Raw genomic sequence first — 126,760 nt, 5'->3', positions numbered from 1 at the left:
CATCACTCAAATTGACAAACACGGGTCAGCGAGCGCTGGCCGTGGCCCAGCCGGGGCCGCCCGGCTCCCCCCGGCCCCAGCCCAGCCAGGCCCCCCAGCCCTGATTTCTCTTTAATTGCATTCCCTAGTGTCATGCAAATCAGCCGGCCTCGGCGCAGCTGCTGGGATTAAATTAGACCCCGTTAATACGCGGTAATTGCGTTTCCGTACAGGCCCAGGAATTCCATCCTGGGCGCTGGGGGCGGTGGGCAGAAGGGACTGGGGCTGCAATTGGCTTTCACAATATTTACTCTGGCAATTACCCTCCCTTTCAGCCCACGGCCCATCCAAAACACAGCTCTGGCAATCAGATTAGTGGAAAGAGAGAAACGCTGGGGTGGGGGCCAGTGAAAGTGGGTGCTGGGGCTTATCTTTGAGTTGGGTATGCTAGTGGAGTATGTTTCCAAATTTTCCCACTGCATGTGCAGGTTTTTGTCCCGCCCTGAGCCTCTGGATGGTGGCTTCGTACCCTCTCTGGCACTGAGAGTGCCTCTGAGTGGAGCATCAGTGTGGAGCATCCCAAACCAGTGGACGTGCCAGAAGCAGAAAGTGCTGGTGCCCAGCCCAAATGAATGGATGCCCTGGGTGTTGAGTCAGGAAATGGAGCCAGGATCAGATCCTGCCCTGGGGGTGCTCCCTGGTTCCTGTCCCAGAGCTCAGCTTCTAGCTCCTTTCAGCAGCTTTTGTAGTAGTAGGAGGGACCTGCTCCATGTCACCCTGAACACCCCAGATTGCCCCAGCCTGCTGGTCAGCTGCCTCCAGAAGTGCTGCTTATCCACCGTGGTCATATCATAAGGACGTGGAGCATCTGAAAAGGAGATGCTTTCACAGGAGATTTCCTTGTAGAGCACTGGGGCATGGCCAGGGCCATCCTGTATGGGACCAATGGATGAGGTAGACAAGCTCCAGGACCTGCCATCTCTTCTCCAGGCCTCACAGAGACAGCAAAGTCTGCTCCTCGTGGCCTGCACTGCTCAGAGCCCTGTAGCAGATGGTGAAACTGAAGTTCAGGTATGTTGGGCTGCTTCAGGTCCAAGAGCCCAGGTATGGAGTGGGGACAAGCAAGCCAGGGACAGCAGGTCTGGAGGGGGAATTCTTCATGAAGTTGGGATAGGTCGTTGAGATGAAAACCCTTTGGCCACAGCTCCCCAGACTAGCCCTTCTACCAGATGTACCTGTGGAGAAACAAGTGAAGGGTTTCAGGACAGTAATAGTAGGCAAAAGGAATGTCACAGTAGACCCCAGCTGCTTTGGTCTGGTGCTGCCCCTTCTTAAGGTCCTGGCTCCCCCTCCGCAGTCCCTCTTCTCTCTGGGTCTTGGGGCTTCCTTTTGGGCCAAGCCTTCCTGGTGACCCCACTGGAGATATCCAGACCTCTCTTCCATAACCTCCCTGCTGTAATGCATCAAGGCCCCTGAATTTGGCACCCTCCGTCACTGCTGGGATGCTTCTCTTGATGCCTGAGCTTGCACAGAGGAGCCAGGCATTGCCTGCAAGCCCCTCTCTCCCTCCTGCCCTGGGATGCCCAGTGGCCCTCAAGAAACTGCTGCAGAAACCCAGCCCCTGCCCTTCCCCGGCCTTGCTCTGTCCTGCCCTAGGTTCCCATCGAGGCATGCTTGACCCCAGTGACACATTTATCTCTGGGGGATCATGGCCACCTTGGGGCACTGAGGCTGGCATGAGCTGTATGGTGTCAGGAGCGTATCCTGGAGCCTCCGGGGTCGCGGATGGGGGAGAGAGCTGGCGGATGGGTCCCCGGCCAGCCTGCAACTCATCTGTGGAGTGTGCCAGAGGAATACGGCATGCGGCGTGATTGTCCTCAGAGACTCTGCACAGCGAGAGGAGAGTAGCTCTGCCGGGGCCCATCTCAGAGATGGTTTGGAGTTGTGTAGCCAAAGGTGTTTGGGGAAGGTGGCAAGTGGGGACACATGGCGCTGGCTCGTGTCTGTGCACCGGATCCTGCCCCGGGACCCTCTGCTCAGACCCCTGAGCAGCTGGGGCAGCAGAGAGCCTCCAGGCCTGGCACAAATGCTGGGGATGGACGATGGGGCCTGGGACAAGCAGCCATGTGCAGAAACATGCAGCATGGTGGGAACACGCTGTGCTGGCCCTTCCACACTGCAGCGCCCTGGAAAGGAAGCGAGTGCTGCCAGCTGGCAGGTCTCACCTCTCAGCAACGCTCACATGGGACCCCATGTCTCACCATGGAGCGTTGCTCAGACTGCTGGGCCACATCCCTTCCAGGAAGCAGAAATAGGGCCCAGGAGTCCTGCCCTGCTCCACACACTGGCTCTGCCGCCATCTGCATGGCTGGTGGGATGAGATGGAGGGTTGTGCAGAGATGTTACAGTGGGGCTTGCAGGGACATAGCATGGGCCAGGGACAGGAGGAAGAGAGGGAGGAAGGGGGAATTTCCTTGTCCCTTGCTGTGTCCAGAGGATTAACACAGCTTTCTCTGTCTCACAGGAGGAGACCAGGACAGACCACAGCCACCAGCTTCCAGTCCATGGCTACCAAAGCCGTGCCATGCCAGCACCAAGCTGAGATGGATGTGGGGTAATGAGCCAACACTCAGAGATACACCAACACCCGGAAGACAGAGAGGTGGGTATAGATATGGGGTGATAAGAGGGATGCATGGGTGATTACAGGGATGGGATGACATGTGGGGGGCCTGCAGAGGAAGGGGCATCTGAGTGGATAAGAGGGTCCAAGACCCACAGAGGATGGGAAGGACATGCTGGGGGTGGAGATGGGAGGACATGTCAGAGGATGAGAAGACCCGTGAGAGATGGAAGGGATAGATGAGAGGAGGTAAGACACCTGGGAGGGAGGCAGGACACATGGGAAGGGATAGGAAGAGCCTGAGGGATGAGAGGGACATGCAGCAGGGAGGCAAGAAGGGGGGAGGGTGCAAAGCAAGGACACATGGGGGGACTTTCCGCAGGGGTGGGATAGGAAGGCCCTTAGGGTGGGCACTGGTTTGCTTCAGGTATCACAAGCTCTCACCCCAGTTTGCCGGGGGATGGATGCTTTGGCCCATTTTGCTCTTGCTTGTCCCTCCCTGCGCCCGGCAGACAGGGCCTGTGCAGCTCCATGCAGCAGGGCTGAGCCCAGCTGGGCCCACAGCTCCATGCAATATAAATGATAATGCCTGGCGTGCTCGGCTGGCCGGGCCGGCACAGCTGGTATTCCCTTCAGTCGATATAGGAGCTAAAACGGGACTGGCTACCGTCTCCCCATGGGAGATCCCTGGTGTTCAGCACTGGTGGGTAGAGCTGCCCCGTGGTGAGAATGATGCCAGCCTTGCTGCTCCGCAGCCTGACTCTGCACCGCGAGTGCCGGGATGGGTGTGTGCATGTGTGTGTGCGTGTGTGTGTGTCCATCCCAGCCGGGGACCCCTCTGTGCACACCACCCTTTGCGTGCCGAGGACCCTGTCCTAGGGCTCTGGTGCATGGCCTCCCTCGGGCTTGTTTGCCGTGGAGGCAGAAGCGGGAGCGGAAAGGTGAACATCTTGAGAGAGCACTCCCCGGGGGTGAGCCGCTCGTAACTCGAACAGATGCAAAGTCCCCACACAATAGGATTAGTGTGCGGCACGTGGACGGCTCCCGCTTGGCGGTGAAAGGGAGCGCGGCGAGCAGACAATGCGCCTGCCATCGCCCTGCTAGTTCACGGGGGTCACTTGCGCTCTCAGGCGTCCGGGGGCCGCTGCCGTCCCGGCAAACAAGAACATTTCCATGTCCCCCACGCTCCCCGCACGGCCGCCGGCCCTTTTGTGCGGCTGCGGAGGGAGGCGGGCGCCCGAACCTGTTGGAGCCATCTGTCAGGGAGGGGACGAACTCGATACGGAGCAGGGCAGTGTGGCAACAGGCAGATTTATTGGCTGCAATCTGTTCCCGCATACCCTGCCCGTCCCAGCCTAGCGGTGGGAAGTAAGCCATGAATCCACTAATGAATTAATTAGTATTCCCTGTAATCCCAAGCTGCCAAAGACATGATTGCAACCGCTCTAAATTAATGTGGAGGGTCCTCTGTGCCAGCGTATGCAGGGAGTCTCCCAAGCAGTGATGCTAAACGCAGGGCCAATAGTCCTTGGAGGGACAGAGAGAATGACTGTTCGGGTGCCACCATACCCCTCTTTCACCCCTGGGTCCCCGGTGCTGCATGGGGGGTAGCCAGGTCCCAGCCCATCCTCTTCCCCGGCCTGGGTGCTTGCAGCTGTAACATCCTCTGGCAGGTAGTTGCTTCTGCTCTCGTTTTTCTCATTGCAGCCATGTCTTGAGACCTCACTGGTGATCAAAGAGCCCTTTTGCCACACGCTGGGCAGGGAGGATGAAAAATTGCCGCTAATTCTTGCACCTTCATTGACAGTTTCATCCCCTGCTCCAGCACCCTGTGAACACCCCAGAGGCAGGTTCTCATCCCAGAGCCCTGCCTCTTCAGTTAGAGGATATGACCTGCCTGTGAGCTTCAGATTTAAAATCCAGAGGTTGAACAAGAAGACCCATAACTGTGTGGTTCATATCCACAGTGCTGGGAAGCAAGTGCTAGCGGTGGCACAGCAGCACTGAGAAAGGCAGTCACAGAGGCGCTGAGAAAGGCAGCTGCTGCTCCAGAGTCTGTCCCAGTCAGACGAGAGCTAATGGTTGAGCCCAGTCCCCCTCTGATCCATGCAGGACTCCCTATTGCATCCTTAATTAAGTCTGGGGTCTTTTTCCATATAACCTTTTTACCGGCCAGAGGCTCTTGAGCTGGAGGAAGGAGCTCTGGGCCAGTTCTCTTGTCTGAGCAGCAAAGAGCTCAGACAGGCCCCTTCTGGCCTTACCAGAGACCAATTACTCCCCCTCACACTCTCATTACAAAAGGGAAGGAGACGCAGCCCCTGCGCCCACCCCAAGTGACTGTGTTGGAGCCAGGGTCACCCAGGACCTAGCCCAGGCTGTTTCCATTACCAGCCTTCCTGCTCCTCACAGAGGTGCCCAGCTGGGGAGAGGGGAACAGCCAGGTTTAGGATTTCTCCTGGGCTGGGGACTCTGAATGGATGTCCTGGCTACTAAGAGTGCCCCATGCTCGGGCCAGCCCTGATCCAGCCTCCTGGAGCAAAGGCCCAAGGATATGAATTCAGGTAGAGAAAAGGGGCATCTGAGCTGTGTACGGCCCCTCCAGGAGCTATGAGTTAGGGCTTGAGCATCTCTAGTGGCTTCTGGAAAGCCTTTCCCCATGCTCAGCCTCACTGCCTTCCCCAGAAAGGCCCCCATGTCTCTCCACAGCTCACCCCAGGATTTTGGACTGGGGAGGGAATCTCCTCTTCTGTGCATTAAGTATTTGTGCTAATTTCTTCTCTACTTTCCTGTGAACAGCAGTGCGGCGATGGTACCAGTTCTCAGAGCGAGGCACAGAGCTCCTGGGAGAGCTCGTGGCCATGCAGAGATGCCCATCAAGCCTTTTCCTAGCTTGGCATGGGTGTACCCAGACCCCTCCAGGGAACAACCTGAGGGGATTGTGGGTGGCAATGCTGGAGTCTGAGATCCTCCTGGTCAATGAGAGCCAAGGGGGGGAAACCTGGCAGCCCTGTGTCACTGTCGCATCATGCTTGGCCATGTCATGCTGGCTGGGGATCTCCTGTGCCTCCCTCCGTGGAGGGAGCCAGGCAGCTGGGTCTGTCCCAGTGCCGGGCAAGCCAGGGTGACTGTTCAGGATGCTCATCCAGGAGTGCTCGTCCAGAGGTGTCTGTCTGCGGTGCCAGTCCAGGAGTGCCTGTCCAAGGATGCCCATCCAAGGATGTCAGTCCAGCAGTGCCCATCTAAGGGTGCTTATCCAGAGATCCTTGTCTAAGGGTGTCTGTCCAGGGATGCCCGTCTAGGGGTACCTATTCAGGTCACCCATCCAGGGAAGCTTGTCCATGTCTGAGGATGCCCATCCAGAGGTGCTGATGAAAGGAACTGACACACGGGTGCCTGTTCAGGGTGCTCATCCAAGGGAGCTTGTCCAGGGATGCCCATTCAGGGATGCTCATCCAAGGATGCCTGTTCAGGAGCATCCATCCATGATGCCCGGTGCTCAGGGGTCCCCGCCAATGGGTATCCATCCATGGATGCCCGGGCCCCAGGGGTGCTGGTGGTGCCGGGGGGGGGGGTCCCGGCAGGGTGGCGGGAGGAGCCGGGCTCGGCCACCTCCCCCCGTGGGAGGAGCCACCGGGGAGCCGCGGCCGTGCAGGAGCCGCCGGCAGCGGGGAGCTCTCAAAACCGCCCGACAGCAGAGCTGCCCGCTGCCGGGGCCGCTGTCGGTGCCGCCGCCGGTGCCGCCGCCGCGGGAGCTGCCTGCGCCCCCGGGGCTGGAGGCACCATGCGCCCGGGCAAGTGACAGCGGGGACGTCGCTCCGGTACCCAGGTAAGGGCGGAGCCGGACCCCCGGGGGTGCGGGGGACCTGAGCCCGGACGGGATTGTGCCCATCCCCGACGGGGCTCCCTGCCCTTCCCTCTCTCTGCTCGGTGCCCCCCCGCAGCGCCCCCAGCCCGGCGGGGTCCGGCGGGCTCTTCCCCTCCGCCCCGACGGCGGAGCACCAGGACCCCGTTCCGGGGGGGGGAGGGGGGGGGCTCCGCGCCGTCCCTCGTCCCTAGAAGAGCCGCCGGGGGTGCACGGTGTGGGGCGGAGGGGGCCCGGCGGCATCGACGCCCAGCCGGGCTCTCCCGGCGCCTCCGGGCCGACGGCTGCCTGCAGCCGTCGGGGCCGGAGCTCTGCCGGGGGTCGGAGCCCCGGCGTCGGACGGGGACTCTCATGCCGGGGGCTCTGCTCTGCCTCGGACCCGGGCACCGGCTGCCACCCGGAGCGGCCTCCCTGGGCGACGTCGGGGCCAGGCTCCTGCTCGGGATGGAGATGAAGGAGATGATGGGGGAGATGGAGCCCCCCCCCCCAGCCCTCTGGCTTTTGTTTCTCCACTACTTTTGCCTCTCCCAGAAGGGGAGAGCCGTGGCAGGGGAGGCAGATCGGGTGCCTGGTGCTGTACAAATGCAGCCCCTTCCCCAGCGAGTCCAGCCTGGCTGGGTCCAGGATCCCAGCAGGGAGGAAACAATTTTTGCACCATTGCAGCTGAGGCTAGGGGAGACTCTGGCTTCCTCCACCTCTGACTCAGCCCTGTCAAGCCTCCGGACCCACAACCTCTACCCCTTCTTTCTTGCTGCCCCACATCCTGGGGCTGGGGTGGATTTGGTGGCTACTGGCAACCCCCAAATTTCTCTCACTTTTTCAGGTGTATGTAGATGCTGCAGGGCTTCCCTTGAGCAGATCTCCCAGGGAAATCTCAATGCATTCCCCCACTGCCCCATCCAGTTGGCTGTGGTTGGGACTGGGACTGGGACTGGGAGTAGGCTGGAGGAGCCCTGGGCAGCCCTGGTTTGTCCTTTCAGGCACAACAGACACCGGTGCCCCCAAAACCACACCATTGGCTGTAGATCTGAGCTTAGCTGCTCTGGAGCTGTAGAAGCAGCATCTCTAGCTGGCAGCTGCAGGGTTTTAATCTGCCCTGCAGCCAGAGCCCACAGGGGCCACATACAGCTGGGCTGCGTTCTGCTGCCTTCCCAAGCAAGACATGCTGCACAGCTCTCAAGTAAATCCTAGTTTTCCTGGTCTGAGCTTCTGGGTGTCTTGTCCCTCCTGCCCACCTCCATGCTGAATTCCTGGCCCTGGCTGGCCACTTTGTGTCTGGCTGTGGTACCAGAATTTTTCCTGGATCCTTCTCCCCAGCTCTGCATGTTTCTCCTGCTTTCATTGCTGTAGGGACATTGGGTGGCCCTGTTTGGGGTCAGAGTCTTCAGAACAGGGGTTGTGCAGAGCCAGGGCAAGTCAGTCTTTGTCCTGAACTAACTGACCTACTCTGGGAGATTGAGTCTGTTGGAAGGAAACCAGCAGAGGGTAGAAACCAAATTCCTGGTCCTGTGGGAAAGGAAAAGGAATTGAACCCAAGTGTCCTGCCCCCAGATCACCATGCTGAGCCCTCCATGGCACTGTTCTGGGGCCAAGAGACTGTGGTTCTGGTTCCCATATGTGGCCACAAGCTGGATGTCCCCCCTTTTTGTCTGTTTTTGTGGCCAGGTGGATTCAGGTCCCTCTTCCCCCCGCCATTTCTGGGTTTGCGGCAGTGCGATGTGAGTGCAGATCACCATCGTTGCATGAAGGGGACTAAGGCCATGTCATGAAGTTGTTCCTTTTGGACGAAGCAGCTCCTGCTGGCTGTGCTGCATGTTCCCAGCCATGTGTCTGGACACCTGAGACCTTTTGTAGGACAGGAGCTCGGTGCTTGGTGACACAAAGCGAGGGCAGGGCTGGCACGGGAAGCCTGGCAGGGGAAGGATGGAGGGATGGACCTGAAGTCCCCCTGCTCTCCACACACTTTCTTTGCACTGCAAATGGGAAGCTTTGTGCATGAAGTGGGGCTTATTCACTCCCTTGTCCAACTTCTGTGTTTGGGGGGACCACGGGGAGACCATCCTCTGGGCACCAGCTGGGCAAAGGGTTTTCCTGGGCCCCTAGCTAAGCCCTGAACCCCACAGCCTCTCCCTTAGGAGCTCAGTACCCCACTGCATCCACTGCAGGCCAAAGTGCTGATGCTGCCCTGACTCAGGCAGCGAGGACCTCCAGGCTGGGGCAGTTGGCAGGACGTTGTTTGGCATGAGACTGGTGATGGAGGGAGGGGATAGGAGCACTTTTTTTCCAAAAGTCCCTTTCCAGGGACTTCCTCCCAGGCAGGAATCAGCCTCCCTTCACTTCTCTCTGCCAAGAGCTGAGCCCTCCCCTGTACATAGCCCTTGCACTGGCAATGGGGTATGGAGCTGCTGAGCGGTGCAGAGCTGGCCGAGGGTGACCACCTCTGTGCCCCCCAGTGCAACGGTGCCTGCAGCATCATGTGCCATGTGGTGCTGTGGGATGGATCCCCTCCTGGACTCCCTGGGGCTCAACCTGGGATGACGGGACATAGGGGCAGCTCTCCTGAAAAGATGCCATGGCAGCCCCTGCCACGTCCCTCCTCCAGATAGTGGTGGAAGGAGGTGGCAGAGTCTCTAATAATTCAGACAGTAGTTTTTTTTTTTTTTTTTTTTTTTAGTATTTTTCCTAGGTAAAAAATAAGTTTTCAGCTAAAGCAGGTATTTTTTCACCGCAATGAGTTTCCTATGGTTCTTTCAGACAATGTGGGATGCAAATATTTCAAAATGAAAGATACCTGAAAAAATGGTTGGACAAAGAAAGTCCTTCCCATTTTACAGTGAGCTCCCATCCTCCCCTTCTCTTCCTCAGGTAATTGGGAAACTACAGGAGTGACTTCCCCAGGCAATTCCCTCTTTTTCCAAACTTTTTCCTGTTTTCATCAGTTTTCTGGAGAAAATACAGAGCAAAATCCCCAAACATTCACACTGAAAATCTTTTCCAAAGTGACAATCTTCTGAAACATTTCCATGGAGATGCTGTGCTGCAAAGTGTGGGGAAGGGAGGAAGGAGTTGTTCTTCTTTCTTGAACAAAGACCCAGACTGTGTCATTTTTTTTCTGATAAGACCAAATTTGGGTGGATTCTGATGCATGTGATCAGGAAGGAATGGGTGCTCTGGTCAGGGATGCTGTGTTTGGGACAGCTTTCCAAGGGTAGAGTGAAAGTGACCTCCAGGACTGCCCCTGTCCCACCATTAGCCCTTCTGACCCATTGCTCCCCCTGTCCCTGTTTGAGTTTCCTTCTATGGGTTCTCCCAGGGAAACAAAGATTAAATGGAATATTGTGAATGCTACACACGTGTGTTCTCCCTGTATGACTCTCTGGATGGGCAAATGGGGCTTGGTTTGTGGTCTGGCTCCATGTCCTAGTCCTTGTGCCTTGTTTAGGGGACAGCTCCTAGCACTGTGTCATCATGGGAGCTGAGGTCACCTCATGCCGGGCACAGCAGTAGTTTCAGTCCCAGACTCACAGCCTCAAATCTCCAGCCTGGAGAGGTGTCAGAGCATACCTGCAGCTGTTTCTGGGCTGCTCTCATGGTTGCCAATAGTCAGCTGTGGTCCCACTGGGATGGTATTTGGAACAGCTCCATCCTGGCTTAGCCAGAACCATCATTTTGTCCCTAAAATGTTCCTTCACCACATTTGCCCATGAGATTTTATAGTGTCTGACAGGCCCCTATTTAACTAAGAGTTAATTGGGGCCACGTGGTCCTCCTGGAATACGATGGCTGTGCACAGCAATTAACACCCTAATCCAAGCCCACAAGCCCCATCACACATATTAAAAGTGGGATTTTCCACATGGGGTTGGTGGGGGCAGTGGACCTAGGGTTTGGACAGCACACTTTCAGCAAAGCTGCTTACATGTTAAGCTTTATTAAATGAGTCAGGCAAGCTGACAGGATTTGGGGGGCTGATTAACATGAAACCCAGGCTGGCTTGTGCAGTGCGACCGTGTTCATTATGTGGCAGAGGTAAAAGAAGGTCCAAGCAAACGAGCTCAGGTTAGAAGAGTTAAAGCAGGACTATCTCCAGAGGCAGCTCAGCAGAGGACCTGTACTGTCAGGTTCCCTTTTGCAATCAGCAATATGATGGTCAAACCATGTCACTGTTTCCTGCAGTTGGAGCCATGTGGGGAGGGACTGTCGCACAACCAGGCTGAGATCAGGCTCCAGGTAGAACTTTTGGGTGGGAATAACCTAAAGCCAAATTTCTGGAAGCCCTGTGCCCTGAAAAAGAGCTACCAGACTCCAGTCTACCAGGGTCTGGGAGAAGAGCTACCAATCTCTTCCTCCAGGAAGAGGGGCTTTGGTGGCTCCCAACTCAATGCATTGGCCATAGTCTCTCCATCATTGTTCATGGCTATGGGAAACTAAGCAAAGGTTCAGCTGAGGGTAATGGGGAGAGGCTTGTTTAATGTTGCCTGCAGCCTCTTCCCAGCTTGGGACTGTCCAGTAGAAGGAGGGATATGGGCCCATGTGCTGAGTGCTTTCCTCTGCTCTTACCTGATTCACTAATCCCATGGCATAGTGAGGTTGTGGGGGAGGAAGGAGCTGAGAACTGATTACTCCCCCATAAGGGCTGTGTGAAACCAAGCCTTTTAGTGGAAAATCATAATAGGGATGCTTGTGCCAGATGATACTACAATAATGGGCGCATAATAAAATGCAGATAGATAGATATATAGATAGGCAGGCAGGCAGATTCTCTAGGTACCATTGGTGGACAGAAACAAGTTGTGTCCCTGGAAGATGACTTTGAGCTCAGTTTCTAATGCACCCAGTGTGTCGAACAGCTCTTCTGCTGGAATTCAGTAACATCTTGTCCCTTTGTTGCAGAGATCAGAGATGACGAAGACTTATACCAAGCCCAAAGAGATGGCAGAGCTAGTGAGCACCCAGGCATGGATGGATGAAACACTGAGCTCCAAAGACGAGCTGAAGGAAGAGGATGGCAGGCAAGGTCCCTTTGGATTGATGGCTGGCTTGAACGAAGAACATGACAGCATTGAGGAAGAAGAGGAGGAAGAGGATGATGGGGACAAGCCGAAGAGAAGAGGACCAAAGAAGAAGAAAATGACCAAGGCGAGGCTGGAGCGCTTCAGGGCCCGGCGGGTGAAGGCCAACGCCCGTGAGCGAACACGGATGCATGGTCTGAATGATGCTCTTGATAACCTGAGGAGGGTGATGCCTTGTTACTCCAAGACTCAGAAGTTGTCCAAGATCGAGACACTGAGGCTTGCAAGAAACTACATCTGGGCTCTGTCTGAGGTACTTGAAACTGGGCAGACTCCTGAAGGGAAGAGCTTTGTGGAGATGCTCTGCAAAGGCTTGTCACAACCGACCAGTAACCTAGTGGCTGGTTGTCTGCAGCTGGGACCACAGACCTTGTTCCTAGAGAAACATGAGGAGAGGTCCCCAGTGTGTGAATCGGCCATATCCAGCCACTCCTTTAGTTACCAGACCCCAGGGCTCCCAAGCCCACCCTATGGGACTATGGAAACACATCTGCTGCATTTAAAGCCCCCGACCTTCAAGAGTCTGGTGGATCCTTCCTTTGGAAACCATCCCTCTGACTGCACCACTCCTCCCTATGAAGGTCCCCTGACACCGCCCTTGAGCATCAGTGGGAACTTCTCCTTGAAGCAAGATGGGTCTCCAGACCTGGATAAATCCTACACCTTCATGACCCACTATCCCTCCGTCAGCCTGGCTGGAACACATGGACATGCTTCTCACTTCCAAAACACCGTGCCCTGCTACGAGATCCCCATAGACATGAGCTATGAGTCCTACCCACACCATGTGGCTGGGCCTCAGCTCAATGCCATATTTAATGAATAAGAAAGCAAAGTTAGACCCAAATTCTTCACATAGAGAAAAGTTCAGCCACTCTATGTAACTATTTCTAGATTGGACACAATTAGAGTGAGGAAGTCACTGCTACAGGGTAGCGCGAGAAACTTCTGAGCATCTCTACAGGACATCACTGTGAAAGGTTCAGCCAGCCCTTCTGTCCTCTCCCAACAGGTACTTGTGCCACCTTGTTGATTTTCAGAGCTATCCCCAGGAGCTGTGTGAACCCTTCCCCTTGGGTTCCTGACAGCTAAACGCATGTTGGATCGCTCACTTCTGAGCCTAAATAAACCCCCCACAGCAGCCTTCTCCAGGCACAGTGGGAAATACTTTTCAGTGCAAAAAGCATTGCCCCTGGGATGCGGGGCTCTGAAGAGCTTGTTCCAGGTACATCCAGCCTGGGGACAGAGCAGTTGTTTCCACAGCCCTTCTGTTCCAGGCTCTGGGGTTGAATCCTGATCGGCCGGAGATGTCGAGGTGCTGAGCTCTGATAAGAGGAACAGCCACAGCTGAAAGCTGAGCCATTGCTTCCTGCTCCCTTCTGCCAGAGATGCTCATGAAGGTGGCTTCACCCTGCAGGAGTTTCCATCTTTTCCTGATGTGAACCCATTTCAGTGGACCGCACTTGGGACAAATTGCCCATTGCCAGTAAATTATGGCTTGTTTTGCTCCTTCCTTGGTGTGGTGGAGCATGAACACACCTTTGTCTTGCCTCAGGTGAAGATAAGCCCCTGCTGCCCCTCAGGATGACCAGCTCCCCTTCCACGCACTCTGATGAGACCCTAGGGAGAAGGCAGCTCTGATTTCCCAGGGCAGCCTGCAGTCCAGCCATGGGTGAACAGGGTGTCAGACATGGGAATGATCTGAACTACTTACAGATCAGCATGGTTTTTCCTCCCTGGAGCTTCTCACCCAATGAAGAACCTTCACTTCACTGCCTGCATATCAACCAGGGATGATATGATCCAGCCAGGTTCAGATGTTATACTTAATGGTCCGTCCGCTGCTGTCCTCCTGCACTGAGCCTGCTGGTCTCTGCTGTCCATCCTGTTCCTGAGCCTCAGACCTTGTTTATTACCTAAAACCAGCATAAGAATATCAGCACATGGATCTTGAAACCTCTTTAACGCACTGTTGATCTTTCAGAGCACAAATATCTTAGACTTAGTAGCTGAAAAAGGAGTGTTCAGCTAAACCCGTATTCCTGACTAGGGCCATGACTTCTTATGGTTTGTAGTGTATTTATTATGATCTGTGTTCTGAAGACATCCTGCCAAAAGAAGTGTGTCTTATTTTCCTGTCTTATTTATTGTTTACTGGGGACTAATTTATTTCTTTCCATTTTACATGAAATGTGGAATGTGCTAAATAACCTCCTCATTTTCCAATTGACTTTCAAGTGCTTAGTTGGAGTTAGCTTTGTGGAGACGTGGTTTTTGCAGTGCTGTTGCTCCAGGATTATTTATTAGCCATTATTTATTTAATTTATTTTCTTTCTGCCCTCATGGTCTATTTTCTGGTGATTAAACCAAGTATTTAACCAGGGAGTTACATATTTAATGTTTAACTAAATATTTAACATTGCCATTTCTCGTATTTTGGAAGCTCTTTGCCTGACTGTGGCCAGCAGCTCCTAGCTTGTCCCTCGTATTTCGGTATGAGCAATAATTTTTAAAGGCTATGCAACTATTTTTGTTTTCAAGAAAATCCAGGCAACTATTTTTGAAATCCTGCTGGCCGTATGAGCCCGGCTGGCCAAACCTCGCTGTTTTACAGAGGTGTTTTGTATAGAGTTGGGAATTTGGAGATGAATTGTGCTCCGGAGGTCCCTGTCCAGCCCCTGGATCCCAGGGCTTGGGACTTGTTTCCTTTTGTACTAAGAGAAATGTTTATCCTTTTGTAAAGAAAGCAGAATTGGGTTTTTAGCTCAAATAAAGTTGTGATCTTGTTTCCGTCAGCATTGCCCTGGGGCTGTTGAATGTTCTTCTCTTGTCTCCTTTTCTGTGGTCTGTAGTGCAGCGGTGGTGGGGGGTTGTCTGGTGTCCCTTGGCCGTGATACACTGGTCCCCGATGTAGACATCAATGTTCAAATACCTGAGCCACCTCCCAGCAGGATGTGGAGTCCTGGCCTCTGAGCAGACCTGGGGTCGTCTGCATCTTCAGTGAAACATGGGGACGGACGGTTGCACGCTCACAGCCCTTCCCCTTCTCCCCCATGTGATGGGGAGTCCCTGATGTCCAACCCAGAGCCATGAGCTGGTGGAGCCTGAGCAATTTTAGCCTTGTGTCCCTGGACAAATAGAACCGTGGCTATGAGCCTCTGTCTCTTGCCGTGGCTGGGGAGATCCTCTCAATCATTCAGTCCCAGTCCATGCAGAGACATCTCTGTTGTAGACACCTTCACTAAGCAGGCCAGTTCCCCTGTCCTCCAAGGCACATGGTGCCATGGACCAAACATTGTGTGATGCCCTGGGCAAAGGATGGTGAGCCTTCACAGGACTGCTCTGCCGACTCTGCCCCTCAGCCCGCTGCCAAGGCAGAAGAGTTCAGGTGAAAACACTGAGGAACTTGTCAGCTGACTTCAAACCAACTGGGCTGAATGGAATGGGGCAGCCGGAGACCCAAATGAGCTGTTCTAGGAGCCTGCGTGAGTCTCCATGGAGCTCAAGGACCATGGGAGGTCCCAAGTCTGGAGAAGGGTGACATCCTTCCTGGTGTTGGACAGGGTGGGTGCAACCTGGGCTGAGGAGCCATGCGGGGTGGGCAGGTACCTGAGAACTGTGTGGTGCTGAGCTGAAAGAAGTTTCTGGAAGGTTTGTCCAGAACTGGGCATAAAAGGTCTTTGCTGGTCATTGGAGGAGAGGCAGAGAAACCAAAGGGATCCAGAGAGCTTGGAGTTTTGGTCTGAAACCCCCACGAGCTGGGGTCCATTTGGGATCCCTGACCTTCCGGCTAGGCTCCATGTGCTGCTGCTGCTGGTCCTCAGCACCAGCCACAGGACTGGCACTGGCCACGGGGCTCACTGGGAAGGTTGTCTCCGGGGCATGGGGGAGGTGGGTGTTGGCAGGGCGCATCTGCGGGGCAGGGGTGGTTGTATTCAACATTTAGCCGTTGCTGGCTCTGCTGTTGGGCCCAGGCACATCGGTCACCTGGCACCAGTGATCATGGGGTGCACATGTGCGCACGCACAAACACACAGTCATGCGCACACACATGTACCCACACAGACATGCAAACAAACACGAATGGTCATACACATATGGAGCTCCAGTCATGCACACACACACATATAGCCTCATATACAAACATATATGCGTGCATGCACACACATGCACCTGCCCATGTACCTATACAGACATGCGCACTCACACATACACATGTGCACACACAAACGTGCATACTCATATGCACCTGTGCAGACACATACACACGCACAGGTACCCACATACATATGCACACAGACACGTGCACACATGCAGGACCTTGCACGTATGCTCACGCAGAGATGCGTACACACACGTACATGCACGCGCACAGCCTCATGCACACACACGCAGTTAGCTCTGCGTCAGTGGCCGCAGAGAGGCAGCGGGATGTGTCCTGCCTGCTCACCAAACAGCAACTCAGAGATAGCGCAGAGGACCCAGGTGTCCTGACTTCACCCCGCGTAAGCTGTCGTTCCTAGAACGGGGATGAGAGTGGGGGTGTGCATCGCCCTGCCTTTGCTCAGAGTGCTCTGCACGCTGTTTCACAGGACCCAGGAGTCCTCATTTCCCAGCTGCAGTAAAACCTGAAACAGCTTCTCGCTGCTGTGGGGGCCTCTCCTCCCGCCCCAGCCCGGCGCTCCTGTCGTTCCCTCGCGTGGGGACCCGGTGGTCCACGTGTCCTGCACAGCTCAGTGCATCTCCGTTCCCCCAGCCCCATGCGCCGTGGCGCCGGCTGCTGCACAGAGCCCGAAGGGAGCTGTGGAGTGCCTAATCCCTGCAAGATGTGCACAGCGTGCTGCTCCTCCTGCCCCGCGCGGGGCCGGAGGGTGGGCGGCAGGAGGGGGATCCTCTCTGGGGGGGGCCTGCAGCTGCAGCCTCTCTGCGAAGGGATGGGGGAGCCAGCATCAACCCCGAGCAGGGGCCAGGGCTGAGCTGCACAGGAGGTGCAGGCCAGGCATGGGGCTTGCTAGGAGGTCTCTTGGCTCCCCCAGTCAAGTAGCCTTGGGCAGCTGCTACATCACCCGGCGGGCTGGGCTGCAGGTGCAGCTATTTTAGTACAGAGCAGCATCCATATGCTGCGCCTAGCTCTGCCCCAGTCCGTCCGTACTGTGGCATTGGGACCGTTGCATCCCGCAGAGGTGGGGAAACTCTTTCCTTCATGGAGGGTTGCGACAGCACTGCTGTCCAGTCTGCAAGCCTGTGGGGTTTAATGCACCACAGCTGGGTAAACTGAGGCACAGGCTTATTAGAGGTGAGACCGCAGCTCTCATCACTGTGCAGGGCCAGGTAATAGCCATCACAGCTGGGAGTCAGGCACCCCGTGGGACCCATGGAGGGTGGGCAGAAGGCCCTCAAGTGCTTGCCTGGCCTGGTGGAGTGGGGAATGGGGATGCCCTGCTGGGACAAGGAGGGCAGGCTGAGCAGAGGCAGCCCATGCCCAGGGCCCCAGCTCAGGCCTTGGCTCCTCTCGGCTCCCAGGTCGGGGCTAGGTCCAGCTGTGGGGGCAGGAATGGGTCCAGCTGAGGAATGGGTAAATACTGCACCCACACATGTAGCACATACACACACAGACTCACATGCACCGCACATGCAAACATGCACAAAAACATGTGACCAACGTGCTCCTAACACAGCACACATGTATGCACACACATATACGGCATACACACAGGCACATGCACACACACGTTCAAAACACACACACCCAAACACTCAAACACGTATGCACATAGAAAAAGGTACATGCACAAATATGTGCATACAACATACGTATGCATGCATAGCACACACAGACTCATAACCATCCTGTACAACTACATCCACACAAATGTGCGCACATACACACACATAAACTCACAAGCCTGCTGTGTGCCTTCATGCTGGACACCTACTGACCTGCATACACGTGTATGTACACACACAAACACACACATGCATGCAGCCTGACATCTGCCCATTTCTCCCCCTGCAAAGATGCTCTGGGAATGGCGGGGTGAGAACAGCAGCCGGCTGGGCCGGGCCCGCTGCTGCCAACTCTGCTGAGAGCGACCCACCGGTACCCAGAGTCCAGCTGTGTCCTGGCTCCCCCAGCCCCGCGAGCGCCCTTTGCTTGCTGGCCGGTGGCCAAGTCCTTCTCCGCGCCAGGTCCCTGAGGCGCGTGTGTGCCTGACAGCAGGGAAATCTCCCCTTCCAACAAACCCACGGCCCCAGCCAGTGCCAGGAGGGCAGGGAGCAGCACGAGCTAGGGGCAAATGCTGCCCTGCTCATGTGTTTGTCCCCCATCGGGCTGTGTATGTGTGCGTGCACGTGTGTGTGTCTGATGTCGAGTGTGTCATTATGTGAATGCTCTGGTAGCATGTGAATGCTCTTGTAGCCCCCGATATGTGTGTGCACAGAGGCAGGGAAATACTCCTGGGGATGGGAGTTTGGCTGTGTACATGCCTAGGCAAGTGTGCGTGCGTGTGTTTGTGTCTTCCAGTGGGGTAAGCAGTCTATGAGATGCACCACACTCCTAACTCCACTGGTGGATACTTGAGCTTGTTTAAAACCCAGGTATCTCTTCAGGACATAGCAGTCTGGTTCTCCACGCAGACCACTGTGATGATGAGGACCTGAGAACTGGCATGCTCGGTGCATGACACACTCCTAAGCACCAGGTGGGAGCTGATGGGGCAGCTCCCACCTCCCAGCTTGGGGTTCCAGGTGGGGTCCATCTCCCCAAGAAGCCAGAAGGGCACATGATGCTCTTTCCCTCCACCCCACACCCTGGCTGGTCCCTGCCCCACAAGCTGCTTATCTCCTCCCAGCTGTGGGCATGAATGGGGGAAGCTGAGAGAGGTCCCTGCCTCAGCAGGTGCGTGGGGCAGGCAGGGGCTGGGTGCTGGAGCTGCCAGAAAGGATGCTTGGGTCCTCAATGCCACCTTGCACTGGCCCTTGGCAGCACTGGCTGGATGGTCAGCAGTGCCATGGGCACTCCAGACTCTTTTCTAGGCAGGGAGAGAAAGAACTCTGGGAGGGGGGTTATTTTATTCCGTGATGGAGGGTTATTTCGTGCCATGAAGATGGCCCGGTGAATCGTGCCTGGAAGTGCCTGGGTCGCAGCACAGCTCTGCCAGGAGTCGAGATGACTCTCAGGTGCTGGTGTTTACCTGTCAGGAGTTGAGAGCCTGGGGAGCTGAATCACATCGCGGCCATCACCCATGGTTTCTGTCTCTAATGAGACTTGAGGATGTGCAGAAACACTGGGCAAGTGATACAGCATGAGGTGGGGAGGGGGTTTTCTGGGAGTTGAGCTGTGTGAGTCTAGTCGATCAGCTGCAGTTATGTAGCCTTAATGACTAATTAGCATTTAGGACAAAGGAGCCTTTGTTAAAAATCTCCTCCCTCCCCACCTGATGTCACAGCTGTGATTGGAGGATGCTCCTTCTCCAGGAAGAAGGACCAGGGAGCCTGGAGCAGGTACTGGGAGCCTCCGATTGTCCATCATCTCATTCTCCAGCTCCTCTACCTAAAATTGACAGATGAGCATTGGTGTTGGAAAGTGGCTGAGCTGCTCTGTGTAGGGCAGTGAGACCACATGAGAAGAGCTGATTTGGACTGATGGACAGACTGGTAACTTTGAGAGAGTTCATGTGATGGAGAAGATATCCCAAGGTGCTGGACTGCTCCATCACCATGGATTTCTGGAGATGTCCCAGCTGGTGGCACCTGGGAAGGGAGATATCTCTTAGGACAGAGGCACTGTCTGTTTTGTGTAGACAGAGCATGGCTCAGCAGTGGAGGGGTAAAACCAGATGAACTCAGCCTGGAGATGAAGCTCACCCTTTGGAATGGAGAAGATGATAACCATGGAAAACCTGATGTAGAGACAGCACTGGTCACCTCTTGGACTTATTTTCTAAAGCTTTGCTTTATCTCCACCAGGGTTATCTCCACCGAGCTTTATCTACACTAAGGAGGCTCGGGGAAGGTATCCAGTCTGGTCCTTGAAAAAGGTCAGCTTGGATGCCAGAACAAAGTGGTAAAGTTAACAACCACAAAACCTGGAGATAGCAAGTGCCCCAGGAACTTGGCAAGGGTGTTGTGGACTGGCTCATTGTGGGAAATGGTTGTGAGAAGACCATCAAAACTGGTCAGAGAGGTCAAAGGTTTCTGCAAGAGATGGAGCTCTTGGGAAACAGTCAGCAAAGGCAGTATGCTGAAGAGCTGCACAAAGATGAACGGTGCGGAGATGATTAGAGAACTGATTCTCTACTCTCATTGCACAGGTGGCAGGAGTTCATGTGCAGCACAGGAGTCCTGAAGCTGTCTCCCATGCAGGCCATCTCTACACGACCATCAGAGCTGAAAAGGCCATATGAGGAACCACTTCCCCGGGCAGGTGAAGAGATCTCCAAGGCAGGCATGCTCTGCCCTCCATCCTGCACATGGCACTCCTGAGACTGCAGCTGTGGTCTCTAGCACCAGCACATGGATTGCTCAGTGGCGGTTGGGTTCGCTGAAAGAGACTCTTAACCTCTCCCTGGAGAAGCCAGAGTTGAGAGCAATTCTTCACTCTGAGGGTCCTGGCTCCAGATCACCCTGGTTTCCATAGCTGGATGGGAGTGCCCAGAGCTGTATAATTGCTAAGCCTTTTTAAAACCCAGATTTAAAAGCTGTAATTCTGATATTGTTTGTAATCTGATAACACTGTGAGCCACTGAGCTCCTAATGTGCCCAGCTTGGGAAACCATGAGGATTTTCCCACTAAGCTGAAATATCAGACTGTTGATTCTTGAGTTAATCGTCTTTTCCCCCTTGGGAGGATCAGATTTTGGCAACTAACTTTCTTGCTGATTAGTGTGGACTGGTGGGAAAGGAGCTCCACATGGTCCCAGGAAGACAACATGGTTGCATCTTCCTCAACCTCAGCAGAGCTGGAACATGCTGGCAGGCTGGGACGCAGCTCATCTGTGCTCCACAGGCATCGAGGTTAAATTGTGCTTGTGCAGAGCAGTGACCTCCAGCCACACACTGTGTTACACACCAACCCATGTTTTGCACGTGCTAATAGCAAGGCTGAGTTCACAGCACTCAGGGAGATACTCTTCTTCCCTCCACGACTCCAAGCTGTCACTGCCCTGTTTGGACATGGTTATTCAGGTGGGTAGTGCCTGTGCTTGAGGTGTCCCCAGCCCTGCAGAGTCCAGTGTCCTCCAGTCTGTCTGCCCAGCATCCCACCAAGCCTCAGAGAGAAGTGTGTGCTGCTCCAGACACCCAAGCCCTTGAAGCATGGGACCAGGCAATGTTGCAGCACAAGAGATTCCTTTGGATGTGCTGTATGGAAGCTTGGGACAAGAGCCTGGCCGGCTGGAGACTGGGTCCACTGAAGTCTTGCAGGAGACCCCCTACGACTTGAGTCCTCCAGGAAACTCCCCTGGGGTCCAGAGCACTCCAAGCCCTGTCTGAAGAATCCCAAGATAGAATAGGCAGAAGCACCCTGCAGGGACAAGAGTGCTTAGGGCAGATGCTCATCCATCCTTGATGGGACCTTCTAGGCTTGATGTAGGAGCACATATGACCCCTACTCCTGTGAGCTGAGGAGCTACCTCCTGTTGGCCAGATACTTCCTACATCTGCCCATGTCCCTCCCTCATCCTCCAGACTCTCCCACCTTCACAAAGGCCATGTGAGATGTAGCAAAATGTGAAAAAACAACCTTTCCTCAGCCCCTACCTCATATTGTCTACCTCACAGTCCCCAACCCATGATCTGCTGGGGATTCACAGCTGCTCAGGAGTAACTAGTCACATCTGCAGCCTCTCAGCACACCCGGGGGAACACTCAACAGGGACAGCCCTGAGTCCTCAAAGACACTGCGCTCTCCAGGCTCTGCCTTCTCAGCCCTGCAGCATGAGGAGATGACTCACTCTGCCCTAAATCCCTGTCATCCCCTGAATGTGTTGTCCCCTGGCCTCTATACAGTGCCCTCATAAATGTCTCCAAATGAACCAGTCTGTAAGTGTCCTGTGAGGCTCTTTGACTCTTTGGGTGAATAAAAAGGCTGAAAAAAGTAATCTGTTCAGCAGGCTCATGCGATCACAATATGAGTTTATGGCAGAATAGCAGTCTCTCCCGTTCTCCTCTTGCCACCAGCTGCTCAGCACTGTGCCTGGCCCTGTGCACAGGGCTGTTTCATTCTGCCCAATTTGGAGGCTGTCCTATGACCCTCACCCCAAAATGAGTGTTCCTTAGACCACTTCTACAAGGTTTCTAAGACCTTGCAGAGAGAACAAGGTGCACAGAGTGTGACAGGTCTAAGCAATGACGGAAATATGTCCTGGAGAGCTTATATGGTGAAAATAAGTTCATTCCAGCAAAGCAAAAGGATAAAGGTTCAGTTGAAGAATTTGAAACATGTTAGAGGAAAGCACAGCACATGATGCTGTTTAACACTCACATATTTCTTTAGCTGCAGTGTCCTGACCAGCATGTCCCAAGCTATGGTGTCCCGTGAGCTTTCAAAGATTGCATCTTATCTGTTGAAATGAGGATCTGTGATCTGTCTGCCTAGTTTTGACGACTTTGGCTCCTCAGTTGTGTCTCCAGGGAAAACGTAACCGTTGGTTCCATCTCAGACCTGCTTGGGAGAGCTCACATGTTCCTCAGAAGATGGCTGACTCTTCCACACACCACAACATTGTCAAGGCCACCACAACTTTGTCAAGGCTGCCACAACACTTCAGATGCTATACAACATAAGGTGCGCCATGAGCAATCCAGAGACACCACGTGAGTGATGATGCATTTGGCATTTCAGGAGTTTCCGTCAACTCTGTGATCCCATTGCCTAACTGAACCCAGCTGGACCCCACCAGGGAGCCCCGGACATTCGTGGGACACCAAGGGGAAGCCAGCATGTGAGAGGCCATGCAGTAGGGCTCTGCCAGGTGCCAGGAGGTGACAGCAAATGTCTGAAGGAGATGGCAGCCATGAAGGGGTGTGGAACAGGCAGGACAGACTGCAGAGAGATGGGTTAGAGAAGAGGTGCCTGGAAAGGGCTTTGTGCTGAGCACCATCACAGCACAGGTGATGGGGCAGCGAGAGGGACAGGCCAGCATAGTGGGGCATCTGCTGGCGGAGAAAAGGGGACCTGGCAGGAGAATGGGCTGCTGGGCACAAGTGGAAAGAAGGGGCAACAGGGATGCGAGTCTCCAGATAAAGGCTGACAGAGTGGTTTTCCATGTGTGGTTGCCTCTCCCTCTGCCTTTGTAAGGTTCCCAGTACCGGGGAGGTGCACTCTGGACAGACTGGGAACACTGGGCTGTGCTGGTGTCCCTGTGCTGGGGTCCCTCTCACCCACTGTGGGGGTTGAGGGGTGCCAGGGGAGTCTGCAAGGCCCAGGCTCCCCAGATAATGTAGCTCCCACAGTCGCTGTGTCCAGCTTGTGGGCCTGGAGGTGATGGGACCAGAGGGGTTTGGGAGCAGACCAGACCCTGGTGTGATCTCAACCCCCTTTGATTCAGGGCTTTGGAGGCAGCCCATAGCTCCTCAGTGCATTCAACTGGCCAGTCCTCCATCCTAGTGACCCCGCCAGGGGCTCCCAGCAGTGGGAGCAGGACTGTCCCACTGCTCTGCTATACACATCCCTGAGCCCTGCCTGGTGCTAGGTGACTTGGGGAAGAGCAAGATCTCCTTCCCATGTCCTTCCTGGCCCCACAGAGATGCGGCTGAGCTCTCCATCCTGCTGTGACTTGGGGAAGTGAGGTCTCTTTCCCACATCCCTCCTGGCCCTGTGGAGATGTGGCTGAGCTCTCCATCCTGCTGGCTCTGGAGGAGCCTCTGCAGCCTCCTGCCAGCATGGGATGGGTAATTCGCGTAAATCCCAGTGCTGGCTGCACCAAGCCCCTAAGCTCTTTGCCGCGCTCCAGATCAGCCGCAGTTCAATCTGTTTGCAAAGCTGTACAGAGTGTTTATGCAGCGAGGCCTGGTCCAGGGGATTAGGGGCAGCACTCACCCAGCATCTGCTCGGTCCAACCACAGCCATGGCCAGAGCCGGAGTATCCCTCACCTCAGGGGGACAGTCCAGCTCACCCAGGCTTCCCCAGCTCTGGACAGGGCTGGGAGCAACCTGCCACTGGGTCTTCTCGTGGCAGAGCCCTCCTGGAGAGGCTTCTGCAGGCTGTCCCACAGTGAGAGCAGCCCCCTTAACCCAGACCTATCCAGAGAGCACAGCATGCTGGCTCCAAAGGTGCCCAGTGTCCATCTGTCACCCAAAGGGATTTTTCTGTTTGCAAAGGGTCCCACTCACGGCAGGGGACTTCGAGTTCCTACTCCAGGACTGGTGTGGGGCCCTGATGGGCAGGCTGACCTTGCAGTCTGGCTGAGTGAGAGGAGTGCAGGGCTACCAAGGTGGACTGTAATGCAGCTAGGAGAGGTATCACCCCACTCCCTTTGACTCTGGGGAGTCTCAGGAGATCCTTGACTGATAATCTCATTGTAGCTGAGCAATATTAACCCCTGCAATCTTCCAGCAGCAGAACTGACCCTCTTGCAGGGTCCCTCCTTCCTGATCCTCCCTCTGGTGCCCTGAGCCAAGCCAGAGCTTGATGACCATGCAGAGAGAAGGGAATGCTGATACCACCATGAGCTGTGTCTTATCCCGGCTGGACTTGTAGAAAGTGCTGCCTGGGGTGAGGGAGGACTGAGGGCTCTACTAAGAGGATGCAGCAAGCAGCAGTTTAGTCTTCTCACACATTCCTGCCTTCTGCCCCAGTCTAGAAGTCTAAGAGTCTAGAGCTTGTGTTTGGCCCATGAGGGCTGTTTCTGTGTTGTCACTCAAAACAGAGCCTTCATGCTCCACAAAGTGCAGCATGGTTGGAAAAAAGCTCTGTAGGTCTCCTGCCCTGAGCAGTGCTGTCCCCAGTTCATCCCACATCCCTGTGGAGGCCTGTGGGCAGGAGCTGCTGGGTTGTGTCTGCTAGTGGAAGTGGGCTGACTGGAGGTCATCACTTTCCAAATTCTCCTAGTACACCGGAGTGCTGCGTGAGCCTTCAGGTCCCAGTGCTGCACTGCAAGCAGCTGGCAGTACCCCTGCACTTTTTGGGGCATGCCAAACCCAGGAACTTCATTCAGAGTAAGCTGTTTTTAAAGTCAGGTGAAGCTTAGGGATGAAGGAGGCGAGACCCAAGCCCTCCATGTTGCTTTCCCGTGAGGGCACCTAGAAACATCTGGGGGGCAAAGACCACAGAAAGAACTTGCGGGGCATATAGCTGGTGGTCCCTGAACTGTGCTGGCCCATAGTCATCCCATGGCCTGCTCTACTCGGTGAGGACTGAAGTCTCTGGCTGGGTTGGTGTTAAGGCAGCAGGTTGTGTCCTGCAAGAACAGAACAAGTCACTGTCTTGCACGCATATGTTTTGGGCTCCTTGAGCCATCTGACCTAGCAGGGTAACAGGCTTGCTTCTCTGGCATGTATGGGAAGCTCTTTGCTTATCGGGAGGCAGGTCCAGGTGATGCTCACAGCCCCCACCTCCTGCACAGGGAAACTCTCACGGTCCACATGGCCCTGGAGTGGGTACAGCCATGCCTGGGGGATCCTCTGGGCACTGACTGCATCCCACTCACAGGAGGGACCGTCGGAGACCTGACCAGCAGAAAGCTCTTGCCAGCGCTAGTGAGATGGAGCACATAGAGATGATGCACAGCAGTGCCCTGGCACAGTTCACTTGCCCAGATACATCCCAGGGCAGCACCATGAGTCATAGGTGTGGGCTGTGCCTTCCCTGCTCCCCAGGTCTCCATCACCCTTCCTGCTCTGCCTGGCTCCATGTGTCAGGCACATGGTAGGTTGCCAGAGATGCCCCACCATGGCCGGTCTGCATGCTGCCCCATGCATGACCCTTACACCATTCCCACTGTCTCTGAGAGTATCCTGGGACATGCAAATGTAAGCAGATGTTTCTCTGCTTCAGGCTTATGTCTCAGCACTCACAGAGTCACAGGATAGTTGGGGTTGGAAGAGATGTCTGGAGATCATTTGGTCTAACCCTACTATTCAGGTAGGGTCACCTAGATCAGGTTGCCCAGGACCATGTCCTGTCAGGTTTTGAATATCTCCAAGGATGGAGAGGTAACAACCTCTCTGGGCAACCTGTTCCAGTGTTCAACCACCCTCACAGTAAAAAAGTGTTTTCTTATGTTCTGAAGAAATTGCTGCATTTCAGGAAACGTGTTATCCTCAAGCTGGAGACCATCTCTATGGAGAGAGAAGAGTTCAACCCTTTGTTCTGCTCTGCAGACACACGTACTGCTCTCCTCGGCTGCTGGCTAAAAGCAGCCAGTACCAGGCAAAGGACCTGCCCTCTTTTCTGCCTATAAAGGGGCCCAGGTGGACTGACCTTGCAGAAACAGCAGGAAGGGCATGAAGTGGAAAAATGGGCAGAAATCACTGCAGGCAAGACCACCCTGCCTGGCAGCAGCAGGAGACCATGGACTTGCAATGCATGTGTTTACATGGGCCCGAATAGGGAAAGCAATGAGGAGGCTTGGGCTATCAGAGCTGAGCATCTGACCCCATCTGCAAAGCCCAGACAGCCTGCCTGGTGCTGGAGGAGCCGATCCCCCTGTTTCTTTCCCAGTGCAGAAGAGCACAGTGCTATGGTGAGGCTGGAGAGGAGCTGTGCACCAGGACTGTGAGTCCGAAAGATCTCAAAAGCCCCTGGAGTGCAGGGCTGAGCGGTTCCATAAGGACACTTAAGCAATTGGGCATCTGGAAGCCAGAGCAATGGGGTGGAGGGTGACAGGCATCACTCACACGCTTCCCTCTCTCTAAGGACCTGCTCCCCACAGAAAATCCTGCTTATGCCACAGAATGGGACCACTGAGCCTGTGCCCCAGCGTGGACCATGCAGCCTCTGGGTGGGCACAACAGGGTATGAGCCATCTCAGCCACGGGCAGCCTGTGGGAACTGCTCCCTGCTTTTGGATAGGACAAGGGCTGAGCATCCCACTGGGACACAATGAGCAGGGACTAGTAACCCCTCTATCCCCAGTCCCAGATGTGTTACCTGGACAGGACCACACAGCAGAGTATCTCCGTGTTCCTGGTGGGGTCCACACAGCCCAACACAGATGGTTGGAGACCTTTGGATTGGGACTTGTGTTAACACAGCCAGCCCAGGCAGGGAAACTGTGGGGAATCCCTGTAGCCAGCATGGAGCTGGCATCTGAGTAGCACCAGGCATTTCAGGCAGTTTCCTTCCCCCCCAGCCCTATCCCTCTCTGAGACGTCTGAGATAACAGCTGTCATGTACTGGCCAGCACACACACTTTTTTTTTTTTTATTATTATAATACAAGTTCAGGAACCTCCTAGCTTAATCCCCACCAGATAAACTAACAGCGGAGAGATTTGGAGTTATTGACGAAGTCTTGCTGCTCGGACGAGATTAGAGCTCTGCTTAATCTTGTAGCAGGAGGGTTTGAGGACGGTTTAATCAGAATTTGTACAGGAATAATCCTGTCTTTAAACTCGTCCCTGGCCCAATCCCTCCAAAGTTGTAATCAGGCAGGAGCCTCTCAGATGAAGAGGCCTCGGGGGGTATTTCCAGCCTAAATGACTCTGTTTATTATCTGCAGGTGGAATCCCAGTGCTGGCTGTGCCGATGCCCTTGGTACTGCGCTGGGGAAGGGGTGCTTCCTGGCATGGTACGGCCCTCATCTCACCTGGTGTGACTTGTCTCTGGGCCAGACTGGCTGGTGGCACTGGGGGCATGGCCCCAAGGAGGATGGAGAGAGCTGGGAATGGTGGGCACCCCTCTCCTCCTGCCCATGCAGAGAGGAGGCTGCTATGCTTTCCCTGCCTGCACATGGTACTGGGCACTGGATTGGGGCCCTGCCTGTGCACAGCAATGTAAGTGTGGCAAAATCAAGGGTGAGCCTGGAGCACCGCTCGCATCTGTCTGGACCAGAACTGAGACACATGAAACACTGAGCCAGCCGAATCTCCGCAGCACACCCTCTGGAAGCCCAGGGAGAGCCCAGAGGAAGGTGCTGGACACCCCACATGTACACATCCAAGGCATTGCCAGCTCCTCTAGCCATCTCCCTGGGGGGAAACTGAGGCACTGACCTGACATTGCACAGTGAGTCCATGGCATGCAGAATCTTAGCAAGCACCAGCTTCACCAGGGAGAAGACATGAAAGGCAGGCTGAAACAGGGCCAGAGAAGACCAGCCCTTGGGGCCAACCCAAAGCTCAGGGGCTTGGCCTGCCTCCCCCCAGACCTCATGCCCACAGTGCTCCGGACAGGGCCCTCCACAAGCAGTGGTCCGTGGGATATTCAAAGGAGATCTCCTGGGCAAGTAGTTGTATGAACTGTCAAAGAGGCATCTACCTCACAGACAAAAAAAACAAATCTCCTAAATGAGATAGCTGGAATGGCTTCAGGACCATCCTTGCACTGGGAGAGCTGGGTGCATGCTTTTACTCTCCAGACTATGCGATTGATACCGTAACCAGCTCCTTTAACGTCTCCGTGCCTCAGTTTCCCACCTAGGAAATGGGCGGAGGCTGAGCCCATGTGTGCATGGAGCTGCACCTTGCTCTCCGGGCCAGGCGAGCCGAGCACAGCGCTCCGGGAGCGCCAGACCCGTTGTGCAGCGTCAACAGGAAAGGTTGGGCTCTGGGAGGGGATGTTGCTGCCTTTGTGCCGTGCGGGGCCTTTCAGGGAGCACAAAGACGGGACACGGTGGCACAGATGGACCCTTTCAGAGTGGCGCGGGCTCCTTTCTCCGTCTGCCGCCAGGCTCTGCCTTCCGTCACAATCCCCCTTAATTGAATCCACACTTTCATAGTTCATTACCCCCCTGATGGATTGGATTAGGCCGGGCTGCAGCCAACCAGCCTCTGCGGGGAACAGTTGGCTGCTCCGCATCCCCGCGGGGAGAGTGTGTGCCGGGGCACAGCGGCAGGAGCCCTCCTGGCGAGAAAGGTGTGGAGGGGGCAGCCCCGGGAGCCCAGCAGGCTCCCGGCCTTATTCGAAGTTCATGTGCAACGGACACGACCTTGGCTTCGCTCTCAAACGGCCAGGCCCATCTGTGGCCCAACAGCGCAGGAATTCCTGCCAGCTCGCCACGCCGGAGCCCCCGGCGTTCCCAGCCGGGATGGAGACAGCGCCCGCGGCAGTCTCCTTGCTGTACGCTGGCTCCCTCATGCCCTGCCTGGCTCCCACTCCCTGTGCTACACGGCGTTTAACCTCCTGAGTGAAGTGCCATCGTCCTTTTGCCCCGGTGGCATCTACTGGCTCATGGAAACAGCAGCCCTATGGGGCTGGGAGGGATGCAGGACAGACGGGGGAAGGCGGCCAGTGGGGCACTCGCCGCGTGCAGGCGGCATCAAGTCTGGCAGGGTCCAGGGAGAGGGGGGGACCGTCCGGGCAGCTCCAGATCGGGGCATCAGCAGACCAGGGCACAGGCCTGCATCTCGGCCCCAGTAACTTTTGGCAACACATAAGAAGAGAGGGCTCTGACAACATCGGCTTGCCCTGACCCAAATCTGGAGCAGGCTCCCTGCACACGCCGATCCCCTTTGCGCTGCTGCCGCCTGCACGCGGCGAGTGCCCGACTGTCCATATGGGCTAACGGCCACTCCCTCGGCGGCTCCCGGCACCGCTCGCTCATTAACCTTTGCTCTGAGCGTCTCTCCCCAGCCCAGCTGTCAGCGATGCTCCCGTGCCGCCGGCAGATCTGCTCCCTCCCCTGTCTGCATGGCCCTGCTTGGCGGGCTCCGGGGGACTCAGCTCTGGGGAAAGGATGCTCGGCACTCCCCCATCCCTTTCATCCTCACCACAACTCTATTTGCCCCCCAAAATGAATCACCGTGGCCATAATAGGAGGATTTACCATATCTGAGCCCTAAACCCCGGCTAACCCTCCACCTGGATCCACCTGGGAGAGAGTTCAACCCCTCTCACCTGCATCCCTGAGTGGGCTGGGGGAGAAGGAGACACTGCCCAAAGAGCATGCTGCCCTTCGTGCACATAAGGTCCAGCTCTGTTTGCCCTGCTTGTGAGCTAATTTCTCAGTTACTTGCACACCAGGCAGGGACAGAGGGTTTTTGAGCCATCTCTGAGTTTCCTGTATTCAGAACAGTGTGTCTCCCCCTGCACTGGCCCCAGCAGCCAGAGAATAATTTGATGTAAAGCTGAGCATCACAGCCATTTACTGAGTTGTGCTGTGGGTAGAGCTTGTGGGTTGTTGGTGGAGGGAATTTCTGCCCGCTTCAAGGTGCTTAGCCCTAGCAGAGTGACTAAAGGAGCTGGATGGAGTACCTGCCTTGTGTGCGAGGCAGGTGACCTCATTTACACCAGGGAAGTGGCTGCACAAGGCTGCACAGGGTGATGGGTACTGTTTTTTACAGGAGTGTCCCAGAAATTCCTTTTCCAGAACTATTGCTGCCTGACAGTGAGCCGAAGGAAAGGAGAAAGGGCGGCTGAGGTGTGAGAGCAGCCGAGGGCCAAGGCTGTACTTCCAGATGGAGAGACTGCACTGGAAGCCCCTGTGCCCATCCTGACGGCTCAGACATCTGATCTCTCCACTATGGATAAAAAAGTGCCCATGGCATAAATGGTTTAGCATATTCCCCTCAGCATCCTCATCCTCTTAGCAAAATGTATAGCCGGGCACTCCCAGCAGGCTCTCCTACCAGATGTGGCCAGAGTCCCATCGGGGTAGTTAGTGCCGTATCATTTACGAGAGGGGATTAGAGAGCCTCCACTTAGAGTCACAGTCCCCAAGGCCTCTCGGATTAGTATATAATGCAGCAGGCTTTGCCATACTGGGGCTCAGATGGAGCTGTAACCCTCTTCATCCTCACTTTTCAAAAGCTCTAATGGCCAGGACTGTTGGCCAGGAGCTGGTAGTGGTACCCAGGGCTGCGGCTGCTGAGAGCCCTGTGTTATAATGCTGCGCTTGTCCTGGTCCCTGCCAGTATAAATCAGAGTTGAATCACTTCAGAAAGCTCAGCTCAGCTATTTCCAAGTGTGAGAACAGGGTAAGATCTTTTCAACATTAAAGTATCACTCTGTTATGTTGCAAAGCCGCTGTTCTTTGGAAAGGATAGGATGTACAGCAGTGAAGTCAGTGCTGGGTGGAAGAAGTGTTTTCTAGGCTTCTTGGTATGCGTGTAGGTCTCTGCTTTTTGCACATTCCCATATGAGATAGTGTGAGCTCAGGACAGATCTACCTACGTGTAGCAGACTCTGGCCCACCCATCTCGAGAGCACTCAGCTGAGCACACATCTCCTTGCAGTCGCATCCTGTGCTTTCCAGAAGGCTCATGGGTGCTGCCACTGTGCTTGCCCCCATGTGCTGGCATTTTGGCAAGGGGAGCAGAGCAGGCAGGCAAGTCCCTGAAGTTGGAGAGGGGAGCAGAGATGCAGCGGATGAGCTAGAGCAAGGATCTATGGGCATCCGCCTGCTGAGGACCCGGAGCTGAGACCACATTTTCAGCATTCCCCCTTCAAAACACATCAGATTCCTTGTGGTGCCATGGAGGGGTTTGTCCCACCTGCCTCTAGGGCAGTTCATTTTGCCTAATTGCAGGGGAATGATTCAGGCACACATGCAGGTGTCCAGTGCTATGGGAGATGTGCAGTGCGTCTCTCCTGGCCTCCAGCAACCTCTCCAGAGGAGCCTGGGTCTCTCCTAGGTTATGCGCCATGTCTGCAAGCTCCCAGGACCCTTGGGCATCTCAGTGGCATGAGGAAGCCTTCCCTGCCCCAGTGTCTGCACACTGGCCCACCCAAGGCTCACTTTGAAGTTGCATGTTTCATCTGGCCTTATATAAACTGTGACATAGGGTGAGCTGATCCCAAACCAGGCTCCACAGACTGATAGACCAGATCACTGGGGAGATGGGCTGGGGCGCACAAGACCATGTTCATGCAGGTGGATCTCACTTACTTGCCCATCTTGCCTGCTGCTACATCAGCGTCGTGGGAAGAGGCCAGTGCTGACGATGTTAATGGACAAAATAGGTTGATCCCACCTCTCCCAGCAGCTCCTGCAGCAAGGATGTACCTCAGACTGCTGAGCACAAGCTGTTTGCTCGTCGTGTAATGGCTTGATGCTTGCTGAACCTTCTCTGGCCTTGTCACAGGCCCAGTCCCCACAGTGGCTTGGAGGTAGTGTGGGGCCATTTGCACTGCATTCCTGTTAAATGAGCACCAAGCAAAGGTCTCCCATGGGAGGTGGTGCCCACTGCCCCCAGGCCTGCACAGCCGTTGCTGGAGCCCTGGAGCCCTGGGCTGGGTCAAATGAGCTGGCACAACCTGTCTCTGAAGGAGAAGCAGGTATGGGGGTGGGGGTGGGGTCTGGGGGATCATTTGGGGCACACTTTGGCAATGAATGCATCCAAAACCCATGGTGTGGATGGTCAGAGGCATTTTGCCCACAGCTGCCCCATGCAGTTCACCTAGCACCTGAAAAGACCCCAGGATCTCCCGGAAACATGCTACTGTGTTATGTGGCCTGGCAAATAGCTGCTCCTACAGTGGCCCAGAGACACAGGAATAAAATGCAAGGCCAGACTTGCTGGGATGGGGCAGCTGAGATTGGAGAATGCCACGTTTTTGCATCCACAAAGCAGCTAATCCATAGAGGAGGCACAACCACTTGCACAAGAACACCATCCATCAGCAAAGTGTGGACAGGCAATATCTGATGCAATGACAGCCAGCTGCTGTGAAGCCAATCTGGCAAACTCTGCGGCTGCATGTGCCTCATGAGAGCTTGAGGCGGGTCAGTGTTTCACATCGGGAGGCTGTGGGGTTTCTGATATGTTCCCGGGTATCCTGCAGCTGGCAATACTGCTTTGGGGCTTCCCCTGCTAAGATGATCCAGTGGGGTGGTCTAGCGCATCCTGATGGTCAGAGAGGCATGCTGGCTTACACCGTAAGGGCAGGAGGATGGGGAGACTGAGGCAGGACTGTTTTACAGTTGGGCTTCAGACGGATTTCGCAGTGCTGGCATTGGCCATATGTGAGGTTCATGGAACACTGCTCTTCCTGTGCTGGCAGGAACAGGGAAGGGACTCTGTAATGTCCAGCCTCATTTCTCGTCCTCCTGGTTCCCTGTGCCTGGGACAGCATGGGAAACTGCCATGTCTCAGAACAACACCCTACTGTAGCCAGCGGCTCAAAGTAGCACCTGCAGAGCTGTGCCCAGGGTCCGGCTCTCTTTATATCAGTGTTGCAAGAGCATCTCTACTGCAGGCAGAATTGCTGGGCAGGGCCAGAGTGATGCTGGCTGGAGGTTTTGGTCTCAGATGGACCAGACAGGGGATAAGGTGAACCAAGCCCATGTTCAGGGTGACTCCCCTTCCCTGACAGGGGCTTCCAGGCTCTAGCTGCATCCTTTCACCTGGCTCTCCTGGCTGGAGGCAGGACAGCATGGGTTGCTCCAGCAAGGAGGGGTCACATCCACTAGGATTGTTTTGGGGGAAGTTCCTCCCTCTTGCAAAAACCTTGTTCAGGGAGCAGAGGGCAATGGTTGCCCAACCGTCCCCATGAGCTCAGCTGCAGCAAACACACACACGCAACTGATGAGCCCCGCGGAGGGAGAGCCAGCGTCTCCCTCGGAAATTCCCTGACTCAGCTGCGCTCAGGTGGGGGACGTGGCCACGCAGCCCCCCCGAGAGCGAACGGTGTCCCTGTCAGATGCAGAGCTGGGGTGGGGGGGGGAGGCTGGAGTCCCTGGGCTGGCAACAGATGGCTGGAGTCAGCTTGCTGACACCTGCCCCTCCTCTCCACCCCTCTCTGGCCCTTCCCTTTCTTCTCCACTCATTTTGTTTGATTTTCCAACACTTTTGGTAAAGCCAGAGGGTCCCACAGTTGCTTCTTCCTTTGCAGAAGGGAGTCTGTCCTGGGAGCCAGCCAGGAGGGCAGGGAGATGAGAAGGGATGTGCTGTCCCTGGCGAGGGCCAGGATGTCCTTGGGGCAGTGAGTAACAGTGAGGAGAGTGCTGAAGTGTCCCCTCCAGCAGCAGGCAGGGTGTCCGGGGTGTGAGGAATGGGGTGCTCAGCATGAGATGGCTGCATGAAGGCACTGGGGGAGATGGGCCTGGATGAATAACCTAATGGGCCTGCCTGGTCCATGGCTGAGGCATGCTGGCCTCAAGGCTGTGGCAGGGCCACGTTTGAGTGGGTTGTGATAGTCCAAGAGCAGAACCATGCACCAAGCCAAGCTTGCTGGCACTGGGCTTTCCTCTGCTCTGCCTGGTCTACAGAACATTACCTATGATTGGAGGGGTTGTTCTCTCCTGGCCTTTGCAGGCTGCTAGTTCACAACCTCCAGCCTGAACTGATGCAGAAGGAGGACTGGATGAAGGACCTGTAAGACTAGCAGAAACCCAGAAAAGGCCGTTGCAGTAGACATCTAAGCCTTCCTTGAAACTGGGGAATTTCCTTCTGGAAGTGGATGAAGTGCAGAGAATATCATGTGAACTTCTCCAAGCACTGGCCAGTCACCCAGTGCCACCACCGTGCAGCAAACTGGGCCAGGGCCGGTGTCATTCTCCACTAGGGTTTTGTCTATGTTTGTCCCAGAAATGGGTGCTGGAAAAACAGCTGGGATTTCCCAGAGTACTGACCTGGCCATGATTGTGGGGTTAATGACTGGCCAGCACCAGCCCCAGTGCCTGGGGGACCTGAACCATCTGTGATGCTTGTAGGTGCTGGGATTCTTCTATGCAGAGAGGAAAGGATGGTCTTGCAATCAAGGAGCCTAACAGCAAAGGTGGCAAGATGGGCAGGTGGACATGCGTGGAGAATGGGAGTGGCTGAGGGAGGCAGAACCAGGAGCGGGAGTCGGGTCTTGTGCTGATTGCTGCTGGGGTGGGCTATGGGGCTGCTGATGCCAGTCCTGGCTCTGAAGCAATTTTTAGCTCTGGGTTGGTAACTCAAGGCCTGAGCCCTGAGACACAGCCTAGTACATGGGACTTGGACAAATCCAGTCCCATCCAGGCTAATCCTGGACACAGTCCTGGCACGGGCTCCTAGAGGCTGGCCACAAAGTTGGGAGAAGGGCTTTTATCCCTTGCACAGTGCAGAGCCTCATGTATGAGACCATGAGCCTCCTCCAGGCTTAGTGAGTAGAGGCTGTAGGCAACAGGGATGGGAAAACTGTCTGCTCTCCACCTATGATGACGAAGTGCCTGGGCTTGGAGCCAGATCAGGCAGGGCAGTCTAGGGTTTGCTGTGCACTCCCATGCTGGGAGCAGCGCTCTCCGTCTGCACAGCCCAACCATCTCACCCCTGGCATGCACTGCTAACCGCCCACCACCCAGTGTGCAGTGTTTCCCTCCCCTCTGCACATGGCTATTTCTCCCTGCGATCCTGCAGTGAGTGGAAATCACCAACTGCCTCTTGATGGCTCCTGGTGAGAACCTTCAGGATGGGCCTTGAGCAAGCTTGAGGGTGCCCCAGGGCATCATCATCCCACAAACGGGTTGTGTTAGGGCCCTGCCCCATGCAAGCTGCCCGCTGCAATCTGCCCCACCAAGCTGGACACCATCAGAGCAACTACCACCTGGCACAAGACACACTGGTCAGTGCTCTGGGCTGTCCCACAGGGCTGGTGGAGGCAGGATTTGAACCCACAGTTTAACCTCCCATGCAATTAACCCCTGCACTGTGTCAGGCTCCAGGGCAAAGGAAGGGGGCAGTGTCCTCTCTGCCAGGCAGGAGCACAGCCACAGGAGGCTGCTGGGCACTGAGGGGAGCCGACCGGCACCCTTCCAAGCTATCCCCTCTCCCCAAAACTGCTTCGCCCCCAATCTCCAAATGCATTTCTATAAATTAAGCTCTGGCATGCCTCCTCCCCCCTTGGCGGTGTTTGGGGGTCACCTGTGACCCCTGGCAGATGGTGCGGGGACTCCCACCCCTTCCCCAGGAACTGTTGCAGCCGGCCATCTGTCAGGCAGCTCAAATCTCAGCGGCACTGCCTGGGAGCGCTGTGCAGCATTTCCACCCTGGGACCTGGGCTGCTGCCTCTGCTGCAAAGGGAAGGAGTGCAGGCAGGCAGGGGGGAGCGCAGGGGGCTGCCCGGAGCTGGTGGGTGTCCTGCCCACAGCCCAATATCCAAATTTGGGGTGGTAAGTGTGAGAGGGTCCCTGCATGGGGCTGAGGGTGGGGGTGGCTGATGGGATTCATGTGCTGCAGGGAGTCTCCTGGGTGAGGTGGCACAGACAAGGAGCTCTTGTCATCTCCCAAGTGTATGGCACCATTTTCCAGGGGCATCTGAGCAACAGTGCCCAGTCTGGCTGTGCCCAGGCTGCTGGGCCAGCCTGGTGAGGGGCAGTTAATATAGTTATGGTGGTTGCCATCCCGGCTGTGGCACTGCCTTTGGTCAAGCTGCCCTGAGGCAAAGATTGGGCAGTTCACAGGCATGTGGGAAATATTTGTCTGTCCCCTCTGTGCCACCCTTCCCCTCTGGCATGGGAAGTGATGGCAAGGAGCAGTATATCTGTAATCTCCTTACCTCTGTCTGTCCTTCCTGCTGCCCACTGGGCCTGTGGATTTGTCCCCCAGAGTTTGGTGGCTGCTGGGTCTCCCTTGTTAAGAAAGCATCTGGAGCCCAGAGCAGCTCCAGCTCTGTGCGCTTGGGATGGGGTCACTTGGGAGGGCCATGGGGCCCCCAGAGAGAGCACAGCTGGGCTAGGATGGAGGATGCATCTACGGCAGCCCCTAGCTTCCTTGTGATGGTCCCCAGGGAGAGACTGCCTTTGGGACAGAGATTTGGGGACCCAGCAGCTCTGCCGACTCCCAGGTCCCTGAGCGAGGCCATTCCTTGGGGCAGGGTCCATTAGCAGCTTCCCAGGGCTCAGAGCATGCAGGGAGCAGAGCTGAGCCCCCATCAGCATCCAGAGAAGCTAGGTGCAGGGCTGAAGGGAGGGAGACGGGAGGAAACAAGTTTTGTGTGCCATCCTGGAGGGGTAAGTGGCACTGGTGGTGGCACTGACCCTGGTTGGCAGGAGCTGTCTTTGCCCTGCCTGCCTCCTTGTCTCTCCAGTGTCCCAGACCAGTGGGAGCAGCAGACCCAGGGAAATGAAGAGTTGCTCCCTGGAAGAGGGGAATGTAAATGGGGCTGAGGCTCCTGCCTGTTGACATGACACAGTCCTGGGTGCTCTCAGCCATCCTCTGCCCCCCCCCAGCTCCCCAAACAGAGCTGACTCCCCAGTGATGGAACAGTCTCGTGAACAAGGGTCACACATAGGACATTATGTATGTGCGTGTCTGCATGGGAAGGGAGTATGAAGGACAGAAGTCTGTACAGTGATTTCTCTGCATGCATTTCCCCTTTCAGACATGGTTTAGGGGTTCTGGAGGTGACTCACCCATGTGTGGGATTGCTATGGGATGTGGGAGTATATGCCTTTGGATGGGGGGACAGGGACATGGTGGTGCAGAGGTGGGGAGTGTGGAGAGATACTCTCGTCGCTGGTGGAAAGGACCAGTCCCGATCTGTGTAGGTGTGTGTGTGTGTGTGTGTGTGTGTGTGTGTACATGCAAGCACATGCAAGCTTAAGGGAGGTATGTGAACATGTATGTATGTGTGCATGCATGAGTGTGTGGGGGTATGTGTGAGCATGCAAACACATGAAAGTGTGCATATGTGTGTATGCACACTTGTTTGTGTGTATGTGTTGTGCACGTGTATATGTGTGTCTGTGTGCACACATGCATAATTGTTTATACATACATAGATCTGTGTATATTGTGCAGGAGTGGGGGCATACATCCTGGGTAAGCTCCTTGCAGGACAGTCCCCAAACTCCACTTCCATGCAACATCCCCACGCCTGATGCACATGTGTCCAGCACAGGTAGGGCAGCCCCAGCAACTCTTCTGTGGAGCAGTGCTGCAGGGCACGTGAGGTTGAGGTGGGCTCGGTGCTGGGACGGGGGCTGCTGGTGCACAGGATGGGAGATGGGCTCTGAGCAGTAATATCACAAGCACAGACCTGGGCTGCCTGTCTCTGACTGCAGCTGGGGGTGCATCACTGCCCATCTTGATGAGCACTCAGGATGCTCATGGCCACCAAAAACTGGAGGGCAGAGGGGTTCAAATGTCTGCCTGGACACAGCTCTCTAACATGCAATGTTGGGGTGCTGGGTCTTTCCCATTCCTAGGGTACCACAGTCTATAATCCATTCTGGGGCATGAAAGGAACATACTTCTTGCTTGCAAGGAGCATGGCAAACATTGATGGAGTGCAAAATGAGTGAGAGCAGTGGATTGGGAAGATGGAGTGTCCCCATCAGTTTACAGCCGGAAGGCTGAGGTAGGGAGAGCATCCATGGGGCTGCTGCATCATGGAGACCCGGTGGGGTGCCCTCCCCATCCAGCCAGGCTGCCAGTGCTGCTATGAGCTGCAAGCACCACCTTGTGGCTGCAGGACCGGCTGCTTGCAGGCGAGGCAGCGGCCACAGCCACTGCCACAGGCTTGCGACTCCCCGCCACATGCTCTCCCATTGCTGCAGACTGGCCAGGAAAACAAGGCACAAGCTTTGCTCCGTTCCCCAGGTACATCAGCCCTGCCAGGGAGCTCCGTGGCTGGAGGCTGTGAAGAGAAGGCAGAGGGCATGCAGCACACTGTGCTACACCCCCTGGGCTGGATATGGGCCCGGCAGCACCCAGGGGGTCCCGACACTTGCTCTGGGCCAGTGACTGGGCAGTGCTGGTGCCTGTACTTGTCCTGCCTGTGGCACAGAAGTGGTGGGGAAGGGGAGTCTTTTGCCTTGCAAAACTGGTAACTCATATGGCAGCTCCACTGGGGCAGAGATGAGGCTACGTGATGAGCAGTGGCTCTAACACCAAGCAAGAGAATGCATCTCCTTACAGGGTCAATATTTATTTAGCTTAGGAGTACTACTTTCCAATAAAAGTTCCTCACTTCCCACTGTTCTGCTGCTGCGGCTGGGGAACGCAATGCTAGATGGTGATGAGGGGTGCTGAGACCATTGCCTGCTTCCCTCCGCTGTGTCCACACTGGCCACACTGGGCACGGCCACTGCTGTCTTGGCCAGCTCCCTCCGGTGCCTCACACACACACTGCACCAGTTCTGCAGCGCGGCTGTCCGTCTCCCATGGCAGGACCAGCCCTGCCCAGGGCAGAGGGTCCATGGCAGTGGGTGCCCCATGCCCCAAAGCAGTGGAGCGCTGTGTGGCTGCAGCCATCCCCATTTCTCCCAGCCGGGGTGCAGGCAGCCTCAGGACGAGATCACGTAGGCAGTGGCGATGTACTTCCTGCCATTGCCGTAGGTGGACTTGGTCCAGGTGTAGGTCTGGATGCTCAGGCTGTGGCCGCCCAGGCTCAGGTGACATCTGTGGGGACACAGCCCATGCTGTAGCCTGCTCCATCCCTGAACCCCTCACCCAGCAATTGCATCCCCCCACTTCCTGGGTTGCTCTTGGTTTCCGCAGGCCAGCACGGCTCCACGCCTCACCCTCCCCATATGTGATCCCCGTGCTGACCCATTACACTGCTTAGGCCTGTGCCCTAAAGAGGCTGTGCTGAGCTGAGGGTGTCTCCAGGCACCAGAGGCTGACTCAGCGTGCTGTGACCAGGAGCTCAGCTCTGATCTCTGGGCTCTTCCAAACACGCTGTGGGGATCCCCGGTTCAGGCACTGGGGAGCAGAAGGGCATTGCCGCCTCCTTGGCCAGAGGACACAGAGGGACAGACCCAGACAGGTTTGGTACTTACGCCCTTCCAGGCCGAGCGATGAAGCACAGTGTGTACAGGCCAAATTCGAACTCAGGGCTGCAGCCGATGAATGCAGAGCCCACCTCTTTGTAAAACCCATCCCAGCTGAACTGTATCCCCAGCACGTCAGGATAGGTGTTCCACTAGAGAGCAGGAGAAAGAGGGATCAGGGGATCAGGCTACTTGATCTTCTTGGTTCTGGGTGCATCAAAGCAGCGAATTCAAGCAAAGCCTGTCTGCATATGAAGTGTGGCATCCTAATATCTTCTCCAGGGACACCCACCCTCAGGGAAACAGGTCAGGAGAACCTTTCAGCTGGTCTGAAGGGCTGCCAGACAAAGTCAGAGACACAAGCAAAATGCCAGAGTGAAAGCAGTGGGACCTCTGCCTCCAGGGATGTGGGCTCTGGAGAGTGGGGCTGTGGCAGGGCTGGGATCTCCCAGATTAGCCACAGCCAGACAGTCAGTAAGGAGCAGTGACGTTAGGGTACAGCCTAGTTGTACAGTGACTCTTCAGGGTACATCCTCACTCTTCAAAGTCAAATCTCTCGCTTGTATTTTGGAAGTCTCATTTGCCCAATGCAATCATCTTTTCTGTACCTTCCCATTCTCCTTCCACCCCCAGGTCCACATATGAAAGCAAACGACACATAGCAGGGTGGGCATCTCTGACTCTATGCGTCTCAGGACACATACTGTAGGGATTTCTGGTTTGCCCCATTTGGGATCTGGCCGACAGAGCGGCATCAGCTCTGCCTGGACAAGCCAAGCTGGCTGATGGCTTGTGCAGTGCTGCTGGCTATGTAGCCTAGTGGGAGCACTTACCGGCCCATCATAGCTATGGCTGAAGTAGTCAATGAGGCCCTGCTTTTCGAGAAGGTAGAAGCGAATCCAGTTGTGAAATCCAGTCACTTTCCCTTTTTTTACTTCCCCTGAATACAAATGAGACCATGAAATGAGCCTGGGACCTTCCACTCCTGCATGCTGGTGTGGAAGAGGCCCCAGATACCTCCCTTCATCCTTCCCAAACGAGGGTATGCTCAGATGGGGCTGCCACGTCCCCCCAGACCCAGACGGGCACCTCAGGCAGTGCTTGTGCTCTGATCAGCCACTGCTGATCGACAACTGTCTGATTCAGCCAAGCACAGAGCAAGGCACTCAGCTGGGGTCTGCCCATCCCCTTGGAGATGCATCTCCACAGCATGGAGCTGCATCACCATTTTCTTCCTGTCCCATCAAGAGGCACTCAGACTTGGGCTCTACCTGAGAAGACATGCTCAAAGCCACTGGAGTCCTGCTCGCCGTTGCCTCTGGAGTAGAGGCCGAACCACATCTCCTTCAAATCAGTGACAAATTCCTGCTCAGAGCTGTAGCGGTCTGGAGACAAAGCAGGGTGGAGAGTCATGAGGCAGGGAGAGGGGAGCTGGCTGCTAATGGGACCAACATGGCAGTATGGGAGCTCTTGGGGAGGCAAAGGCAGGACCCCCCCCCAGCCCTAACCACAGCCCCCACCAGCCAGGTCCTCTCTCTTGGGATCAATTCAATGCTGCCCTGTTCAATTTGCCACGTGTGTGGCAAGGCTTGGAGAGCCTGCTCCTGTGCCCTTCCAGCCTGCATCCTCCCAGGTCATGTACCACCCAGCTCCAGGGGTGCATTGCATTTTGGGGACTTATGTGACTATTCTGCAGAGAGCATCCCTGGGGTTTTGAGGTGAGGAGTATCCGAAATACAGCAGGGAGAGCAGTCCCCACCGGTGCATATTGGCCTGCTGCAGAGCCTGGACAGAGAAGTGGCTGCTCAGGGATGCTCGTGACTAGCCAACCCCTCGTCCTACTCTGGCTGGCCCTATCCTGCCAGCTTGCTCCATACTCACTTTTTTTGTGGAGGAAAGTGAAGAGCTTCTTCATGAGCTCAGTTTTCATCACCTCCTTGAGGAAGTTGTCCTGCTCCTTCAGCTCCTCTGCTGTGATGTCCTCCTCCCTGCCAGTTGCCCTCTGGTAATTGTCCAGCAGTTTAATGAAGCTAGCGTAGGTGGGTTTGGAGAAGAGCTTCTCATTGACATATTTGTAGAGCCTGGGAGGGAGGGCACCCTGCAGTCAGTGGAGGAGCGGAGGTTCCCCTTGGAAACCAACCCTGTGCCCTGACTGGCCCGAGAGGTCTCTGCCATCCTGGCTCCTTGCTCACAAACACCTTGCGAGGATGCCTGTGGCAATGTTAATGCCCATCACACTCACGGCTCAGGGGAGTGGTCTTCCTGGTCACCCGTGTGGTCTGGGGAGAGCCGGTGCTGAGGGTTAATGATGACATCAGTTGGCTTAGCTTTGTTGTGATCTGCCTCGTAAAGCTGCTCTGAGATGTGCAGGAGGTCCCCGTCCGTGATGGCATCCCGGCTGCTGGAGAAACCCTCTGCAGGGAGAGGCAGAGGGCTGGTGTGAGCAGGAAGAAGCTCCCGGTGCCCCAGGGCTGAGCACTATCCACCCACAGAGAAATGAGGGTGGTATTGCAAGCTCCAACCACTCTGAAAAACCTCAGCAAGGTGCCAGCGAGGCAGAGTCCCAAGACATTGTGAGATCTGAGCATTCAGGGTGACACACAGCAGGGTTAAGGGGTGCAGGGAGAGGTGGCAGCCTGAGACCAGAGGTCTGGGGATCCCAGCTGGCACCACACAGCCTCCCAGGAGAGTGTGGGCTGGGATCGTGGTTGGCCATGGCATGGTGCCTGTGAGGGTCAGGATGGGAGTCCCTGAGCCAGACCATTTGCAACCCATGTCCTTGTGCTCTCTGTGCAGCCCTGCTGGATTTTTGAGCCCTCCTGAAGGTAGGCTGAGATTGACTGTGCTGAGTGAGTGTCCTGGGAGCCACGAGAAGACCTGCAGGGATCACAGACTCCCTATCAGGCCTTGGGGGCTAGAGCTGCCCATAGGGCTAACAGGCATTGGACTCCTTCAGAAAAAGCTGGGGTGACACAGGCAGAATCGGTCCCTATCTTCCACATGTGACACTGCTCTCTGGAATATGTCTGTAGGGATTAGTCACCTCTCGATTTCCCATGGTTTAGTCGCACAGTGATCAGGGGATACAAGCACCAGTTTATTTCTGCCTCTGGCTGAAGTACCTGGCTCTGTGGCTGATGTTGCATCACCACTGGGTCTGGTGAAATGAGATAATGCTACTAGCCATCAGGCAAGTCGTGTTTGGGCTCTTGCTATGCTGTGTGGCTTTGACACACAGTGGCTTTGAATGAATGGAAACAGAGTGATATGGGTGTGCTTATAGCCACAAACAGACGTGTGACGTCCAGATGCTATCAATCCAGGAGAACTGTGGTTCACAGAGGAATGAACAGCCCAAAGGCAGATAAGGTGAAACGTGGGTGGTTATTTATTGTCCTCAATCAGAAAGATAGCTACTCACCACTGCTGCGTGCATGTTCTGCCACTTCGGCCCGGTCTCCACCTACATGGACCCAGAGGAAATGAAAGGAAAGAAGCTCAGGGTGATAGAGACATGGGCTGGGAAGGGGGCTGGCCCAGGGCTTCTGCTGAAAAGCCACCTGTGGAAGAGCCCACTTGTGTCTCTGGGCTGGTCATTAGGGGGTACAGGCTGCATTTACATATTCAAGTATGTTTATGCACCCACCCATGCACAACAGCACATGCAGGTGTATGTGTGCACACATTCATGCATGACAACACAGGCCGATATGCATGTATGCACACATGCACTTATGCATAACAGCATGGGCAAGCGCGTGTGCACATACACCTACACAGCAGCACAGGCAGGTGTGCACTTGTAACCAGCCCCGTTGTACTCCAGAGCTAGGCGCTGGCAGCCCCACGGCCCCCATCAGCTGTGACGGTCATAGGTGTGGGAGAGCAGTGGGTTGGCCAACAGCAGCCCCTAGCAGAGCCCTCACCTCTCCTGGTGATGCTCACCTGGGCTGCAGTATGTATAGTAGTCCTCACAGCAGTTTTGATATCTCTCACACTCGGCATTGCAGTGACACTCATCCTCCTCATTGTATGGCTCCTCGCAGCGTCCCTTGCAGGAGTCAGGGGCGGTGTACAGATCTTGGGGATAGAGAAACAACACTGTGGTCTGCAGTATGGACCAACAGCCCTGCCCCATCCAGCTGATGACCTGGGAGCTTCTCTTCCTCAAACAGTCACTGCCCAAGTTGCCCCGGCAGGTCTGGGTCCTGCTTCAAAGCATGAAGCAGGGAAGAGCTGTGATCAAGGCCATGCAGAAGGTGTCTGGGACTGAGACAACGTGCTCCAGCTCAGTCAGGCCTGGAGGGGTGTGTACATGAGCTCAGGTGGGATGGACTTTCCTGGGCTTTCCGATTGCTTTCTGTGCCCAGCCAACCTCAGCACCACTGTCCCCATGTGTGTGAGTGTATCACATCTAGTGCAAGCTGCAGGTCTGGTGGTCGGTGGAGACCCACAACTGAGCTGGGATGCTTGGGGGTCATCTGCTCTGGTTGTGTAGCTTCAGGGAATGGGAGGAGAAGGCATCACTGCTGTTGATGTGACTGGTGGGAGATCTAGTTTGCGGCGTGAACTGGTTCCACATTTACCAAACCACAGCACACTGTGGATGTTACAGCAGCAGCAGCAGCAAATGCCTGGAGCTCAATCTCACCCCACTCAGTCCTGTTCTCATCCCACTCAGTCCTGCCCATGCTGCTTCGGTGGTGACCAGGCACCATTCACTCTTTGATCCCTTCCTGAAATAGAGAAAAGGACCAGGCTCCTACCTTGGGGCTATTTGGGATACCTTGGCTCTGACTGAACTTTGTCAACATTTAGGGGTGGCATTTTGGGGGTGAGCAGTTGAGTCCTCACATCCATCCTTGGGCCACACATCCATGTGGGTCACTCATCTTCGGCCACAGACATCCACTGTGTCACAGACCTTCACAGGCCACTTCACACAAGGGAACACATTCTTTGCTCGCCACCATTAACTGCTTTTTCTGATCCACCCTTTTAATGCCAGGCTTGGCAGGAACAGGAGTCCCCCAGGGTCCCCCTCCCAGGGTCCAGCAGTTTCTGGGACAGAGGAGGAGTGCCACATTCCAGACACCCTTATTTGCAACCCAACTGTCAGTCTTTCTGCAATCCTGGGAAAACTGGGAACTCTTTCATGAGCTATTTATATGATGAATGTGTCATACAGTATGTGATTTATTACACATGGGGCAAAGTTAAAAAAATGCAGCAACTCAAGCTGTGCTTTGAATAATCCAAATACCACGGCTCAGAAGGATGATGGACACCTACTGTCAAAGAGGGGCTGTAGTGGACCAAGCAGAGACTAGATGCTTGGTTTGTATTAAGAGGCAAGCAGGAAAATGAGTGCTTAGGAAAGTGCCTTTGCTTCCATGCTGCCTGTCAGTTAATTTAGGTTCCAGAGCAATTCCTGAGAGAAGGAATGAGACAAGAGGTAGCCTGGGAATGACCTTTCTGGCATCCCTTTGCTCCAACCAGGAAGCTAATAATCTCTGAGGATGTGCTGAGAAGCTGTGTCTCAAATAAGCTACCTGTAAAACAGTCACTGGAGGAGAGGGTATTGCTTTCTGTAGCAAACCTGCAATCATGCAACATCTTAAAGGCCATCTGGGAAGCAACAATTCCCAGCTGTCTGCCTTTAACTCCAGCAGGCAAAACATGTCCAGAGGGCAAATCCTGATACAGCAGCTGAGGAGAGCAGGGGTCAGACCTCCAAGTGTCATGCTTCAGTGGTTTCTCTCTGCACCTGTGTTGCTAGTTCTGCAGTCTTGTGCTTTACCTGAATCATTTGTGCATTTTAGAGTTGCAGAATCCTTGAGGTGGGAAGGAACCTCTAGGGTCACAGTTTCAACCTCCTGCTCTGAGGATGGAGAACCCACAGCCTTTCTGGGCCCTGTTCTAGTATTTGACCACCCCCACAGGGAAGAAGTTTCTCCTATCATCTCAGTGGTCTTTCCCCTGTTGCAGTTTGTGTCTGTTGCCTCTTATCCTGCCACTGCGCACATCCAAAAGTCTGGCTCCATTTTATCTACACCTTCCCATTAGATAGTTGTAGGCAGCAATGAGGTCTCCCCTTTGCCTCCTCTTTTCCAAGCTGAACGAACTCAGGTCTCTCAGTCTCGTACATCACGCACCTCAGCCCTTGGCCATCTTAATTGCCTCTGCTGGACTCCTCCAATGTGTTCATGTCTTTCTTGTACTGGAGAGCCCCAAACTGGACGCAGCACTCCAGATGTGGTCTCACAAGTGCTAATTAGAGAAGAACCCTCTCCCTTGGCCAGCTGGCTGCACTATTGCTAATATAGCCCAAGATGTTGTTGGCCTAGCTGAAAAGGCACACTGCTGACTCCTGTCGACTTGCTGTCAAGGAGATGTTAGCAGGAAGGGGCTGTTTGAGATGGTCCTCAAGGCAATATGCCCCAGGTCCTACTTTATTCCCACCTTTGCTAGTGCTTGTTCAAGGAGAACTGGAAAGGGTTGCAGAGCAGATGGACATCAAATGATTTGCGGGGTGAATGCTGTTCCTGGCTGCTTGCGGTACCCAGGCACCCTGTTTTCACCAGAGTCCATGGAGCAGAACAGTGAGGTCTGCAGCTCTGATGGGGTTGGCAGCTGGGATCACTATCCCTAAGATTGTATCCGACTCACTCCCAAAACAGAAGTCAGAACAGCTCAGTCTGAATCATGCATCTAGGCTCATTTTCCAGCAGCAGTCCCAGAGGGATTGTGCAAGGCAGGAACTGCCCATACACATGTCGCTGCTGAGATGTTCCTGGTCCTGGGGCACATACTACCAGAGCAAGTCCCAGCAAAGCACAGATACTGGGATGTGCAATGACTCAGTCTACACTGGGAGCCTTGCAGTGTCCTTGGAGGAACAAGCTCAGCGTTGACCCATTTCCTGCCTGGGTTCAAGGGCAATAAGAGAGTAGCAATGTGCCAAGGCTTCTCCCTGCATGGGGATGATAAGCAGGGCATGGGGGACAAATGCAGGAGGGTGCTTGCTCCACCTTTGCACAGCCAGCAATTCAGGCACAAGCCTAATTATGGCAAGGCAGCTACAGAGTGGTCACACGCTTCTCTTTGCCACTCTTGATGGTCAAATTAGAGGAGCTGCTAGAGCTTTTGGAAGAGTAGAGCTGATGGGAGAGCTGGCAATGCTGCAGCTTAAGGATGGTGGCCAGAGCAAAAGGACATGACCAGCAGTGCTCAGCAAAGACAGCAGCACTGTGTGCACCTGAACTCACCTGTATGCAAAGATGCTACCCTAGCTCTGCTGCCTGGGAGTTACATCACAGCCAGGGGTGAATTTGGATGGTGGCAGCTAAGATCATACTCCTGCCCTGTCCTCTGACCGATCACTCGTCCCCTGACCAGACCCAGGCATTCTGCCCTCTGTGCAGGCCTTTTCCCAGCAGAAATGAGACCCTGCAGGTACTGACAGCTTCTCCCAGCAGCCCTGCTGCATGCCCTCTGTGCCCCCCAGTAAGATGGGACAGTCTGTATTTGGCTTGTCCAGTGAGAATATATTTTTTGACTACAAAAAGCCAGACAAATGTTTATTTTTCATTTTTACCTCTTCAGCCAAATCCATCCCTCCTCAAACATAGTTTTTGGACAAGAACAAACTCATTTTCATGTCTGCCAAAAGTTTTGAATGTGAAAACGTGGACCATATCCTCAATGGTTCCAGTCACCAAGGTGTGGGGAAATTTCTGAGACATGACAGAGCCTTCCCAGAGGCTCTCAGCCTTGCTTTATACATGGAAATGAGTTATGGTTTGTGTCAGAATGGCATCCACAAATCCCAGGCCTGACTCAAGACCCCACTGCGTTGTACACTTCACACAGACCAAAGAAATCAACTCTACCTCTAAGAGGGCCCACTTGAAGGACAAATTAACTTTCAACAGAAGGGCCATTGATGGTCTGAACTTCCCAAATATTTAGTTACACATTCCTGGCCTCTGCCAGATCCCTCTGAAACCACATATAACCCTGACTCCAAGTTGTCTGTGAGATGATTAGGCAAAATCTCCCGCCACCATCATGCCTAGCCCAGGATAAGGGAAGTTGCTACACGGTAGAAGTATTACAGCTCAGACAGGTCCATCAGGGTGTTGCCTCTGATAGCTCTGGTCTGAAGTGTGTCCCAGGGACAAGCCACAACCAGAGAAGCCAGAGGCATCTCTCTTATGAGGAAAGACTGAGAGAGCTGGGCCTGTTTAGCCTGGAGAAGAGAAGGCTGAGAGGAGATCTTATTAATGTGTACAAGTATCTGAAGGGAGGGTGTCAAGAGGATGGAGCCAGACTCTTTTCAGTGGTGACCAGCGACAGGACGCGAGGCAACGGGCACAAACTGAAACACAGACAGTTCCATCTGAACATGAGGAAAAACTTCTTCCCTGTGAGGGTGACAGAGCACTGGAACAGGTTGCCCAGAGAGGTTGTGGAGTCTCCTTCTCTGGAGGTATTCAAAACCCGCCTGGACGCGATCCTGTGCAAGGTGCTCTAGGTGACCCTGCTTGAGCAGGGGGGTTGGACTAGATGATCTCCAGAGGTCCCTTCCAACCTCAACCATTCTGTGATTCTGTGAGACCTATGGAGGCCCCTGCTCCAACACCCCCCATTCAAAGCAGAGCCAATTAGATCAGGTTGCTCAGAGCCTCATCCAGGTGAATTTTGACCATCTCCAAAGATGGAATTCCCTCCATCTCTCTGGCCCTTGTCCCAGAGCTATACCACTGTCATGGGGAAGATTTTTTTTGCTTATGTCCAATCGGAATTTCCATTGCAAGTTTTGTCCATTGCCTCTTCTCCTTTCACTGTGTGCTTCTGAGAAGAGCCTGGCTCCTCTTCTCTCTGATCCCCTTTAGGGAGTGGACAATGACATTAGATGCCCGTCTAGGCCATCTCTCCTCCAGGCTAAACAAGCCAAGTGCTGTTAGTTTCTCCTCATACATCACGGGCTCCAGCCCCCTGGTCATCTTAGCTGCTGCTGGACTTTCTCTGGTTTGACAATGTCTCTTGTTTGACTTGTTGTCCCCCAGGTCCCCCAGTCCTGCCCAGCCAGTCAATCCATGTTCCAGTGTACCTCGGATATTCTTTTAAGCAAGAATAACTTCTGTACTTGCATTAAAAAAAGCTAAAACATAGCAAATCCTCATGCCTTCATGGCAATCCAATGACTGGATGGTAACAGAAGTAGCTCCTCCTCCGCACTGGCCTTGCAAAACTCCTCACCATTATCCCTGAGATGAGTTGTCTGCTTCTGAAATATCAGATACAACCTGCTGGCAAGGACAGGATGATGATGAAACTCCCTTCTTGAAAATAGATCCCAGTTCACATGTTATACAAGAGCATGGCAGTGCTGAAGCCAGCTAGTCATGTGCAGACTCCTTGGTAAACCCAGAGCCAAAACCTGATGCCCCCAAATCACTCCTTGTTGCATTATCTGTGATAAAGAGGGGGATATTCTTTATCATGTCTTCAGGCTTGTCTCCCTTCACAATAACCTTAACAGAGTCCTGAGCTCAAGCCTCCGTCATGCTCCATCCCTGATGCCCTAACGCCTCAGGTACCCAGGCCTGTGCTTGTCCTTCTGCCCCATCTCATAAAGCTGGTGTTTCAAGTGAATCATGTGCAGCTCCTGGCACACCCAGGTGTGAGGGTAGCGTAGTACCCTGCAACACACACCAGTTCTTGGGAAGACCATGTCTGCAGTCTCTTGCCACCTCTGTGTGATTGATGGGATGACCGTACCCTGCTAAATCCACCTCCTGGTGCCACCAAGCCTATTCCACAAGATACCAGCCTATGGACCAAAGAAGTTCAGAACTGCTGGAGCCACTCAGCTCTGCAGCCTCCCAGCAGTTTTGGAGGTGCCCTGGCAGACTGAGATCACAACTTGGATTCAAACATCATTCACACACGCTGCATCTCAAAACTTGCATTCAGCCATGCATTTCAACTCTCATCCATGTTCTCCCATCCAATTAGACCATATGAAAAGCTTATGGCACAGGAAGGCTTTATGCAGCACAAGGCAGTCAAGCAGAGCAGAGGATATGTGCAGACAACCATACAGGTGATGGAAAACCATTTGCTGAAGCCCTAAACTGACACTTTTCCAGCTTTGGTACTATCTCTTAGTCTCTGTACATGGGACCCCAGAGCACTTCCCAGCCCCAGGGGTTTCTTGTCTGCCTAATCTGAGACCTAGTTCCTGATGAACCCAGGTGGGCACCTCCCCAGTGTTGGAAATCCCAGTGCACTCCACTCTTGAGTCTGGAGTTGTGCCAGCTCTCCAGACCAGCCAGTGCCCAGTCCCAGGTGAATGGCTGCTGCTGGGTTGGGCTCTGCACAAGTGAGTGGGGCTGGTTTCTTCAGCAGGTGCTTGTGAAGAGAAAAACACCCAAGTTCACATTGCATTTCCATTGTCATCATCTGATTGGCACCATGGCTGAGCTCTGCTGCTCCTATCCCTCAGCAACAGGGGGATTATGGAAAAGGTATTAGACAAATATTTCCCTTGGCCTTCCCCCAGCATAGGAAGAGCCCAGAGCATGGAGGAGCCAGAAGAAGGTTGGTTTGTGTGATGAAAGCACAGTGAGATACATCAGGAAGCAGCCTGTGGACAGGACTAAACCCAGGGGAGGTCTTAGCTTGTTGGAGAGAAGGATAAAACATCCCCATCACCAGCTGAGCCCCCCCCATAGTCTAAGGAAGCCCTCCATCATGAAAATATCCCTCACCTTTTCTCTGTTAAGCTCTGCTGGATCCAGCCTCACCAGGGAACAGTCGTCCCAGGGCCTCTGAGCTCCCAGCTTGTGGCAGTGCCCTCAGCACTGTCTACTTTCAATCAATCATTAGCCCCTTCTCCATCAGATACACCAGCTGTTTTAGCCTCACTGCTGAAGCAAAACTCTTTTACTTACTGCCAGACACGCAGCCCAAGGCTATTCCTGCACCGATAAGAAGGATCCAGGTCTTCATTGTCCCAGATACGGCAAGCTGGATTTTTCAAAGTGTCCTGGAGAGCGGGTTGGGAATGCTGAGGCTCCCTGACACTCCCTGCTGTATGTGGATCCCCTCCAAGTGAGGAGGAAGGGGAGGAGAGTCTAGTTGTGGTGTCACCAAGGAATTCACAGACAGGCTGCACCCAAACCTTGCCAAAACTCATTATGTGTCTGTCTTAATTACAGGCTGCCCAGAGTGGGAGGAGGCCTGGTAATTCCAGCTCCTGGTATTGCTCCACTGTGCACACCTGCCCATGTGCATGTCCCCAGGACAGGGGAATCCAGCCAGTGACTGTGGAGCAAAGGGAAAGCTTGTCAGTGGGGTCTGTGCATACTCAGAGCACAACACATCCATTGCAGATGAGAACCTGTGGTTAGTGCCAGGACTTGGTCCCTCAGATGTGCCTAGCACTCCCAGGCAACTGGTGCTAAATACCTCAACCCTTTGGCCCCCTTCTGTCCCCTGGTGAGTGGAAGATAACCATCTCTTCCTCCCCAGCTGCTGTCTGTTGAGACTGTGCTCCCCTTAGGATACTGACCGGCTTTGGCTGAGGCTTCCAAGTATTCCTGCAGCACAAGGAAACCCTGAGACTGTGCTGCAAGCCACACTTCAGCACCAAGGCTGCTCAGAGTAGGAAGGCTTTATGGCCTGTCCTAGTCACGTTCTTGTTCCTGAGGCAAGCTCAGAGCCAGTCCTTCTCCACCCAGCATGGTGCTGCCTTTCTCCAGGGTCCCATGCTCATTCCATGGCCCTGGGTAACACTGAGGAGGAAGCCAGCTTGTGTCTGGCTTGGTCACCAGCCTCTTCCTGCTTCCTGCGAGGAGCAGGGCAAATCCAAGCTCAATTCAGTGCATCCCAGTTACCACTGTCCCCAGGATCCCCAGCGGAAGATGTCCCCTGGATGGTGGGTGTTTTAGTGTATCCAGCAGGAGAAATTGCTCACCACATCATTACAGCCTGGGGTGTGCAGAGGGGCCCTGGTTCCCAGTCCCAGAGCGTGTTGTACGTGCTGACCTGTACACCCAAAGGGAAGGGAGTTGCTGGACTGGGTCAGAGCCCTTATTAACACAGCATCCTGCCTCCACTGGTATCTTCCATAGAGGCTTCCAAGCAAGGTGCTGGGGTTTGCAGAAAGTGGACTGACCTGCCCCAGCAAAAGTTCCCTCTGCACCCCATGTCAACATCCAAGCTCAGCTCATGCCCTGTCCTGAGCAATTTTCAGTCTTTTCCAGCTTATTTTGGCAATATTTCCTCTCAATATTAGCAGTGTTGGCAAGGTCAGGGTGGTGAGACTGGCTCTGCTTTGTTATTACAATACAGCATACTCACTGTGGAAATTCTGACATGGCTGTTTTGGTAATGATTTTTATAATTCATATAACTGTATTTGCTGTCCAGTCAAAGCTCTAGGTCTATTAACTTCCTGTCCTCTGCGGCCTCTTGAGACAGTGATCTCCATAGGCGGCTGTGCAGCACCTCCCAAAATCCCTTCCTTTTTGAATTGTTCTGGAGATGCCCAACAGCACTGGTGACTTTGTTCCTACATGAGAGATGAGGGATGAGGACCAGCAATTTACTGCTCTACAGTGTAAAGTCATTTTATTGCAGCACATCCTCCTCTGATCCCTGCACCTTCGTCACCAGAATCAGCTGGTCCAGGACAGGATCTCCCCATGTTCTACAGGGTGGTGGGATGAGGGCAGATCACTCCCTGTCCATCTCTGCCCCAAAAGGAGGTCTCTGATCTGCAGGCGATAACTGGCCTCCAGACACCACCCAAGGAAAGTGGAGGCAATTACTAACGTTCATCAACAGAGCAGGTAGCAACCATCTGTAATTTGTCCAGCCAGCACAGCAGTATTGCAACAGCCTTTATCCCTTAGGGTGAGTTAGGTGGCACAGACTACGTGTTCGGTATAGTGAGGATGAGGTTTGGCTTCCTTCTCACCCCTCCGTCATTTCCTGCTCTCCACCCTGAGCCGGTGACCCCACTGATCTGCCATCCCCGAGAAATGTTTGCTCCTTCACCTTTGTGTCACCCTATGCTGAGTCTGCTTGTTGAGCCCATCACCTCATCAGCTGACTCATGCACCCTGCACATGACTGAGTCAGGATGAGCTCTCACTGTCAGGGATCTCCTTTTGGATACCTTCATTTTGGGACTAGCTTACCACTAGCCTGAGACATGTAAGCACTGTCTTTGCTCTGCTCTGTTTAACTGAGATCGTTCAGCATTTACAGAAACACAGAGAAGGGGGGTTGGGGAAACAGGAAAAAAGAAAGCAGCCATTTCTGGCTGCAAGAAGCCACACAAAAGCTGTATCAGTCCCAGCACTGCATACAAGTCAACTTCTCCCCAAATCCAGGCTGTGTCACAAGCCCTGTCGGGGGTGAGTAGCTCGCATCAGTGGGAATGGACAGTACTGCCTCCCCAGGACAGTGTTAAAGCCATTGTGTCTGTTAAAGGTCTTGCTCTTAATGTGTCTCTGAGATGCTTAGAAAGAGGAGGAGTTGCAGAGTCAGGTGTTGGAATGGGTCCTGCAGCTCCTGGAGAGGGTGCTGGACGCCTGCTGTGGTTGAGCACAGAAGTGGGAGCCCGTTGCTAGACATCTCCCTCAGGCCTGCAGCTAAAGGCTGGCACGTGGTCCAGCAAGGAGTACTTTTAGCTTTGTACTTCCCCTTCTCTCGGGTGATGAAGGCAGTTGGATTGTCCCCACAATACACTAAACCCTATTGGAGTTCCATTAGATGTTTGACCTGTCCCAGGCACGGCAGCGCATTCCCCGGCTGTGGCTTGGTCCATGCCCACTGGCTCTACGTACAAGAGATTCACTCATTGCTGCTGGACACCGTGCAAAAAAACAAAGGGGCATCGTTCAGTCACCCCACAAGGACTCTGGGGTAGAAGTTCTGTCTCAGGGCCTCTGAGAAGGGCACATCCCTGAAGGTGTGGATGTGGGACCTATTGCTCCTGTTGTAGAAAGTTGCTTCCCTGGCCTCATGATCTAGGAAGATGCTGATCACCCTAGGCTTAGCCTGGAGCATCAGCTCTGCTAGCAGGGAGGTAAAAGCTGCGTATTTGTTCTTGTTTCTCAGTCACACCCTCCCAAATTTGGTTCCTGGTGAGGGTGTGAACATTCCCCGCTTGCTCATGGATTCCTTGCACACTCCCATGGTACATCATGTCTTGTTGTCCGCCTCCACCAACTAGCAGTGTCATGAACCGCTGCCAGCCCAGCACTCCAGGTTCCTGGGAACATTCTGCTTCTTCTCACCTGTTCTCACAGTCTGCAGGTCTGGGGACAAAAGCAGGTAGGTGTTCACTGTGCCAGGGTCCAGAGTCAGTCACTGGGGACAGAAAAAGGACAGTGTCACTGACTGTTGGCTGTTATCAAACCTTGTTAACTCTTTCAGGGCACTTGCCCATGAGGGGTGTTGCAGAATGATGGTGAGTTGGGGCTGGTTCTGTGTCGCTCTTCCCATCAGGCCGAGCCACAAAAAGAAGGAGGGAATTGCCCACAGCCCACACTGCATCAGCAGCAAAGAGCCCCAACTCCCAGGGTGGGACAAGTGGTGGATGTAGGATCAGAACCCAGAAGTCCAAGCAGCCAGGATCGTCTCCCAGCAGGCTCCATGAGGATGCCTCATCCTCACGTGTGCTCCTGTGTCCAGTAACAACATCATTAGCTCTCACATCTTGCACTATAGTCTAGTCCAGACCTGACTCTACCTGTGATTTTGATCTGAAGTGATTTTGATCTGAAGCCAGGTATCCAGCCTCTTGTTTTCACCTGGTCCCATGTTTTCTACAGACAGGGCTGCCTGACACAGAGCTTCAGCCTTGCCCCTTCCTGCCATCCTCCTGTCTGGATCCTCCTAGATTTTCTGCCCTTTCTCAGTCACACCCTCCCAAAGTTGGTTCCTGGTGAGGGTGTGAATATTTCCCACTTGTTCATGGATTCTTTGCACACTCCCATGGTACATCATGTCTTGTTGTCCACCTCCACCAACTAACAGTGTTTCCCAGAGTTTCTCCAGAGTTTCTCCAGAGTTTCCCTCACCCTCAGGACCTCATAGGGCTCCTGGAGCTCTGCAGGAATTGCTGGCAGGGCCTGAACCTTCAAGCTTGTGCTCCTAGGGAGAATGCAGCACTTTTTTGGACTATGGAGGTGTGACCACAAGGCAGGCAAGAGAGGGTCAGATACTGGCGGAGAGAGACACTCAAGGTTCATAAGGGGTTAAATAGGATAGGTTTAATAAAGGACTTACTTACACTACAAACCGCACGGGGAGCCCCAGGAACCGCGAGGAGGGGTTGCCGATGGGAGGCTGCTGGAGGCATGGGTCGGACGCATGGGTCGAACGCCCAGATGGGACTCGACTCGTTGTATTCTAAGGGCCCCTTAAATCTACTGGAACTATTTCCTCACCTCAGCTGTGCTAACCTTGAGAAACTACTGTCCAGGAAGCAGGTAGACGTTGTTGACGAAACGGAATATGCATGCCTGGCCCTGATGGGAATTCAGTCAGTGTGTGGTTTCACATGCCGAGCCTGCCACCATGTGCTCTGCCAGTCACTGATTCCTTGCCAGATCTTCCGCAGGTATTCTCGCTACAGGAGGATACAGGCATGATCCTGTGCGTGGACTGCTGTGCGCAGTGCTGCCCATATGGCACCTCGACAGGGTGCTCTTTACAGCCCGGATGGGAAAAAATAGACAAGAATCAACTTTTCCACTTGAGTGAAGATTTCTCCAGCCAAGCCAGATGACTGGGCCGGCATCCTGTCTGCAGTCGAGGAGGGGAAAAGCCCCTAGACATATCCATCTATCCAGTCAGCTAGAGAGTCCAGTGCCAGCACTTACAGCAGCCAGCAAACCTATGGCCTGAGGGTGATCTGCTGGCCTAGAAACATATGGAAAAAATGCAACTCTGATTTAACCCTTCCTTCCCCACCGATGAGCTCCTTCCTTTCAGGGCTCCTTTGTCCCTCGAGGGCAAAGAGCCCCAAAAATGTGACAGGGAGCTCAAGGGAGGTTTGGGCTGCCTGATTAGGGCCTAGATCTCAGGGGAACCAGCACTGCTTCTCCATTTTGCCACAGTCTCCCTAGGCATGCACATTTCTGAGACCGTGTGTGGGGCTCAGCACTGCAGGGATGGAGTTAGAAACCTCACTGACACAAGGCTTCAAAACCTTGTCCCTGACCTGTCCCCACTTTGTCCTGCCTTGTTTCTGGAGTGATGGCTGCAGGAGCTGGGTGTTTCCCAATGGGAATGGATAGAAGAGTGCAGTGAGTGCTCCCGCAGGTCCAGTGTTTTGGAAGAGGCTGCTGGAAGGCAGCCAGCAAGATCTCTGTGTCAATGGTGAGGTTTGGAAGTGGAAGCAACACTCTTGCAGCACAACTTGGGCAGGGAAAGGGCACCTCCCTCGTACTCACCTTCCCTTTCCCTCTATCCTAGGCAGGATCACAGCACCTAGCTCCAAATGGGTGTATTTTAAGTGGGAAGACACTGTTCCTAGGACTCTGTTCAGTCATCCTCCTGGACACTAGGCCATTTCAGACACTGGAGCCTGACACTAAGCCTGTGGGAGCACCCACTGCACCCATCCGTTCCCGTTTGGAAACACTCAGATACTGCAGCCTAGGATGGAAAACAGGTTAGAGTTTGGGGAGGTTGGCAGCTGGTGCTGAAGGGCAGGTCGCCTGTGCCTTCCTTGACCTTCAGCTTTCCCCAGCCCCCTGCAGCCCTGGACCCAGCTCACCTGAAGCAAGTGAGATGCCAGCAACTGTCGCTTCTGCATCACCTTGGTGATGAGGTGGCCAAGGCCAGTGACCTGCTTCAGCAGCTGCTCCATGTTGTCCTGTGCCCAGGACCTGCACCACCCACCTGCCTGTGAGCACCTCCTCCTCTTCCAGCACCCACTGGCACTCGGCAAGCTCCACTGCAATGAACTCCCGTCACACCTCCACCACCTCCTGCACCACGTAACCACCATGGCTGGTGAGAATGGGCCCACTGGGCAGCAAGGTTGTTTGGGGGTTTTGGTGCATTGGTGCACCAGACCTCCATCACAGCTACTGAATGTCCCCGGGAGGGTGCTGAGCACCCTGAAAAAGCTTGTGAAAATGTTAGCAGGTTTATTGCTACTATTTGATCAAGCAGAAACTACTTTTTTTTTCCTTAATCAGCACTTTACTGAGTTCCTGTCTCCTTCTCGGGGGGCTGGTCCCTGCCCTAGGGAATTCAGTCCTTTCTGAGTGCTGGGTCAGCTCTTCAGGAGGCCAAGAATAGTCTGGGAATGGGGCGAGAGCTTCCAGGCACCAATATTTCCCTTGACGTCTTAAAATACTGTTCTGGGGAGCACTGAGGACTCTCGGCATGGATGCAGCATTTCTGGGAGGTGGGGTGTCGGGTGCTTGGCCACAAAAGACAAATCTCCGTGGCCCCCATCCCTCTGCCAGGGCTCCAGAGCAAAGGCAGTAGATTGTGTCTGCATTTGCAGCCCCCTCAACCCAGCTGTGTCATCTGTCCCTTCAGTATCTGTTGCCGGGATGTGACTAAACCCGATGGCTTTCTGTCACAGCCAGGCTGGCTGGACTGGGCCTGGTGAGAGGTGAATGGTGGCACATCCCCACCCTATGCCTGGCCATGCATCAGCACAGCTGGTTCCCAAGTCTTCTCTCTCTCATGTACCCAACTGCCCAGCCCCAAAAGACTTGGCCTTTTCTGCCCCAGCTGGGTCAGAAAATCTTCAGAGCAGGGTCTGACTCCCCTTGTGCCTGTGAAGCCAGGGCTGTGCTCCCCAGGCATGGCAAGGGCTGCACAGACCCCAGAGACAAGACGTGTGGGGTGCAGGATATGCCCTGCAGTGACAGTGGCAGTCCCAGTGGAAGAGCAGCTCCATGGGCCCGTCTGTCCCTTAGGCTGGGCTCAGGAAGGGATGCACATCCCTGACCCTCCTGACAGACCTGCAATGGCCATGCTCCAAGGGAGGGATGTGCAGGTCAGCAGAGCCAGGCCACTCTGTGCCCGTGAGGCCCTGGACACTCTCAGGAAGGGGAGGGCAAGAAGATCACAGACTGCACAGAGCAGACCCATGTATTTGGTCCCAGGACTGTAAAACCACCAGGTCCCACACAATGGCAAGAGATGTTAGAGTGGCTCAGGGTGTCCCCAGGACTCTGGACATGCAGGTAAGTGCTGAGCCTCATCAGCGGGGTGATGCTCAGCCTGCCTCACAGGAGCAGAGCTGGCACCCTTCCCAGGTGGGTGCCCTGATGATGGGAGCAACAAGTTCTGGATACAAGTGGCTGAGCCAAGCCAGCCTCAGGATGGCAGCAGAGGTTGGGGAGCGAGCAGATATGGAGACACCTGGATCTATCTGCCACCTGGAAATGCTCACGCTCTCCTGGGACCACAGCCTGCATGCCTTGGCCATCATTCCCTAGGGTGTCCAGAGCAACCTGCAGTTACATCTGGGGGAGATAAGAGGTGGGTTCAGGTCTCCAGACACCATGTCTGAGCTCCAAGTCAGACACAGGGCGTGCCTGCTGGCAGGACGTGAGAGGGGCACAACCCTGTGGACCTCAGGGATAGCAGAGGGGAATTTTGTCACCACCATGTTCACTTTGTCCCTGCAGGGCAGACCCAGCCGATCCCCTGGAGGAGGTGGGTGCATGACTTATGCAGACCTGGGGAGGACGTGTCTCTGGTGATCATGTCCCCCAGCCCCATTTGGCCCCTGGGAAGTCCCACGTGGGCTGGCTGGTCAGGCAGGGAGCTGGGGCTGCATGGGGCAGCTGTGCTGAGCAGGGCGACTGTCTGGGGCCACGCAGTGTAGCTGGGCCACAGTTTGTTCCCAGGGATGTTGACACAGCCCCAATCTGTTTCCCAGCCCTGGGGGTGTGTTTGTGTGTGCGAAGCTGGCTGGGCCCCTCAGTGGGGACAGGATATCTTCCCAGTGAAGCAGAGCCACTTGAGGGTTCTGGAGCACTAAAACCCCTTTGCAGTTGTAGGATCTCCCATGCCAGCATCTGGGATGGAGCAGAGCCATCCCAGTGCCTCTCCCTGGCCTGACCCAGGACTCAAGGGACAGGGAAGCCAGCTCAGGTGGCTCGATCCCAATGTACCCCCCGGTGAGCCAGGCACTGCCCATTACCTGGTCCTCCCAGGACTTGTCACATGCAAGGCAAATGGCCTCTTCCAAGGAGCAGGCGCTCCTCAGCCCTCCTGCAGAACATCTCCCTGGGACCCCCACATGCCAGCCACTCCGTGCACATCACAGTGTTGGCCAGCTACTGGCTGGGCCTAAAGGCAGCTGGCAGGAGCCCTGTGCAGCACTGTGGGCAGAAGCAGACCCCGGTGGCCAAGCTGCCACCCTGCTCACTGTAGGTGATGCACTCATGGCAGAAACTGTGCCCACAGTTGATGGTCATGACATCCCTCAGGATCTCCAGGCAGATGGAGCAGGTCACCTTGTCTTGGAGCGTCCCCACAGCGTCCTTCCCCATGGCCATGGTTGCTCCTCAAGCCAGGCTGCTTGCTGCAGACATCTTCCTTCACTGGAGTGCAGCTGTGGCTGGAGCAGAGAGGCACACTGAGCACTGGTGAGGAAGTGGGAGAGATTGGAGGTGTTGTGGTGCAGAGATCAGGGCTGTTTTGCTGCCATGTACCCACAGAAACATCCAGCGTGTCCTCAGGTTGATTGCTTCACTCTGAAGGTCATAGTAATGGGCATGGCCAGGCTCAGCATGTTTCCAGCTTCTGCAGAAAGCAGGTCTGTCCCAGAGCTATAAATTGGAGGAATGGGTCCAGCACCGCTGGCTGTCCTTGCCTGCGTCAGAGCCGAGCCAAGCCAGAAAAACTGGCCTCCTCAGACCTTCCCCACGCCAGTCTCTCAGACCAGCGTTTGTTCAAACACACTGCTCTGGACTGCATTGCCCTCTGAGTGCAGCTCTGCTTGGAGGTGTTGCTCTGCAGATCTCAAAAGGCCAAAAGCAGAGACTCAAACTGGGGTGGACTGATCCCTGTGCTGCTCAAGGGAATGTTAACCTGCCTCCTGCAAGCTGGGGCTCCATCTCTATCATGGAAACTCTTCTGATTGTCATGAAACAACCAGTGCTCTTTGAGTGGAGACATGGATTTGGGGTCTTCCACAACACATCCTTAGGACACAACTGTGTCATTGATTATAGCAGCGACAGTGATCCAGACCTCTCTCTCCAGTGTCCCTACAAGGGATGGCTGTGCAGGCAGGACAGTATGGAGAAAGGGACTGTCCTGTCAGCTACCCCACCTCATGGAGGTTGGGCGGGATAGGGTCATGGATAGGATAACCATGATACTGAGATTTGCACAAGAACTGGGGTGAACCCAGGAGTCCTGGGATGGAAGTGCTGCTGGGGCCAGTCCCAGAGCTCCCAAATACCAGTTTTCCATCTCGTAGATGGCTGTACTGCTTGAAAAACTGCTTAGGTGTGACGGGGATTTTTATTTTAAGCAACCCATTCATTTGATTTGCAAGATCAAAAAGAGCAATTAATACAGCAGCGTTCTGGTCCCTTGTACCCCAATCCTTTTTGAATTCCCTGCCATGAACCAAAGCCTTCCTGGAAGCCACTGGCCTTGCGGCATGGGGAAGGACACACCACCATCTCCTTCCCTGATGAGGCTGAGAGTTTGCTTTGCTCCCCCATCCCTGTGCTCTGCAATGTCCTGCAGACAGCGAGGATGGGCTGACGGTGCGTGAGCATCCCAGCGCAGGGTCCAGAGTTTGCCGGCTCAGCCAATGCACTGGGAAGTGGTGGCAGCTCCTTGCATACACATGGAGTGGGGCCAAGGCAAACCCCAACACAGGGGCCAGGACCCAGCAGTGTTTTCATCTGAGCTGGTTGGGTTGCAGGGCTCCCAAATGGATGCTGGCAGATGAGCACCTTGCCCCTTACACAGCCAGGCCCTGCTGTAACCATCAGGCAGTTAGGTCGTTTAAAGCACACTCAGAACCGCATAACACACTAAGAGGCCCTGGCTGTAATCCTGCAAACTGACACCATCCCCACCGCTCAGTTTGGTCTGCCTGGGTTTGGCATCATGCCATTGCCCAGTAGCTAACTGGAAAGGACTGGCTGAGACATGCCACCTCAGGGGTTCCCACCGTGTGGTGCCTGGGCTGTTGGGTCCACGTGCAACACGTCTGGGGGTTTTGAGCAAGGCTGGGTGGGTTTTGTCTTGCTGTCCTGGAGTCCAGGTGGCCCCATGCTGTGGCTACCTGATACCCCAGGTAAGGCGCAGATCCGTGGCCAGATGATGCCCTGGCAGGGGCTAAGAGCATCTCCCAGGCCCCAATGGCTGCAAACATGGAAAGTGTTTAGGGGCAGCAATCTTCCCTGAAACCCATAATTTCATTCAGGCCAGCTCTGAGCAACAGCATTTGGAAGGTCAGTGCTAAATCCGCTCTGTGCACATCCAGAGTTGTTCTGGAGAGAGGGATGGGGGTCCTCATCCCTTGGGTCTTTTGGGTCTGCCTCTGGGAAGCTAAGGGTGGGCTGCAGCCCTTTGAATACTTATTCCCTGATCCTCTGCTTGTGGTTTTGGGAAGGGTCAGGCCAGAGCAGCCAAGCTTGGCCCCAGGCAGTGCAAAGGAGGTTTACGATATCAGCATGGCTTAACTTGACTGGGACCCAGCCCAGCTGCACTCTTCCTTTCTTCTAATACTGGGTCGTGTTACCAACAGAAACAACCAGGCCACACTGCCTCCTGGACGTGGTGAGCTCCTGGCAAGGTTAATGGTTCATCTTGGCCACCCCTGGCTGCAAACCAGGACAAGCATCAGGTCACAGGCTCCATCACAATGCCATCATAGCTTCTTTCTGCTACGGATACTGTCCTGGCTCTGTGCGCTGTGCCACTGCTGTGGGTGACTGTTCTTGCCCCTGTCCATGGGGGGAAAGTGAAGCACGGAGAAGGCCATGATTAGCTCATGGCTCAGCAGCAGAGGCTGGTTCCTGCAGTGGAGACATGCTCCCTGCCCACGCTGCCTCACTGCAGTCAACACCACCGATCTGAGCCCCCACGAACCTGGGAGGGATCTAGATGCTCCCCTGTGGCTGCTGGGGCCATGCAGCTCCCAGGAGGCTGGGACAGGGGACAGAGGACACAGCCAGTACGTCCCAAGGGCCAAGCAGGACAGAGAGGAGGGAAGAGCAGGTCCCCTCTGGGGCAGCTCCCAGGAGTCATGGAGTTAACACAGGACAGGAGGAGGAGGGCAACAGGACACAACCCTGGCTTTGCACCCCTGTGTGCGCATGTGCTCCCTGCACACTCTGGACACACACACACACACACACACACACACACACACACAGAGCTCCATATTCCTGCTTGCTGTGCCCCATCCCCAGGGGTTGTGCAGGTGCTGAGCCCCATGAACTCACCATACTCTGTGCCACATCCTCTCCTCTCCCCCAGCCTTTGCAACTGGCTTGAGAGCCTCTTAGGACCAGTTCCATCACTGTCTGCCTGTTTCCACAAGCCTTCAACTCTGGAGCATCAAAAATGGGCTGCAGCGCTGCCACCATCCCTGTCTGCTGATGGTGGACATGCCAGTGCCAGGGGCTTTACCCACTGTCACTGTACCAGGGTGTCCAGTCACAGATCCCCTGGGTGGTCACAGCTCCCAACAGCACAGCAGCATGAGGGAGGCCCTGACCTCATCCTGCATGGTTTCATCCTGACAGAGCCAGACATGCTATTCCCTGCCTACAGGGAAGCTCTGGCTCAGGTCCCCCCCTGAGGAAGGGGCATCTTCCAGCCCCAGCACCCCTGGGCAGGCAGCACCATGGGGCAGTCAGGGCTCCTTCCTTCCCCACTGTGTGGCTGGTACCATGGAGTGAATCCGGGCTGCTACACGGAGGAGAAAGGTGAGTGCAGTCTTGCATACAAAAATACTTCTATTGCTCACTGTGCGAGGGCCTCTGACCCTGCTGTCCATGGCCTTCGCCTGCTTGCAGCCCACACGGGCTCCCACGCTGCCTCGTGGCGCTGGGCCTGGCGCCTGCAGCCAGCAGCGTGGCCGAGTGCAGGCTGCTCTCAGCCAGCTCCAAAGCAGCCCCGCTCCCTGTGCTGCCGGGAGCAGAGCTGCACGGCTGCCCTTGCTGTCAGCAGACACGCTGCTGCATCCCTGCTCCGGGTCCCCTCTGGCCCTCCTTCCCCGTCAGGACTCCAGGTCTCGCGAGAGCCGCAGCAACTCCTTCTGGCTGTCGATGGCTTTCAGGTGCTGCAGGTAGGCCCAGGTAGAGACAGTGTTCCGCACGCTCAGGGACTGCTCGGAGCCTGCAACAGAGGGCTGAAATCAAAGCTGGGCTAACGCCTCTTGCTGGGCTCACCAAGCCTCCTGCATCAACACCAGCTTAGCTCACCTACCCCCCTCCATCAGCTCTGGCTCAGCTCACAAGCCCCCATCCATCGCTTCTGGCTTGACTCATCAATCTGCCTCCACCCCTTCCAGTTCGGTTCACCAATCCCTTTCCATCACTTCTGGCTCAGCTCACCGATCCCTCTCTGTCACCTCTAGCTTGGCTCATTGATCTCTCTCCATTGCCTCTAACTTGGCTCATTTAACCCCCTCCGTCACTTCTGGGACCTCAGTGGGGCTGAAGGGGGAAGGGGCAGGAGCAAGTAGGAACAGACTCGCATCAAGGGACAAAGTGATGCACCCAGCTGCTGCCTATGGCTAGAGCCGTATGGCATGGTTAGAGTGCTCAGGCATGTGGGAAACACTGACTGATTCTCCCTTCAGCATGAGAGAGTGCAGACTGGTGTCTCCATACAGCAGCATGCAAGCCACAGACTCATGTTGCTCAGTACAGCAGGGAGAAGGAGCTTAGCCTCCATCCCTGGATACCAAAAGCACCCAGCCCAGCTTTCTCCCGCTGCAACGAGGCTGATGTCCTTGCGGTGTCCCCATGGAACTCCACCATGCAGAGGCACACATTCCCTCGAGCCAGCCTCATCTGACCATATGCAGACCCTGGGGGCGGGGGCTCAGGGGTCAGAGTGAATCAGCAAGCTCAAGCCATACATGTGGAGATCCTCACGGCCTTGGGGTCCTCCAGTCGGTGCGGGGAGCGACTCCGCAGCGGGGAGACTGGAGCTAGGTGTGGAGAGAGAGAAGGAGCTTAGCTATGTCCCCAAAGCTGCCCTATTCCCCTGCCCCATTTGCTGCCCTCACCCATGGGTGATGCCAGCCCAGCCTGACCCCTTGGGTGAGCACTCACCATGCGCGTGGCCCCGGCAGCGCTGCAGGACACGTACAGTCTTAGCCATCATGTGCTGTGGGCAATGCACAAGGGTCACTTGCTGCCACATCCACCATTTTGCTCCCAGGCTGGTAAAACACGGTCCCCTCTGACTTTAGTAGCGGATGTGGCTGCCTCATGCCCTATAAGCCAGTCCTGGGTGCTCCTGTACCATCCCCTTTCTCTGACAAGCACAGGGCCAAGGGGTCCAGCTCCTGCGGGGCTGCACTAAGGCCACAGGGATGCTCTTGATCTGCCTCCCACGGGAGGCTGTGCAGGTCACACGTCCCAGAGACAGGATGACAGGCAGGTCCCAAGGCCCCTAAAGGGTGGAGGGGATGAGACCTGCCCTCCCAGGGGAGAGCAAAGCTGCCTAACTCACCATCTTCTCAAAGTTGATGAGATTCTCAGCCAATGTGCGGTTGCCCTCGTGGATGAATGTCATATCTGTGGGCGAAATATTGGAATCAGACCGAGCCCAGGGCTTGGATTCCTGATTGCACCCTGCTGTGGCCAGGATCAGGGCACAAGACATGACCCCAGCTTTCATCTTGCAAAGAGCAGGTGGTGATGGAGCCATGGGCTCAGTCCTCCCCCAAGCAGTGCCCCGTGCAGGGAAGAGGCTGTGTTTTGCAGGATGGCCCCATGGGATGGAGACCAGTGCCCTGGCTGTGGCTGGTCTTTGGGCCTCATGGATGAAGAGCCTCCATCTGGGTCTAGGAGGTGCTTGAGCCTTTCCCAGCAGCCCCAGTGCCAAAGGGACCCACCACTGGGGAGAGCTGGATGTAGGCCAAGGGTTTCCTGTCATCCCAGCCCAATCTTCCTGCCCTGCACTCCCAGAGGAAGATGTGCAGTCTCCCTTCCCCCCCCAGCTCAGTGCTCACATCCAGAGTCAAGTTACCTACCTTTGAGAAGAAGGGGCACGAAGGGGATGATGGGGGGGCTCAGCTTGGCGACGGCCAGCCGATAGACCCTGTGGTTCCATGAGGGGTCCTGGGGACAGAGTGGGATTTTGGCATGGGGCAGGCAGAGATGCAGTGCCGACTGCAGGCTGCCCGTGTCCCTGGGTGCAAAATGCCTCCAGGGAGGGAGAGACATAGGAGAGGAGACCTCCAATGCCCTGAACCAGCATGTCTCAGAGCTTGGGAGAAAAGGTGGGCACTGTCTCCATGATGTCTCAGTGACCCTGTGTGTTTTGGGAATCGAGGGCAGGAGGGAGCCCTGGCAAGTGCAGGGAGACTGGGGTGACCTGCCCCTTTTTCTGCACACACAACCCCATCCTGCTGTGGTCCCTGGTCCTCCGAACCCTGACCCAAAGCCTGCATTGGAGCATGCCTGCTCTGGCTCAGCCTCTGTGTGGGTATGGTGCAGGGAGGGAAGGGGCCACGCTCACCAGCATCCGCTCCAGCGCCGAGTGCAGCTTCCGGATCTTGTGGGGCAGCCTCTGTGCAGAGAGAGGGTCACCAACATCCCAGCCCCAGCATCCTGGCTCTCCCACCCTCAGAGCTGTGGCTCCCACAAGGTCGTGACAGAGGGGAACATGCCTGCTGGTGGTGGCAGGATTTGGCCAAGGTTCAGCCTGGGCACCACCAGCAAGAAGGCTGAGATCCCAGTGTAATGCCCTCCAGATCTCCAGGGATCTCCTGGTTTTCACCCCCTGTAACGCCCATCTCTGGAGTTAGGCTCTGCGACACCACTTGCTGTAGATTTGGAGCCCATTTCTACCTTGCTCCGTGGGATTTGGGCCCGGGGCTGAATCTAAGCAGGTGTGTGGTCTGATCCTGTCCCTCTGCTCAGTGGGAAATACACTCCTTGTCCTTAGCAGATCTCTCACCAGAAGCTTTTGGAGCATGGAGTCAGCCTTGACCCCAGCAACCTGGCCAGGCCATTGCCTTCACCCCTTGCCCAAGCCAGGGGACACAGATCTGTCACTACAGGGCTTGGGAGACTCTGCAGTGCCACTATGAGCCCAAAGGAGGGCTGTCACGGCTGGTTACCTCCCAGGTCTTGGCAAGGCGGCTCACGGCTGTGTTGCTCACACCAAACATCACCGCGAAGAAGGAATTCAGGTTCTTCTGCTCCTTGAGGCTGCAAGCAAGGGCAGAGTCAGAGCACGTGGGAAGCTACCAAATTGCCCTTGCAGGGCTGGGGCGTGGGCGGCGAGGCACTCACTGTGCAGCCAGCTTGATGAACTTGCGGAGGAGCTGGGCTCGCCTGCCCACCTCGGAGCAGAGGCACAGCTCCGTGGCTACCCAGTACTGCAGCTCGTTGAAGCGCCGCATGACTCGCTCCAGGTTGGCCGTGGTCACGTCATGAAACTTCTGTGGCCTGATGATGTAGTGGATCATTTCCACCTGCAGAGCCCAACGCCATTGCTGAGGCTAGCCGGGGTGCCACGCTGGGTGCAGGACGGGCATCCCAAGAGCCACCCCAGGGTGCAGGGTGGAGGTGTTTTTCCCCAGGCTGCGCACTGCCCTTACCTGGTGGATGCTCTTGAAGAGGTTCCAGTCATAGTCCGTGAGATGGCTGGCCAGGTCCTTGGAGCTGATGAGGTCCAGTGTTTCTGAGGAACCGGTGCTGGGCCCCAGCTGCTCAGGATGGGGGATCTGTGCACAGGAGAGAGGACACCCAACCCCTCCTGCTGTTAGCAACTGCAACAGGGAAGACAAGGATGGCTCCTGCCTGGGGGAGAGGATGAGGGATGGATGAACATTCCTAGCCCTGAGCACTAAGGAGACATGACAGCCACAGACCTCACTCTGGGGAGCACTGGCACCTGATGGCCAGCCCTGCCTGCATCATCATCCTTCCCCTGTGCTGCTGCAGCTGGGGTGGGGTCCGTGGCACGCCAGGCCGGTGCTGCCCAGCCCTGGACTCTCCTCACGGTGGGCTGCCCTGCTGGCTCGTACTGCACAGCCCCAGCACTCACCAGGCCGCACAGCTCCTCCATGCTCACGGCGAAGAGCCTCTCATTGAGCCCCAGCGATGTGAACACCCCCACAGCGTCCATCTGCAGCCCCACTTTATCTGCGGGAGAGAGGACGGTCAGTGCTGGGATGCAGCTTGCTCCCAGGCAGCCAGCTGGGGCAGACTGGTGACCAGCTCCTGGCACAGCCGGTGCCAGCCCTGCCAGGAGTAGAGGAGAATGGGGCAGATTCTGGCCAAGCACCGGGCAAATGCTGCCTTTGGTCCCTGCAGGGAAAACCTGCAGGTGAAGAGAAACACAGTGGCAGCCCACAGTACGTTTGCAGCTCTCCAGTGAAAGGAGAGACTCTGAGGACATGGCAGCCCTGGGAGATGGGGCTCACCTCCAGCTGAATTAACCTTCACCAGGACATGCTCGCCATCCCGGCCGAGCTTGGGGGTGAGGGACCGGAGGATGTCCCGCACCGAAGCGTTCACAGGCAGCACCGTGATGAGGCACGAGTGGTCAGGTCTGTAGATCTCGTAGGGCACTGAGGAGGGAAAGGGCTTTAGTGGGAACCACAGGCTGCAGCCCCTGGGGCTGTCGCGGCCATCAGAGAGGGGACTGACACCCTCCAGCTGGGACAGTCCCCACAGGCGCACACACATGTGTATGACCTGTACCTTTGTCCTGAGCTCTTAAGGCACAGCTGCTGTTCAAAATTGCCTCCTCCTGGCTTGCAAACCAGTTTACAGAGCTCCAAGCCTGGGGTCAAGGTGGGAGAGAGAGGGTCAGTGCAGGGTGCTGTTTCAGGCCCCTTTGCCATCCCACTGGCCATCCCTCCTTCAGAGGGACTGGGGAGGGAAGGGCAGTGATGACCCAGTTCTCCAGTTCCCCACTTGGCACTCACTAGTTTGCAGGGCTGTCCCTTACCTTGGGCTGGGGAGAAATGCTGCCACCTCCGTTCTCCAGCCTGCACAGAGAGGAGTAAATGTGGCGTTAGAGCACAGGAGACCACACGTGGTGCTGGAGACAAAACCAGGTGCTGCGTAACACTGGAGAAGGGCCTGCAGCCCCTAGGATATGGGGTGCCAACAGGACCCACTGAGTATCCCAGCACCACAGAGCACCGGTGAGTCTTGGTGGTGTTTTACACCCCCATGGGGGCTGGGAAACCTTGGCGCTGGGGCCAAGGATGCCTGGGAGCTGTCAGTGCCGTGCCAAAGACATCAAGTGATTGCACTGCAAGCTTGTCTGGCTTGCTAAAAGCTCAGCCCCAAAGAAAGTGCAATTCCCTATGGCCTCCAGAGGTGCAGGATCCAGAGCACATGGACATCAGCGGTGGCACTGGAGTAGAACCAGGCTCTGTTTCAGATGGGAATCCCTGTCCTTCTCCAGGGGACTCACGGTCTGGGCCGCCGGCGATCCTGTGCTTGCTCCTGGACCATCCCACCCAGGCGAGGGTCCTGGCTTGCCAGGTCTGCAAGGTTCTGCGGGAGAAAGGTGCCCGGCACTCAGTACCGCACAGCTGTGGCCTGATGCTTGTGGGACCCTGATGCACAGCACAAGCAGGCTGGGGAGCTCCCTCCCGGTCCCATGGTACCTGCAGCAAGGCCGTGGTGCTGCGGTCGCCCTGCAGCAGACGCCCGTAGAGCAGCACCCACTGGCTCACCAGCCGCAGGATCTTCCGGCGCTTGTGTAGGGAGTAGGTGGCCTTCTCCTGCTCCGAGCCCTCCAGTGGCTCCGCGCGGAAAGTGGGACGAGTCAAGGGGGTCACCACTGGCAATGCAGGGCTGGGAGAGGACAGGGCAGGGAAGGGACCCCCCCATACACCAGGAGGAGAGATGGGGAGGTGCTCTGTGCTTGAGAAACCTGGGGTATTCGGGATTCTCTTGGCTTCCACTGAGGTCCCACTGGGGAGACAGGGACCAAGCTGAGCTGTCCTGGGCAGGGGGATGCGTGCTGTGGTACGGACCCCCAGAACCCCCTTCAGTTGCAGAAGGATATTGGTGCAGCAAGGCTCTGCAGAGCTGGGAGGTCGGCATGAACACGGTGTACGTCAGCAGGAAATCCCCCAGCAGGGTATCTGGAAGAGACCAAATCAGTCCCTGTTTATGCTTCACGAAGCCCAGTGAGCCGTGGCAGGACTGGGCACGCTGCAAGGAGCACGGCAGTCGCAGCCAGACAGCTCAGCTGGCTGGGAATGGGTCACCCATCCCCTCTTTGGGATTGGGACAGCCATGGTCTTTCCTCCAAGAGGACTGTGCTCTCAGTCTTGGACACAGACCGCTATTTGCTCCTAAATGCTGAGGAAAGGGTTGGCCAGAATGTGAGCTTATTGGAATGAAAAAATTAAAGAAACACAAAAAGTTCAGCAGACTTCATTTGGAAAAGAGTTAGCTCACAAAACAGCCTTTGATGAGTCTAATTCGGAAGCACTCATTTTTTTACTCACTGGGGACACCTCCTGGTTTCTCTCTCACCCTATCTTGTTTCTCTCTAAAAGGCAGAGTGAGGTGAAGGGAAGCAATCCACAGGCTCTGGAGCAGCTTCCCTCTCCTGGCCTGAATTTAAGGGTGAGAGAACTGGCTTTTTTGGTTGAACTCCCATGAAACTGATGACTTTGGGAACAAGCCAGAGACATGAGCAGATAAAGGAGGAGTAGAGGAGATTGGGGAGAGCTTAAAGCAAAACCAAAGCAGAGGCAAAATTTGCAGTTTTGCTGCAGCCAAGCAGGACAGCACCAAGTCACAGCCCCTTGCCAACTGGCCGCACCATCAGCCATCCCCACCGGGCAGCCCTTCTCTGCACTGGTCCCCAATCTGGTTCCCCTGCCCCGGCACCCTGCCCAGCATGGGTGGGTCTGAGCCCTGGGCCCAGCTGTATCTGGGATGTCTTCCCCAGGGCAGGGGATGAAGATGCACACGTACCCACAGGGTCATAGAGTGTCGCATCGAGCCTCATGAACTCCAGCAGATGCTCGAGGATCTTCTCAGGTGTCCCAGCCATCACCGAGTACCTGGTGGGCAGAGCACAGGGCACATCAGGCAGCCCCGTGGGAAGGACCCAGCGCTGCAGCTGTGTGCAGGGCCACCATGAAGGGCCACTCAAGGCACAGCCAACTTGGCTAGGCATCCCTTTTCCCCCTCCGAGGACAGAGTCCTCCCAGCAGACTCCTCCAAGGGAAGCTGGACAGTGGCTGCAGTGCCAGCTTGGAGATGGGCCGTGGCCAGCAAGGGGCAGGGGGACAGGCAGAATCAGCTGGGAGCCCTGCAGGCACACGTCCCTCACCCAGGCAAGGAGGGATGGGGACAGGCCGCTGTTACCTACTGCTCCTTGCTGCAGCTGGCTGGCTGCTGCCACCCTGCAGGTTTTTCTGCAGGATGAGTACCACCTTCCCGTGCTCCTTCAGACGCATGGTGTTGGCCTCGACGTCCTAAAGAGTGAAACCAGCCATGAGCATGGGAGAGGGATGCCAGGCTCTGGGACCCTGATCCATTCTTTCATCCCCCAAACATGGCACAGGGCTGCAGAGTGCATTGCTCATGGCCTCCTGCACCGGACCTGGCTGGCATTGCCTAGGGGCTTGTGGACCAAGCCCAGTGTGAGCAGGCACACTGGGTTGTGGGCACCAGGTGATGCCAGTCCAGCTGGTTGCACCCCAAAAACCACATTAGCAAACAGAGGTGCAGGAGAGAAGATGTTCAGGGATGTGCCCTCCATGGAGCCCTGGAGCTGGGAGGCACCATGGCCTCTGTGCATCCCTTAGTCCTGGAAGTAGCACAACGTGCCTCGGATCAAGCAACGCTGACGTGTCTAGGGTCCTGATAACCCTGAGGGCTTCGGGCCTACCTTGAGGATGCGGTTGAAGTCCTGCTTGTCCACGCGGAGGAAGTGGCAGTTGTCCTCCCGCAGAATGATGGTGGCTGCGCGGGGCGCATCGTTCACCAGTGCCAGCTGCCCAAAATCGTCCCCCTCATGCAGGGTGGCCACCAAGCCCTGGGGAGGGTGGGAGGGTGAGGGACAGGGTGGGACCCCTCATCCCCACTCTGAACCAGCAAAGCTGGGTGTCTAGAGTGCTCCATCAGCACCTGGGGACAGTGAGGAGTGGATGGGCCTAGGGAGCTTCGGTGGCTGCTGTGCAGGGCAGGGAACCACGTACCTTGCCGTGGGTGACCACGTTCACTGAGCCCTTCCAGATGATGTACCACGATGTGCCTTTATCTCCTTGGCTGAACACTGCAGAGAAAACTGTGGTGTCCAGCACTCGAATGGGGGAGGCCCTGAGCATCCCATATAGGACTATGAGGGGATCAGCCCTCTTCAGCCACCCTGTCCTGGCCAGCCCCAGGACTCAACCCAGCCAAGGAGAATGGGGCAGGTGCTTTAGTCCCTTCCATCTCTGGTCCACTAAGGTCCAAAGGTTGCTGCAGGACACCAGGAATGTCCACAGCCGATGGCATTGGCTCCAGCCTTTCATCCTTAGCAGGGGACCCTCTCCTAGATGCCAGCCCAGCCCTGAACCTTCTCCTGGAGTGAGAGCCAGCTGAGGCTGTGTGACGCTCACACGATACTCACGCACGGTGCCTGCCCTCTGGTGCGACTCGAACATCAGCACGGACGCCAGCTCCCGCTTCACCTGCAGTGAGAGGCACCCACCCTTAGTGCCACTCCAGCCTGGAGCTGAACAAGGAGGGGACACATTTGGGCAGGGGTGACAGGGGCAGGAAGGGATCCCGGGGTGGTTGGCAAGGGCAGAAGGGGAGAGGAGGAAGATGCCCAGGTGCCACGGGAGGTGATGGGACACTGCAAAGTTTGGGGATAGGAAGGGGGAGGGGGATACATGCTGGGGGGGGGAGCACAGCATGGCCACACTCACTGAGTTGGAGAGATGAGCCACAGCCTTTATGTGTAGGAGCTCCTCAAATATGAGCTCTAGCTCGTCCTCTGTGCGTTGGGTAGGCCTGGGGGGAGAGTGGGAGTAAGTGGCTGTCTGAGATCCAGCTCTGCAGGGTACAGCATCCTGGGAGGAGGCTGTGCACCCTCTCCCTGTCATGTCCTGGGACACAGTCCCATGCAAATGCCCCTCTCCAGACACAACCTGGTGGCAGGGCAACCCCTTTCTCTTCTTGAGGTACTGTCCAGAAGGTGCCTGGGGGTCTGAAACCAGAGGCACTAAACACCCTGCCTGGGTACCACTGGGCTCCTGCTGGGCTCTGAGATCCTCTGAGCCATCTGACAGCCTAGGAGGAGATGCTCGGGTCACCCTGCATCCCAAACCTGTGCAGAAAGCCTTCCCTTGAGCCCTGTCCATGGGAGCCTTTGGCGTCTCCAGCCCCCTGGACCTAAGTGGGGTCAAAATGGGCCCTGTGTCCCTCCCCGGTCCCTGGAGCTAGCCCAGACACTCACGGCTTGCGCAGGGCCATGGTGAGCAGTGCATCAGGGCCCAGCTGGGCCAAGAAGGCCAGTGCTTCCAGCAGCTCCTCCGCATCCCGGAGCCCATTGCTGGGCTCAGGGCTCAGCTCCAGCTCGGCAAAGCGGTAAAACTGAGTGTCCTTGTCCTGGAAATGCCACTCCTGCTTCACTGTGGGGAGAAGAGCGTGTGAACTTGGCTGTGCCTGGTGCCATGTGCATGGCTGGCTGGCACGGGAGATGCTGGCAGCCTGCAGAGCCCAGGGCAACCCAGCATATCCAGCTTGCCTTGCTCTTGGCACCCCAATCCACATCTCTGCCAGCCCCAGAGAGACCTCAACACCATGCAGGGCACCGTTGCTGCCCACGCTCACCATGTGTGAGGACTCCTCCGTCCACCAGCACCTGGCACACGCCGATGGCCTGGCTCCGCGTCTGGACAGCGAGTCCCGCGCTCAGCAGCCAGTCCACCAGCTCCTTCCCGGAGCAGCACTGCCTGGAAGGGCAGACAGCATGAGAAGGGCACTGGTGAGACCCTGCCCAGGATGGGCAAGGTAAATCCCGCCATCCTTGGATGGCTCCTGGGGGCCAGCAGTGTCAGGCCCCTCGCCACAGCCTGGAGCAGCCTGTGGTGCTCCCCAGTGCTGACCGGGTGCTGGCTGTCCCACCTGTGGTGCCGCAGGTGATGCTTGTGGTCACGGATGAGGCTGGGGCAGGTGATCACGAGGTGGCTGAAGAGGAGCTTCCCAGCTCGCCAGATCTTCTCTGAGGAGGCCTGGAGGGGAATGAAGATATATGGTTTGCAGAGGAAACGTGAGCCCCCCGTACGCTCCCCCTTGCAACGAGGACATGGGGAGGGAGGTGCAGACAGATTTCTCTGAGACATCGCAGGGTTTGTCCCCTCAGGCAGGATTTTCAGCCCATGGCAGGGGACTGTGCCACTGGGGCTGGCAGCAGAGGGATGTGCTTTGTACCAAACATCCCCAAAACCCTGTCAAAGGTGTGATACACCTGCATGTACACACCAGCATGGCAACATCTCCATCCCTGGCCCCTGGGAACAGCTGAGCCCAAGGGACTGACCAGCCCAAAGCTAGACTGCTCTGAGCCGAGGACCCTGTGGCATTGGGATGTTCCAGTCCTGTCCTCCCATCACAGCCTTCAAGGTATGTTTCTCTACCCCAACATCCCCCATACTCAGGTCCCAAACTCCTGCCCTTGTGGATTTTCCCTGCCAACACACCTGGGTTAGGCTGTGTCCATAATCCAAGGCAGATTCACTGTCCAAAAGTGGGGTCTGGAAAACCAAAGAGAAGGGGTTGGTGGCTGTGGGGTCACAGCCATTCTCCCCCAGTGTCCTGCATGCCCCAGGAGGGCTCCTGCTTCCTCCAAGGCACTTAACTCCCTGATACACAGCTTCTCATGAAGGACGTGGACTTAACAGGACATGGGCAGAGCTCTCAGATCAGCCTCTGTGAGGGTCACTCATATGGAGATACCTGAGCAGCCAGTGAAGAATTACCGAGGTGATGCGGTCCTGGTGAAGTGGTTTTGGGGGCAAAATCACGCCAGGACACCAGATCACTGTCTTGGCCACCCCAACATTGTGCCCAGCCCTTACCCTCCCTAAAAGATGTTATGGGAAGAGCAAGAAATAAGGTGCTTCTTGTAGCAGGTAATGACTTCCCTTGTCCTAGTGGAGGCTGCACTGATGGACATGTCCTCTACACATCGGCCTAAATGTTTTTTTGACTCCATTTACGCTTTTGGCCTCCACAACATCTTCTAGCAGTCAGTTCAATGCTGATTAAGTACCTCCTCATCTTGCTTTAATCTGCCCATGCCAGCTGTTGTGAGCAGCTCTCCAGCTCAAGGCTTTCTAGGCCCCTAAAATCCTTTTCCCATTTGCCCCTTGCAGGTACCTCCTGGCCAACACCTCCTCCCAGGACATGTGGCTTGTTACCCAGCTGTGTTTCGTTCAGACGGGTCCAACTCACCAAAGGATGCTCTGCAAGACTGTCCTGCCCCTCTGCTTGGCACCCCACCCCCATGCACATTTCTCAGTGCCATTTTATACTTGCCACCACTTAGCATGGTCCCCTGCAAGGATTCTCCCGCTACATCTATTCCTGTTTGACAGCAATCCTCTCTGGTAGCTGCTTTTGGAGAAGGGCTAGTGAGCAAGGTGTAATACCTCATTACCAAGAGCCCTTGTTGCTAGCCAGCGTGGCATGGCTGCAAGCCTGAGTCTGTTATGTATCTGCAAGTACTGTTGTCAGCTGTGCTTGCAATCACATCACAGAAAGCAATCAGGCTTGTCTGAGAAGGTTTTCCACATGCATAGGTGCAAATGGGTATCCCCATCCCCTATGGCTGTGCAGATCAGTCCCAACATCTCGCCCTGGAGCAGTGTCCCTGTGTTACCAAATCCAACTCCTGTTTCCAGGCACAGACTGATCCCCTTTTTTGGACGGACCAAGTACCATCCCCAAACTGCTGCCTTACAGCAGAGAGGATGTTTCAGCAGTTTGGGTCTCAGGTTAAATAAGGTGCTTCTTGCATTCACAACCTGTTTAACCTGCTGGTTTTGTGCCATGCTGTTAGCTGGCCATCCCCTTCCCCAGGACATTGCTTTGTAACTTCGCGCTCGGCTTGCACCAGATGCTGCAATCATACAGGCAACAACTCGCTCAGAGCCAGGCTCCCAGACCAGCCCTTGGCTCCGCTTGTTTAACCGTTTCCGTTAGCTCAGCTGGTCCGGGCAACAATGCCCATACACAGGAGACCAAGCCAAAGTATGACCCAGAGAGCTTTCTTTTTTTTTGTGGTATATTTACACTGGAACTAGCTGGAGTTTCTATTCTCTGTGTATGGGACCAAGGACTTGTGGGGTCCTGCATTTGCACCAGTACAGCAGTGTGACCAGTGATGGTCCCCTGCACGGCATGGCCCTGGCCCCACAGTGCATCCCTGGCCCACTAGTTTAGGGTCACCTACAGTGAGCGACGGATGAGGCTGTGGGACATCATCTCAAACAAGGGAAGGATCAGCCATGGCAGAAGAAGCAGAAGCTCCTCCACAACCCTGGCCACATGGGCTTGTTGCATTCACTTTGCTCTTGCACGCAGGGTTTGCAGCAAAGCTCAGGCCAGGGCTCTGCTCGGCTGAGTGCCCCCACGACCCGCTGCACAGATGCTGAGCATGAGAGTGACAGCAGTAAGGGGAACATGAGCCCTGGGGACCCAGGAGTCTGGCCGAGCTGCCCTGCTAGACAGCGATGTGCTTTCTCATGGCGCAAGCAAAGGGAGAGTCTCTGGACAGCAGCCCAGCCCCAGCTCTTCTCACAGCAGCCTGCACCACGCTGGAGGTCCTGCAGAGGGAAAGCAGTGAGCCGACTGTGCTCTTGCTCTGGGAAACACATCCCAGCTCCTCAGGACAATCACAGAACTGCTCCAGCCCTTCTGCAAGCTGGCACCAAGCGTTGCTGCAGACCTGAGTGTGCAGCGGCGCAGACCCGGCTTGTGGACAAGTGTCCCCATGTGACGTACCCGGGACGCTCTCCCCCCGACATCATTTCTTGTTTCCTTTGGCTCCCGCCGTGCCGCTTTATGATGTTTTGATTGCCACTGCTGAGAAACCGCGGTGGGGGCAGAGGGCTGACGGCAGGCGAAGCACGCACTGAAAGCGGGAGCAGCAACAGCAGCACAAAACTCTGTGCTGAGTCCTTCCGGCAGCAGCCCCACAGGATGCTTGGGCAGCAGCCCCAGGGGACGACAGGCTGGCTGCCCTCTGAGGCTGCCACAACAAATATCTCTGGACTCAGCACATCCACAAATGCCTCTTCACAAACTGGCTGGGCTCCATCCGAAAGGCAGTTACTTTTCTTAGCCCTTCTGGGAAGCTCCTGCAGGACCTTGGTGGGCACGAGCCTTCTCTAAGGGCCACCTAAGCATGTTTGCAGCCAGTCCAGCCTCATCTGCTCTCTAACAGAGCAGTCCCAGCTGTCCTCATCCCCTGATGCACCTACAAAAAGAAATCACTTCTAGGTCTTTTGAACTATTTTATAAGGGAAGATGAAACAGAGTCGAGGGCAGGCACTGATCCTGCAGGCTCCCAGATCCCATCTTTCCCTTCACAAGTCCAGAAATGTCCAAACTCCTTGTTTCCATATATCAGTTCAGACTCCTTGATCTTGGCCTGAAAATTCACACCTTTCCATACTGCTCCCAGTCCCTCCCCATAAGCCTTTTCCATGCTCTGCTTTCCCTCTCGATGGAATAATGTCATGGGGCATCTTGCATCCCTCCTCCCCATGTATTCGACAGGACCGTCCTCCGAAAACCAAGGCAAAGCCCCATCCTTGCTGAATGCAGATGACTAACATATGCTGTACGAAACCTCTGCCTGTTTATTTTTTCCCGCGTCAGCTTGACTTCTAGCCGTTCTCACTTTATACTCATTTTACCTTGTGCTGCCAGCCACATTGGCATTACCGCAATATGTCCTACTTGCATGGAAGGGCACTACCAAGATTAACTCTTCAGACACTACTAAATACTGCTTCATGGAGCAGCTAGTTGAGATATTCTGAAGGGGAAACAAATCTGGATCCAGTTCAAAACACTACAGTTACCTCACAGCGTCCTAACATCATCACCATGTGCATACCAGAGACCTGAAAACAAGAAACCCCCCACAGTTATGTTTAATTTCAAAAGGGGAAGTCCATTAAAATGAGGAAGTTGGTAGATAAAAGAAGGAAGTTAAAAGACTAAAATCCTTGCAAACAGGGATCAAAGACAGCGTGTTTGAGACACAGAGCAAACACTTGCCACTTGTGGAGAAGGACTTCAGAAAGACCCGCAGAAAGCTAGAGTGGCCCCAGGGTAAGGAGAGGCATTCAGACCTGGAAGGCTTTCCTCCAACTTTGAAACTGGGTCCAAATGAGAAAGATGGAAAAGATCACAAACTCCAGCAGGTTATGGGAAAGGCCTAGAAGAGCTGGAGAAACAACTTGCAGAGGGCAGCCTAAGGACTGGACCTGCTGCCAGTCTGTACCACAGCAGATGATGAGGGTCAAGAGCACTCAAGGTGGATGAGGTTAGCAAAAGGAGATGATGAATTCTGTGCCTGTGTTCACCGGGGAGGAGTGTGGGAGGAGCGCATGCCTAAATCCTTTTTTGCAGGCAACATGTTGCAGGACTGGTCTCAAATGAAGCACTGCTGGAAAAAGGTTATAGACTAAATCATGAAAATAAGCAGTTACAAATCACTAGGGCCTGGTGGTCCCCAGCATCTAGAGGAACTTGAGAATGAAACAGCTGATTTACTAAGGAATGAATTGCAACCTCTTGCTTCCCTTGGTACCAAAGAGACAGAGGTAGCAAATATGAAGCTATTTTTCCAAAGTATTTCAGGGGAGATCCTGGAAACTACTGACCAACAAGCCAGAAAGTGTCACCAAACACATGCTGGATACAGTCTGCTCGAATGTGCCAAATTCATTGAGAGAATCTAGGTGACCATGAGATACTGTGAAAGATCCTCATGGGGTTGAGTTATTGCTTAAAAGATAGACATCAAATAGTGTGAAAAAACCTCTGCTTTGCCGGAGAAGGCAGGTTGCTGGTGGGGTCTCATGGAGGGAGACCCAGAGAAGTGGTGAGCAGAGGGATGACAGCACGGGTGAGGATACTCCAGGGCAGAAGAGAGAAGGGCTGGCTGAAAAAATGCAGAGGGACCTCAGGGCACTGAACAGCGGGAAAACAGAGCAGCAGGTAAAATTCAACACAGAGAAATGTCAGTAAGGGATATTAGAAGAAAACAAGCCCAAATTTCCCACACTCCTGGTGACAGGCTCTGAACTGATCTCTCAGGATGGAGATCGCAGCCATCTCTGAAAATGCGAACTCAGATCTCAATAGCTGTAAAAGAGGCAAATAGCAGGGTGGGTGTTAGTAGGAAAGGGAAAGAGAATAAAATATAAAATCTCACTTTGCCATTGTATAAATCCACGGCACACCCATTTCAACATACAATTCGATGTTCCCTTAGAAAGCTTAAAAGAGAAATGGAAAAGACATAAAGAAGGCAAAAAAAGATAGCTCAGAAAGGCCTTCTCCTAGGGGAGAACACGACAGAGCTCTGCAAGACATGAGATGGGGAAGGTGAATAAGAAGCAATTTTCCGCTGTCTCTTACAACACGAAAAAGATGACATCAAATTAAATGTGGAGGACATTTAAAACAATCAACAGCAGGTACTCACAAAACACGGTGCATGGTTAAGCTGTGGTACTCCCTGCCACAGGGCACTGCAGATGCTAAAAGTTTATATGGATTTGAAAAAGGATTAGATAAATTAATGGGAGCTAAAAAATATCTACCAAAGTTTGCTACATGCAAAAACACGAGTTCTAGCTCAGGAAGACTGAGCCACGAGTCACTGGTGGGGAGGGCAGAAGAGAATTTTGAAAAAAATCTTGCTATTTATTTCCCATTTGTGACTCTTCCCCAGGCAACCCCTGTTGGCTGCTGTCTGCTCCAGCCAGACCCCTGCTCCAACGCGCTACAGCCATTCCCATGTTGCAGCTACCTCCTTGCTTGTCTTCCCTTGACTCCCAACTTCCTCTGCACATCCTTTCCGAGGTGTTTATTCATGCAGCTAAGCCTGGAGCTCATCCTTGAATGCTCTTCCCTGTTGTTTGGGATGCAAATTCCAGGCAGCTTTTGTACCTTGCTGTATGAGAAATGGCAAACCGTTCCCTCACGCACAGTGCTGAATTCCTCCATCCAGCTCTCTTTCTCTAAATAGTCTCCTTGTTACTTAAAAATGCACCCTTTGGGAATGGAAAACCCCAGTCAGAGACCTAGTTTTTTGTTCTATTTAATTCAAACTGAATCAACATGTGATGATTTGATCCAATGCTATTTTCTAAGACCAGCTCTTCTTTAATGTCTTTGCCATCTACCAAAGCCAGTCCTAAAATAGCATCACCCTTTTTGGCTTGGGGACTCTCGTGGAGCAATCTGGCATTACGGCTGTCAGGAATAGCTGGGAACTGTCTTTATTAGCAGCACGCACGCTCCAGCCTGCGGCTGCAGCCGCCGCAGCAAATCCCAGCCAGTGGGGCTGGACAGACCGGCTGCCGATTGCAAGGGCGCTATGCAGAGCGGGTCTCACCTGTGAGACGCAGCTCCGCTGGGAGTGTCAGCTCATCCCTCGTGGGACAGGAAATTCTTCGCTGCCAGGCTGCATTTTCTACCCTGTCACCCACATGAATTTGGCCCTGTCACATGTCGAAGCTCAGGATTGCCTAAAAAATACGCTGTGCGCAGCCAACGGGACTGCTCAGCATTTCTCATGGATGGCAAAGTCCTGTAGGCTGTAAGTGTTGCTCCCAGCCAAAAATGCCTCCAGCGCTTGCTCCTCTCTAGCACCCCCTGTCCACAACATCCTCAGCTGCTGCTGAAACTGAGTTTGGAGCAGGCTGAGCTCAGCTGGACTCCCTCAGAGCCTCATTTCCCTGTGCCACAGACACTGATGACCCCTGTAGCCCAGGTCCCAACCCAACAAGCCTTGCAAGATGCCTTCTACCTCTTCCACTACCCACGCGGACTCCCTGGGGCCCAGCAAGGCACCCATGGCACCCCATCTTAATCCCATTCCCCACCCTATTTCCAAATTCTTCCCCTTTCAATAGCCCCTGAATATACTGAGCAACAATGGATATGTCATTAAAATGATGAAAACCCAAGGGAGCATCCCAGCAGTGCACGTCCTGCCTTCAACCTGTCTCTGACCACTCCTGAGTGCTGAAAAACTCAGCCCCAGCGGTTGCCTGCGAACGGCACGGCTCAAACACCTCCACCTGCTCCATCCTCTCTCCATTGCGTCCCAAGCAGGGGATGTTCTGCTACCCAGGGGCAAGGGACCCCAGGGGTTGCCTCTATTTGCAGTCCCTGGGGACATCACCTGGAAATCCTGCAGGGAACAGTGGGTATGGGTGTGATGGTGGTGCTGGCTGTGGGTACCCTGCCTCCTACACTTTCTGCAGGTGACCTTCAAGTGTGCCAGGCTGCAGTCCCTCTCCTGACACTTCCAAAGCCCCCTGCTGAGGTCCTGGCTCCCTTTCTTTTTCCTTTCTGCTCTCCCCAGCCAAGGCCCCAGCACATCATGGGATCCCTCATCCTCCTCCTGATCCTCGCCACACTGTCTTCCATCACCAGGAGAAGGGACCTGGACGGGGATCTCAGTGACTGCAGGGCTGTGTTCGCCCCCTTGTCCGCTCATGGATGCAAGTAGAGACTCCAGGGCATCCCCCAGCTCCCTGGATGCCTGCCAGGAGTAGTGGGGCTGTCAGGAGAGTGACTGCTGTCCCTTTCCAGGGCCCTCTCAGGCCCCTGGCTCCTCCACCACTGTCCTTTCCACGGGCTATCCCCCATCAGCAGTTGTTTTTTCTCCTTGTGTTTCTTTTTCTCCCCAGGCTTTTCCAGATGCTTCAGTTAAAAGAGTGACAAAAGGGGAAAAAAAATGGCAGCTCCATCACCTGCTGCCCAAGAACCCAGGTGATTTCCCATCCCTGCACCATGAGGCCAGCCCCTCCTCGCACCATCTCACCCCCACGGTGGTAGGAGTCAGCGGAGAGCACTGCTTGAGCCTGGCTGCAGACGCAAGCCTAACCCCAGCTTGCCACCGTGTAAATCCAGATGAGTTCTGCTGATACCAGCTCCCATCCAAGTGCTGACCGAGGGGAAAGTGAGATGTGTGAGGGATGAGGGCTCCCACATGGCCACGGCCCTGAATAAACAACCTTTCATCTCTGCTGCATGTGCTGAATAAATCACAGGCTACCGGAAGCTGAAGGCACCCGTCAGACCTGTTCTCCACGCCATGCACTAAGACAGTTAACGCAGTTTGAGCATTAACCCCGAGACAGGATGAGGGTGATATTTACTCAGGGTGCTTTCACCTGCATGTAGGTTATCTCAAGGGGAAGATTTTGTAGGATCCCACATTTATTTCCGGCTGCTTTGTGATGATAGAGACAATTACAAAGCCTGTCTCTATGGAAAGGTCTGCAGCACAGCAGCTGGGGACTCCAGGCTGGCAGTGGAGGTGGTGGGCACTAGCAGCACAACAAGTTGGCATCTTCTGGGCCAGGTCCTCCTTGGAGGCTGTCTGCCTGCTCTGCCCTTGTTGCATTGTGCTGCTGCTCACTCTGGGCAGGTTGAGAAGGTGTGAGCAAGCCCAGCTCTGGCTGAACAGCAGTGGGAGGGACAGCCCCCACTAAAGCCTCAATTAAGGAAGCCAAGGGTAAGACTAATTAGCTGCAGGATCTTTCTTCACAAATGAATTCAAGGAAAAAAAACATCTACTGAGGGGAAACCAAATAGCCCTGGCACCTCCTAGCACAGGCAGGAGGGTGAGGGAGGTGGACACTCACCGATGGGTGCATGGATGGGTGCTGTGCCCTGCAACACCTGCCTGGCCGATGGTCTGTCCTGAGCCGAGCAGACATCTGCTCACACCCTATCCAGCTCAGGCTGCTCCCTGGCCCGCACCTCATTTCCTAGTTCTCACTTCTGCAAGACCTCAGTTACCTCCTCAAGCTCTTTCCATGCCCCAGGGCTTTTTCCTCCTCCTCTGGGCAGCCCAGACCAGAGGAAGAGTCCTGGCCCAAGCCAAGAACATGTACCTGGCAGTTTGCAAGATGCTTAAGAGAGATTGGGGGAGTGGGAGGAAAACAAGCGGCTCTGCAAATGCGGCAGGTCCCTGGAGACGCTCCCAGCCTGGCCACTCTACTGCTGCGGCTGGGACACCGCGACTTACTCACTGTACAAACTTTCCTGAGCCTCGTGACTGCCCTGTGGAACAGGAAACTCTCCGGCAATTGTAGAGCAAATGTTTGCAAATCCGAGCCAGGCTGTGGCCGAACCACGGAGCTACCTCCCATGGGACCTGGAGGCCGATGTCACCAACTCTGTGCAAAGGCACCAGCTGGTCCTCAGCACCCACCAGACCCCAAACAACCCCTTTCCCTTTGCTGTCACCTGGTAGCTGAGGAGACGCAGAGCGGGGAGGCCTTTCCTTGAGGCAGAGGGACAGAATATCCCACGGTCCTGCTCAAAGCTACACTCACAAGGACAGCAAAGGAGACTGAGAAAAACCTTCCCTGCCAGGGACGACCACTCAGAGGGACTTTTCCTGAGTGACTACAACCCTGCTGGTGTTTTTTCATTGCTGGACCATCAATGAAAAGTCTTATGAATGTCCTAAAAAGTGTTCCCAAAGCATGCTTGCTCCCTAGCCCTTTACCTACCACGGGTGCTGCACCGTTCCCGAGTCTGTCCTGGGCCTGACTCACAGGATGCCCTCCCTGCCCTCACCCCCCTGCCTGATTGTCACAGCATCTCAGCCGCTGTCTCCAAACGGCTTCCTAAGGAGTTGCCTGTTTCCATCTTCCTGCTTACGGGACACAAGGGCACTCAGATCCTGTCTGTCTCCAGAAATCCGGCAGCTGCAGGCGCCTGGCCAAGGCTGGGAGCGACTGTTCCGCGCTCGCGCGCTGCTTTGTTTGGGATTCCGAGGAAAACAACAGAAGTTATTTCAGGCTTTACGGCTCCGGAGAAAGTCCTCGCCCATCCGCAGCCTCCAACAACATGGCAGTGAGCCAGGCTCCTGCTTCCCCCCCCCCCCCAGACCCTTGCTGGGGAGGGGGGCTCCGGAGGGCATGCTCTGCCCCCTCCGTCATTTTGCAGGCTCTGGGGCCATAGAGACACAGCAGGAACCTGCATGGATAACACTTGTACTCAAGCATTGCAGTGGTTCTTGGAGGGGTGAAGCACAGAGCTACTTTGGGATGCTGGTCTGCGATGCACCAGTGATGCCAGGGAATGGGAGCCTGAACTGGAGTCTTGTTGCTAAAACCAGGGCTGGGAGAGATCTGCTGGGCACAGGAGACAGGCAAAGAGGTCCCCAGGAGGTATGAGACGAAGTCATGGTCACGAGGAGGAGTTCCCAAGAGCCAAATGCTTGCAGAGTGTTGGGGACGAGTGGAGAAAATGTTGCTCCTACGCATGGCCAACTGGCTCTTCCCCTGCCTGCTCCTGGCCCAGAGGAACAGGCACACTGGGAGCACCCTCGTACCTGTGCATGCTGGGGAAAACGTCGGCTGCTCTCCCACTCCCTGCAAAGATCAGATCTTCTCCCTTCAAATGACGCACAGACATACCCATGCACGTGGGAGCCGCCCAGGGAGGTGACATTCCTGCCATGCTGCACGTGCCACCGTGCTGTGCATGCCATGCTGGGGGTGACTGGGGTGCCGAGCTGAGCAAGGGGCCGAGCGAGCATTCCCACCTGTACAAGCTCTCGACAGTGTTTTGTCAGATGTATCCTGGCTGGGCATTTTAAAATAGTACCTCTACATCCTGCTGCTTTCCTGAGCTCCCTGGTTTTTGCCACTCTGTGCATTTAGTTAAGAAAAGAAATTGAGTTCCTACAAACTCAAAGAAAACAGGAAGAAGGGAAAAAAGGGAGAAAGCTTTCTTATTTGTAAAGTAACTTGTGCACCACATAAAAATGCTAAAAAAGGCGGTTGTTGTCTCCTTACAAATTTTACTTTTTACATCAAAAACCACTGGCCTCAGGTGCCCCCCTAGCTCTTGTCAAACAGTGTAGGATGGAGAAAGCCTGGAGCAAAGAAGCTCTGACAGATGCGCGCTTGCACAGCTGGGACGGGTGAATGCCTGTGGCCATGCACCACAGTCACCTCCCAGACCAAAGGGGACAGCAGGAGGCCGAGAGTGGGAACTGGATGTCTTTTGCACCCCTCAGGAGACCAGCAGCTCTTGGCAAGGGGAACCGCACTGACCCCGGGCTGGAGGACATGATGTTGAGCACTGTCCTGCTGCCAAGCGACAGGTTTCGCCTGTAGAAACAGTCTGACCTGACGGGGAAGGAACATTTTGAACTCTGCGTGCTGCAGAGGCAGAGACGCGGGGACGTTGTTTCCTGTTCACACGCTCTGGGCTTGTGTGCGCTCCTCGACCGCTGCCCAGGCGCTGTGCACCGGAGCACAGTAGCACAGGGCTCATTTCATGCCTCGCTGCGAGCTACGCCTGGAGAAGGGGTTAGGGCAGCCGGCTGCAGAAATGTTTTCACTGCACACCTTGCCTTGCAGCGAGCAAACAAGAGGGGGGAGCAGGGTGCGGGTCACAGATCACAGCCCAGTGCCAGGCTAGCTGGAAAGGCAGGCAAAGGCCGGACCTGCCCTGCAAAGGCTTGCCCAGGAAGTGGGTCTGGAGGCTGAGATAAGCCAGCGGGGCCCCGCTTGGGTCTCCCAGTGCATCCACCTCGCCGTCTCCCCGTTAACACCCCTAACCCTGCAGCAGCATCCAGCCCTTGCACTGCGGCCAAGCGAAGACCCCCCGCAAGCACCCTGGGAGATGATGCAAGGGGCAGTGCCAGGGTGGGGAAAGGAACCAGCTAAGGGGGGGGGGCTCCTTCCCCTCGGGGTCTGACCCTTGGGGCTCCCTGCACCCAGCAGCCCCGAGGCAGCGCTCGGTGTGGCCCGTTGTCGCCGGGGTGTCCCGAAGCGGGGCTTGGCGCTGCCTGCCCCCCTCACATGCAGCCCGCACTCACCCAGCGGATGCCCTGGATGCGGGGCAGGCTGCCCCCCTCGCCCTCCAGCCGGATCTCGTAGCTGGAGCTCCGGAACAAGTGCATCTTCTTGAGGAGCACCGAGAGCCAGTTCCCGTCAGCTCCGAGCCCGCCGGGAGGCGTCGACGAGGGCGCGCCGGGGCTCGGCTCCAGCCCGGTTCGCCATGTGCCCTGCCGGCTCCGGGCCACCGGAGCGCCCGGGCGCCGCCGCGCCGCCTCCCCGGTCCCGGCCCCGGTCCCGGCCCCGGTCCCGGCTGCCGCCCCGGCCCCGCGCACCTTCATGCGGCGGCGGCGCGGCGGGGCGAAGCCATCGCGGCCGCAGCGCCGCGCAGCCCCCGCGGCCCCGGCTCCGGCTCCGGCTCCGGCTCGCCGCGGCGCTGCTCGGGGGCGGGACGGGACGGGCCGGGCTCGGCGGCGCCGCCGCCGCCGCCGCTGCCGCCGCTGCCGCCGCTGCCGCGCCGGGCTGGGCGCGCCCCGCCCCCGAGCGGGCTGGGACCGGGAGCGGGGCCCGGAGCGGGGCCGGGGCGCCGCGCACCCCGCCCGCACCGCTGCCCCCGGGGTCCCCGGCCGGCCCGGGACTGCCCGGCCGGACCCTCGTCCCCGCCATTCCCGGCCGGCCCGGGAGTGATCGGCCGGACCCGTGCTCCGGGACCCCTGCGACCCCCGGTTGGTGCAGGAGTGCCTGGCTGGACCCTTGTCCCCATGACCCCCACGACCTCCGGCTGGCCCGGGAGTGCCTGGCCAGACCCCCGCTCCAGGACCCCCGCGACTCCTGAACAGCCCGGGAGTGCCTGGCCAGACCCTTCACCCTCAGGATCGGGGCATCCCATGGACCTCCGTCCCCTAACCCTCCGGGAGTGCCCAGGTGGACTTCAACCCCCGGGAACCCCCTGCCGTGCTCAGCCCAGCCTAGGACTACCCAGCTGGACCCCACACCCTGGAGGTCAGGGTGTCCTGGGGACCCCCTGTCCTGTCGGGGTCTCCTGGCCATGTGCGCCCAGCCTGTACCCCCACCCACAGGATCCCATCCTATCCTGCCTGGCCTGGGAGTGCCCAGCCAGACCCTGCAGCCCTGGGACACCTTGTCCTATTGGGGATCCCCGGCTCTGCCCTTCCCAGGAGCACCCAGCTCAGCCCTCAGCCCTTGACCAGGTGCCCTGACTGTCCTGGGAACACCCAACCTGGGCCCCAACCCCCTGCACAGCCTGGCCCAGCCCAGAAGTGCCCAACCAGACCCCGCACCCCAGGGATCAGGGTGCCTTAGGGACTCCCTCTTCTCCTAGGGACCTCCCACCCCAACCGTCCTGGGAGCACCCAGTGCAGACCCCCACACCTGGTAAGCCTGGCCCAACCAGGGAGTGCCCAGCCAGACCCTGTGCCCTGGGGATCAGGGTGCCCCAGGACCCCCTGCCCTTCTGGGGACCCACTGCTCTGCCCAAACAGCACCCTGAGTCCCAGGGACTCCTGGGGACCACCTGGCCTCTCTGGGTCCCTACGCACCCCACTCGGACCCTGAGCCTTGAGGATGGGGGTGCCCCAGGACACCTTGCCCTTTTGGGGTCCCCTGGTCCTTTTCAGGCCTGGGGCTTTTGGGTAAAAAGAAAGGGGTTTCTGCCAAAATGAACTTTCACTTCTGAAAGCAACTCTGTTTTTACACAAAAAATAACTGATTTTTAACTATGCATTTAAACACCGCCCCCCACACTCCAGCCAGCAAAGTGATGGGAAATGTCAGCTAAATGTGAGCAGTTTGGTTATGTGTCCTTGACCCACTCCTGCTGGTGCTTTGCTTTCTATCAGTCACCCCAGGAACTTCAGGGGACAGGCCAGGGTCCTCAAGGGGAAGTGGAGCGCAGAGTGACCCAACTGCCCAGAGACACCCAGGACTGTCACTAGTTCCCCAGGCCACCTCATCAGGGGCCTTGGGAGATAGGATCAGTCCCAGGCTCTCTGCATGGCCTTGGGCAAATCCTTGAGCAGCCTTGTAAGACCGGGACAGCAATCCTTCCTCCCACGGTCTGCTTCGCCTACAGGCACTGTGAGTTCTCAGAGACAGAAAGAGGCGTTTCACCGTCTGTACAGCATTAGACCTTGAGGCCTCAGTTGTCACTGCAGCCTCTGTGCTCTGCTGCAGCAGAGGATCATAACAAACACCCACACGCAATTACATCCTTTAAGCATCTCGCCCCGAGATCTGTCACCACTTACACCATGCCCGGAGTCCGCTCTGTTGTGCAGTTATTTTGTCCAGGATCTCTGAGTGAAAACCACGGGGCTGCTGCACAACCGTCCTCTTTGCAAAGCCCTCCCAGGAGTTTAACTAAAGGGGACTAGCCGCTTCAAGGACTCCCAGATCACTTTGCCAGTAACTCAGTATGGCAGGGTGCAGCCTGGTCTGAGTGGGTCCTGGCTGGGCAGGGAGAGATGGAGCAACACAGGGACTGGATGAGGCCTGCCAGACAGGCGCTGCCTGGAAAACACTTCAATGACTAAGTGGCATTTAAAATGTGAGGTGGAAGTGGGGCAGCTCCCCCATCTCCTAGTTCTGCTGGTTCAGTTTCCCAGCTGAGACCCCACAGAGCAAATGTGGGTTGGACAGAGGCAGCAGGACTTGGGGAGCTGGGACACTGTAGAAAAGGCCACAAAAGTTCCTGCTTGCTAATTCTTTCTTCTACAGCAAAAGATGCATCTTCTGCACCTCTGTTGCTTTTGGAGCCTGGCATGCGTGCACTGTGGTCTGCACACACAGATCATGCCCTGGAGGTGCAGACCATCTCTGACCCACTGTATTTTTCCCACGTGGCGTTTTCTGTATTTGCAGCACTAACAATGTTACCAGCCACAACAAATACTCCAGTCTCGCAGGAAACCATCCATGACAAAAACCTCTTCCCCACTCAGTCCTGGATCCAGACCTGAGAGAGAGGGTGAGTTTGTCCTGAGCTGGGATAGACAAAGTGGAGGTGGGGATGCCTGAAGCAGAGAAAACCATCTTGCTAATGGAGATGAGGAGAAAGAGAACGAAGCAGGATATGGTGAATATCTTTGCCAGAAGCCAGAAGTGGGATTGGGAGCCAGCACAACGCTTCAGCAGGGCAAAGGGAGAGAGCCTCACAGTTTTGATGCTGGCTGAGGATATGGGCTTTGCTCCTGGCCCTGCCGCAGCCTCTCCAAGGACCTCGGCAACTGCCTGCATCTCTCTGGGTCTCAGGTCCCAGTTGTAAGAAGGGGTTTTGTAACCTGTAGTGGAGAAGACTCCTCCGGGGATGCTTGTGAAACCTTGGGAAGGCAATCAAGAGGCATTTGAACATCCTATGGCTTGAGAATGGGATTCTCGCTCAGCCTGCTTCGATGTAATTTAGCAGTGAGCGTTGTTATTCAAATGGCTGTGGTACCTGCCGGGAACCGTGAGGGCAAAGGATCATCCCCTGAACGGGGAATTGCTGCTGTCATGAGACAAAAACAAAACCTGGGGCCGCAGGCAATGATGGTGGTACAGAGTCTACCCCAAAATGCTGCCGGCAGGGCTGTGCTGGCAGCCTGCTGGCCCGGCAGCTTGTCCCAGCTCCATGCCTCTGAGCTGCATGTGCATCTCCCCTTTCCATCTGTGCATCTCTCGGGTCTGCGTGCGTCTCTCCTCTGTCCATGTGTCCCTCTCCCCTGTCTGCACGTGCATCTCCCTGTCTGTCTGTGCAGCACTGAGGGCTCAGGGAGTCTCTGAAGCTGTCGCTATTCATGCATCCGTCTGCTCTGTGTGGCACTGGGTGTGCAACAAGCACAGACACTACACTAAATTCAACTGGCCTCACAGGGTGGCATTTTGCAGACCCTCCCAGCCCCTGAGGCCCTGGCCCATTATAAAGGAAACCTCCCTGGTGATGACCTACTCCTTCTGCTTCAGCCTAAAGGAGGGTGGTGGAAGGACAATTTGGTGTGGACAGACACAGCTCGGGGTGGGTTCCTGGGTTCAGGGAACCTTTCTCTTGGTCTGCTGCGTGTTGCTGTCTAGCAAACACTGTCTGCAGCCAAGCCAGCAATGACTCTCGTGAGCGGAGGCAGTAACGGAGCTCTTCTGCTCTCAGGGAGCTGCTGCTGTGGTTGAAATGTTCACATTCACAGGGCAGCAGGCCAGGACATGGCCTCGCCGCTGCTCGGAGGGAGGATGCTGGCTCGGCTGCTGCAGGGAGGAACCCTTTGGAAAGTTCCTCAGTCTAATGGAAAGTGCTCTTGGCTGCATCGCACTTTGCACATCAAGGATCCGCTCACCTTTGACAGGCCCCTGGGTCTCTGCTGACATGTGTGAGAGATCTCTGCGTTGCTCAGACATGCCCCCATGCAAATTAGAGAAAATTAAATACAGGTAGCAAAGGAGGAAGAGGTCTGAGGAAAGCAGGCGGCTGGGCCAGGGCTTGGAGAAGTGTTTCCTCTTGAGGGCTCCACCCAAACGGCTGCGTGAGGATGTAACATGCCAAAGATGTGATACCTGCCTTGGCCCCACCAAGGACTCCAGGCAATCCCTCCCGCTCTTCCTGCATCTTGGCTGCAGTGCTGAGCTTGTTCATGGCTGATGCTTCCACCTTCCCATCCTGGCTCAAGTTAGACCCAGCAATCAAGAAAGTCTGGCCACATCTCCAGGATAGCTTTCCCTATCCACTTACCACCCTCTCCTCGCTTCCTCCCACCCTGCATTCCTGAGAACTACTCCCAAGAACAGGCCCAAGAGCAGCGTAGTTTAGAAAACTTTCCAAGGTCATAGCTGGTGCAGCTGTGCTGGCAGGGAAACGCGCAGGACAGAGCAGCTTCGCCTTGTTCTCCCGTGTGGGGAAGCAGTCTGAAGTGTGGGGAAAGAGGGCAGCAGTCCTCAATGCGGACCTTGCAGCCATGACCCAGTTGGATTCCAGCTTGGGAAATGCAAGGCGCTTTATAGACACTGCAAAATGTGCCTGTAAACAGCCCCGTGGGAGCTGCAGGCTGCTTAGATCACCACTGTCAGTCCAAAGCCTTTGGGAAATCTTGCTGTTGGCACCCGACTAAGAGCCGGTGCTTAGTAAAAAGCATGCAGCGTCTCCATGCAGTAGCAGCTCCCCATCTTCCTTGGGGTGAACGTTATCCTGGACCTCTGCATGCAGGACAGCTCTGGAAAGACTGAACTGAAACCATCTAGGCCAGTGCCTCGTCTTTGCTGGGCCAGTAATAGGCACTTTAGAGAAGGGATGTGAAACCATCATACAACAATACTCTCGCTGGACCCAGCGATGTGCGGCATAGAGCTATTGCTGATCTCTTAGGGATGTCTCTCATCTGATAGCTGCAGAGACACGACGGCTCAACGGGTTGGTGGAGAGCAGCAGTGGCCAGCATGTGATCCATCTCATCCTCTGCCGGCCATGTAGACATCCAACCTTTTGCATTCAGCAAATAGATGCTACTGCATCTATTAACTTTCCCTGCAGCTTTTCCAGTTGCAAATGAAGCTCAGGAATGCCTGAATATTGCTGCTGTGTAGCAATCGCTTGCCCTGCCGGCATGCAGGGGTCACCAGCTCGGGCCGTAGGGACACGTTTCTAACAGGCTGCACCAGCTGCCCAAGTCTAGTTAGCTCATAGCAGACAGTGCTCCTGTGCTGCCATAAAATGCAAACAGAACAGCTCTGCTTTATCTAACCCTTTATCACTGTATTTAACTTGCTCATTTTATCAGCACTTGAATAATAATTAATCTCCTGGAACAGTCAGGTCTGGCCCCATGTTAATGTGCCTTTTGCAAAGAGCATTTTAGACTTTCTGGGACTGTGCTGGAGCTGGGTGACTTTGCAAAGTGAACGATTTCTGCTGTCAAGCTGCGTCCCAGATCTTTCCCAGTGAAACTGGTGGTGCTGGTGTTCGTGCAAACGTCTGTTTTACCCCTCAAATCTTATCAGTGCTAGGCTCAAACCTTCCGTGACATGGGCTGGGAGTGATATATAGCCAATAACAAAATCCCGAGGGCTTTGAGCTACATATTTCAGGACTCAGGCAACTCAAACGGAGGGCTATACCTCCCAAGTTTTGGCAAAAAATAAATTCCCTTTTTTTATGTGTAGTTCTGGCCACAAATGACTTATTGTTGCTTTGTCACCTCCATTCTCTCTGTGATTTACTGTTGTGTGGCTGTGCCCCCAGTGTGGGTATCACAGCCCTCGTGGGCAGACAGGGTCCCCCTCGGCAATGCTGGAGCAAAGGGCTCGCTGCCGCCTGGCGTTTTCCCTTTGTTCGTCAGCACAAATCAGTAATCTCAGGGAGGCTCTGAAATGCACCCTGCTGCCCCAGATCACTAAGGGACCGCAGGGGTGGCTAATCAGAGCCAAGTGTCCAGCAAGACGTGCCTGTTCCCTGGGAGATGATAAATTCCCTGTGGCCTCAGAGCTGTGGCTGGCGCTCCTGGTCGGGATTTCTACAATAAACCATATCAGCAGGAATGGGAAACCCTTCCCGGCTGGTTCCCAGTGCCTGTAAATCATGGCAGGGCCTTCGAGGCAACAGGCAGTAGCTACAGGGCTGGCGCTTGTTCCCCTGGGCTCACCGTGGCCCCGGTTACCCACCTCCCCTGGGTGCACCACAAGGGCTGACTTCGTCTCGGTGGTGGAGACCACAGCAGGGTCAGGGGCAGAGAAGTTGTATTTTGCAGTCGTTTCCCTGGTTGGAGTTACAAGCCCATAGGCATTCGCGGGGCTGGTGCCCAGGCATTGCCTAGAGCTCAAAACTTTAAATAACTGAACATAAATAAAGACGCTAGCAGAAATAGTCTATCCCCAAGCGATGCTGAGGACTGGGAGGATGGGGCCAGGCTGGGCTAAAGCAACGGGCAGGAGGTGAAATCTGAGGGTGCCACTATGGGGCTGGGGTGATGTTCTGCTGAGGGTAAGGACTGGGGAGCTCAGCTTGTCCCCCTGTCCACATCAAGCCCCTGGCCGTGCCTGTGCCGTGGGTCTCCTGCTCCTGCCACCTCCACGTGTTGCCTCTGGGCGTATGGCAGCGGGTGGTGACCGCTGGCTTGCTCCAGCTTCCTTGGCAAGTGGAGAGATGACACGTCCCCATGGGGCATAGTGGATCGCATCAGTCAGAGCCGCAGCTGCCTGGCACTGTCTGCAGCAGGGTTTCTAGCATTGCCTTCTACCAGATATCAAGCCTGACTTCACCATTTTGGCACCCCTATCCAGGTAGCTCTTCTCATATCACTCCTGGCTTGCCTGGGGTCAGTGACAACCTGTGTCTCTCCTGTGGGGCTCCGGTCCCCTCCAGGCGCTGGGGACCTGCCTAGCCCACCGGAGATCTCAGGGAAGTGCAGATGTGGCCTGGCAGAACAAGCCCTGATCAGCTCACCCCAAGAGCCTCGCTTTTCTGGGGTGTTCTCACAGCCTTTCCCCTGTGCTTCACCCTCCGCCCTGCAAGATGTATGAGGCCAATTTAAAACCCCCTCCATCTCCAGGCTCCTCTTAGGCTCTTCCGTAAATCAAGTCGGGGATAAAATAGCATTCCAGGAACGCAGCAGGCTGGCCCCGGCTTTCTGTGGGAAAAGCAGCAAATGCACAGTGTCAGCACTGAATAAAGCTTGCGACATGTCAGACTAATTCTCTTTATAGTTCCAGGGCTGGCCTTTCCCACAAAGAGGACTTGATACCAGCGCTGGCTGGCAGGTCCTGGGGGACTCATCCTATTTGCAGATGGAGCTGCGCCAGCAAGGCTCCAGCGTGCTGCAGAGGGACGCGGTGGGTGGCTGTCTGGGCTCAGGTGTCCACATTGCCAGAGTGACCAGTTGGTATGTTTTGAGGGACAAGTTCTGGATCTGAACTTGATGGGACAAGTTCTGTGCAACATCGCAGGCACAAAGATGCATGAAGATGTGGCATCGCAACCTATACAGGCAGGTGCCACGGCTTCAGTCTGACCAGTCTTCTCCGATGCCTTCTCAGTGGTGCAAGGATGAGGTTTCATTTCCCAAGGAGTCCTGGCTGAAAAGGAGGGCCATGGGTTTAGGTTAGATTTCCAGAGCCTGAACATGCCACACACCTCCTCCATCCTTGGCTTCCTTGTGCACCATCTGCCCACCAGCCAGCTCTCTCCTAAGATTATTTAACCGCAGGTGTTTTAGTGAGACACTTGCAAACCTGTGTCACTGCAATATCACTGGTGTGTAATCAGTTACTTTTATCAAACTTTCAAAGCTCAACCAGGGCCATTAAAGACTGCCTTGTGCATGTGTTTGGACTGTGCAAATCCCCTCCTTGCACCAGACTCATGGACTTTGAAGGGCTCGGAAACGGTCTCATTTCTGACTCACCCCTGAAATGATGGGGATGGTTTACTAGAGCTATCATTTCAGTCTCTTTGCAAACTTAGGGCCTTTTGTTACCTTCACTTTGCAGGTGCAAGGGTTTTTCTGCAGACAGAACAGCAAACTAGTGACTGGTTTTAAAACTCGAATGGGCTTTTGGAAGAGCAGAAGGAAGCTGTGAGTGTTGGGCTGTCTTTTTCACTTTTGAGGAAGCACCCAGTGTAGCTTGGAAAAGCTGAATCACAGCATCAGAGATGGAGAGAAAGCCTGGGGAGACGAGGCAGTGACTATTAATAACTACACTGCCGTGCTAAAGAAGAATCACAGATGCATGGGACAGCAAAATGCTGAAACCTGCTTCCCCTCCTTTGACTATTACCTAAAGGTAGAACTAATTAAATACTCGTATTTCAATTATATCGTCTTTTTTGGAATCATTTCATGAAAATTATTGCTACAGTCTTGCACATTTGCACATAAGAAACTGAACAAGAAATGACTTAACTCTTTTTATTACCAATCAGTAGACTGGCTGGCAGATGGTTATAGAAGAAATCTTTTATATTTATCATCTCTTTGGCTTACCAGGACAAGATAACAAATTGGTGTTGAAAATACGATTGTGGGGAAAATAGCTCTAAATTACTGCACTCTGAGCATGGTGTTTTATTCTTTAATGTAGCTACTTCATGTATTTCTCTTTCTTAAACTCTCTATATATTTTCTTTTTATTGGCTATGCCTTGGCTAATTTATATTTTCATTACTTTTATTAATACTAGCACCACAATGACATTATTATTCCAGTGTAGCTTTGCAAGTGCCTTAGTGAAACACTGGGAGTAAAATAATCTTTGGATTTAGTCTGCATGATTTGTAATTTAATAAGCAATTCCAGTTCTGTATTTTATCTCCTAATTGGTACAGAGTTATCCTCTATTCTTGAATTAACTCAGCTATCCTATGCTTTTGTTGAAAAGAAAACAGCTAGAGGTATCATTTTAGTCACAGTAATTTGCTCAGTCATTTAGCCATAGCCATAGTCATTTTAGCTGTTTTAGCCATAGTTCATGTCGTTCTGCTCAGCAGACACTATCTCCCCAGGTTTGCAGAAGATTCAGCCCATTGTGCATGCTGGAACCAAGCTGAGGCCAAAGACTGGGGCGGACGAGGCTGGAGAGGTGCAAGAAAAGCTGCAGAGGTCCAGCGGGTTCAGCCCCAAGCCTCCACACAGGCTGCCTGGAAGTGGGTCTAATCCTGTTCTGTTGCAGGAATTGTCTTTGAGAAGAGCTCCTCCTCCTCCTCAAAAAAAAATCTTTTCCTACATTTGGAAAGATTAGCAGATTTGTGGCTCTCAGTGAAGTAGTTTTCAGCAATATCATGGTATTCAGAAACTGACCCTTTCCCGTAAGAGCACTGAAATTGTGGATTGCAGGAACAAGTGTGGCTCCATTGTTTTTTGGGATCATTGAGTGGATTATTAAGAACTTGAGCAGGAAATTTCCTTCCATGGTGGTAAGGAAGTGATGCTGCTGTTTCAGGAAGGAAGAGTTCAGTCTCCCAGGCAGTTGCATTTGATACTCCTTTAATAATTATTTGGTGAATGTGATGCATCTTGCTTCTGCTGTATTTTCATATCCAGAGAGTTTGCTTCTTCCAAGTCTTCTTGAAATGTGATTCCTAGATCTGCATCTCTGAAGATATGTAAACACGTCAGATCTGAATCCAGCAATGGTTTACTATCATCTGTTCAGAAAACGCTCAGTTTTCCCTCTCTTCACAAGCAAAACATAAAATAAAGATCGCTGGGTAGGCACAGCATGTCTTTGTGAGCCATAGTACTAGGTGAGAGGGACATAACTTGCACAACTGAGTATCGGTGTTTTCCAGTTGTAAAAAAACCCTGATTCTTCCAACAAGCCACATCTGCCCTGTCTGTTGCAACCCCCAGGAGATTTTGATTTTGACTCTCTTCTTTCCATGAATTATCAGTATTGCTTCTCTTGTATTATTCACCTTCACCTGGAGAAGTTCTGTGCTCTAGAAAACATGGAGGTATGGTAGCAGCACTGCAGCAGAAATACTGAAAATAGACACACAAACTGTCCTAGTCTGGTGCAGCGGCCGATTCATCAGGGAAAGGGGATGTGCCCAAACTGCAGCTGTGTAAAGAATTGTGTGGGACAGCAGGAGTTACTCTGCCCTTTCCACAGTGCGTTTAAGAAGCTAGTCTTCCCTTGTGGTCTTCTTCACAAATTTTCAGCTATATATGATTATCTATATGGCATTTTGCAGCTTCCCAGCATTCCTAGCCAGCAGATGTGTGTGCTCTAATACAGCAGCGTGTCAAAGCCCAGGACTCATTGTTTTTAAACTTAGCTCCATGTTTTTTTTACTTTACTGCATATTCTTTGTGGTTCTCTTTCATCACTCAGTATGATTTTAAATTATCCACCCAGAGAAGCAAAGCTAACCCCAAATTAATCCCCCCGCCAGAAAACAAATCCAGATGAGAGGGACCCCAGTGGCGGAGCAGTCACTCGGCACACACGTGGGTGTAAGGCAGCAGCACAGCGGGTCGCGGTTGGCTTCCTAACACCTGTAGGCTCCTCTTTGAAGCTTCCTTGTTAGGAGAGACACACGAGGAGAACAAAGCCCGAGAGCTGATCCGACAGCTGGCAACATCAGGGGAAAGCTGCAGGGAAGGGAGAGGAGCTGTGCAAGCTGCAGGGCCAATGTTGACACAGCAATGGATGGGTCTGGGCAAGCCCTGGATACGGTCAGCCCAGAAGTTGGAAAATGTTTCGGGAAATTAGAGGGGGGGGAAGTAAGAGCAAGAAGCTGAAGTGCTGCAGAGATGGGGCTGAGCAGCATGATGAATGACAGTTCAGGGTGGCTAAGGGACATTTTTGGGGCCTGGTCTGGGGAATCTGGGAAGTCCTATCTGGCACTTGTCTCCCAGCAGAACAGGGACCAGGACAGATGAGCTCCAAGGTTTGTGTCTGCCCAGTCTGGACCGCAAAGGGGCATTTGCCAAACCAGCTTCAGCCCTAACCCTAGCCCTAACCCTAACCTGTCATGGTGTGGACACGAGCCCTCCTATGCCAGGGGCTCTCAGCGCAAGAAATGGTCCCAGGCACATCTAATTTATGAACGTGGACTAGGCTACAGAGGAAAACCAAACTCAGGCCAATTTTCCACCCTGTAAAATCCATTGCTGCTTCACAGCTCGGCCCAGCTGGGCTCACAGGAAACTTTGGTTGCAGCCGCTCGGAAATTCTGTGATTAAGAGGCTTTGCTTTACAAACTCTTTTAGAGCCACAGATGAGACACTGAGACACACTAAAACATGAAGATACTGAGTCACTAAGACACCAAATCACCAAGACACCAAAATGCCAAAGCATGGGGACACCAAGACACAGCGACTTGGAGATGTCAAGATGCTAAAGCACCAACTTTTTGAGGCCAAACACCAGGCAAAGCCAGCCTAAAGTGTGACATAAGCACTGAATTATAGACCACTAAGTGTTTTGGAGTGAAAATAGTCAGATGGGAGGTGGCAGAGACTACGAGGAAATGGCGGGCAGCTGCTGGGGATTTTAAGGATGGATTTATGAGAGGACAAGAAAAACAATAGTTTTTCCCAAAGTAACATTTTAAGGAACAAATTTTAATCCCTTTCCCCCAATCAGGAAGGGCTGGGACCTCTTCATTTCCTTAACTTTTCCTTCTTCCCCGTTTTTTCTTTGAGTCTTCAATTTCCATGAGGTCTAAATTATTTTTTCCCGATTAGTCACATATCTGAAATGCTTCTGCAAAGGAGAAGAAAAAGGCTCAAGTACCTGTTCTTAAGACACGAGCAGGATAAAATACCAGCTTCTTCCCAGCGCTCTGAAATCGGACAGGAATACCTCTATCTCCAAAGATTTTCCTTCTTTGGTTATCAGATTTAGCCACAATCCAACTTTCCCACCTATTGCATGTGAAGTGGAGGGAGGAGGGGGAAGGTGATTGCTCATCCTGTAAATCAGGCTATTTCCCAGCTGTTGCTGAGACTTCAGCCTTTCCAGGCAGGGGCAATAACCAAGTGAAATATTCTGTTCTGTACAACCTGGCCACCAGGTGTTGGTAGCAGTGAAAAGGGACAAGGTCCAAATCTCTGGTGGCTCCTTGGAAGAAGAAGCACTGCTGAGTTCAGTCCCCAGCCAGAGATGTGGGAAATAAGATTCCGCCTGGGGTTCTCCTCTTTTGTGGCTAGTGCTGAGATGTGTTTGGACGAGGAAGCCTGTTTTGGGGTGAAAAAGAAAACATCATTAGGTCGAGAAATGCAACCAGGATAAATCTGAGCTGTTAAACCTCTGCATTAGCATCTGAGGAAGTTCCTCCGCCTTTCCCCGCTTGCTCATTTCCATCTCCTCCGCCTTTGCCTGCCAGAGGTTTCCACCCCTCGGAGCCGGGCCACACACAGTCAATTCAGGGCTCAGAGCCCGCAGGGGCGGGAACGTCCTTAATGGGCAGGGAGAAGGGCCCGGCAGGGTGGGCAGCCGCTGCTGTGGGCTCTTCCTAACACAGAGCAACCGCAAACCACTTGGAAATGGTCTCCGCTGGCCGCAAAGCGGCTTGAAGACATCCTTCCCCTGCCCATGGCTACTCGTTCCAGCCCCTCCGCGGCATGTGAACCAGCTATTTGTGCGGTTGGCCGCGGAGGAACCGGAGCTTCCAGTGGGTGGCAGGGACAAGAGCTGGTTTTAACTCAGCCTTGTTCGTTTTCCAGACTGCACACAAGGCAAAATTAAGAGCTCCACCACAAACAGGGAAGCAAAACACCTGGCTGCCCCCTTTCTGGGGCTATTGCTTCCCCACTTGTCTGTGACAACCTTCGAAGACACAGCTCCTAACCAGGCTCTTGAGACCAGAGATTTTCCAACTATGTGACATGAATTGTCCCCTGAAATATGACCTAGAGCAGCCCAAGGGGCAACACTAAGCACTAGGCTAGCTGCTCAGACTTGGTCTCATTGTGTCTGCTCAGTGAATCTTTAATTAGGTCATGCAAATTCCAGCAGCTTGTAATCACCTTAATCCTGGGACCAGCTCGAGGTTGCCATTTTTTCTGACATGCTGGCAACTGTCTGCCTTCTGCTTGGCTATGGACACTCTGAACTCATCTCACTGACCAGGGTGGAGAAGACTCTTCCTCCCTACTTCTCAAACCCTCTGGTTCCTCCATGCCACCCCGGGCTCCTTCAGCAGCAATAAGCTGTTACCCAAAATGGCGTGGTCAGTCCAGCTGCAACCCATGTGGTCCTCTGTACGAGTGCTCTGCTCAGAGCCATGCACAAGGCAAAGCCCACAGCAATCACTCTGAGGGCAAGAGACCTACCACTGCAATGAGAAGCTAGGTTATCATCTGTCCATGTCTGTGGACACCCAGCCCAGCCCTCCTGTGGACAGTACGGGGAGCCCGATTCCAGGCCCCATGTCTGAAAACGGGTGCAGTTGTGGACAAGGGTGGTGCAGAGGCTCAGGAAGCCACAGCATGTCCATGCACACATAGCTTTTCACTACCTCCAGATCTAGGTTTGCGGCTCTGTGGATGATGCTTAGGCAGAATCTTGTTTGCTGAGATGGTCTCAGTGGTGGGGATGCTAATTGTAGTGGCACTAACTTTCCATCTGAGGATCAACAGGTTTTTGCACTGTAACACCTAAACCATCTTTCACTGGTCAAAAAAAGATTCAGTGCAAGAAGGGAATCAAAAGACATTCCTGTAAAGGTATCACAAATGAGGCAGTGTTTCCACTCATGAACATGAGTCCGATGTGCTGTGGGTGATGTGTGTTGCAGTGGGACAGGCTCCTTGTGCATCTCTTTAGGCATCCTCGGTGTAGAGGTTTGTGCTTATGCCAGCTGCCAGGCCTGCCTTTATGGTTCTGGCAGGTATATAGGGTGCAATCACTTCTTGGGTGATATTCACCTGAGCTAGCTGGAGATATTTACCTTGGGATGAGGTGACTCATGCCCTGAAGTGCCTGTTTTTCTCCACTGCTGGCTGGCCCAGACACGCAGGTCTACACTGCAGCAGTCTAAAGAGAGGTGAAGTCAACCCATCCTGGATGCCTATCACAAATAGCATCATCACTCTCATCCTCTTCCTAATGAAGTGACGCTGCATGCTGCCCTCCTCTTCCTTGCCAGTTTTTGGGTGGTATTAGCTGCAGCCCTACATAGTTATGTGTACCACTTTGGCTCCTAAGTCATATCACCCATCAGAGCTTGTAGCTACACCTTGGAGCTTAGCTCCTTGATAGACCTATTTTCTGTCTGTTTGTCTAATCTCTTTTGGGACCAAGTTATATTTTTAGCTTAAGCAGTATGCTGTGGCAGTGAGTTCCACATTTTAATTAATTGACTCCTCTTGGAGATTGGATGCACCTAGATCAATAGTTAGGCTGAATACTGTGGTCCTATAGGCTATGCAAAGCTTTCTTTTCTTCGTTTTAAATCTGATCCTTAACATTTTCATTTGATGCAGGGCTTACCTCTTCTGTCCCAGGCACAATACTGTATTCCTCTACCATGCCACCTGACGGTCCTCTGCTTTCACCTCTCAGGATTCCCAGTTTATTTAAACTCTTTGTACAGAAGACAGCTCATACCTCATATCATCCTTTTTGTCCTTCTGTTGGATACGCTGTGACAGGACTACACAGTGCCAAAGATATAGACACACCAAGGATTCATCTGGTGGTGTAACGGTGTTCCCAGTTTTGTTCCCACTTTCTTTCTTAATAGTCTTAGCACTCCTTTCTCCTTCCCGACTGCTGCTGAACTCAGAGCGAATGTTGCCAGGACACCATTTGCAGTGAACGGTATTACCAAAGATCCCAGTTGGAGTTTGGTTGTGCGTGTAGGGTGTTAGGGCTATTTTCTGCATGTGTATTTCTTTGCATTATCAACATCAAATTTCAGACGCCATCTCGTTGCCCTGCCCTAGAATATCAGGCCATATCTCCGCAGCCTCTTTGATCCCTTTTCTCCTGTCTGTGCTCAGTGCATAGCTCAGACGCACCACCGCAAACTTTGCTGCCTTGTTGGGGCACAGCAGAGCGCCCGTCCCAGCCCAGGCCCCAGGGGAGACTCCGTGGCTGATCTCCTGCCGGTCAGAATGCTGACTCTGGATTCTGCTGTTACGAACAGTTATTAATGCAGCAGAGATGTTTGCTTCTCACTTAACAAAGGTGAAGGAGCGCAACAAAACCTCTTTAGAAATCCATGTATATTATGTCCACGAGGCAACTATGATTACTAGATTCCTCCTAAGTTCTTCCTAAGATCTCCGGTGTATTCCTGAGGCATTAATGTACCCTTCCAAAAGCTGTGTTGACTCTTCCCCGTTTTTTACCTGGGTGGCTGTCCTATTATTTTCTATGGAAAGAGCCCAAGGATCTCCCAAGCCCGTCACTCACCTCAGACCTACCCATTTGTAATTTCCAGATCCTTCTTGGAGCCTTCTAAAAACTGATGGCACATTAACAACTTCTCAGGTTGGTCTATGTGGTAGATCTGCTCCCTAGAACCAGTCATTCGGTCATTTCATATCTCTCTGAGTGTTTTTGGATGAACTCTGCCTTGCGTGGTAGGTAATTTCTTCTAACACCCATTCTACTGACACATCCATTTGGAAACAGCTCCTCCATGTTACACCCTGTCAAACTGTCTCCCATGTTGGACCCTCCATGAGTTCTTCTAAAGAGCACATGGAAACACTCTACTTATTTTTTCTGCTGTGGCCTGATCTTTTCTAAGTCATCCTGTTTAACCTTGATCATCTTCTAAGTATAGACTTTCTTGTTTCTGGTCTGCTTGAAAAGGTTTTATACATGTAACGAGTTGTTCCTCAAAACCTCTTCCTCTTTGGTACCAGCTGTTCAGCCATAATTTGCTAGACTCAGCACAGTGGGATGACACGTTGGAAGCTGTGGCCAAATTTCTGCTACATAATTTGCACACAGTACATGTGGGAGCAGTCAGTCTGGGCAGAGAGGACCTAGATGGAGTTGATTTTACCTGTTTTGACACAGAATAGCTGACTGGCATTTGCTGACACTGGTTATTGCACTTTCAGGTATGTGCATGTAGCATTTGAATTCCTGTGATTTCTGAAGGAGGTGTCAAGAAAGCTTTTTGCAGGTTTCAGGGCTCCTTGCAGGGTTTTACTGCTACAGTATCACCCTGACCAAAGGTATCCAGGAAAAACAGTTTTTTGCATTCATCAATCCCAAGGGCATGTGATGTTCTATTAGTGTCAGTGAGCCCTTTGAGGTCTGCATTCCAAGCCCTGGATGCATCAGGCTTTCCTGAACCTAAGCAAACTGCAAGACTGTCTGTTTTCACCAGCGACTGTGACTGATGTGTGTTCAGCACCTGAAGCATGAGGTGTATGCAAACTAATATCTCTGCCTCCTCACGGTTTCATCTGAGAAATGTGATTTCTTTTCAGAGTCCTCCGGTGAGCTCCCCCTTGAGTGAGCTACTCAGCCACGCAGTTCACCTCCGTGATCCGATTTTCCAGTTCCACAGCCAAGAACTTGATAAGGTTTCATTCGTTGGTCAGATTTGCATAAGCATTTTCTCCCCTCTTAGATCCTGTGACCTGCTCTTGAAATGACAGAGTGGAAGCCTTTGGCACGTCTCTCACCAGCAATAAACATCAACCTTTATGTACATGCAATGACTGTCCGTACCATTGCACACTTGGAAAACGAGGCACCCTCCACATGCTCTTTGATGGCTCATCACCACCACGCAGTCTCAGGCTACAGCTTGTTCTATCACTAATGCAAACAGTCTAGAACAGCCGCAGGAGAGTGCATTTATATAATACCCACTGTTTAAGCCTTCCATGTTTGCTTTTCTGTTGATTTTGGCAGCATCCAGGAAATAGGGCCTACCGCATTTTGTTGTGAGCAATATAGAACATGATTTCAAATAAATTCCTGCCTGTGTCGAGCGAGGGCTGTCTTTTATGATGTCCTCCCAACCTTTTTCTTTCTGTTCATGTCTGAAAACACTCGAATTTCTATTTGGACTCATGCTCAAATATTTCATGAGGGTGGTTTGCGCTCAAGAAGAGCATTCGCCTGATCTGAAATGATCATAGGCTCCCTGCCAGGCCATGTGGCTTTCTGCTATCGCATTGGTGGGGTGAGCTGGCTACTCAGCTGATTGGCAGGATTTGTCCGATCAGGGCTTAGTGGATTTTTCCATTTGTCTTCAAACATTTCAAGACAGGCTTCAACATCCACTTGGTGTTTTCAAATAGTAGATAACTGAATTAAGTTGGGATTTATCAGCTGTGTTGCACTGTTGAGGCAGGAATTGCTGAGAGCCTCTGATCGGGGGCTACCTCACTTTACCCTTCCTGCACTTGGTGGCTGTAGCATTATCAGCAGCAATTCTGATTTAGGAGATCCCTTCCTTGGTCTGCTCATGGCGACCACAATACACTGTTGTGCTGCTACAACTGTGTGAAAACACCTGGTAAAATGAGAAGTGAACTCAAGTTAAAAAACACCTGCCCAAGAAAGCAGGCTTCCAAAGACAGCTCTTCTGGCCAGCAGAGAAGACCTGTGCTCCTGCTCTGAGGTGGAGCAAAGAGAAAGAAAGCACGTGGCATTTGCTATCTCCTCAACTGGCATTTGCTATCTCCTCCTCACTTTTTACCAAAATTTAGAGAGTCAATCTGAACTTCAGCTTCTTCATTCTGAAAACAGTCACGAGAATCTGCAACTCGCCACTAGCAGAAGGGGGACTGACAAACTACAGACCTGTTGAGATGTTGCACAGAAGCCCAGCAAATCATGGTAGTGGTGAAATTAGATGTGGAGTCCACTCCTCTTCCTTAGAAATCAAAGACTAAACCCAGCCATATGTCCCGCAAATCCAAACGTTGTCAGGTTTTCCCTGGAAGACTTGACAGAGCCAAGGTGCTCTGCAGCGTGGATGCAGGCACAGCCCAGCACAGATCATAGCGTAAGAGGTCACATAAATTAGAGCATCACATAAATGAGAGCATCATGTAAATGAAAGCAGTCATTACAGATGGCAAATACTGCAGAGAGAGCAAATATTGACGATTATTTTGGAAAACCTACTCACATGGAAAAGCCATCACATCAAAGCCGGCTGTGAAACACACAGACAGAGTATGACATAGCCATATTTCATGGCCTGAAATGGCATCTGGCTGATTAGGTGGTGAATTGGGGTACTGGAAAACTGGTTAGTGCTGACCCTGACGTGCCAGTTTTCTGATCCTCAAAGCATTGCCATAATCTCCTCTTCTTCCCTCATGTTATCCTACTCTCAGCTGTGTGTTTCTGTCTCCTTCCTCGTGCTGTCCCTGCCTCATCCTGTGGTGAAAGGTTCATGTCACAAAACTGGGGGAAAATTATTTACTGCCTTTTGCATGGTTACTTTTCTGCCAGTTTAGTGAGCTAAACCATCTCACCAAGGGTTCTGGTAGGGCGTCTGCTCAGCTAATGCCAGGTGGAAGGAGTATCCCAACAGGTCCCGTGGTAAGAAAGAGTTTAGCCGTGAGGAGGGCATTGCCTTCACCTTTCTTCTGGATGTGATCTAAAACTGTGGCCTCACTTAGCCACCAACGTGAGATACCTCTGTCCTGCAGTGGGATGACTTGGTGACGTTGCAGTGCAATGACAGCAAAAGCCACTTTGTCGGAAAAACAAGTAAGAGCTGGGATGAGCCATGTTTTGGTTGGATGGACAACTGAATGGGTGAAAAACTGGCTGGATGGCTGGGCTCAGAGGGTAGTGGCTAAGGACTCGTACTCTACATGGAAGCCAGTAACAACTGGTGTACGCAGGGGTCCAGTCCCTTTATCAGTGGGTCCCACTTTATCAATGACCTGGAGGAGGAGATGGACCACACTCTCATAAGTTTTGCAGATGACACCAAACTAGGGGAGCAGTTGATACACTCAAGGGCAGGATTGCAATGCAGAGGCACCTAGAAAGGCTGGAGGAATGGGCCAAAAGAAACTTTTTGAAATTCAAGAAGGACAAGTGCAAAGTCTTGGCCCTTAGGAAGGAAGAACCCCCTGCAAAGGTACAGCTGGGCACTGACTGGCTGGGGACCAGCTCTGGTGGAAAGTCCCTGGAAATCCTGGTAGACACAAGGTGAACATGAGCCGGCAGTGTGCCATAGCAACAGAGGTCAACAGCATCCTGAGCTGCATGAACAGGAGCAAAGCTGAGGGAAGTTATTATCCCCTTTCACTCAGCACTCGTTAGGCCACATCTAGACACTGAGTCCAGTTTTGGGCACAGCAATGCAAGACAGACATCAATAAACTGGAGCAAATTCAGTGGAGGGCCACCAAGATGGTCAGGGGCTGGAGCACTTGCCCCTAGAGGAGAGTCGAGGGAATGGGGCTTGTTCAGTCCAAAGAAGAGAAAGTTTTTGGGACACTGAACAGCAACCTTTCAGTATCAGCAAGGAGGTAATCGAGAAGATGGAGCCAGGTTCTTCTCAGTGGTACATGGCAGGAGGATGAGAAGCAGTGGGTATAAGCGGAAACAAGAGAGGTTCAGACTGGATATGTGGAGAAACTTCATCCTTGGAGATTTTTGAGACCTCGCTGGATAAAGAATAAAAGAAGGAAGGGGAATTCTGGTTGCATCTGCAAGTCAGCAGTGTTTCTGCCTGAAAGCAAAGGAGGCTGCTGCCATCTAGAGCAGGGACGCACTCGTGTGTGATTGTGGCCTGAGCACACATGCAGCAAGCTCCGTCGGCAGCAGCCAAATAGCACTTTCTCAGGCCTGGAAATATCATCTTGGTAGACAGACTAAACCCGGAAATTTAAGGGAAAAATGTTAAGCTTTGAACTAGAGCAAATAATGGATTCCCAAACTCTGGGCAGAGCATCCGTCTCTGCTGTCCGTGAGCAACAGCTGAGGATCCACTTACATAAGTGCAATTAATAATTGATTTGAAAAAGATGGAAAAAGCCCATTCTTGTCTCCATTCACGCTGCAAGCTTCCACCCTCTCAATTAAAGCATGGCCAAACTGATCTGGCATCTCTGAAAAAGCCAAAACTTGCGCTGGCGGGGAGCCGTGCTGCTAGCTGGGAGTTTCCAGCTCATTTGGGGGGATCTTGCGACACCACCCACATTCCCAGAGCTTTTTTTCTCAAGCCCCGGCTGGAGGTTTCCTCCCCCTCAGTTGTCCAAAATGCTGAAAAAATTGTTTGTGCAGCTGAGTCGAGGGCGTGGAAGCTCCCGAGGGAGACGGTGGCAAGTCGTCGTGGGGAGAGGAACCTCTTAAAGCAATAATAATAAGGTAAAATGATTATTGCATGTTGCAACAGCCATCAGGCAGCTGGCTAAGAGCGAAGTCCTGAGGATTTTTGTAGGCAGGATGTGAAGCATCGGGAAAACGGAGGCAACGGGACAGCGTGGGGCAGGGGCACGCTGCTGGTCCCAGCTCCCAGCCCACGCTGTGGCCCTCCACGGCTGCGTGTCGTGGCACGAAGGACCCGATGGGACTGGCGTTTGTGGGCTGCCCCGAGCAAAACGTGTTTGAGGATGTCTTAAAACGTCGGCTAATCTCCTCGGCGCTCTGCAGGCGTGATTTCACGGAGCTGGCAACAAGCATCGGCCAACTGAGAAAAGGATCGAAACGGAAAAGCTTTGAGGGGTCGTTGGGAACTATTTAAGAGCTTTTATTAGATGTCCCCAAAGCCACAAGTCTGCCACTGAAAAAGATGATGTTGGTTAAAAGGGAAAACTGCCCAAAGAGAGGAAGCGAAAGCAAATAGAACATGGCAGGGCACGCTGCGAAGGGGAAAGGGGCAAGGCGAGAGCTCACTGCTGTGGCTGCCACACCTTGGGGACAGCGTGCCAGCGTCAGTGGCACCTGACAGGCTCTGCTTGGTTGCCTGCATTGGGGGGGACACTGCCATCCCCCTCGGTGCACCCTAGTGCTCAGCACTCAGCCTGTCACCATCCAGCTGTCACCGCAGTCACTTCAGTGCCACACCAGGAGGTGCCCTGTCACCCCACAGCCAGCCCAGCAGCGCAGAGCTCTCACCCCTCGTGTCCCCCATGTCACCACCTGCCCTCCATGTCCCCATGTCTCCCCATGTCACCCCCTGACCCCGTGCCCTACCACGTTCCCATGCCCTCATCACTGTGTGCCCCCGTGTCCCCACGTGCCCCCTTGTCCCCATGTCACCACCTGCCCCCCATGCGATGTCCCGTGTCTCTCCATGTCACCACCTGTCCCCCATGTCCCCACGTTGCGTCCCCCCACATTGCCCTCTGCCCATGTTGCCCACGTCACCACGTGTCTCCAGGGCCCCCGTGCCACCACCTGCCCCCTCGTGTTCCCACAGTGTCCCACTGTGTCCCCCCATTTCCCCCTGGGTCCCCACATCCCCTCCTGTCCATGTCACCTGTCCCTCGTGTCTCCCTCCGTGTCCCTGAGCCCCCCCCACATCCCCCTTGTCCCTCGTGTCCCCTGAGTCCCCCCACGTCCCTCTTGTCTTCCCCGTGCCCCTGAGCCCCCCACGTCCCCCTTGCCCCCCATGCCCCTGAGTCCTCCCATGTCCCTCTTGTCTCCCCTGTGCCCCTGAGTCCCCCCATGTCCCTCTTGTCCCCCCTGTGACCCCCTGTGCCCCTGAGCCCCCCACGTCCCCCTTGTCCCTTGTGTCCCCTTGTGTCCCCCTGAGTCCCGCCGTGTCCCCCACGTCCCCGTGTCCCCCCGAGCCCCTGAGTGCCCCCACGCCCCCCACGCGCCCCGTGACCCCCCCCGAGTCCCCCCGCGCCGCCGCGTTCGGTCCCCCCGGCCGCCAGGGGGGGCGCTGGCGCAGGGCGGGGCGGGGGGAGGCGGTGCGCGGCGGGGGGGCGGGGCCCGCGGCGCGCGGTAGGGGGGCGGTGCGCGGGGGGGGGCGGTGACGGCCGGAGCGGGGCGGGGCGGGGCGGAGCGGCGGCGGCCGGGGGGGGCGGGGCGGCGCGCGGCAGCGGCGGCGGGGGGGGGCGGCGCGCGGCGCTGCGCAGAGGCAGCGGCGGCGGCGCTCATGGCGGTGCGGCGGGCGCTGGCGCTGCGCCTGGCCTACGCGGCGGCCGGCGCCCTCATGGGCTTCTCGGCCTTCTTCACCTGGAGCCTGGCGCCCGCCTTCCGGCAGCCGGCCACGGCCGCCGCGGGGGGGCTCTCGGGTACGCAGCGGCGGGCGGGGGAGGCAGCGGCGGGCTGAGGTCGCCCGGCCCCCGGCGAGGGCAGGAGCAGCGCGCAGGCCGCTGCCTCGCCGAAACCGGGCCCGGGGGCTGGGGAGGGGGAGGGGGGGGCGCCGGGCCTCTCTCCCGGTGGGACTGAGCTGCGGGTGATAACAGGGACGCAGGGGGGTCCCGCGGGGGGTGAGCGGGGGCTCTCACCCCGCAGCCTCGCCGGAGCCGTCCCGAGCAGCTCGTGGTGCAGCGCAGGGGCGAAGGAGCAGGGCTCGGGGCCGTGGGGAAGGAGGTGGCGTCGCGATTTCGCGCTCCGAGGGCCTTGCTGTGCTTCACGTGTTGCAGGGCGCAAGCCAGTCTGCTCAACCACAGCCAGGCTGGTTTTTAAGCTAAACAGCGAAGGTGACACGTCTGGGCTCAGAAATGGGTGGAAGGTGGGAGGCAGAGAAGCGTTGTGTGATGGGTAGAGCAGATAACAAGAGCTAGATGCCGATGACAACGATGGAGGCTTGCTGGGGCTGCCCTGTCTTTCAGGATCCAGACGGGCCGTGCCGAGCGATGTTTCCCTGGCCTTCCTCCCTGGAAGACGCTCAGCTCTTCCTGGAAGCGTCTTTTGCACTCTTGAGGGGCTGACTTTTTAATAAAAACTGGGAATTTTGATTTGCCGTCGGAGCGTATCTGGAACTCGGAACGCAAACCAGTGTTTTGCGGGCCGCGTGAGGTCGGTATGCGCCGTGGGTTGATATTCATCACTGAGTGAAAAGGAAGTCGCTCTGCGTGTTTTGTAAGCTTGCGGCTAGCGGGGACTGAATTCTTCTCGTGTTCTCCTCGGTCCTGAGAATATTTTGCAACGGCTTCTAGCAGACCTGGTGTTTGCGTTCGGGGTGGCTGAGGTCGCTTTGCAAATGCCATTTCTCTGTAGGGAGTATTTTTCTAAGTGAGGCATGGAAAAGCTTAATACGCAGATCTATTTCAGAGGAAATAGGTCTAGCTGAGAGTAGTGTGTAATTCATAGTGTTTTGAAGTGAAAACTGCTAAAAGTCTGAGACTTAAATTTCTTGTGGCCATCATGGTAAACCCCACATTCTAGCTGGTCTGGTCACTGAAAGGAGTCTTTTTTTTTTTTTTTAATTTAAAGTTGAAACTTTTTTTGACTTTGCTAGTCGAATTTTGGCCTGGCAGCCTGTGTTTACATGTGCTTTGTATTTTCAAAGGAAAGAAACCTTCTGAAACTTACACCCGCTGAAAACATCCGTGGCAGATGCGGCTCCAAAACAGGCATTTGAGCTACTTGTCGTCCAGGCCAAAAGCCCTAAAATGCATCTTAGCTTTCCATTGGAATCGGTGAGATTTAGATTAGCTGTGTGGGTCTTGGTTAAAGCTTTGGTTGGACCACAACAACATAGTTTGTTTTTGATTTCTCAGCTTAGAAACTCTAGAATTTTGACTGGCTGAAAAAGGGTAACCACATAGAGAAAGAGTAGAAAGTGAAGTTAAACTTCAGAAAGAATCTGGCTTACTGATTGCGCATGGGTGCCGCAAAACACTCCAGTGTACGTCTTAGTATTTGCTGCACTGAACAGTCAGAGCTCAGCTGTGATGTACAGGATATTCAAAGCTTAGCCAGCTGTCTTTCAGCTTCCTCTCCCTCTTTCTGCTCTTCTTCCTTAGTCCAAAAGCTTTAATTCCAGCTGGGATCGGAATTAAGCAGAGTAATTCCAGCATGCTTATCTTATTTTGCTGGGTGTTGTTGTTGTAGCACCCCAGAAGCGGAAAAGAGAATAAAGTACAAGTGATCTGATTTTATGCTGCGTGTGCACGCTGTCTTTGTGTTCACAAAAATTTTCTGAAGTCCACATTCTAGAAAGAGATTGGTGAGAAAAGCTGAGTAAGGAACCATCCTGTACTACTTATGCTGAAGTTATTTAGATTACAGTCTGCTGGGAGAAGTGGAAAGTTTGTGTGCTGGTTAATTACTTACCAGGTAATTCAACCGAGTTAAGATATCAGGAAATCAAGGCAGGCGAGAAATAAAATAGAAAAAAATAATTAAAAAAAAAAAAAAAAGAAAGGTTTTTTGTTAGGTTGGGCTCTGTGTGTTTGTATGTTCTCAAACATCTGTTAAATGTCCAGCCCAGACAGCTGCAGGTAAAGTTGAAGTAGGATTACAAAGCCTGAGAAGACTATGGAAAAATGAGAAAGGCTTTAAGTGTGGTTTGATGTTGTGACAAAGCTGATTTAAGAGGTGCCCGTCACCTTCAATTCTTGGCTGCTCTTTCCTGCCCTTCAGCTTCACTTCTCTATCCCATCAGTGTGTCAGGTGAAATACAGTCCAGATTTCTGGGATGACATTTTTCTTCTACTGAATCCCTGGGTTGATCATGTGCAGAACGCTTGCTCACAGATGCCGTTATCCCACAACGGAGAGGGCCAGGAAAGAGTAGGTAGATACCCACTCATGGGTGTATGGGCAGGACCCTTTAAATTTGTCTTACTGCCAGATAAATTATAGAGTCAAGCTGGGCCTTCAGTAAATTTTGCAAATAGGTGTTTTGCGTGCTGCAGTTTGGAGCCTGCATAGGCATAGCTGAGTGGGTACTTGTTTAGTTATAGACTGAAGAAAAAAAATTTATTTTATTTTTTTTCCTCTCTGTGCACTGAAGTTAAAGCTACTTGCTAAAATAAGGTTGTTCTAAGGAAACATCGTGGTGCGTAGAAGGCTTGCATTATGTTTAGATACAGTGGCCACTTAAGTTTCAGGTAATCAGGGCCTTCACTTAGTTTTTTTCTGGCATACTTCATTAAATCATTCTTTTTTTTTTCCTTTCTTTTTCTTTTTTTTAATCTTAACGTGCTAGCTAGTACTTACTTGCACTGGTAGAGAAGAGCAGGAAAGGAAGTGGGCGAGTTTCTGAAATTTTCCAAAGCACAGACGCTGCAAAGTTACTTGTCAATAAATCTGCTGTAACTTTCTGTATTTAGTACAGAATAGCATATACAGAACGACAGCTTCTCGCCTCCTATTTGCGACGCAGCTGCAGGTACCGGGGCGCAGCACGCCTTTTTCAGCACATTCGGAAACTCCAGAATTTGATCTGAGCACCTGCACGGGAGTTCCAGGTCCAGCTGTTGTGGCTGGGAGCTCTAATACCGTGTGTGGGAGAAGGTTGTTTAGCTGGTGTATTTGGCAGCTTTGCAGCAGTTCCTCATTAATGTGCTGCTGCCTAAGCCAAGACTTTGCCTGCTGGCCTTCTTCACGAGTGTGTGTGTGTGTGTGTCTGTACATGTTTATCTCGTTTTAGCTATCTTCCTGGTTTTCCCAGCACCTCCTGTGCTTGTGTCACCGTTTGTCACTTGCCCGTATGTGTGAAATGGATGTCAGCCTGCTCTGACTGGTTTATGTGCCTTTGGTTTGTCGGGGACTTGTGCTTCAGGCCGTTTATCCAAATTCTTTCTCTCTCCTATACGGTTTTGTCTGTCTGTTTTAACTGTTCTAAGAAGTGCTGCTTACTTCTGTCTCATTAGAAACCTATGTCTTTCTCTTTGGAATCGGCTTATGCACATTTTGCTTAACTTTTAGATAACCTTTCCTGATATATTTTGCATAGAAACCTGTCTTCCGCTACTGGTTTTATTACCTTCCACTTGCTTTGTTATATTCCTTAAAATTTAAAGTTAAAATTTAGATATTTATTTACTCCAGGTTATTTTATTAATGTGCTTTGTAGGGGAGAATAGTCCAACGCTGAGTCTGTAACTAGAGCCTTCAATTACCTTTAGTTCCTAAAATAGAAGCATGCAGTTTAAGCTGCTGAGCAGCTACCTTTCCAGTCTTTCCAGGTGACATAATAATAAACCACACACACACAATATCCAGTAAAATCAATTCACCGATCCTCAGAATCTTAAATATGCCTCTGGGCATGCATACTTGAGAATTTTGAGCTAATCTTAAATAAGATACAGACCTCGTATATCATAGCTTCATTTTAAGCAGAAACATCCCAATAGGGTACTTCTAATAACCTGAGGGACAGCAAGTTTAATAGACTAATCACAGGACCGAGAAAGTCATTCCTGAGTTAATTCTGGCCGTCTCAGTGGTTTGCCATTTCATTTTGAGCTAGTCACTGTGGCTTTTATAATTTACTGCTTGATTGTATGCTTGACCTTCCCCCTCCACCCCCAGCCTTAAATTAAAAAAATTTTTTTTTGAAGTAGGCCATGAATCTCGAAGTAACTCTGATGTTTTCATTCTGCCAGAGGCAATTTAAAGGAGAAGAAAGCAATTAAATATTTTCAGGATGTATCCAGCCCTTTCCTGAGTAGCTTTTCATATTCTTGTGTATGTATCTTCTCTTTTTAAATTTACTAAAAGAAGTCCTGTACCCCCTCCACTCTGAAGAGACTTTATTGGCTGTTTCCAAGCTGCTCAGATATTTCTGGCAAAATGTAGAGCTTGCGCTTTGAGAATATAATTTGGACCAGATATTAAAACAGCTGCAAAGAAGATGAAACATGAAAAACACTTCTCAGAAACTTGAAACATTTTCTAAATGTCTGATAAGTGAAAATAGTAGAAGCTAGCCTATGCTGCACACAGTATGTATTGTGTGCAAAGTTAGTGATTCTCTGAAGATCCTGATGGCTAATCTAACTTGACTGTATTAATTTATGCAAATTGACTTGCTCCCTAACCAGAGCTGGAATGCCACATTAAAAAAAGAGTGGTAGTTACAGACTAAAGCATCTTTAAATGTTTGGATTTGCATGTAAAATACTACATATTGATTGAAGTTTGGGTCATGATTGCTTTATTCCGTCATTTTTAAGACATGGAGAAAATGAAGGGAAGGCACGCTAAAAGAAAATAAAGAAAAGACTATCTCTATGCACATAGTTAAATTATAATTAAACTTAAACTTGTTTTTGAGGGGAAGACTGAATCCCTCATAAGTGTCGTTGATATGCTGGAAAACATGATGTTGGCTTCATCTTAAATGGGAATGGTAGAGGCACAAAGTGTCTGAAATCTATACGTTTTGTTTCCTGCTACTAAAAATGGCTGATTAGACGGACTTAGTGCTGAACAGCAAGTTGAAATGCCAAGTTTTTCTTCTTGCCCATGTGCAGTCCAGTCTGCTTTACTCTGAACCAAAAAGGACTGGAATAGTAAAGAACTTGATTGCACATGCTTGGAAAGAAATTTTGCCAAGTGAAAGCCAGTTTTCACTAGAATACTCCAAAGACTCCTCTCCTTAGAGAACTGCTTTCCTAAAATGTTTCAGTGTTGATCCCTAGCTATTTTGGCAGAAGAGCCGTTCAAAGAAAACCCATTTTTAACCTGTTCCCAAAACAGCTGAAGCTGAGCTATCTTGGCTTGAACTCCCGGAAGAAAATCTTTAACCCATTTCTGGGAAACCTTTGGAATATCAACCAGACAGGGCAAAGTTTTCAAAACTTAAAAATGGCGAAATGACCTTAGGGTGGCAAAACTTAGGCTCCCTTTAGAGTAGGTATTACTGATGCTCCAACTAGAATAATATTGCATCTAAAAGATTACTTGGAGGTTTGGAAAACAGCGTGGCGGTTTTGTAAGTGTTCTGAAGAAATGCTTCTAATTGGGTAACGCAGACTTCATATTTTCCAGGATTTTGCAAGCTGTTTTTTTTTTTTTTTAAAGAAAAAAAAACATCTTGTATTTTATCATCTTTATCTGTCATCGTTGACCTGCATTTGAGTTTCAGAAGACTGGAATATAAATGCTTATCACAGAAGAGTTTCTGTGTGTATGTGTTTGCTCGTTTGTTGTTTTTATTGTTTTTTTTTTTCCCTAGAATCTGTAGTACCCATTAGCGTCGGACACAGTGTACTACTGTACTGTACAAAACATGGTTTTACATGGTTGGCCTCGAGCTGCCGTGACCTCAGGGAAGGCAGCTGTGGCGTTATTCCCTGTCAACAAAATGACTCGTTTTGTCGGGGTGGAAGAATCGGTCAGTGATGAGTGGGGGCCTAAGAAAAGCTTTTGTATTTGATGGTTTCTGGTTTTATTTTTTTGTGAAGATGACAGAGTGGCTTCTTTTACTTTAAGCTGAAGTATGTGAGACTTTAGAATGGGTAGCAAAATATTTAGAGATATTAACATTTTTCTGTAGCAAGTATTAAGTTTACAGACTGAGGGCCGTCCTGCCTTTGGCCTTGCCTTTAAGAATTTATTTGCACACGTTGCAAGTATGCTGCAAGTTTTTATATTTTAAATACAAAGTCTTGTCAAAATGCCTGTTGACTGCTGTTTAAAAACCTGCTTCTGTCACTGTTGTTTCAGACGTGCTCTGGATTGTTCGATAGCCAGTTTCCTTTTCCTGAAGCTTTGTGTTCTTTGGATAATTGATTTTTTTTGATCTAGACCTAACTTTCCTGTTCTTCTAAGTCGGAAATCCCTTGATTGTGTTTTATTTAGTGGCTCTTGGTTTAAGGTAGTTCCAAATGTGTGGGGTAAATTCCACAAAGGCAAATGTTTCTCTGCAAAGGGGGCAAAAAATTTGGATGTTGTTTTAAACTGGAGAGATGTGAGTGGATCTGACAGGCACCGTGGGTTGCTACTCGAGGGCTCCTTCTAGAGGTTCTGCTTTTGCTTCTGTGTACGAACACAAGGTGCAACTTCTGCTGGAGAATATGGATGCAGTTCTGGAGGAGGAGGGGATTTTGGGGAATAGCTTGAAGTGAAACGGAAAGAGCGAATGTGGAAGGTCCTGCAGTTAATCTTCCCACGCTCTTCATGTGTCTCCTCTTCAGGCTTTAAATGACATACCTTTTATTTCCCATTTTGGTAAAAACTTTATAAAAATGTTTTTTGAAGTTGTACAGCTGAATGAGTTAGCTGTTGTTCTTTTGTTGGAGCCGCTGTCTATATATAGCTGATGGTTTGGTGTTAAAATTGTACATATTTTTGTTGGGAATGGGAGAACAAAACAGTTCTGCTATGTTCTTGCTACAGAAAGATCACTTCTGTATGATATGCTGGGGCCTTTTATCATATGGCTTTTTGCTCTCAAGGTCTCCAAACGTGAGAGATTTCACATTAACTAAAAATACTCGTGTGCTCTTAGTTTCTCTATGCGATCATGAAAGCCTTTTCTGTAACCTGGTACAGCTAATTTGCTCCACTCAACACTTGCATTGGTAAATAAGAGTTGATTTTCTTTTCCCAAATCCAATTTGAGTTGAATTAAACCAGAATCAAACACTCCATTACAGCATTACAGCATTTGTGGATATTTTTCCTCTGGAGTTACTTAAAAAAAATTTTTTTTTTCCTGCTGAATGCTGTGTGTAGATAAGGATTTACTTTAGAGAAAGCTTTTGAGCAAAGATGCACGTTTTCCTGTATTTGGTTAGCAAAAAACTATATTTAGCAATAGGCTCTTCTTCAGTGAGGTGACCTGTAATGCTTGTTTCTGTGTTTTTCTTGTGCATTCAGGCCCTGATGAGTTTGATTTGCCTTGCCTTACCGTTATGCGGCTTCACCCCGTTCGGAGTGCCACTTCTATTTATGTGCATTTGTCACGATTTGAACGGATGGTTTTATTTTCTTTTGTGGTTGTTACCTAGTTCTGAACAGCACTGGTGTGGTTTGGGTGCCCAGAAGAAAGCGGGGGGAGTTGCTTGCAACAGTCAGAAAGCAGAGGAAAGAAGGGAAGATCTTTCTGAAACCTTGCTGAAGCTTGAGATTGCTCTCATTTGTACCGTGCTATGAAAGTGGACCCTCCCGGAGGCAAAAATGGGATTATTCGTTGACTTGGATTTTGGAAAAGACAGTGCAAGAGATGACAGATTGGGCTATCTTGCATTCGATTTCTGCTGCCAGCATCTCCTCCAGTTCACTTGCAAACTTTTCTCTGGTAAATGCGAGTAACTGGTAAATAAATAGTAGAGATCTGAAAAAGTTTTTACTTTTTCAAATAAATCCAAAGCCCTGAAAATGCTCTGATGCCTGGAATATCCTGCTTTAGGAAGCATTCAGTCTTTCATTGCTATTCTGGTATGTCTTTGTAATTAGTGTTTCTCAAGCAGTGATTGTACCTGAAGAAGCTCTCCCAAAACAGCAGTGCTGGTAGCAAGGTGTAAATTTATCCAAGGTGCCCCAGGGTTCAGGGTGTTTAGCACTGGCATCAAACTAACGAGCCCCTGGTGGACTTGAGCTAATTTGGTGTTGCTCGGTGTCTCAGCCCTATAGACTTAGAAAGACCTTGCGGAGATGGCTGAGCAGACTCCTCAAGGAGGCATCTCCAGCCAGGTGGAGCTTAGTGTCTTGAGCCCTGTGCTGTGGTAGCACAGTTGAACTGCTTCCAGACCTGGGTAGACTGAAAATAGATAAACTATTGTTGGCATGTGCTGACTTGAGCTTATACCCAGCTGGACCTGCCGTTTTCTTTGTTTTGCACAGACTTGGCTTAAGAAACCTGCGCCCAGGACGTGCCCAGTCCTAACAAGTTACTAGGTGCTGGCCATAAGTGACTTTGGACTGAGAAAATCTTAGTTGTAAATCGGGCCTCTGCCATGGAGATACCTGTTAATTTGTGCTGTGGAAATAAATGACAGTAGGTAGTTATCATTTGCAAAAGCAGACAAGTAAGTTTTGAGCTTGGAATGGCATTTTTGCTTATAACTTTGTAAGACTGAATAAGGGAGACCATGTTACATGATGCAAAATGAAAATAAGGTAAAAGTGAGAGAGGCTGTTCCAGACCTATTTGACGCTAACAAAAGCCTAGTTTGCTTCATTAAGATTAAATTTTGCTTTATTACTGTTCTTGGATTCTGTACAGGTGTGACTAGTGTGCCTCTGGGTCTCTGAGAGAAAAATGGTTAATTGGAGTTAATTTAATTAAAAATCATGATCACGTGTTTACCTGATCTCTGGATATTAGTGCTGCATCTCTTGCTTTTTTTGTGTATTAGTCTTTTCTTCAGAAACACAGTCTCAAGTTGAAGCATGCTTGTGAAAAATTCATTCCTTGCCCTATGTGCTCACGCGTGCTTTGGCTTCTTACACTGTTAGAATTGTGCTATACATGAAGTCAACAAATGAGTATACTGCAATAAGATTTAAAATGTTTTAATAATGTGTTGAATTGTCCAAGACTGGAAAGCGACTGTGCTTGTGAGCGTTTCCTCCTAGGGACGGTGCTGATGATTTTTCTTTTTTTTTCTTCTCGCTTCTTAGAAGTGCCCTGGAAAGTGTCTTGAAGTCAGGCAGCAAGAACAGCTGAAATGCCAGAGTGGCACAACCCCTTCTCCCTTAGGGGGAGAGAGCCGAAGCTGAGCCTCTGGCATTGCTGGCAAAGTCTGGAGAGTACAGATTCTTTTTTTTTTTCTTTAATGGGAAGTCTGTGACATTGTCTTGAGGCCTTTGAAAATGCAGAACAGCAGATTCCTTTGGAGATAAGAATATGGCGGACCTTGTTGCTGCAGGGCATCAGAGCTCGGCACTTAATTTTCAGGATGAATATGGAATATTGTCTCAGTGATGTGCGACTTAAGGGCTTTGAGCACGCTCTCACAAGCTCAGGGTGAGCAAACCAAACAGGTTATCGCCCCTGAAAGGGCAAGTCCTGTTCCCACTTCTCCCTCTCCTGCCTGTTCCTGACGGCTCTGTGAACTGATTTAATTTGCTGGAGTGGTTTTCTGCCATTTTAGTGCAAAAAAAAAAAAAAAAAAAAAGGGAGATGGGTTTTGTGGTGCTCTGTGTTGGAACCGGAGGAAACTCGTTTCCGCCTGGTAACAAACTGTGATGTTGGCTCAGCTGCATGTGAACCCTGTGTTTAGCCACTGTGGGTCCAAACTCTGTCCTAAGCTGCACTTGGTGAAATTGTCACGGAGGATTTTCTGCTTAGTCACCTTTGAAGCAGTTGTTCTAGATACGGAGATTAACCGAACGCAAAAAGTTGCCAAATAGCTTCCTTAAAGTGCTGCGTCAGGCTTTAGGGTTAGGGGAAAGTGCAGGGCCAGGGGTAGCAGAAGGGGGAAGATCAGGTGATGGCTCATGTGCTGCATCTATTCTTGCTATTCAAAGCATAAGCAGCAGTTCGGATGGGGAAACATTAGCAACTTGACTCAGCGTTTTAAATAAATTGTGCCAAGTCATCTGAAAGCACGTGCTCGGCGTCTGTGGGGAAGCCGCTTGTTTTGTCAGCTGCAAACCTGGAGTTCCCCATTCCTCGTTTTATTTAAATGCGGGTTGAACTTGCTAGAGTGCAGAGCTTAAAGGTGGTGCGAATTTGAGAAAACGCTTGTTTAGCAAGCTGAGCGCGAGGCTTTTTCGCCAAATCTCAGGTCAGGCTTTCGAAAAAGCCTGGCCGACGCGATTAGAGTGCTGTATCTGCAGAGCGCAGAAGTGTCGTCTGCCAGCTAGCTCAGTTTTGTGATGTCCAGTATGTGTGCGTGTAACGGTACCTTGTATGGAATCAGTCACGGAAAAGCGTGACCGGTAGCTGATTTGATGAGATCGTCAGCATTAAAATCCTGAGCGCCTGGAGTCGGTTAAAATAAATGCTTAGGGACTGCCCACCCCACCCGATGAAGGGGAAGGGATGAACTGATTCTGCCTTTGCTGTTAATCGTGATGTTAAGTCTGAGCACCACTTGTCCTGAATGCAAGAATTGGCTGGAGAGTTTCACCCATGTCTTTTTTTTTTTCTAGCTCACCCCAAGTGCTTTTGCTTTTATGAATTCTTTCTTTGGAAGGTTGTCCCCTGCCACCTCCCTTCTTTTTTTCCTGGGCCATTATGGAGGCTATTTTAACTTGCTTTGCTCCGTCCAAAGACATCGAAGAGGCAAACGGCATTGCCAGGGTTCTCCCGTCTGGTCTGGTCCATTTGACGTGCACCTGTGGCGTATCCGTTGCTGCTATTCTCCATGTGGCCTACGAGTTCGGAAAGCCTGCTAGGAATGAGCTGGAAGTTGTTTGGGAATTGAAAAGCGAGTCCAGCGTGTTTGTGCTGGATCTCTCTGCTATGCTTGGCTATCAGCTTCGACACGGTTGTTTTCTGTTGTGCTACAGTATGTTCTTTCAGGTCTTGGGAGGCTTTGTACATAACGACTGTATCTTGTAACAAATGAGCTCTGGCAAGTCTTGTGGCAGTATTTAATATTAAAATCTTTTTTGATAGCGGGCAAGGTTTTTGCTTCCTTTGATGCTGAGAAGCAGCCGCATAGGGAGATCTGTGTTATTGCTGGATGCCATATAAAGAAGCCTGGTATTTTAGCAGTGGTGTCATCCTTTTTTTTTTCTTTTTTTCCTTCCCCCCCTGCCCTTAAAATACAATCTGGAAAGGAGGTGGCAGGGAATGAGAAATACAAGCCAGTCAGTTGCACCACTAGAGGTTCAAATTTCAGAAGGGCCGCAGAGGTCTTTGCCAAAATGAGTCAGGTCTGCAAACTGGCTCTAACTATAGGTCGAGTTAGCGACTTAAGGAGATTTAGTCATACTATCCCGTGTTGCAACTTAAACAGAGAAATCGGAGAAATAGCGTGCTATAATTGGGGTTGGTTATGTTGCTTGTAGTTGAGATTGTATAATGGAGAAGGTCAGGCAACCTTGGTTATGGCAATTTACAGCTTTGGCAAGCTTTCAGCATATAGATTGACATTTCTTATATTGAGTGTCTCATTTTTCTTTTAAAGTTTGGTGAAAAGGTAGTAATATTTAAGAATAAGATTAGGGAAGAATGCATCTTTTTTTTTTTTCTATGTCAGAAAATGTTTGCAGCTGTGTTGGATACTTTTTTGCCTCTTTCTTTCCCTTCTTTCCCCCCTTTTTTTAAAAAGGAGTTGAAACTTGATTATGGATTAGTCACCTACGTCCGGGGACATGCCTTTTGGTGTTGCTATTAAAGCCATAGCGAATTTGACTGTTCTGTACCCCAAAATGCAGAGATAGATTTAGTCCATCTTATACACTTAGTGAGTGTGCTTTGCCATAAGTGAGTTATATGTATCAATCATCTGGGAACTGAAATTCTGCACCCCTTTATTTTCAGAAATACTGGCAAAAATGTCATATTCCTTTGACAGTAATGGCTAGCTTAACAATAATGTTCTTCTCTTCTTCCAGGTGCTTTCTTGCTCATGTGTGTTAAAGATTGGGCCACATGTTTAAAATTCTCTCAGTGGCAGTTTGGCTAGCAGAATATCTCCAGATTACCCAGAAAAGTAGAACTAGCTATCCAGTTTTCTGAAAGCTCAGATAATAACTAAGAACAGTAAAGCTTCATGGCAATGGGGTAATAGTTGAGTTAAGCTCGTCCATCAAAGCTTTGAATTTTCTTTTACCTTTGCGCATTTGTAAATTGGCGCAACTGTGGTGTTTTGCCCTGTTCGTCCCCCTTCACCTCCCTCTACCTCCTGGTTATAATTCGATTTCTTTATTGTATAGGATAAATTTGCTCTGGAAATAAGTGGGGATTGTGTAGTGAATGGTGCTGTTACAAGCACTTCTGTTTTCCCTATTGCTATCAGCTAGTGGAGAAAGTTAATAGCTTTGGTGTGAATGCTGGCAGGAAAAGAGCTGACTGAAGAAAGCCACCCTGGAAAACCATCACCTCTGCCATAAAGTTTTTCTTGTGTGATTTCTGGACAGTAATAAAGTGGCTGATTCTGGGTCTGCTGGAAATGTTTGGAGAGGATTTGCATAAATGCACTTGTTATCATATTAACTGGTGATACCTTGAAGCTAAAAGAAATGCTGTGAAATGCTGAGTACTAAGCAAGCTCCTGTATATTTTCATTTAGGTGGCTAAAATCAGTGGTCAGGTAGTAGGGCTCTTTGTCTTCTCCATATGTAAAAGGGGCTGTCTGCCTTTATGAAAAGGTGAAGTAATTCTTGAAGTGCTTGGCATGCTATGTGTAATGCCATGAAAGCTGTATGAAGACATAAATAAACGCCGCATTGAATATGCGTTAGCTAAGAATTGGGCCTATTCAAAACAGGAAGGCTAAAAAGTTACTCAGGGGAGACCATTCAATGAACGAGGTACTTTCTGTGACAACATGTTAGTAAGGTCCTTATCTTAATGCCTGCCCGAAAGCGGGGGGTGTGGGGTGGTTATAGAGAGTGGTGGTTGTGCAAGCAGTCTTTTATTTGGCTACTACCACTCCTTTTGAGAGGGCATGACTGAAGCCGTAGTGTTCCTTGATGTTTTCATTGGAATATAATGAGATGTGTATTTATTAGACACCTTTCTGTGTTGCAATGTGATGCATGGTACTGATTCCCCTTGCTGTCTAATTGAGCAGGTGTTCTGGCGCTCTGGGCCCTAATCACGCATGTGATGTATGTGCAGGATTACTGGAGGACCTGGTTAAAAGGGCTGAGGTTCTTCCTCTTCATCGGGATCCTCTTCTCAGCTCTCTCTGTGGTGGGATTCTGCACATTCCTTGTTCTGGCCATCACCAAGCACCAGTGTAAGTATTTTGTCACGGTGGGCAATTGGGCGAAATCACTAGCAATGCTGGCATTAGTGGGATTGTATTTGAAGGACCAAATAAGCAGTTGGTCCACAAAGCAGATCGGGGACTTGAATCCAGAAGTGCTCCTCATATGCCTTTTGAGATGTGTTGTGGGACTTCTGGGGAGGCACTGCAAGAATGGCATTGCCTCGCATTCGTCTGCTGTGATGTCTTGATGGCACGAGAGTAATCCTGTTGCTTGAGCATCCTGCTTTCCTGAGGGCGGTGCTCATCTTCAGGTATTTATTTGATAGTTGCTTTGATAGACCTAGTCATGTTGGCAGGCAGTCCGTGTTTTCCAGCTTTGTTTCCTGCTGGAACTGGAATTTACTTACTTCTATGACAAATAAAGGGCCATGCTCATAAACATCATCTCCAGCTCTCATAAAGCAGGTGGGTGAGGATTTTGAAAGCTAAACACTAATCAGCAGGGTGAAAATGCCTTTTAAACTTAGTCAGCATGTAAAGTTGGTCTGCTATAAAATATTTCACATCGTCAGAGGAGGGAGCACATCATTACTGCCAGTATTTGATTGGCATTAGACTGGCAATTTTTTTTTCCCCTCACAGAAGTTGTCAGTCTCTGCTGCTTGCTGCATTTCAGCTTTTAGTCCCTAAGAGTCCTATTGTTCTTCCTGTGGTTTTGGGCAAGCTCCAGCTGGGTCAAGATCCATCACCTGCCCTTCACTTAGGCCTAAATACAAACCTGCCATTGAGATTTGAGTACTTCAGCCTCCTGGAATAGTATGAAAACTGTCATACGCAATCATTACAAATACAAACATGTAAAAAGAAAACCAAACAGCTTCCATCACCTCTTCTCTTGAAGACATGAAGGAAAAAAAGTTTTCAGGGGATTATTATTTTTTTTTAAGGGAAATGTAGGTTTGGGGAGGGAAAACACTAATCTGGGGGTAAAGTAGAACATCTGCATCAGCTACTTCCATATGGAATTTTTAGGAATGATGCACTTACTGAGTAGGATTTACTGGGTTAGTATTGCTTCGCGTATCCTTGAAAAAAGGATATATCTTTATTTTTGAATTATGACAAAGCAACATGTAGTTGGAGAGGAAATTGTTTTACACAATAGGTTACATAAGTGTATTTTCAAATTTGTGATGTGGCTAAAAGAAAACTGAATGTTGCAAATTAGCATGAATATTGCTGACATGCACTCAAAAAGCAGAAGTTCACCCACAGGACTTTTGAAATAGTCCCTGAGTGGAGACAGTATCGTAATAAATACAGAAGGAATGTGTTAGTTTTCAGAGGAGCCTCTAAAAAGAGGCTGTTCATATGTATATTCGCTAATGTGTGGTTAGCACAGCCCTGTATCAAAGACCTGCAGTATGAGTGTACCAGTAATATACATTAATGTCAGTCGCAATGACCAGTAAAATCCTTTATAGAAGGAGAATGTGTTTTACTGATTTCCTTTGTTTTCCCCTAAACACACAGTTTCCTTCCTCCTCGCTATGGTGAGGGAGAAGCGAGCAGTGGTAAATTGAGGTATGAGGGGATTAAGAACTACAGAGAGAGACTGTTTTTTTGAGCCCCGTGTTTCTACCGTTCAGGAATTCACACAAACTCCGTCCTTTGGGGCCTAAGCAAGGAGAATTTGGAATGACTGACAGTGTGGCCTTAGAGCTCTTGGGATTTGCCTCTCTAAAGATAATAATGACCTACTTTGGACTGTGACCATAATACTTTCCTGTAGCAGAGATGAGAAAATGATACAAAATGAATTGAGAGAGCTGGAAATAAGGCCTTTTTAAGACCTCTTCTGTGAGCACGGTTTACAGATGGCACTTTTCAGGTAGTGAAGTTCCTCACGGCGGTGCAGTGAAATCTGCTCTGTGGTGTTTGTGCAGGGTTGATAACTGCTAAATAAACTTATGAAAGAGCACATCAGCTGACGTGCTGTAACATTTAAGTGGCCAAGCAAGTGAGCTTAGTTAAAATGACTGTCATGATTTTCTGAAGGGCTTGGGAAGGTGTGGTCTGCTCTTCTGAAATACTGATGAGAAATACCAGCTTCCAAGGCACTCTGAGCAGTGTGTGCGTTATATTCCTAAGCCTGGACTTTACCCCCTTTTTTTCACTAGCAGGATAAGGATATACCCCTGCAAAGCTGTCAGCAGCTTACTTCTAGCTGTGCATGTATTTTGTTTGTTACACAGCAAATAGATGTCTGTAATATAGCAAACATCAGGGATGTTACCGGCCAGTATTCCAGGGGGTTACTGCCTGGCCTGCTGTCTGGCCCTTGATGTGATGCCCTGTATATGTTTTTAGGCTGTTCTTTGTGATACATGCATGCTATTTAGTTTGCTTTTGTGTGCAGCTGTATAGCTTGCATTTCACTGCAATTACTGGTAGTGCACATGGCAGTGAGGAGTGGGCAGAGGAGACAGCCATGACCTGGCAGAGCAAAAGAGGACTTGAGCCATGCAGAGAACAACACCAAACATGAGGTGAACAAGACAGAAGTACTTTGGGTATATGCATGAAATGAAGTTTTGAGGATCTTTGCTTCAGTACAGCTATTGAAAACAACAGTGTTTGAAGCCCCAAACATTGTAGTTCAGTGAAACTGCTAGTCCTGCCCTGAAATCTTTGGTCCATGCACTGGACACTGGAGTTGAGGTCTGCTTTTAAACAAGAACTGGGAGGCTGAGGTGGGTTCTTTCTGGATGGCTGAATGAGGAATAAACAGGGATTTTTAAACGGTTCTGTTTCCATGTTTTTTCTCCTAGCCCTGACTGATCCCAGAAGCTACTACCTGTCGTGTGTCTGGAGTTTCATCTCCTTGAAATGGGCCTTCCTGCTCAGTTTGTATGCTTACCGGTACAGGAATGAGTTTGCGGACATCAGTATCCTCAGTGACTTCTAATGCTTGGACTTCAATCCTGTCTGAAGGTGCTGAATGTTTGAATTGGCCCCCAAAGGCATGGTATGTGCAAGAGATCTACAAGAGGCGGAGCAGGAACCCACCCAATGCTGCTTGGTTTGTCTGTCTGCAGTAGGGTTTTTTTCCTAATTGCTTTTATTCAAACATTTAAAGTTTGGCTAATTATGTCAATCTAGTCTTTCTGTAACTTTCCTGGGAGTCCATGTGTCTGGTGGTGAGTTGAAAGACTCCATCTGCGTAGGCACAGCAAGCCTAGGTTCGCTCTTTCAATTGCCCTGTGGCTAAAGCCCAGGGAAGCTTTCAGGTGGGGAGGAAATTCTGTCCCCACCAGGAACTGTAGGTTAAAACCTTGCGGATGCAGCACCTGGACGTTTTGTCCTAATGAATGAATCACCAGCTTGTTCCAGGTGGGTGCCCCAGATGTGTGTAGCAAAGAACCCCGCTGTGTGAAACTTTGTTCCTTTTGCACCGCTCTGTTCCTCACAGAGAAAGGGAGAGATGACTCTTTTGTGGTAGGAAGTCTCTAGGTACCTTCCAGCCACTACCCCCTATCTTTTAGTATTTTCTTTTTACACGTTGGGCTGAGAATAATATACAAGTTCAGCTCTCTCCTGTGGTCCAGACCACGCGTTACTCTGAGCCCCAGGGAATGGGCCAGCAGCAGAGAAGCATCAGTCATCTCAGTGCTCTGTCAGAGATGGAGAACGCTGATGGACAAATCTGATGCTGGAGACAAACGTTAGCTGAGCCTGTCAGGGTTGCATTACACTAGCTGCTAATCCACAATCATTTAAAAAAACCCAATACCTAATACAGTACTTAATACGATACTCTGCGTGAATCTGTGATTAACACAGTATTTAATGCTGAAATTTGTGGCAAGTAGTCAGGCATTTGGGTGAAAGATGTGCTGGGGTAAGGGCTTGCTTATTTGAACCTCAGAAGCATGAACGTGATTCTTCCAAGGGAATCTCTTCATAATAGTGCTGTGTTTCCTTTTCTTTGCTCAGCTTCCCTGTAACAGTGAGTGGGGTGAGAGAGGAGAGGAGACATGGTACATAAAGTATTCATAGCCAGCTTCCAGCAAGTCTTCGTACAAGAGTGTCACCAGCATAATGCAACCGTACCTAAGTTGCTGGGCTCTCACACAGTAAATTAAGAGGTGGCAGGTCTTATGTTCATGGCTGCTGTGCTGGAAACAGCTGTGCTTTGTTGGCTTGTCTCTCTCCTGATCTCAGTGAAGCCTTCCCTCTGCAATTCAGCAGTGCACAGGGCTGCTCTGACAAACTTAAAGTCTGAGTGGATTTAACGACCTCTTTAATCCTGGTGTTTTGCTCCCTGCCAGCAACTACCCTGGAAAGCTTGAAACCTTCAGACATTTATGTCTTTCCCTGTTAACTGTACATGCTTTCAGACCAGGACAGCTAAGGGTATTGGGCTGTTGCTCTGGCAGAACTGAGGCTAGTGTTTTGCACAGTTGGGCACAGTTATCCTGCCACTTCTCTAGGTGCTGCTGGAGCCTTCCCTGAAGTGCCTTTTTGGCAAACCATGGCAGAAGGCAGGTGACCGAACCTGCTCAGGGCTTTGTGACCAAGTGAGGTGTGAGTGGAAGGTCCTACGTGCAGTGATGTTGGCCCAGCTTTCTCTCATACCATACAAAACTGCCATTCTGTTTTCTGTGCAGTTGTCTACTGGGGAGTATCTTAGACGGTCCTTTCTGTTATCTTGTCCTAGCTGTGTGCTCGGCTCATCTTGCGTTCCTGATTTAGCTGTGCTTAAATCTCTTTGCACACTGTTAAAGGCTCCATCCGCACCTTCACTAGTCTATGTTTTGGTTTGGTAGGTGAGTGATTCAAGCACATAATAATTCAGCTTAGCTATTGAGGGGATATTGGAAGTGTTTGACAACGTCTCTTGATGGCGTTGTGGAGTAGAAAGATTCTCAAGTGAATTAACTAGATCAAGGAATGTCTTTTGAGTCAATGCATGAACTGAGATTATAGCCAGCTTTTGCCAGGGGCAAGAAAAGTTTTCTGAAGCAACAGGGGACCTGCTGGAGTCGCTAAACCCAGACAAAAGCCACATATGTGAAATGCACTTACTGACAGGATTAATACTCAGGCTTTTAAATACTAAAATCTCCCTTATGACTGACGTCAGACTGCCAGCATGCCTGACAGGAGATGGAATAGCTGATTGTGCTTCTCTGCCCAAAGCTGTGGCACCCACTGTGGAGTTTGCAAGTGTTTTTAGCATAGGTAGTTCCACTAAGCCATCTCTTATCTTATGTTTCCATACCATGATGCTGTCCGTGCGTTTGCTGTCCAGGTGCAGGCGCCAGCTCTGATAACCAGGCTGTGCTGCACTTGGGATGCAGAAATCCCAACGCTGGTCTCAGTCTGGTAGAGCTCTGCTCTTGCCTAGCAGCAAAATATTGTCCCTTTCTATCACTAAATTAGAGTGCAGAGCCCTCCTCTCTGAATTCCACTGGCATCTGCTAGCAGCACATTAAGGGGCTCCTTTCTCGGGCATGTGTCTAAACTGTCATATCAGCTCACCCTGGAGGGTTTTTTTTTAAGTTTATTTTTGTGACTATAAATTTGCCTACAAACAACCCACTAATCTAATCCCTGTTTTCTCTTCAACATGTTTTAGCTCTGAAATTTATACTTGCATCTCAGCTTTTTAAAAGATTGTGTATGTAAATATATAATATATTTTTACATTGTTTATGCTTTGTTTGCACGCTTGGTGTAAGATTTGGGCCTGTAGTGGGATGATGTAATTCACAGTGGGGTTCATCTGTGTGTATCCCAGTGTCTCATTGTACTAAACTACACTGTATAACTTGTACGTGACACCACAGTAAGAGCGGAAATACAGTTTCCTTTCTCACCAAACCAGTGTCTGCAGTGATTGTCCCTATAAAATTGTTCGACTCTGTCTCCCCCTCCCTGATGACAGCCTGAAGAAGCGTCGCTCTTTGATGTGGGAGGGACATGGGTGAATTGTGCAAGGCATTGCGCTTACTGGGGTGATGTGGAGCCCCGGCATTTTTTACCTCTGTGTCATGCCGTATCCTTCATCTGAGGGCTGAGCTATTCTGGCCTTGCATCTTCACCAGCAGCCTTA

General features: G+C 52.8%; 5 protein-coding genes across 5 annotated transcripts; 2 read left to right on the top strand and 3 right to left on the bottom strand.

Annotated features, from left to right (window-relative positions):
- Positions 1–11,366: 11,366 nt before the first annotated feature.
- Positions 11,367–12,362, top strand: NEUROD4 (neuronal differentiation 4). The gene has a single exon (XM_013943405.2). The coding sequence runs from the start codon at positions 11,367–11,369 to the stop codon at positions 12,360–12,362; it is 996 nt and encodes a 331-aa protein (XP_013798859.1).
- Positions 12,363–38,788: 26,426 nt separating this feature from the next.
- Positions 38,789–50,334, bottom strand: ENDOU (endonuclease, poly(U) specific). The gene is made up of 9 exons (XM_067314103.1): positions 50,277–50,334; positions 43,261–43,395; positions 42,737–42,778; positions 41,558–41,729; positions 41,197–41,396; positions 40,587–40,700; positions 40,149–40,255; positions 39,325–39,467; positions 38,789–38,944 (listed from the first exon to the last, which is right to left on the bottom strand). Exons 1-9 carry the CDS (start codon positions 50,332–50,334, stop codon positions 38,830–38,832), a joined length of 1,086 nt encoding a protein of 361 aa, XP_067170204.1. The 3' UTR covers positions 38,789–38,829.
- A 2,904-nt stretch (positions 50,335–53,238) lies between these two features.
- Positions 53,239–58,877, bottom strand: LOC136994801 (tripartite motif-containing protein 5-like). Its single transcript, XM_067313929.1, has 2 exons — positions 58,748–58,877; positions 53,239–53,411 (listed from the first exon to the last, which is right to left on the bottom strand). Exons 1-2 carry the CDS (start codon positions 58,875–58,877, stop codon positions 53,239–53,241), a joined length of 303 nt encoding a protein of 100 aa, XP_067170030.1.
- Positions 58,878–62,296: 3,419 nt separating this feature from the next.
- Positions 62,297–84,918, bottom strand: RAPGEF3 (Rap guanine nucleotide exchange factor 3). The gene is made up of 27 exons (XM_067314055.1): positions 84,619–84,918; positions 73,217–73,270; positions 72,642–72,748; positions 72,348–72,469; positions 71,971–72,145; positions 71,441–71,525; positions 71,140–71,200; positions 70,724–70,800; positions 70,414–70,560; positions 69,888–69,997; positions 69,492–69,580; positions 68,569–68,647; positions 68,165–68,315; positions 67,969–68,051; positions 67,495–67,534; positions 67,245–67,326; positions 66,965–67,111; positions 66,586–66,683; positions 66,137–66,262; positions 65,829–66,010; positions 65,654–65,744; positions 65,050–65,100; positions 64,562–64,649; positions 64,039–64,103; positions 63,636–63,690; positions 63,440–63,511; positions 62,297–62,691 (listed from the first exon to the last, which is right to left on the bottom strand). Exons 1-27 carry the CDS (start codon positions 84,916–84,918, stop codon positions 62,573–62,575), a joined length of 2,856 nt encoding a protein of 951 aa, XP_067170156.1. The 3' UTR covers positions 62,297–62,572.
- Positions 84,919–107,025: 22,107 nt separating this feature from the next.
- On the top strand, positions 107,026–126,528 carry SLC48A1 (solute carrier family 48 member 1). Its single transcript, XM_067314102.1, has 3 exons — positions 107,026–107,193; positions 120,502–120,669; positions 123,474–126,528. Exons 1-3 carry the CDS (start codon positions 107,055–107,057, stop codon positions 123,608–123,610), a joined length of 444 nt encoding a protein of 147 aa, XP_067170203.1. The 5' UTR covers positions 107,026–107,054; the 3' UTR covers positions 123,611–126,528.
- Positions 126,529–126,760: the final 232 nt, after the last annotated feature.

This window comes from Apteryx mantelli, chromosome 33 (assembly GCF_036417845.1).
Source record: "Apteryx mantelli isolate bAptMan1 chromosome 33, bAptMan1.hap1, whole genome shotgun sequence".
Taxonomy (NCBI): domain Eukaryota; kingdom Metazoa; phylum Chordata; class Aves; order Apterygiformes; family Apterygidae; genus Apteryx; species Apteryx mantelli.
This window is presented reverse-complemented; position numbering and strand designations above follow the sequence as displayed.

What these genes read in the sequence shown, in the direction of transcription:
- LOC136994801 (XM_067313929.1), bottom strand. Translation starts at nt 58,877, where the DNA reads ATGGCCATGGGGAAGGACGCTGTGGGGACGCTCCAAGACAAGGTGACC. An exon ending in CCATGAGTGCATCACCTACA is followed by an intron (nt 53,412 to 58,747) that starts GTGAGCAGGGTG and finishes CCTCCCTGCTAG; the next exon opens with CAGAGCTGATGCTCCAGGCT.
- ENDOU (XM_067314103.1), bottom strand. Translation starts at nt 50,334, where the DNA reads ATGAAGACCTGGATCCTTCTTATCGGTGCAGGAATAGCCTTGGGCTGC. An exon ending in GAAGACCACTCCCCTGAGCC is followed by an intron (nt 41,397 to 41,557) that starts GTGAGTGTGATG and finishes CCTCCCTCCCAG; the next exon opens with GCTCTACAAATATGTCAATG. An exon ending in CTTTGAGCATGTCTTCTCAG is followed by an intron (nt 40,256 to 40,586) that starts GTAGAGCCCAAG and finishes ATTTGTATTCAG; the next exon opens with GGGAAGTAAAAAAAGGGAAA.
- RAPGEF3 (XM_067314055.1), bottom strand. Translation starts at nt 84,918, where the DNA reads ATGAAGGTGCGCGGGGCCGGGGCGGCAGCCGGGACCGGGGCCGGGACC. An exon ending in CCAGAGGGCAGGCACCGTGC is followed by an intron (nt 70,801 to 71,139) that starts GTGAGTATCGTG and finishes TTTTCTCTGCAG; the next exon opens with TGTTCAGCCAAGGAGATAAA. An exon ending in CTTAAGAGCTCAGGACAAAG is followed by an intron (nt 67,112 to 67,244) that starts GTACAGGTCATA and finishes TTCCCTCCTCAG; the next exon opens with TGCCCTACGAGATCTACAGA.
- SLC48A1 (XM_067314102.1), top strand. Translation starts at nt 107,055, where the DNA reads ATGGCGGTGCGGCGGGCGCTGGCGCTGCGCCTGGCCTACGCGGCGGCC. An exon ending in CGCCGCGGGGGGGCTCTCGG is followed by an intron (nt 107,194 to 120,501) that starts GTACGCAGCGGC and finishes CTAATTGAGCAG; the next exon opens with GTGTTCTGGCGCTCTGGGCC. An exon ending in GGCCATCACCAAGCACCAGT is followed by an intron (nt 120,670 to 123,473) that starts GTAAGTATTTTG and finishes TTTTTCTCCTAG; the next exon opens with CCCTGACTGATCCCAGAAGC.
- NEUROD4 (XM_013943405.2), top strand. Translation starts at nt 11,367, where the DNA reads ATGACGAAGACTTATACCAAGCCCAAAGAGATGGCAGAGCTAGTGAGC.